Source organism: Gasterosteus aculeatus, chromosome 4 (assembly GCF_964276395.1).
Source record: "Gasterosteus aculeatus chromosome 4, fGasAcu3.hap1.1, whole genome shotgun sequence".
In the NCBI taxonomy this organism is placed as follows: domain Eukaryota; kingdom Metazoa; phylum Chordata; class Actinopteri; order Perciformes; family Gasterosteidae; genus Gasterosteus; species Gasterosteus aculeatus.
The window spans coordinates 20,466,744-20,598,896 of record NC_135691.1 but is presented as its reverse complement, the minus strand read 5'-3'; the positions used below and the strand labels follow the sequence as shown (position 1 = coordinate 20,598,896).

Genomic DNA, 132,153 nt, shown 5'->3' with positions numbered 1-132,153 from the left:
GAAATAAAATATTAATAATAATATCTGCACAAAATGTATGTTTTTACTGCACGACCTCTTGGCCTGTCTGCATGTTTCTGCCTGGGCAGGTCTAAGAGGCAGTTTAGCCACTTACTGATTAAAGATAAATGACTGATTTATAATTTTAGCATCCTAAAATAGATTCAGCCTTGGGCCGTTGTAGGGCTGGACCCAGTCACACTTTACATTACATTACATTACATGTCATTTAGCTGACGCTTTTATCCAAAGCGACGTACAATAAGTGCATTCAACCATAGGGTACTTTAGAGGTTGGCTCATGTCTTACTGAGGTTGTGACGGTTTTACAGCAATGTTTCCCCTGCCATTATATCAGGGAGGCCATTATATATTTCTCACTCATAGGAAGCTGTGGCCAAAAGTCTGTTGGATTCCACATTCAAGAGGGAACATTTTGGCAATGCGGGCAAAGTAAAAATATGTTTTCAACCACATTCTGAAGCTGCTTTATGCGGTGGAAATCCTTATGAGGAATCAAAAACATTGTTTATTACAAACTAACAGAAAAATCCTAAAGAATACACAAATCATCTAACACAAGCCATGAGCACAGACAGTTCAATGGCCGGATTCACCTGAAAAGGAAAGGAAGTGGTTTCCTACTCCTGTGGAGAGCAACAAAGTCTGGCCAAGAGAAACGGTTAATACACATATACATGTGTTCCAATTAGAAGGACACCGCTGCCCAAGGAACTTCAGTCGGATAACAAGTGTGGAGGAATGCACACGTCGACATACCCCCAAGCCCCCTTCAGTGTGACCAAGACAATCATTGTTTGAAAGACATACAATTAGAACACTGTGTCCTTGTGAACCGGTTTTCGGTCCAGAATGTAGGTAACTACGTTATGAGGGAGGACACAGAGTTCGCAGGAGAGGTTCCTCAGTTAATGAGAGATCCACAGTGCGCATGAGATTGACTCTCTTCCAACACTTTCCTTTCTAGCATTTCAGGCTCCAATCTAGCCTGCCACATACACACTGGTGTAAATCTCAGAAACCCTCCAAAAAACTCATGAAACTTAATCAGCGATATTGAAAAAGGTTGAATAAATATAGAAAAGCTTTTTTTTTGGGGGGGGGGGGGGGGTTTCAATATTCATTTATATTCATTCAAGCATAAGAGGTAGAAAGCTGGAGAGTTGTGTCACCCCTCTCCTGAATGAGCTGAATATGTTAATAGCTGAAATGTGAAGGCCCTGAAAACGTTCAAAATACGTACAGAACAAATAGAAAGATAGCTAGAAAATGCATTGGAATGCTGAAAGCTTAAAGCCGAATGCTAACATGGTGTGTAAGTAATAGGAGTGAAGACTGAAAGCTAGAGTGGGGAGCATCTTTAGTATCTGGTTCAAAAGATATTTATATTTTGTATTAAGTTGTATTTCTGACAGACATATAAGGATATCTTGGCGTTGGCGGCAGAGTCTTGGTTCTCTGATATATCCTGTTGTATTACATCACATTTTATTAGCTTTATAAAGTTCTCATAAAGTACAGAGAAGGTTTGATGCAGCAAATTAATCAGTTAATATTTTAATGGGCCTGCCCAGGAGCTCCACATTCCAACTCACAGTATGGGAAATATGGTCCACACAAGCCATCAGTGAAAAGGCCTTTAGTTGTGGTGGAAAAGGATTAACCCAAGGCTCATCAGTGGGTCCCACTCATCCTGCCAAGTATTGATGTTTCTGGATATGACAACACATTTGTTTATTTGTCATGATGAAATAACACCACTATGAGAACAATATGCAGATCCTGGACTCAGTCAAAGGGGTTAAGTGTGTTTTGTCAATACGTTGTTCAATCAAAATGATTGTGTAAACATTCACCTCAGCTTAACCACAACAATGTCATGGTGTTGTAATTTAAATTTCCTAATATTATTCATGAATCAACCAAATATAATCCAGAACTTTTTGAACCATTAGATTATAGCTACAGTTTATTATGAAATCATCAAGATACAGTCTAGGTATTAAAAATAAATATCCACATGCATTCGGCCAGAAGCTGTGAGACTCGAGGTCATGTGTCTGCCCCTCTGAATATGAGCAGCGTGAAAATAAGTCTACGGTTCAGTCAAACTAGTGGAATGACAGTTTGACTTTGAAGACGCAGACAGTTTAAACTGGACCGAGATGTCATCATGTCAGACGATTCGACTCAGGCCAGTGCTGCGTTGACCATCGTCTTACACCCAGCTCGTTTCCCTCGACAAACTGAACTGGGATCAATGGTGTAAAGCCTTTGAATGGAAGCTATCCACATAATGAGAGGGACCAACTCTTCCACTCATGAATTCAATTATCTAATCATTATTCTTTCCAGTGGTACAGGCAGAGGGTTAGGTCGCTAGGTCAAAGCCTCTAGGTTAAAGGATTCATGGTTGCCTTTATGTTAATATTGAAGGACTTTGAGCTTCATGTTGGATGCACTTTCATCCAGTGAAACACAAAGTGCTGTGCGAATGAGGAAAAGCAGTCATGTCCTGTTAGCGAATGTGTTAACTGATCTGTAAGGTCTGTTCACAGTTGCAAAGGAGGACACCTGGGAGCCTGCTGAGAAATGCTTTATACAGCTGCCACTCAAGAGACCGTCATTGCGTTGTTGAAGACTTTCTTCGTATATAATTGGAATAGATTTAATTGACTATAACTTAGGTATTGTTGCTTCTCTTTGGCGACTGTGGGTGAGTGGGGAGCACGGTCGTCCTCCAATCAGAGGGTTGTCGTTTCGATCCCAGGCGCCGCTAACCTGCATGTTGATGTGTTTTTGGGGAAGACACTTAACCCAACATTGCTCCTGTAGCTGCGACTCAGTGTGTGAATGTTAGTTACTGATGGCAGGTCTCACTGTGTATGGTTCTCCTGTCATTAGTGTATGAATGGGTGTGAATGGGTGAATGATGTCATGTAGTGTTAAAGCGCTTTGAGTGGTCAGAGGACTAGAAAAGCGCTATACAAGTACAGGCCATTTACCATTTGTGTACGGTGTCTAACTTCGGTCGTTTATTATTGTATTTTTTAAAAGAATTGTGTTAAATTCATATTAGTATTTTTTTGTATGTAGATATTCATCTATGTATGTTGGGGCGTTACTCAATGAAACAAGTTTTTAGAATCTCTCTCTCTCTTGGTGTAGTGTATTTTTATGTAGAAATGTTGAGATCAAAACGATAGTTATAGGGGACATATTTGGCTCACTGTAAGGTTCATACCATTTGGGCACCTGACTATTTCAGACCCGCTCTCAGAAAAGCAGCCTGCTCTGATTGGCTCAGCTCGGCAAAGGCAGTTGTCAACTCATAAGTGGAGACACTCAAAGGAGGGCACGGCCGGTACAATAAGCACAGGTTCAGAATAAGCTTTTATGGCACCAGTACTGGGATTCTTTGCGGCATTTCACTCACACAAACTATGAATCAAACAGCATCAGATGAGATAACGATGGTCCCAAAACTAGATTTGGATTGATAACCTCTTGAAGGAACGGCATCAGGTCATAAAACCCATATAAAGTCAGTTGATATTGTGCTTTAGTGCTGCAGATTCCTAAATAAAATCACCACATTCTATGCACTCCACAGAGAACATGGAGAGGATCATCCTGCTCCAAATGAAAGCACTCAAAGGCCCCACACACATTTCAGATAACAGGACCGATTCAGACTTATTGGCTCTCTATCATCTGGCTGTTCACTTATTTGATCTATTTCGTAACACTCTAGATCCCATCCATGTTTGGCCTATAGACTGCGTTGACTGTTGTTGTCCTCTCCTGTGTGTCAGATGAAACCACACTGTGACTTTGATGGGAGCCACAGCCCTGCTCCTCTATACAGACCCTTCCCACCCAGAATGATGAGAGAACCACCTGGCAGCGCAAAGCCCTCCCCTGCCCTGCCCAGCGCACACTGACCGAGGACAGGAGGGAGCTGAGAGATAAGAGTTGGGCATTCTTAAAAGTTAACCAATCCGGAGTGGATTTTAAGAGCTCGCTAGAAGCTCCACCACAGGTGTGATATTAGAACGCTATCTTAGGCTTGTTGTGTGTTTGCCGAAGGGCGCGGGCAGTCTTATTCTAACATCAGCATGTCTTTCATACGGTTCAGCTCATGCGGCTCTAGTCTTCTTTTTTACCAAGACCTACAATACCAAATGTCAGAATATCAGGTCTTTATCTTTGATAAATTGAGACAAGAATGATTCGATGTAACAGTTAATAACAACTTTGTATCTGTTCTTGAGCTGATTAGGAATCAAACCATAATCGAGTAAAAAAAAAGGATACAGTTCCGCTAAACATCAGCACGGTGTACAATCAGCAAACATGATGACGACCGACTGAGGCTCTTTGATTACTGCACAACAAGCCGCCTATGAGCAAGGCATCAGCAGAAACACAGACTGCAGCTCAGCTCCCGGCGGTCACTATGGAGATTCATGGAGGAAAAATAAAAGCACGCACTGCTAGCAGTGGAGTGATTAAAGAGAATACCACTGTACTGCATGGTTGGAAACCGTGGAATATTTTAGCCGTTGACTAACATCTGTAGCAATCTCTAAGGAAAGTATTTAATCATTATTGTAAGTCGCTTTGGATAACAGCGTCAGCTAAATGACATGTAATGTAATTATTAAATAATACCACGTGTTTTTAAAGGTGCATTCATTTATTATTTTTTCAACTCAACACAACATCGACTCTTAGCAGTTAGCAGCTCTAACTGGGTTGGCTTAGTAATGGAGCTAACCTGATGCTGTGCGGCCTGCTCAAAGTCCCATGCAGATCTGGTGGTAGATCATCTCATCTCATATAACATTATAGTATAACTATTGCCTAATAAATACTATTTTTTTTAAGATTGTCAAAAAGCCCTTTGACATGGTTTAGTATTGTGGTGAGTCCAGGCAGAGTGTTGATTCTGTTGGGCCTTTATCTCAACGACTCCAAAACCTTTAGGATTCCTTCATATATGTGGACCTTTCTGCTGATATGTGATCGAACATCTGCATGTGAGCAGCCTCTAAGCCGTTTTCAAACTGCAGAACTAGCGCAGTGCACTCCATTTCAGGAGATTGCAAGTCATTGGAACAGAATGTTGCGGAGTACCTCAAAAGGTTCGGTTCTCCATCCCATCACCAAGCTGGCCCTCCCCTGAAAACAACTGCATGTGATTGGGTTGTAAATGACACAGTACTCCCTTTTAATTGCACTGGACACATGGCCTATGAGATGTGATAGGGCGGGACACATGTGAGAACAAGATGAAGATGGGGAGGAGGAGCAGCAGGTAGGGCTGTTTGACCACCTTCCGTGTGACATTACACACAGGTACATCCATTCATTGAACGTCTTTCCTGTGTTGACCAATGGTAGCGTTCATTAGCGAAGAACATCCAGTTTCCTCCAATATATGACAGCTCTAAGCACAACAGAAAAACATACAGCATGGAGGTGCTTGCATGATACAGGGCATACGGAGCAGTTTATGGATACAGTTGGAAAGTATTGGATCAGATACACTTGTTTTCTGGCCTGAAATCACACCATGTGGAAAAAAATTCTCTAGTGGTTTCTGGGTGAAAGATGGCAACACCAGAAATAGGTTTTTATTGCACTACGAAGCTGAATCCACACCCTCCATATACAGAAAAGCACAGTTACACCCCATACTACTTTTGACAATAATGGAAGCAGGCTGATTGATGGCAACAGCAGTCCCGATCACACCCACTAGCAATGTCTCCTGCTCCTCCACCACCACTCAAGCTGCGATGAACAGGACGGGGATTCACCTTCAGTCCTGCACTAGCCTTCCAGCCGGGCTCTGTGCGCCTCTCTGCAGCTTCTTCTTGTAGCTGGGCCAGCGGCACACCGGGCAGCAGTGTCTGCCTGCTGCCAGCCACACCACGATGCAGTGCTGGTGGAAGGCGTGGCCACAGGGCAGACCCAGCAGCAGCTCCTCACTCACAAAGTTCTCCAGACACACAACGCACTCGGAGCACTGCAGCATGCCACAGGGCCACACCGACCAATCACAGAGGCAGCCATCCTTCAAGGCCCTGTCAGCAGAGGACGAGCCTCTGTTTCCATGGCGACAGCAGAAAGGCTGACAGCTACTGCTGCCGTCCATGCTGTTGCTCAGGGACAGTTGTGCGTTGCTGTGCATCTTCTCCCTGCTTTCCGTGTCTGAATGTGAACTATCCGTCTCTTCATCCAGTCCCCCACCAGCTCCCTCTCCCGTTTCCTCAGCAACCGACCTGAAGCTCCAGGTTGGCAGTGCTTCAATATAGTCCATGTCTATTAAGGGGCGAAGCCAGAGATCGGGGAAAGCCAAACGCTCTAATAAGAAGTTGGGGTCATCCTCCCAGTCGGAGTGGTCGGACGGGACATGGTGCAGCGATGCGATTGGGTGGAGCAGATAGGAAGTGTACCAGTCCCAGAGACTGGCAAGCCACTCCAGGTTGGTGGTGCTGTCCTCTTGGCTCCTCATGCGACAGCGGCGTTTCTTCTCAAAGTAGTCGACCAGCAGGCCGTGGGCCAAGTAGGTGGAAAGAAAGAGAGCTGGGTGGGACGAGTAGAAGGTCCAATCAGCTCTCACCAGGCTGGCCACCGTAGTGGTGTCGGTATAGCGAAGCAGCTTCAGGCTGTAACCATACAGTGTTTCCAGATAGGGCAGCTGAAGCAGAGCCTAGAGGATTGATCAATCACTGATTAGTTATTATCACTTAACAAGTTGCCAGCTTTAAACAGGAGACACGTTATTAGGACCATCTATAATCGGGAAAGGGACATCATAATCAATAAAGTCAGACCATTGATTGATTATTTAGTTCTCTCTTGCACATTTACAATTAACTTCATATTGTCTGTTTGCATAAAATAAGGGCGCGCACAGACACACACAGAGTGGTGTTCTCAAAAATAATCCTTCCAGCCGCTAAACTAGATTAAGCAGCTTCCAGTGCCGTAGGTTGAAGGTAGCAGTGGATAAACGATTCAATGACACCCTTTCATATTGATGCGTATCAGCGGTGTGATGTGTAGCCATTGGAAAGGATGGAGATTGCGGTGTTTCCCCCAGGCTTACAACTTCAGGAGGGGTAGTAGTTGGGCGAACAGAGGAGGAAGGGGGCGGGAGATTGTATCACCTACATGTTCAACACAAGGAAAATGAGTGGAGGACATCAGTTGAGAGAACTGCGTGGGACAGAAGATTTCCTACCAAAACAGGAAGCCAGGACACCAGCAGTATGGAGTTGTAGGTTCCAAGAGTTCGGATCAATACCACAAATCGTTTCACGGTTGCCCCCTGTTCATGGAAATGAATACATGAGTGAAAGTGGACAATAAATACAGAACCTGTTTTCGCTCTCTCTTCTACTATATTTTAAAATCTGCTTTCTAATTATAATACTAATCTGTATAGTAAAGGCCCCACGCATTGATTACTGATGGGGTTTTGTGGACTAATTGGACCAATGAGCAGACCTGGCTGTTTCAACTTAAGAGTTTTGAATAGGAAACAGGAAGTGACCTGCGTGATGAAGAGGTCCATCCAGGCAAGCAAGTTGATCAGGACCAGACTGAGGACAAACAGATCATTGACTTCCGGCTGGATGGAACGCAGGAAAGTATCCATGGCAGCCAGTGACAAGAACTCCCCAGTACTAAAGACAGGAGAGGAGTGGAAGAAGAAACAGACGAATTAAGGGTATTTCTAAATGTTTGTAACAATAAAGGACCCATTCCCTCCCCATGTTCAATCATCACCTATTGCCATAGCGATAGATGCCCTCTGGCATCTTGAGAATGTAGGCGGTGTTCTGTGTCACATCAATCTCTGACAGGATGCTGCGGTTGTTCCAGCCACGCACATCCACAAAGATGAAGTCAATCCTGCCCGTGAACTTGACGGACAGCGCGGAGAAGAAGGCGGGCGGCTGGGATAGACGTGCAAACAGAAACATCTTCACCGGGTGGGCCGGGTCGGAGCGCCATTCCTCCACCAGCTGCTCAGATTGACGCAGGGTTTTGATTCGATGAGCCACGTGTGAGGTCATCCAGCGGAAGATGTGCTCCGTTTCGATGCGTCGGCCGTTGTATTCTTTTAACATGACTTTACCCTTTGATGCTGACGTCTGAGGAACAGACATGATCAGAGTGGAGCGCTGCCAGCCGCGCTTGATGCATGACCTGGTGAACCCAACACAGAAGCAGCTTGTCAGTAATACACCATGCTCCTTACATTAACTTCAACACTGGAACTGATAGCGGTTCTCTGAGGAATACCACCATTTAAAGCAGATACCGCTATGGCGGACAATAGCATGTAAAAAGATAACATTAAGAATGGTTGATGGTTTGAATTGATTTCAGGGCAATGGTGAACAATGTTAGTCTATCAAACCGCCAACAACATTGTGCCATATTTGTATCCACTCTGCAATGATAATAATGTGTGCAATATTAACAACCAGTCAGTCAGATTTGTATCATATTTTAGTTTCTGATATTTGTAGTTGTTTTTTTTATTGTGCCTTTCCGGTTTAATCACTTCTTATTATATTTGTTTTGAAAGTGTTTTTCTACTTATGTCTCTGGTTTATTATTCTTGTGCTGTCCACTTTGTTGCTGTTCCCGGTGTGGGACTAAAGGATCATCATTATTAATAAGGTAAATGGACTGTACTCGTATAGCACGTTTCTTGTCTTCCGACCACTCAAAGCGCCGTAACATCTTTCACCCATTCATACAGGAGCAATGGTGGGGTTAAGTGCCTTGCCCAAGAACACATTGACATGCGGCTTAGCCGGGCCAGGGATCAAACCGCCCACCCTCTGATGGGGGGGACGAACACGCTCCCCACTCACCCACAGTCGCCCAAGGTCTAATGGCAATAATCATATTGCCGCCAAACACAGGGCATCTCTATCAGAAATGACAAGTATTGGTGCACTTGAAGGAGGCCCTGTTTCCAACCTGTAGTCATTAGAGCAGTTGAAGGTTCCAGTTCTGATCCCAAACTGAGACACTTTCTGCACCATCTTCCCCCAGTTGGCTCGACTGAGCAGAGCTTTCCGGTCTTGGGCGATGACCTGCAGGCACACACAGGGACATGGCATGGTCAGACAGATAATACCCAACAGATCTGTTAACCCTTCTTTGGCTTTATAGTATTTTTATGGATCCATTTTGTGTTTGCTTTATCCCGTTTCAAACTTTTACAGCAAAGCCTTGTTATTTTGGCCCATGGGAGGCAGAACGTGGGCTGTAACGGATAGTGGAAGCCGTGTCCCCACACCGGATATTAACATGTGGTCTGTATCTGGAAACAATATGTAGGTAAGACCATCTGATCTCTGGATTTGGAATTTGCACCTGGCATGGATGTGAATTGGTGAATGACGACATGTAGTGTGAAAGAGATTAGGCGATTTTGTTTAGCTGCTTTGGAGCTAATATGAGCAGAATGAGTCAAGTTAAATTGCTCACACTCAAGTAGAGATTAATTAGAACAAACTGGTGAGTAAAAGTCGTGATCTCTGGCCACAGACGACCAACTAGCCAGACCTGGAGGACAATGGGTTGTGGTTTTTGAGGGGCAAAAGGGTGAACAATGGATGCTTTTGAAACCTTGAATGCACTTTGCACGTAAATAGAATACCACAATACCAAAGACAGAGCATCAAAATAGGAAAAAAATGTAGTATGTATGCCACTGGGATACTGGACCAAAACTTCCTCCACATCTTGACAGCGTCACAGAACGCTGCTTTGTTCCATTTGCTATGCTGCAACAAGTTGGGCTGCATTTCCACTGACCTGCTATTGAATGTCTTCCAGGAGATTCACGGAAAACACAACCATTCACGACACGCTATGGTAGAGGATGTGGTTTTAGTTGTATTATCAGGCTGATCAATACTCTCGCAGCTCAGGACTGCTTCAATCGCTACTGTTTATTCAGTAAATGAATCAAACTGGGAATTGAGCAGATGAACTTGTGGCAGACAGACTTTTACCGTGTCTTTTGTTTACCATGACTTTTGTTTAACATGCTCGCAGCATTCTGACTGTAATGTTAAACAAAATTCCTGTTGTATGTAGTAGATAAATAAAACTTTATTAAGTGCCTTTACCTGAACGAGCCATATCCCATCTTTAGTGTCCTCCACTAATTCATAGAAGTGCATTTCTCCACTGAAGTACGTTGTGCTGGCATCTCCTGCCTCCGTCTGCTCCGTCTCTTTCTTGATGGCCGAGTACAGCTCGCCCTGTGTCAACTCTCCTGTGGCGGGAACAAGAGACAAGCATGACTTGGAAAGGTCTCAGGACGTGTCCTCTTTCCTCTTTTAACAGTTGTTATCTAGTATATTTATTTCTTCTTTCATTCCAAGTGAAAATAGGTAGGTAATCTTTAAAATACAATGATAAAATAAATAATAATAATCTTTACATTACTTGATTTCATCTCATTGAACATTGCTGAACAAGTACACAAAGTAAACCAGGTAGACATGTAAACTAAGTTTAACCTGAACCTCCACATGCTCACTTGAATATGTGGTCTTCAATGTGCAGACATGTGTGAAGATTTTCATCCCATTCATGAACTGAAGGTTCTGCTGATCTTGAAGTTAAATATCAGAATGAATAAATAGCATCACAACTAGTGTGGAGCCAATCGCTGAACCGAAACAACATTTATTTGTGTGTGTTTTAGTACAGGACATTTGATAAGTTGACTCAGCCCAGTTCTAGTCCAAGAAAGCAATTCCATGTTTGTGTCAAAAGCCCACAGAGCACGTGATGCTGGAGACACAAAACACTAACCACCGTGACCAGTCCGCGGAAAGGTGATGGTGAACATTACACGTTGGACATGTCCCCAAGCGTTTCTGTCCCTAAACAGATTGAAGTCCTTCATCAATAATTGATTGGGCCATTACTCAGTATCAGGTGGAAATGTTAAATGTTAATTTTATGATTACATATTACAGATGTAACGTTATATCGCAATGTCCTCCAAATATTCTCACCCTTTTAATCCCACTCACACAGTCCAGCTGCATAACTATACAAAGCCATTTTATATGCCCATTGTATAGAAACATTGGAAGTGTAAATGGACGTGTTGTATTATTTAGATCTGATGGGGGTTTTCTACGTAGGGACTCGGCCCGACCAATGGATCGCGAGCGCAGGTACCCGTATGGCGGATTCTGGGCCTTGCTCGCATCAGACTGAAGCAGACCGTACCTGATTTCTCGACCAGATCGCTGACATCCTTCTTCTCAGCCAGTCCGGAGTATCCCAGGCCCCGACCCTCCAGGATGGTCTTCAGCTTCTTATAACTCAGAGTCACTGGATCCACCAGCTGAGTGGCGAACATACCGGTCTCATACCAAACTACCGCCTCAAAAATCCTCGCTAGCATAAACAACACTATGAAGTACAGGAGCAAGAAGAATAGCTTCAGCCACATCTTACAGCTGGACGAGAGCGCTGCTGCCACGCCGTGACGTGTCCGTCATGCGTGTGTAAGTGAGTGTTTGCGTGCGTGTGTCAGCGTGTGACAACCCGACAGGCTAACGTCACACGGCCTCCAATCCCCGTCCAGCGTTACCGTTACCGACAATAACGTTATTAGCTAACTAGAAAACATGTTTCTCCGACATGCGTCGTTCGTTCGCGTGTTCACTGACCGTTAACTTCCGTCACCAGTCATTTACATCCATGAACCCTTCAAACAGTGACAGCTAGCTCCCTAGCTTAGCATTGCAAGAAGGCCCATCTATTAGCCAAAACAAACGGGCCGCGTCAAGCTCGCGCGTCTGCGGCACGCGCTGCAGTTTCCCGCTGAGCGTCAGTAGCGCGCGAGGACGCGGACAGCTGCTGTGCTCCCGGATTCCACATTAGAGAATAACATTGATGACGGATCGGCTTTTGCGCTGCGATCAGCTGGTGTAGACGGAACAGCTGACGTCATATCCGCCTCCACTTCACACACGTAAACAAGCTACAAAGTAAAGGACTTGAACCCTATGCGGAAACCCTGCACAATACGGTTATAATTCTGGGTAATCAGATCAATTATTGTTATGTGAATTCAATTCAATCTATTTTGAATCGCCAAAAATCACAAATTTGCCTCAGTGCTTACAATCGTGAAATATAATAAGCAAACCACATTATTGATTGAACATTAGTATTATTAAAGGTGTCAGGATGTTAAGGGAGTCATGGCACCTCGTTCATTTTCTCAAGCCATAGTCACAGCAGCGGAGACGTTTTCCAAGAGAGGATGTCGCTTGTGAGATCTTCTGGCTCCCTACATTGAAAATATGGTTCTAACCCTAACAATCATTGGCATCAGGTACATCTTCATTACAATACCTGCGGATGTCAAGATCCCAACTGCTGCTTTGTGGTTTATCTGACCCCAGGGCATGTAATGTCAGTGACGCAGCTAATTTAAACAGTTTTTGCATCACTGTATTTATTCATGGTAACAGTGAGACATCAGCACCACCAAGAGGCCACACAACAAAAAAATATATTGTCATCACTTCCATCTAGCACTGTGAATAAAAAATAAATCTCTCAGGTCTCAAATGTATTAGAAAAACTAGTAGCACTACATGGCCCCATCTAATTGAATGTGGAAAAAGTCTTTTTTTTTACACATTGGAAAAATTTGTCTGGGCAGAAACTCCCGCCCTGGGTGAAACGGCTTTATACTTCTCCCATGGCTTCCATCAGAACCAACTATACCCACTATTGTTTGCTACCGCTATTAAGCTGTGAGTGATTGTACTCAGAATGAGAATTTAATTTATTGTCCAAGTAGGTGTACACACACGAGGACTTTGACTCGATTTTATTAATCTTAATCTTATTGTACACTCTGGTCAGACTCTTTAAAGAACTGGCCAACCAGATCTGACATTGAACAGATAGTTCCCCCTCACGCAAACTACCAGCTTCTGTAGGTCCCCTCCAACCTGTCAGCGTCTACCAGCTGCTCTCAGAACAGTGACTTTACGGTACAGTTCTGTATTCAGGTTATAGATCTCTGTAAGGCCTAATTACACCTGTAATTAGCCTCCACATCCTTTCCCTGTCAAGAGGCTGCCACTCATGCCCATATGGTTTGGTCGTGACCTTCTCTGCAATTACTGAAAAGCTCTGACCAACCGTTCAATCAGGCAGAAACAGCAGAGCGACAGAAGGAAGACCACCTAACCGATACAAACACATATTTTTCAAAAGAGAGAAAAAGAAAGTTTACAAGCTTTATGAGGTGAGACAAGTTGCGTTTACAGGTCCTTCTGATCTAATTAATACTGCTTTAAAATAATTTGAGCGGTTGAAATGTTGGGTACCAATCAGTTGACCGCGGTCGGAGAGATCATTGTCATGACAAGCTGCATTGTGTCCTGTATTTTCCTTATCTGTACATGTAGGTAATTTTCATTTTAATACAATATTACAGGCTGTGCGTGTTTCCTTTTGAGAGTTTCTCCAGGTCACATATTGTTAACATAGAGGTCCAGTAAAAAACAGGAGAACATGTGCTGCAACAGGGTTTAAAGTCCAATGCAGAAATATAGGCCTGAGTGTCAATATTAACACAACGGGTTTTAGTCACTTTCTATAATGATTTTATATGAATAATTAGAAAGGGCCTCTGGCTTGGGGAGAGAAATGTCCAGCCATGGATCCTGGTGTTGTTCTAGGGAGGTAAGGACTCTCTGGCTACTGCAGGTTGGGATACTTCAGGCAGAACCGGTCGAATGTATCGTATATGGCCCGTCTGGAAAGAAAACAGATCTACAGTCATTTTTATAACAACAACGAGGAAGAAAAATGTGACACAACAAAGACCGGCTCGTATCAAAGTGCCGGGGGATTTGACCACCTCAAGGGAGTCGTTTTCCTCATGACACAAAACAATAACAAACACAAGGTGTATGTCTTCTTTTTCACAAGCTACCTGCTCTAAATCCAGGAGGTCCTAATTGAGAACTATTAAAGCGATATGGTCAGAATACTTATATGACCACATGGTTACATTGGGCCCCGTTCCTCGTACATGGCTAACAGAGAAGGACGAGTGGAAAATAGTAGGAAAACATCAGGAAGATACTAACAAAGTTACTGAAAGTTCCTGGTCTGTGAGGGTATGAGGGTCCTCATCACAAGTTATATAGGTAGTCAATGAGTAATGGAATATTTACAACATAGTTACAACTGCAAAGAATGAATCCAAAACTGTTCAGCTGACCCGTTTTTGAATATGCAGAGGAAGGAGGCTGGAAACGAGAGGACGGCTGCCTGTGTGTTACAATGTTCTACTGAAATAAATAAGCGCAAAGTGACTGGCGTCCTTTGAAATGATTGAATCATCTGGCTTTGGGGGATGTAGTCGTTGCCAATCATAAGGCCAAGTGCAGTGAGGCCCGCTGGTGAAGGTGAAGTTTGGGTTTGATTTGCTTAGTCTACAGTGATTCATGATGGTAGTTTACCTGAAGACATTCTGTTTGAACAGATAGGCACTGATGTGTCCTCCATTCAGATATCGGACTTCACATCCTGGCCAGATCTCTTGCAAACTGAGGACGCCTGCACGAGGGATGTAGGCATCCTCTTTGGCCTGTACGCCGATGATGAGACTGGTGTCTACAGGGACTAAGACAAAGGGAAGGACACGTGCAGTTTATTTCTGTAAACATGCCACTGGGACACACCACACCTGGACGTAATAATGAGGACCATTATTCAGCTCCGCTTTGAGCAAGTGTGAGAAAACAAAAACCCATCAGACTTGACTCCACTGGTTACCAGATAGGAAGAATTTACTCAAGAGCACTTCATGGTTTCACACTTGTATTGCTCAATCACTGATCTCCTGAGCAGGGAAAGCAGGGACTCCCTACCAGTCAACAACTTCCCTTTAGCTACACAGGTGCCAGTGTTCCACTGTCTCTGGCCTTGCCTTGCCTTTCGGGTACGTGGCTTCTACCCCTGGGACCAACTTGTCCTTGGATAAAGTCAGAGATGAGATCATCTTTGGTCCTTTACGACTGGATGCTCAGACTTTTCAGGCTAACCTGTCCTTCAAAGACATCCACTCACTCACATGGCATCAGTTTGGATATGTAGCTTGTAGAGTATGGTCGTTAAAACAGATACTAGCTGCTTCTGTTTTGGGTAAGGACCGATGCTTCTTCCAGCATTATCAGACTTGCACTAGTTTTTTCAGAGGCTTTGAGGAAAGCCGCAACAGCGATGAGATACATTCCTCTGGTTATATTGGCTTTCGCGTGTCATATTTGTGGTACCAATGAGAAACATTTGCATATTGTTCGGTCTGCATTCAAACTTACCAGAGAAGTTGGCCATGTGTGTGCATTCGTCCATTACTGCCTTCATGAAGCTTATCGACTCTTGATGTAACGATGGCCGATAGCACTTGGATGAATCACTCTTCTTCCCATGCAGTGTGTTGTTTGCATTAAGGCCTCTAGGAAATCAGTAATAATAAACTAAGCCTCACATAATGACTTAAACATATCCAGCAACTTTCATTCTAAACAACCAATTGCTTACCTTGGTTGAGTGCCCAACCTCATTCCAGTGTTGTGGAACAATTGGTCGCCTCTGGTCCCGCCCTCTTCAAGGCCTGCACCAATCAACATATCCAGTCCAGCCTGAGCTTCCCCTCCTGCTTTGGAGGTCTCACCCACTGACGCGCTGACATCTCCAGACAGACCCAACAGATGCTCCAAAGAGTCCACAGGCTTTGGAAAGTCTGGACCCATCTTAAAGGAATCAGCCTGATGAATGTGGATGCAGCCAATGTTTGGATTAATCCTCATGTGTTTGGTAAATTCTCCAACAGAATCCTCATTGCTGCTCAGGCTTTGGCCCAAGACATAAAATGTGGTCAGTGTCATTTCATGATGACATGAGACAAAGAAAAGATGAATACTGGGAGCATTTGTGAGCTCTTCTAGTAGTAACCAATACATTGTCCCAGTCGTTACCCTACCATTATATTGGGGGGGGGGGGGGGGGGGGGGGCGCCCGAGCACCCCCTAAAAGGTCAGGCTAATACTAGGTATGAGGAAGTAATACAAAGTAGAAGGATGACAAACCCCACAGTAGTCCAACAGCTTGATGATCTCCTTCTCATAGACTGAGTTAATGGCGTACTGCTTCTCCAGCTCGGTCCAGTTCACTGCTTTGCTCAACACTCCCTAAACACACACACACACACACACACACACACACACAAAGGGTCATACCTAAAGGGGGACAATATGTGATTGAAAGCAGTTACACCCAAGGGGCCACACTTCTGTTTCCTTAAACTAAAATAAAAAAAAGAAGTAGAAGCTCAGAATTTGTTTGCAGTAGAACCGAGTCAAAATTCTTTAGAGGCGAGGTTCATATTTACCATGGCCATCCTGAAGATAAGAGATACGAGACAGGGAGCATTTCCATCCTCTCAGCATGGCAACGCCTGAGCTGGAGGGCGGGTGCTGTATCTGAGAGCTGATCTGACCAGAGGGCCCGCTTACATGGACCAATACGCACTTGTAGTGCGCAGGGAAAGCAAAGCAGTGCTGCTGTTTGACAGATGGAAAGAGCCTTACTGTGGTGAAGACACTAGAGGCTGTGGACCAGGACAAACACGGAATCAGAGGGATGGGCTTCGGCCAGTTGGTCACTGCTAGGGACGCCATCTGGACACAAAGACACACAAGACATTTTGGGATCGGACTCTAATTCTGAAAGTGTGCTGTTTTGATGACTCACATATCCTCCCATGGAGATTCCAGTCATTCCTAGAGGCCAGTAACCTTCTCTCTCCAGCCACCGGAGGAGCACTGTAGACTCCAGGATCAGAGCCCCTCCCATCACAAACAGGTCGGACACGTTCTTCAGACATGAGCGCCTGGAATACAAATCATGGTGCGGTTTACGATACACCTTATTCATCCCAGCTGTGAAGAACAAGTCCAATGAATTTCCATCTTAGTATGCGATCTTCTATGGACTATAGTCTTATACACTGAGCAGTTTGTCCAGCAGCAGTTTGCCTGAATTGGGGGTGTGGATTCGCTACAGGAGTGCACCTTTAACATCTGTGCAGCTGTAAGCACCAGCATAGACACATGTGGACACAACACTCAGTGATGAGCCAGCAGCTGCCACAGGTAGAGATGAATGTGGGTTGGGTCAGCACAATGGAGTGGTGGAAGGATTGAATCTTTCAAAGATTCTACATCTGTCAGGCTGTCCTGTATTTAGTACATGCCCAAGAAAGTCTGAAATTAAAAAAATGAAATTGTCCCCCCATCTCTACAAAAACTCCTTTCTGTCGCACTGCATTTGTGCCCGAACACATGCGCCTATACACGGAAACGTGCACATGCTCGAGAGGACAGAGCGCGGGTCCCACCTGGTCCGTTCACCCGACTACAACCAGCCCAGTTCTTCATAGCCCTAAATGAAACATCTGGTTCTCCCTAAACAAAACATCTGGTTGTTGCTGGCTGGCGGCTAGTTTAGGAAGCGCTTCATTTGATATGCAGAGGAGCTTTCTGTGAGCACAGCATACTTTTAGACCACAATACACTCGAGTCTAGACTATAATTTCATTCATGTCTATAAAAAAACACATTGTATATCCATTCTGCAGTAGGTAGCCTTTTCATTTAACGTCTCATATATGAAACTGAAATCTGGCTTTCATCTACATCAGTGTGAAATTAAAGCCAAAACACTTATCAACCGACTAGTTTATTGGTGTGTGTGCATGGAAGTGAACTTACAGTTGGTCTTTGGGTTTACGATAGCCATGTAAACGGTCAGTCAAGGAATAAAACCATGTTTCCAGACAGCAGACATTATATAACAACAAGATGGCCACAGGGTGGAATTCTGATTTCTGAATTCTTTCCTCAAGTCAGTTCCATGTGTGTGCCTGGTGCACCAACATTAACATATTACACATTGATTCATATACTTACTCCTCATTATTGTGTTCCATAATCATGGATGGTGATTTGCTTTTCTAGTCTACAACCACTCTGAGCGACCATACCCACCGACACCTGCCCATCGGGACTATCCAACATGTATTCATTCACACACCGGGCTACTGTGGGCAAGTAGTCCTCCAATCAGATTGGCAGTTTGACCCCAGGACCTGCTTACCCACACGTCGATGTCCTTGGGCAAGACACCCAACCCCAACACTGCTCCTGTAGCTGGGACTACAGTGTGTCAATGGTGTGAATGCTAGTTACTGATGGGCAGGTGGCACCGTGTATGAGTGTGTGAATGGTGACACCAAGTGTTTGCGTTTTGACTGGTCAGATTTAGCATTTACACTGCAGGAACAGCTACTTTTGAGGTGAACATTAGCCGGGCAGGTATCAAGCAGGTGTGAAAAAGACAAAAGAAGGATATAATACGGGTTCTCCAGAAGCAGCGAAGCCATTCCTGCCTCTTTGACCATGGGCCTGGCCATCAGGGTCCGCCGACGCCAGAAAAACTACACACACACACACACACACACACACACAGCAATAATGCTTACGCGTCAGAGAGCACAGAGAGAGAAGATAAAGTTCAAGTTCAATGATCTGTCAAACTGTTTCCAGTGGCAAAAGAAGACCAATGTAAGTGAATATTAGTTCATATCAAAGTCATTATTCATACAAAAAAATGTGAATAGGAAGGAACATCAACAATAGAAATAAAAGCAATATCAGAAGGTTAACTGCAGAAGCAGTATTGGTGGTATGGCTTGTATCATTGTGTTCTTGGTACATGCTGGTGGTAAAAGGTTCAGTCTTACATGGTCTCCGGTCCCTGCCAAGTGGATGCATACTGGTCTGTTCTTCTGCCACCTCTTGGGAACTATGAATTGGAACCTGAAACACACACACACACACACACACACACACACACACAGTGAAGACTCACTTGGACGCCAGCACAGAATGCACATTTAGACACTTACTTTGGAAAATAAGCTGCTTAGAGCTGGTGTTAGCACCAGTTTTCCTAAAGCTACATTTTTCCTGAGGACTTTTGAAGAAGTCCTGTTGATGTTAACGTTATCTGCTCACTTCGAAGTAAGACTGTGCAGAGACTCTGTGCTGAGGTCCCTCTGACCAACTTGCTCTTAAGATCTTCCACACCGTCGTCAAGTTGCTTGTGCCGATGACGTTACTCCGATGGGATGATCAAAGGACTGCAACAACAAATCGATGAAATCGATAAAATTTGATTGTTGTGGCCACGATTAATTTATATAATAATATTAATTAAACAATATCGGTTGGTTGTGTAGCGCGATTATTACGGCTCTCAATACGCAGATGATGAGTATATTTTTTCTCTGTGCGGACTGGTACGGTGTTTGGGGACCACTAGTGTAGATAATGCGTTCTATCAAATCCTGTTACGGTATCGGATTTGTATTTTTCTTATTTAAAAAAAAATAAATACTCATTATTCATACAGCTGAGGTCCCTTTCAATAAAAATGATGCATCTTTTTGTGCCCTTTATTTACAAGAGCCTATATATTTGTCAGATGTAAAGCTAGTTGCAGCCCTAGATGAGAAGAAAAACAGCGGCTTCGCTGACAGGCCGATCGCGGTACGTGTCTCTAGTAGAACCTTTCTTCTCCCGTTTACAATTGTCCGCCCCTCGCTGCGCACGGCGCTTCCGCCCCGATGGACACACCCCCACGCTCCTCGGATTTTTATTTTAGTATTATTTATTGTTATTTTGTCGTGTTTATCTGCCACACCTTCAAGACCGGATCGCAAAATATTGTCCACCATGAAATCGGTCCGTGAGGCAAAAAAGGTTTGGGACGGCTGGCGAGCAGAGGATGACATCATGTTCTGTACCTGGCTTTGACAGACTCTGGAGGCAGGATTCCAGGAACCAAGTGCTCCAGAGGAGAGAAGAAGAACCCATCGTGGATGTGACAGTCAACATGCTCCTCGGTCTGGACACACACACGCACGCACGCACACACACTTCTGTGAGAATACAAAGGTAGCTACACTAGTGAGCAATGAGGATAGAACACATGGAGTACCTTGTTTATGTAAACTGGATAGTCTTCTGGCAAAAGAGCCTTGCACTTCTCTCGGTTTCCAATGATCTTGCGGAACTCAAAGATTCTGTAAAAGACCAGGAAGGGAGAACATATCAGTTCATCAGTTCCATCACAGATTCCACAACAGCATTGAACTGGTCGGACCTCAAATCTACATCAATGTACATTATCACAAAGCGAACTCATTTCACGCTGAAAAATGAAATTGCCCGAGAACAACCTCATGGAAGTGATATATGACTATTTTCTGTCATTGTATAAGCAAACACAATTGATTACAGCGGGTAATTGGGGCATGTAGCGCATTATACTAGACCAGGGACATGCCGGTGGGACTACATCTCCCAGCTTCCCACGCCGCACTGGGAGATCCTCCAAGAAGCTGTATGTGCTGACAAGCCTCCGTACTCCTGGTATCTCTAGCTGTATAGTGTTCTGGTTTTGGTCCGTACCTCTTGAGGTCCTCAGGCTTCCCCCATCCCCCAATGAAGAGTTTGGAGAGGAGCAGCCTTCTGTAAAATACATCCAGTCGGCTCACCCCCATGGGCCAGGACCTAGCATCTGCAGAGCAACAGACAGCGTGTGTTATCTGCCATGCGGTGTAGCAGAAAGAAGTCAGACTCTGGTGCGTCCTTGTGTGCACAACACCTGAAGAAAAGTGGCTCATGGTACTTTCGTCACAGTTGTTGGTCTCAAGCAGAGCACGGTTACCCTGACATGAAGTCTTTCCTGTGGAGGCGCTGGCCATGTTATCTGCCTAGAGGATGCCTGTGCTGTATTGGATTCCTTCTGAATCTAAAAGATAACAATCGCTGCCTTTCCTGGAACAATGTGTTGCGCAATGATAAGAAGTTAACCTTGAACCTGAAATAACAATCATACCCTACTTTATAACGTACACACAACCTGTATACACAACCAGAGAATCAGTCGTTAACAAACAGTGCTGATTTGAATTTACCACACAGACAAATGCTGTGAACTCACTGCAGCCCCAGCTGTTACCCCCAACAGACCAGAATCCACCCATCTTTGTCCTTGGGGAGAGTGATCGGGTCAACGCTAGGGGCCACATACAAGTGGTTTACATGGAGTGAACGCTCGGAACCTGCTGTGTCAGCTCTGTGTGTTCAGTCTGCCTAGTGAGAAATCTGAAACAAACAGGTTTCAGATTCACGTGCATACAAGCTCAATTATGAATCAGAAGAGTAGATTTCATTTGTAAATGTGACCACGTCGCTCCACTTCAAAATCATTTTGAAAACATCACTTTGGGGGAATAATGACATGAGGTGTTAAAGTCCTTTTAGTGTTTGGAAGATTTGCCATTTATTAGTTATAAAGCATTTATTTTCAATAAACAAATTAGTTCCGATTACTTCTATGTTATTAATTAAAATGATTGATGGTAAATGTTTCAGGAGGAATGAAACGGACCTCGTCGTCTTTCTGTTTGCAGACATGAGGTAGAACGAGAACTTCAAAGTTACCACATTTCAAATGTGCTAAACATTACATTACATTACAGGTCATTTAACCGACGCTTTTTAACCAAAGCGACATACATTGCATTTTTAAACCATGGCTTTTACATTTTTGCCCAAATATGAGATGACGTAAAGACTTTGCTGTACTTTGCTTTCTCATAATATAAAGCACATTTAATAGCGCGAACATAACTCCTTCATGGATGGAATCTAGTGATATTCGTCCGGACCGGACTTTATTGTTGTGGTAGCTTCTAACGGAACGAACATTAACGTTAAATGGTGAATGATGTAAGATGCTACTTTGAAAGCTGATCCAACTAACGTTACATGAAGTTACATAATGGACCAATGTCAATCATTAACTACGGCCTCGAATTCAAAGTAACAACGCGCAGGTGCTTTTAAGCGCTATAGTCGCATGGCTGCTCTTCATGAGGAGTGCAGGAACACCAAGGCACCTTGAGATGAACCAATGACTTGTCCGCGTCCCAAGTGGAACTCGGCTAACAGAGCTAACGGAACTAGCCGCGATCCTCGGCGCTTTCACGCCGAACAGCTACGGCCGCGCGGGCAGTGCGCGGGTCGGACGGACGCGGGGCGTCGGCGTTACCTCACGCGCTACACGGACGCGTTCTCCTGCTCGACGTCTTCGCACCTCCAACAGCTCGCTGCCTCTGGTCCTCAGAGGACGAACGACTTGGACGACAAGCGCGTGTCAAGCTGCACGTACGCACCCAGACACGTGCGCCGCGACTTCCGGTTACACAAGTACTCTGTATATGTAAATGGATTTAACAGAACCCGGTAACGCCAACACCTGTAATACTTTCCTATCATTTTGTTCCTGTTCTAGTTAATTAATGGGCGTTGTTCTAACATCCGAACGCTAGAACTGTCTGTCCCTTCACCGTTAGATGGTTTGCCATGTGGTTATGTGTAAAAAGACGTCGTGATGAACTTGCTGTGAACCTCTCAGGGCTCAATGTAGTCTAGTTACATTTAAAAACAAAACACTTTCCAAACCGTAAAATAAACCGTGCGTTTGGCGGACAGAGACCAGGGCAGCGGATCCAGGTCCGTGTGGGATGAGCTGGTTGCTGAGGAAGCCAAACATTTACAAGGACTACGTAGAAATGGCCAATTGTTTGGTTGGCGGGTCTCAGCATCAGTATCCAATGAGCCATTTTAAAGTTCCTCACAGATCTAAAACCTTGTGTGAATACATACCTAGCAATTATGTAAAAACAAACTCAGCAATTGTAAAAATACTAAATATTTTATATTAGTTCTTACTAAATAAAATGTGTCAAATAAACATGGGGGTGAAAAGCGAACCCTAGACCCCATGAAGAGGGCATGTTACTGTAAGCTAATAAGAACAATACACATGGATTTTGATCAGTTTCTGAATACAGAATTTACTTAGCACATGGTTTGTTCAGTCTCTTTATTTCCCGATGACAGTGTAAGGGGAAAACACACAACACAGCAGAAACACTGGCTTCCACCCATCCTGCCATATATTTCTATTAAGACTCACTGAAAAAATGATACAACGAAGGACTGTTGAACCCAAACTGGTAAATGACTTAGAGGAACAGCACGCAATCAGCTGTAGTGTCAATAAACTCATCGGGTTGTTTTGGCAATACTGTGGTGTGGTCCTTGGGTTAGTGACCTTCTCATACCAACGAACATAAGGATCAGAATTGTGAGCAACGTCCGTCCACTTCCTGGACTGATCACAACAGAAATGAAGACTAGCCCATGTTGTGGCGGTTTCCATAACCTCTGCGATGAGTGTCCCTCCACTCATCCCAGTTTCTGGCTCTGAGCAGAGACTCCTCATCATCATTTTCAGCATTCTTCTCTTTATCTTGTTCTTCCCTCTCTTTTGCATCTGTGTCCTCCTCCACATCGACCCTCCTGGGAATCCCCTGGTCCGGCATAGCTCCACGGAGCCTGTGCTGTTCATACCAGTCGTCCACCGTCATGGTGGGGAGGCTGGGATAACCGGCCCCGAACACTCGAGCCTGTGGATGAAAGCAACACATTCGATCACACTTTGTCGCCCAGCATGTTGCTGAAACTACGACCATTACTGCGGCCCAGTACACAGGCTGGAACCTGCCACGTTTGATGGGGATGTACTGGTTTAATGAAACCCTATCCACAGAGGTCCTGCTGCAGGGCTCTCATACCAGCTTCCTGACTTGCTTCACCTCTCAGCTTCCAGTAATCTGGGTCACTCTGTCCTCTTCAGGTTCTTTGAATGGGCACTGAGGGGTTTGATAGTTGCTCATTGCGCACAATTAACCTGGCTAACAGTCAGTGACGTCTTTCAACTCAACGGCTGCAGAGATGAAGCGATTCATCAACATTAGGCCAGTACATGTTTAAACAAATTGGACCAGCCGACTGATCCTTCTCTACTTGTATGCTACTTCTGCAACCATTGGCGGCTCTAGTTGGTAGTTTTGTCATTGTAGTGCTTCCATCAGAAGTCTCACCTGAACCGCATCCTTGGTGAGAATAAAGGGTTTCATGGGAGGCCTGACTGGCTGGGCTGGCTGCTTGGCGGCACCCTGCTTCAGCCCATCCATCTGCTGGAGTATCTCCATCTCCTGGTCAATGCTCTCTATCTCCTCCAGACACACAGTCACCCATCTCCTGGCATTCAGATTGTAGAAGTCTCTGCTGACTTCATCGTCGGCCTGTCCGCTGTCCACAGCCTTCCTCACATCTGACAGCCGGGCTTCAAGCTCCTTCCTCTGGCGGTACCGCTCAATCTTCGCTTGCCTCTGTGCTGCCATGGAAACCAGATCTGATGGGCAGGGTTTAGGCTGAAACATGAAGCATGCATCACAAGTCAGAGTATGACATTTTGATAGATTCATTTAATTAAAGACACTTGTTAACATTTCCAATGTTTTCACCCAACATATCTTGGGAGTTTTTTTTACTTTCTGCTCTGCTCAGTCTGTTGGGCTTTAGGTGTAAATTATTTTCTATTATTTAGATTCTACTATTATATTATTTATAATGTCTAGAATACACAAGTGAGTTGTATGTAAAATGTACTTTCAGATTACCTTAAATGATGAAATTACAAATGTAAACATTTTCAGGTGGTTTTGTTAAGAGTCAAACAAAATATGGGTGTTATAGATTGGAATAAATAAATTCCCGGTGTTTGTTTATTCATTCACTTCAGGGGGATCTCTGGTGGTGGTGACTGTCTTCGGGGAGACAGCTAGTAGTGAACGTAACTGACGCGGTGACACACATTTGTATGGTAGAATAACACAACTGCACACGCGCTCACCGGCACCGCGGCTGTAGACGAGCCCGTTTCTGACGCCTCGTCGGGAGTTTCCTTTTCATTGGTCAAGCGCGGCAGTTCAAAGCGGCACATGTTATACTCTTTACATCGTTTCAGGAAGTCCACGAAGTGTCCCCGGGCCGTTCGCACCACCTCCAGGCGTTTGTCCCGGCCGGTCTGCTTCATGGTCAGGGCTCCTAAGAGCGCGGGCAGCAGCAGGTACTTGAGGTCGGCCGTGGCGATCTCCTCGAGCTCTTCGTTGCGGCTGAACAGGTCGAGCAGGGCCACCATTGAGGACGCTTCTTCCAGCATGCCGATGCCGCGTTTGACTCGGACCTGGATGCTGCTGGAGGCGAGCGGTTCGTTTGTGCTGTCCACCTCCTCAAATATCTTCCACCCACGTTCGAGCAGATCAGAGAGTTTAGAAGGCTGCGCGGCTGAAACGTCGTTGGTGTTGTCATGTTCCGCCATCTTGGTGTAGTTTCCGGGTTGGTTCTTCTTCGTGTGTTTGTTGAACAGGCGCAAGGAACTGGACTGCCGACTAGAGGCAGAACACTAAAGCTGCACTCGAAGGTCCAATAGTTCCGAACATTTGAGTGTCCAATATACTGTTCAACTTGGCCACAATCTATACATATTTCTTTATATCATAATATATTATATAACATTGCTTTTATGTGCAGCCAAACAATGCAAGAAAGAGATCCCACCATGAGGAAGTTAAGGCACTTTAATATTACAAATATCATCTCACATCAAACATTCTCTCCTGGAACAACCGGTGTTGTTCTTTTCCCCCAAACTTGGATAGGATATTACAAGACCCGTATAAGATGTTACCACAATGAAACCCTGGATGAAATAACTGCTTCCACTTAATTATCATATGTCGTTTCAGCCACACACAAACATCAGAACAGAGCACATGGCCGGTTTAAAACAGAAGGTTACAGAAATGTATGTCCAGTAGCAGTTGCACTAGAAAACTATTCCAGTTTGAACTTAGAAAACACCTTTTGGCGTAGGGCAGGTTAGAATGCACACTGGTGATGGCAAAGGTTGAGTCTTTGTAAAGGAAGGCACAATGTGTGTGTGTGTGTGTGTGTGTGTGTGTGTGTGTGTGTGTGTGTGTGTGTGTGCACGCACACATTTGAAGACAAAGCAAAGGGAAAAGTAGCGTTGCCGTGGGCAGCACCCTGCTGGTTGACAGCAGTTTGAGGAGTTTCCTGTTCATACTTTTTGTTGGAGGGTGCCAGTTTGCATTAACTCATCAGGAAGCTGCAGCAGAGACAAGAAGACGTTAAGCATACGAGAGACAAGGAAACACCTCAGCCAATAGCAGGTCAACCAACATCGTGTCTCTACCTGTATGGGTATCCATGGTACTTTGCTCTGAAGACGGACAGGAGCCAGCTAAAGAACAGCATCACCAGACCAATACCTGCTACACACATTACTGAAACACACACACACACACACACACACATGTCTATGCTTGTGTCGAGGAATGCATGCATTGCTTATCTATTCAGGAAGGTCATGAGCAAATTGTTAGATTTCAACATTAGTGTTAAACTGTCAGAAGTCACTACCAAAACCAAACTCGTCCCCCTAACGCTGCCAGTCAACATTTGGATATTCAAATATTGATGTAGAATAGCCATGGAAAATAGGAAGAATCAGTATGTGTGTGTGTGATTGGACATACTCTTCCTCTTTCCAATGTCAATATCAGAGGTAGCGGCCTCACACAACAGCACCATTCCCATGGTAACAGCAGCATCTGACAGGAGGGTCAAGGCTTTCAACGATTGGATTTGATGTAGACGTTAGTCTACTCAAGCCACTGAAATTCAAAAGCTACAACAAACGAGGAGCCAATTGTGTAGACCTACAGTGGTGAGGGTTTTACAACAAACAATAGAACACAGCTGGAGGGTCAGAACCGAGAGCCTGGCTCTGATCGTCCAGGGATAAGTTTAGCATGTAAGGATACTGAAGAGGAGGACGATGTGCGTCTCAGCCACAAACTGCGCCTGACTGCTGCCGTGGATGTAGCTCTAAAAAACACACACACGCACACAGTCAAATGCTATTCTGATGTTCGTTCACACACAAGGGATACATTAGGGATAGTGTGTTTCTGTCTTACCACTTGACCGGTGCTGGGGTTCTTGTGTGCATACGGTGGTCCTCTAATGTGGTTCCACATCTGGCCTGAGGTCATGATGAGGACAAAGCACTGAAACATAGAAAGCCATCATAACCATCAAGGTAGGGCTGGGCTATATGGCTCAAAATCCATATCACAGTATTTTGTATGATTCTGGCACTTTCATGGTAGATCACAGTATTTTTTATCATGTATTCACGCGAAAATAGACCACACACAAAAGGAAAGGTTGTTATGGTCAAAAGATAACCAACTTCAAATATCTCAAAGTATCTTTTATTCATTGTAGAAAATAGCGACCGTTATTGATGATGACCACACCTTGTGAATAAAGTGACTTACTCCTTCCTGTACCAGCAGTACAGAAATTCTGTTCCTCCTTCAAGCGAGGATTATTGTCCACGTTAATCAGTGTGACCAAGACACGGAAAACGCTGCATCTCTCCAACCATCCGTTCTTTTCCCACAGCAAAAGGGGGACCTGAACCTCTGCCTCTCTGGATCAGAAACTTTGGCTCGAGGCCAACATCTACTTCTCACCCTTTAAAAGGGTCGGCAATAATTGCTAGCTCGGCAATAACCTCCATGTGATCATACAGAACTGATGTGTGACGGCTGTTGTTACCAGTGCAGAGAACGCCCAGACGTTCTTGTTGAACAGAAACTCCAGATTGTGTCTTCGCAAATATGCCAGGCCTCCAATCACAGCCAAGAGGAAGCCCAGCAGAAGAGGCCCTGCGTAGTTGGGAGGACGAATGATACGGATCTGAAAAACAGACAAACATGACTATCATTTTAGTGCTGATTGGGATTGTTCAATTCAGAGCCAATGTTATTGGAATATTTCCTCAGAGCAAACACAACAATGGATCCCATAATTACCTGTACATCAGTCCTGTCTGCCACCCATCTAGCCAGCTGCTCTGCTGCAAAGCCTCTGACCTGCAGCTCATAGGTGTCAGTCTTGCGAGGTTTCCCTTTGGCTGGGAAGTGGAGGAATGTCGGAGCAGAATTCATGCTAAGCTGCAACACATACACAGAAAATACAGTAAAAACACAGAACTCATAGATATGCACTTTGATACGTAAGGGGTGGTGCAATGGCCAGTTGGGAGTTCGGTGCCTTGCTCAAGGGCTCTTTTTCAGTGCCCAGAAGGAGAACTGGCACCTCTGTAGCTTCCTTTCCACACTGCTTCCAAAGCCAAGTCCGCACAGTGCCGCAGAGGATTGGAGGTCTGCAGTCAAACACTGCGTCGGCTCACTGTGCCGACCAGCTCGGCTATTGTGAAGAGTTGGTCTGCCGATCAGTGACGACAGTGGCTTCAATGTTATGGAGCCAAATCCAGGTCAAAAGTTTTGCTCATTTGAAAAACAAATGTGAACCTGATTCAAAACTTTCAGTGATGACACGCCCCTCCCAGTTGATGCCCCGCCCCCTACGCAGTCAAAGTCTGAATCAGAAAAAAGAAAAGATTCGAACGCGAAAAAAAGATCTGAAAGTCAAAATAAAAGTTTTGAATCTGAAAATATACGATTTGTATCTAAAAATATAAAATCTGCAACCGAAAAATATAATACAGTGAATATCAAAAAAGAAATATAAGTGAAGATTGAAAAAATATATTTTATTAAAAAAAAATATAGAGCCAAAACAATATTCATCCCGAAAATATTTTTCGTCCACTTATTTTTATTTTCAAAACATTGTTGTATTTTTCAATGTTCAACAGCAAAACTTAAACTTTCAGGTTCCCATTTGTTTTTCAAATGAACAAAACCTTTGATCTGGATTTGGCTCCATACGATGTCTGGTAAGACTCTGCTCCTTGGCACACGCTTCTAGGTTTTTGGTGTTAATGGGTGGATGGCAAACTGTTAAAAAACTAAAAAGCATCACTCTTGGCGTAAAGGAAGATGTCTCACCATCTGAAAGACGTCTGATCCTTCATCAAAATCAACAGTTGCAAAGAAGACTTTGTTAGTGAAGGCAGAGGAATAACGCCAGGAGTTAGCCAGCACCTGGAACTCCTCATCAGCTTGTCTGAAATGAAAAGATGCATTTCAATTGACACCAAAAAATTTTTTTAAATAGCAAAGCCTATTGATCGTGCTGCTTACTTGCAGACCCCACACTGTCTCTGTGGCTGCAGCGCCGTAAACATGATGACCACGGAGTAGTTCCTGGGAGGAGCCTTCACAAAGCGACGAAACTTATCTCCATTCATCCTGATTACTGAGCGCTTGGAGGTCCACTCCATCATCTGAGTCACCTTCTCTGACATCAGAGTCTACACAAGACACAAACATCTGCTGTTAGAGGACAGCACAGGAGACAGGGCATGGAGGCTCGTAGCCATTGTTACGACCTCATACACTACTTTGTACTAAATCACATCGACAAAAGTCCTATTCAATAAAAGATAGTTCCCTCATTCCCACGGTAGCATTTTAAGGCAAGCTGGTTTGCATACAGAATATTCGAAAATAATAGAAATATAAAAAATATTTCATTTTCTGCATCGTAGTAGTCTTATTGCAGCTCAAACATTGAGAAATTATCTTTTCAAACTTACGACTTTTACTTTATATATATATATATATTATAAATTTAGAGTATTATGCATATACATTTTTTGTATGTGGTACAAGTCACATAGGTTCTGTACACACATTACTTCAGTCATTGCCCGGACGTTTTATTAAATAGCTTTTATTCCGGTTACATGTTTAATACCGTAAAGGTTAGCATATAGGTGCACTAACATTCAAGAGCCTGCTGAGTTGACCGCAGTGATCGGGGGACCGTAGCAACTGTAACCGTAGCCCCGATTCCCAACGGCATATCGGACACTTTCCCGCGGTGCCGCGGGCAGGGAGAGACCGTGCGGGGAAAGGAATGGAAGTGGTGTTCATTGAAGACCGCGCTAGTGGGAGCGGTCTTTACTTCCTGCCCGGTTTCAGCCCCGATAATCGGCTGTTGGCTAACGTGGAGGCACGACGTGTGTTTGGAAAGAGGCCCCACGCACCCCAACTCGTCCACAACCACCGGCACGACTCCGCTATCACAGCCGAGGAAACGAACCAACCGTTTGCTCAACTAGTGCGATAACGGCGAAACCCGCACGTCAACGTTAGCTGTTAGCTTAGCTCCACAATCGGCACGGGCGATCGATAACTGGCAGACAACTTTGGGACGATTTCACCCAAAGTGCGTCAACTTTCTCCGCTGTAAGGTGTTGAAGGCATGTTACCTCTTTTTTCTTCTGTGTGTCAGCGGGGTCATTGTGGAAAATAAAGAGGAGAAACAGCGAGATGAAAAGTTTTCCGAACATTCTGCAACAGCGTTCAGACAGACACACACTTCCTGTCCGCTTCCTATTGGTCACCTCTCACAGTCCATTCACGTGCATTTCCCTTCTGTTTTCACCATTTCTATTGATAAAAACGCAACAGACCAAGTATATTTACTATACCACATATTCTAGTTATTCATTCTAAAAGTTAAAGTAAGTATATTTCATAGAATAACATTTTGGAACAAATAAGTAAATATAGGTGAGGGAGAAAAAATCTTTCAAAATATAAAAGAAGATTTTGTCTTATAAATTGTATTATATCATGGATGTATTTAGACAGATATTAGTTTAGTTGGTTATGTACAATACCAGTCAAACACTGGACATTAGTTCTCATTGAATTAAATAAGAAAATATGTCCAAACTTTTGACTGGTACGGTAAATTCCATCTAGAGAAAAACTGGGATTGTAATAAAAAAGTTTCGACATCAAACAAATGATAGCAGGCTTGAAAACTGTTCACTAACCCATGTCCATGTATTTTCCCTTCACACTAACAGTTGGCTGTTGTTTAGAGTCGTGATGAAATGACAGAGACGAAGTTTAATAGAGTGCCTGCATTTATCTAAAATACAAGCTCCTCAATTTCACTTCAAAAGACCTCAGTCTCCTCAGTAGATTTGGTCTGTGTTTGAGTTTGGCTTCTGTCCCTTATTGTACCTTGCCATAAGTGTTGTCAGCCCAGTCCATTTTATTATCAAAGTAAACACCAAGCTACTTATAAGATAAACAGTTTCAATGTCCGTTCCCTGGATGTTGGGGCCCCCATCCTGTAGGATAAAACAAAAGCCGGATGGTGTTGAAGCCACAGGAGAAGTCGAAGAACACAACTCAACAGTGCTTCCAGCCTTCTCCAGGTGAGAGAGACGTCCTCCACCTACAAACGTTTTACACATCATTAGGAAAATAAGCATGGTATTAATGGGGAGCTGATAAGTAATCATATCCCATAACTGGCCCCTAGAATACTCAGCATTATTTAGGGATGTAAGGCAATGCACAGGTTTATAAGAACTTATAAATGGCTCTCATAATGCTGCTAATAGGCCTAAATGTGAATGTCGTGTGGATGTGCTGTATTGAATGGCAGACGACATTCATATTTTCAGAAAACATTATTGCATCATTTGGTGTTTTCAGTTGTAGAAGTACAGCCATGTTCAGGTGTCATGTTCTGTGCTGCAGCCATCAGGGGAAGGCATCAACACCAACAGTAAAACAAACACACAGCGACTGTCTGCCGGGTCCCTGCTCATACGGTGCAAACGGAGAAGAACAAGAAAATGAAGGCCCTAAAATGAATTATAAGAGATCAAAACTATATGCACTTAAACTTGCATTTTTCATCAATCCAAACCCTCCGAAACAGTAGATGGCAGCGTGCACATTTCACCTCGGTTGACGGTCCGCCAACAGCGCCAATTAGTACGAAGAAGAAGAAGAAGGGGAAGAGAAGAAGAAGAAGAACCGACAGAGCGCAACTCTTTAGCAAATCCGCTGTAGTCACAGGATGGCTGAAGAGCAACATCACAGCGGCTTTGATCGGAAAATGCCGGTAGGTTAGCGCCACGGCCACAGGCCTCTTTAGAGGCGACACAGCTCCAGTCAGCGGGCTTTCTGTACTGTTTAGTTTCGTGGGTTTCTCTTTATGTACAGTGTTGCCTGCAGCTATGCTAACAAGTAAGCTAGCTTTGACAAAGACCAGGTTCAACTTTACTGCATGATAACGTGAAACGAGTGTGACAGGTGCGGCTTCTTCAGCTTTAAAGTGGTGTTCACGTTGTTTGGCAACACGTGACGTTCACTCGTCAGTAAACTGACGTACTGCTATGTGTCAGTTGGCTAACAACCACGTATAACGTTGTTATGTTCTGAGTGGTTTCGCTCAACTCTTCTGAGCGGAAGTGACATGCATTTACTACGGAGTGTTACCTCTCCATCGTCCGGATGGAGCTGTTTTCCTTTTAGTCGCTTGGAGACGAAGCATGTAGAAAGTGACGTGACTGACCACCTAATGGCTGAACTTAGAACTTCCAGCGAGCAGCTCGCTGTGCGCGTGTAAAACGACTCTCTCGGTGACACGTGCACCTGGTGAAGCGTGCACAGGTACGCTGCTGCCGGCGCTCCGTGGAGGGGGAGAGGCCCCCTCAGGGTGCCCTCCGGCGGGGGGCTCTGATACCCCCGCTTGGAATGAACTCAACTCTGTGTTTTAATGTCATGACGCACGGTGTTTCCCGAGGAATATGCCTAAATACGAAGTGCAGGTTCTCAATGGAAGAGGTACTTGTGTTATCATTTATTGATATTCTGTTTACCAAAATAATCATTTTATTGATTCAGGTTATGATTAATGTTAAGTCTAGATTTCATTTAGTGACCCAAATGTTTGAGGGTACATCTCACGTAGATTTTGATCATCAATGTTAAGATTACTTATAAACAATAAGAGTTGTGTATATTTCTGACAACCATCCTGCCACCTCCCACAATATATTTCTAATGTTGAAATGGCAGATGAATAGAAAAACCCTTTCTAGTGAATGCAAAGAGCAGTTTTATGGTTTGTTTGTTCAAATCTTTCTTTGCACAAACTCCCTACGTATTAAGGGAATTCATTAACCGATTTTAGATGTAAAAGTTCAGTCCAGCATTGTATCTGAGCTAGTTGTTGTAATGCTAACAGTAAATGCGATGTGGATGTGGTTTAAAATCAGCCTGATCAGCTGGTGCGTCCTCCTGTCACTAATAGATGAAATAACGGGTGCGGTGGTCTGACGCTTATGCCTCAGAAATAAGATAACTGAGACGTCTTTCATGGTGGCAAATCTATTTCCTTGTCAGCCGAGGAACAATGACAAATGATGACAAGAGGCAATGGGGTCCTCTGGCTATCGCAACATTGGCAGTTCCATCCCCGACTATAACGTGTCCAAGTGTCCTGAGCAACACTGCTAACCCCGAATTGCTCCCTGGGCCAACACAAGGCAGGTAAAAGTGAATCGTTTATTTCCCCGTTGTGGGACTAATACAATTGTTATTGAAAGCCAAGCACTCTCTGTCTCTCAGCCCCAAACCCAATTCCCCACTAAACCCTAAATCCTGATCCCTGAACCCTCCGGGACTAAACGGACCTCACCTGGTAGGTGGTTGAGTGTGACAGTCTGTGAGCTTAAATGGGGAAAAATACGAAGCCCTTTGCTGCCCCATATCACGTCGTCATGACAACGTCAAACATGGTTTGATTTCTGCTATTTCATACTTTTCACTCCATGATTTGAATGTCTTCCAGGCACTTTTGAATAATCGCTTCGATAACAAAGTTTATAATATTTTATAAAAAATTATTATAAAGAAATCAGATAAAAAAATTCATCTGATTTCATTGGGGTTTTCTTTAATCCTTGATGTTTTAAATACATTTTAATGGTAGGCTGAACACACCTGTGCTGTCTTTGTTTACCTTTCTTACGTCCCCATCCTTTCACTAGTTTTAATGTCTCATTGCAATGACTTGTGGGTAATTCCCTTGGACAAAGTCAGAATCCGTGGCTATGGAAAGGGTTCATAAAGTGTCTGCCAGAGTGGTGGGACAGAACCTACCCCTCACGGAGTTGGAGGGCGCACGCCTCAAAGTCCGTTTGGGGGGCCTCTTCCCTCATTTCCATTAAGTTAATGGTCTCCCTCTGTGATGTTGTGTCCAGAATTGAGCTTCATGCTCGTGAGATAAAGCCTCCTGCAGGAGGAAGAGTGCGTTGTATAAGCCTGGCAGTGACGCACAAGTGATGGGTCCGAGAAAGAAGGCCTCTAAACTCCAGCCTGTAGTGGGCAGCTGTGGAGGGGAAGTGCTCCTGAGACCCAGTGAGCCCAAAGACTACATCAACGAGCTGTCCCATGAAGTCCTCTGTCACATATTCAGGTAAACGTCATGTGTATGTGTTTACTGTTTGTCCTTCCGCATGAACTTTAACATGAGTAGGATAAGGATATCACTGCTGTAATGTTTCCTTTTTTACTTGTCCAATATAGCTGACAAGTCAAGGTACTTCATCACATTGATGCGTAAATCCAGCCCATACAGCTGACCTGTTTATTGATTGGCAATGCTGCCAAAGTTGTTTAACACAGTGAACCCCAACCACCGGGCCGCTGACCGTTACCGGTCTATATATATATATATATTTATATAATATATATATATATATATATATATATATATATATATTACACACACACCCCATACCTTTTTTTTTTCTTCTAAAAAATGTTTTATTTTGAAAATCGACCGGATTCTCTCCTAATTATGTGCACTGGTCCCTCTTGACATATTTCCCAAGCGTTTTTCTTCACATTCTACCGTGCACGGCAGTTTCGCCCACCAGCGAACAGAAAGGGGAAAATATTGTGTGACACCATGAGGTAAAAAAGGTTATGGACCACTGGTCTAACACACCCAGAGATATTGGAGGGACGGCTACTAAAGCAGAAATGGTTTTCTAAAACCTCTGACCATTGACAAATGTCTATGTATCTAAATTGACTTAACAGAAATATGATTTGAATGTTAACATTTTTTTTTAGGTACCTTCCCATGAAGGACATCATGTGTATGGAGTGTCTGTCCAGAAAGCTTCGGGAAGCTGTGACTCTGTACCTGCGAGTGGTCAAGGTGGTGGATCTGTGTGCTGGTCGCTGGTGGGAGTATATGCCTTCAGGTAAGCTGCTAGCAAACACGCATGTTCAGGTTTCCGGTGGAGGTGCGGTATAGAAATGTGTGTTTGAGCTATGGAGAAAGACGTGCAGGGACTCTTCTTTCCTGTTCCAGTGAGTTCGTTGAAAGGGGTGAAAGTTGTCATGTGCAACATTTTGAGATGTCGGAAGACAACGGCGCCAAATAAATGCAAGTGCATTTACTGCAATTTGGAAAATTATTATCGACCTCCGGAAATCATTATTTTATTGGTCAGATCAAAAAACAAACTGAAAGTCCAAGGTTTTGGTTTTTAGGATTGGGTAACACAACAGTGGATGGAACTCGGACCGCTTGATAAAAAAATATATTTTACATTTGCAAGTTTAAGCATCTTTCTGATGAGCAAGATTTAGAGGCTCGCTCTTTGGAGGACGTTGTGCTCTTGTTCTACGTAGTGGAAGGGAACCACATTACAGTACATTTGAAAGAACTGTGGTTTCTTACAAATTTGACTTTTACTTTACTTGATTATTTGCATTTCATGTAACTTGATCCTCTTGGGCCACTTCATTTGAGAGGCAAATGATTGTCTTAACCTCTCCATTTGTTTGACAATATTAATCAAATTGGACTACTGATTCAGATAATTAATACAAAATATGAATCAACTAAAACACTGGAAAAATAATATATCCATGAAACGGGTCAGTCTGGTACTAATGTAGTACATAATGTTTTGTTTTCATACTTTTAAGTATATTTTGATGCTAATTAAAAAAAAAAAATGTTTAGCCATTTACACTGTCAAATAATTGAATCACAAACATAGGTTGTGTAAATCTGATTGCCTTCACAATTCCACCTAGTTTGTACCAGAGCAGCGGCTGAACGCTGGCTGTGGAGCAGCTTTCTGGACTTTCTGAGAATGAGTTGTAGTGAGTTGTACTGAGTGTATCGACCACTTGTGTAAAGACAAGTGGTCGATACTCATCGGTACAACTCTCTGTGTGCTTCAGAGCCCTTTTTTATTCTTGAGCGCAAAGCTGAGACCCTTTGTCGAAATCACCACAAATATAATGAAAAAAGAATGTGATGGGCTTATTGTGTTTTCTATGTTAGGCTTTACAGACAGCAGCTTTCTGCTCCTTTTGAAGAAAATGCCAGATTTGGAGCAGCTATACGGCCTCCACCCTCGATACCTGGAGAGGAGACGGGTCCGAGGCTACGAGGCCTTCAGTATACCTGGAGTTCTGGAGGCCCTACAAGCCTGTCCCAGTATACTGGTCAGTAAGTTGTGTGAGAACAACGTCGTAGTGAACTTCAACACCACCAAGTCATTCCACTCATTGGTTCCTCTGCTTTGTGATTCCAAAGCTCATCAATCCATACAATAAAAAAGCCTACTTCCACGTTGCAGGAGGCACTTCTTAGAAATTAAAAGGGTCAATATACAATTTTTAATAAGATATTGTTCTTCACAGAATTACTGGCCTACACATCAAATTCAATACAAATTACTGAAAAATTAGGATTTATTTCTCATGTCGTATAGCAATTACGACATCATTCAAAATAATCACATCTTGGATTTGGTCTGCAGCAATGGCCTTCAACAGTTTATGATTTGAAACCCTCTTTGACCTTATTTCAGGGGGTGGAGACCTCCCATCTGGAGCTGGTGGAAGCCATATGGAACTACATGCCCCAGGTTCATATATTGGGAAAGTTCCGTAACCGCAATGGAGCTTTTCCAATTCCTGCGGAGAACAAACTGACGATCCCTATAACTGCAAAGATCCAGACGTTGCATCTAGTGGGTGAGTGGGATCACTACAGATGACGGAGCCTCCCTGCTGCATGTAAAGCAGCTTCAGCTCTTGGGAGGCCTGTCGCAATCGCCAATATATCCACTCATCGAATGATATATGGAATTGAGCGCGACCGTTTTTGGTGCTGCGATATATTCATTTTTACATAAAAAGGAATATAATGTCAAAAGCGGAAGCTGGGCTTCACCCTGTGAGCAGGATAAGCGGTTTGACAATGGATGGATGGATGGATGGATGGATGATAACAAGGTTAAAGTATTATTATTATGTAAACTGGCATAAAATGGTTTGAAAATTACAATAATATGGTTTATAGCAATTGATTTTGGTGCAATATATCGCACCATAGTTATCGTGACAGCCCTATTCGTGGGTGCTGAGTGGGCACACCTGACTTCACGTTGTTTGTCTCCTACAGGTGTCAACGTCCCAGAGATCCCCTGTGTGTCCATGCTTCGCCACCTTTATCTGAAATGGGTCCGTCTCACCAAACCACAGCCGTTTAAGGACTTTCTGTGTGTGAGCCTGAGAACCTTTGTCATGCGGAACTGTGCAGGACCAACCAACTCCCTCAAATACGTTCCCCTGGTTACGGGATTAGCATCGGCCCGCAACCTGGAGCAGCTGGAGTTGGTGAGAGTTCCCTTCCTGGGAGGGCTGATTCAACACGTGGTGGAGGACAGTTGGAGGTCAGGTGAGGCGACTGGGTTCAACATCAGCCCGAAGTGCTTTCACCAGAGTAATGTGTGTTTGCCCCGTTCCCACAAGTACTGTAAAGGGCCACATGCTATCCAGGATCTACTATCACGGTTTGCATGCATGTTAAATCGCAAATGTTTTCTAAAACGTAACCATTGCAGGCTGGTATATTAAAACCCGTTCAGTTGGTCCTGTTTTGCCCAATTTCAATTCCCTTTATTGGGACAAAATGACTGAATTGTATTTGATCATGCTAGATGATTATGATCATCATTGGCGGCGTTCCACTGGTCACCTCAGTCAGACCATTGTGATCTCTTATGTCTGTCTATACTGTCCTTTAAAAAAAAAAAAAATGTAATGCTTTATTTATTTTTTTTGCAGACGTAGTGTTTTCCTCAAATACTGCTTTAACTGCTCTCGAGATTCGGTTGCTTTTGATCAGTGACAAGATCCTCTTGTCTCGCCGTCTCTAGATACCAATTGGGATTTAGTTTTTCTAGCTAAAAGCCCACACGTTATGTGTATGTGTTTGTTCTTTGACACTATGCCTGTGTACTAGGAGGATTTCGGAACCTACACACCATTGTGTTTGGCGCCTGTAAGAACGCTCTGGAAGTGGACTTGGGCTACCTCATCATCACTGCTGCTCGCAGGTGAACAGCCAGTCATCAATTCCTGAAACTGAGTGGAAAACACTGGTCCACTTTTATGGCAAAATGCAAATCTTGTGGGAAAATGTTGGAGACGCAGAGTAAACGTGTAGTAAGAATAATACTTTCAGTGGGTGAGCTTGTTAAGGCTTCATATGTGGGCAGTATGTCAGAATAATTCTGTTCTTTCTTGCTATCAGTATGCTAGAACACTTATTCTGGAAACGGACAGCTTTCATGATGGAACACTAAAGGTGTTTTTGGCTCCTACTCAGCAGATGTTGACTTGTGACTACTTGAGTGCTTAGTCGGACTGACAGAAATACTTCTTCCCATGATGTCTGTGTGTTGAACAGGCTTCATGAGCTACGCATCCAACCCTCGCTGACTAAAGATGGAGTCTTCTCCGCTCTCAAAATGGCTGAACTAGAATTTCCTCAGTTTGAGACGCTTCATCTGGGATACGTGGACGAGTTCCTGCTGCAATGTAAGTGGCTTCTGTCAAATATTACCACCAGGTTTCGAGAAAAACAAGGCATGTGTACTCACTGCCTCCAATGAGCAATTCTTCTGTAATGGATCCACTTCTTTGAGCAACCGTGGGCAGCGTGTGGCTGGTACTGTTTCAGTCTCTCCCATTCGTCGACTAGAATGAGAACGTTAAATGAAGTGACGGTCTTTTGTTTGCTCAATGCAGGTAAGCTGAGCCATTCGGAGCTGGTGAAGTACGGCCTGGCTGATGTCATTGAGAATCCTGGCATCATCACAGATATCGGCATAAAGGTGGTGAATGAGGTGTTCACGAATATTAAATACCTGCTCATCTACAACTGTCCTCACTTGCATAACCCCCACCACTGGATCACAGGTAAAACACTCCACACCACACACCCAGTCCCCTAGTCACCTAGTGAATATCTTCACTTTCTATAATAATAATAATAATAATGGTGCTTGAAATGCAAGAACTCATGCTAGCAGTTTTCTGTCCTCAGACCATTCCAGATGGAGTCGCCTCGTGGATCTCACTCTGGTTCGCTGCCATGCAATCAAACTGGAATCCTTCTCCCAGTTCATAGAGTCGCTGCCCAGTCTGGAGTTTATCTGTCTGGACCAGATGTTTAGAGAACCACCAAAGGTATTATCGCTACCTTTTTATTTTTTTTATTAAATAGAAAAGCACTTAAACGTTGTATTTACCTGCTGTCACTCTGTTCAGAGCTTTACAGTCTGTACACATGCAATCCTCTGTCCCAGAACCTTCATATTGGCACAGGACAAACTCCCCAAAAAATGGAAAAACTCTTCGATAGGCAAAAAAACAGAAACCTTAGAGAGAACGTCTGAGGTGAACATCTCCCAGGATGGAAAGTACAATGGATGTCACTGAATGAAGAGCGTAAAAGATGTACAATACGTTCAATTCGTACGACAGAATGATTCACATATTGAGTAGTAAGGCCGGGACAACTGCCATCAGACGGAACCACCATCCATAGAAACCTGTGGGCAGGAAAGAAGCAAAGCGGGTAATGTTTGTTTATGATGACCGTAATCGTAAGCTGATCAATGATCGCAGCGGTCAGCAGGGCCATGGCAGGAGGTAGAACCGTGGTCCAATGTTATTTTCTGCTAGGATACCCAGAGCTCGTTCTCTAGAGACGAGCTCTTAAACAACAGTTCAATAAGTCTAGTAGACTCTCTACCTTTCTGTTATCTTGGACTGGAATGTTTTCCCACCACCACAGTCTGGACCAGGACACACCGGCTGTGACATCTCACAGGTACTGTGAAGACTGCTGTGTCCCAACAAGAAGCCGAGTGAATTCTAACAATGACAAGAGCTTTGACCGCTACGTCAGCAAAATGAACGGGCATTCAGGAGTAAGGACAAGAGGCAAAATACTGGTTTGGAAAAATGATTGGACAATAAACAACTACTCTGAGACCCCTCACACCATCCACCAACCTAAAGGACCTAAAGCCCCCCACTCCTTAGACGACCGTTCCCTGGCAGAACGTCTCCTTGATGTACAATGAGACCGTCCTGGCTCCATCCCTCATGGCTTATCAACCAGCTCGAGCTCATCAGGCCCCTCCCCATTAACCACTATATTCTACAGATGTAAACAGGGTCCTCAAACATCTGATCCCCAGAGGGCCGACCAGCCCTGACGCAGTCTCCCCTCAGACATGGAAGCATTGTGCTGATCAGCAGGTCTATAGACGACTCGGTCAACATGGGCCTTCACTTCATCCTCCAGCAGCTGGACTGGAACCTACGGCAGGATCCTGTTTGTGGACTTCATCTCTGCTTGACATGCTCTCTCAGCTGCACGTGCCGGACTCCACCTGCAACTGGATAACAGACTTCCTGTCTGACCAGAAGCAGCAGGGAAAGCATGTTTAGCCCCCGGACCATCAGCTATGGTCCATCCCACCACGGCTGCGTACTTTCCCCTCTGCTCGTCTCCAGTCACCAGTCCATCAAGCTCCAAGCTCCTATCTCCTGAAGTTTGCGGTGACACCACCCTCATGTGGCTCATCTGGTGGGGACGAGTTTGTGGGAGGTGGGCTTCTTCCCGACACCAGTTGGGCTCATCAATGAAGCCTGGGAGCCCCACTCTGTCTTCCCCCATCTCTCGGTCCAAGGACAATTTTTGCACATCCTCTGTACTCTTCATTTAGTATCTAATATACTTGACATTTTATATTAAATGATCTAATCCAGCGGTTCCCAAACTCAAGAATGCCGCGGCCAAATTTGAAGTCTGAAAATCTTTCGCGGCCCACCCAAACCTTTAATCACAAGTCTGATCAAAACATAATGATTAAATGACCTCAAGAATTTAACCAAAATCAAACAGCCGTCTCGCGCGAGCAAAAGTTCCTCTCCGCGAGGTATTTGCTCGCTTGCGAAACGTGAACGTGAAACGTGAGCTCGCGAGGAGAATCTCTGCTCTGCCAGGATTCTCAATGACATCAGCCAGGCCGTACTTCACCAGCTCCGAATGGCTCAGCTTACCTGCATTGAGCAAACAAAAGACCGTCACTTAATTTAACATTCTCATTCTACTCGACGGTCTGTGGGAGAGACTGAAACAGTACCAGCCACACGCTGCCCACGGTTGCTCAAAGAAGTGGATCCATTACAGAAGAATTGCTCATTGGAGGCAGTGAGTACACATGCCTTGTTTGTGTACTCACATGCGCTTGAGCGCCGCTCATCATGTCGCCGATTAACCAATTGATCCATATATATAAGGCGCTCCGGATTATAAGGCACTGTCGTTTTTTGAGAAAATTAAAGGCTTTTAAGTGCGCCTTGAGTGCGGAAAATGCGGTATATTTACTTTAATACTACAAGAGGGCGCCCCGTTTGTTGAACAACGACAGGTGGCCTGTCGTTGCAGCCGTTTCGATCGAGAGCCTTATTGTTTTATTAATCTGTCCGTTTAAATTGTTTGTGCTTCATCAACTAATGTTTCACATACCTAATGTGCCGCATCATAAATAATTTTATATTAATTTCAAACTTTTAAAATTTTTACTATTTATTTATTGTAAATGACCTCTCGAGGCCCACATGCAGTACCTTCGCGACCCACCAGGGGGCCGCGGCCCACACTTTGGGAATCGCTGATCTAATCTATTTATGTTTATTGTTTGCACCATCCCAATAAGAAAGAATACTTGTATGTGCAACATACTTGGCAATAAATGGTTCTGATTCTACATATTGTGTGTGTAACAGGGCTGTGCCAGGGTGGGCCTGAGTGCAGGAACCGGTATTGGTGTGTCCTCTGCACTGGTCAGCAACCAAAACTCCAACAATGACAATGACAACAATAACAACAACCACCACCACCACAACAATGAGGCCAACCTGCCTCCTCCTCCTCCACCTGTTGTCAACAACATCAACAACCAAAGACGGCAGCAGCAGCAGAACGATGGCAAGTCCCTCCTCATCGTTAGTCAGCAGCAGCAATCACACACAGCAGCTCTTGGGTGGCTTCTAAAGTTTTTCCAACCCTTCCGTTTTCACATTTTCCATAGCATCAGTAAATGTTGTAGTTTTGCCAAAATAAGTACTCCTAAATCCTGTCTGGGATTATTAGCATCCCCTACAAATACAAACCGCCTAATGTGAAGGGACTAAAGCAATCACCCAATATGTGAACACATATGGATTGCTATCAGATTTATTTCTGTTTTGAGACCAAAAAAACAAATGGTAAACTCTTCTTTCTGGTGGCTTCGTGTGCCTTCTCCTTTAATCATAAGGTTGGCGGTTTGATCCCTGTCTACCTGTCAAGTACCTGGAACCCTCATCCAGGTTTCTTCCTCTGCTCTGAAAGCCTGCGATGGGTTCTATGCAGAGGTTTTATGTTTTGATGAAAATAAGCTCTGTTTTCACAGCACCAGTGGAGGTGAATGGGTTGGATGATGGCGAGGAAGAAGTGATATTGGAGCAGGACAACAGGGAGGCTAGGCCTCAGTTGGAGATGAAAGGAGCAGAAGAAGAGGCGAGAGCCGACGTCGCTCCAGGGCCGAGTCGTCCAGCTGGAGCATCACAGCCTCCTGATGAGGAGCAAGCAGGTGAGGAGCTGCTTTGTCTAGTGGAATGAGCAAAGGTTAAGCCCAATAACCTAATTTCCTAAGCTTTCCTTATTTATATTTTTATGTCCGCTAATACCCCCACCCCTCCCCAAACAGGTCCCAGCGGTTTAGTCCAGCAGTGCAGAAAAGCTGATGCCACAGTTCCAAAGCCCCCAATGGTCATCTCTGATTCAGACAGTGAGGAAGAGGAAGGCCTTGTTTCAAGGCTAATGCCAGCTTCCTGTTCGCAGCAGCCAGCTTCCTCTACAGAAGGTGTCAACACATCCAGCAGTCTGTTACAACATGTGTTAATGGGTTGTGGGTGCATTGTAGACCAGGGTCAGACATATGCGGGATTAAAACAGCTCTCCTTTCCTGATCAATGTAAATAAAATGGTGCTGATGCTCATACACAGGCAAACAGAGCTCAGTTCACCCCACCAGTGTAACATAAATGTGTGTGTTTTTCAGGTAAAGGAAAGACTCCTTTGAGGCGGGCCGGCAATGTGTCTGTGGCGGTCTCTGTAGATCAGACAAAGACACGGGTGTTGGAAAGCAGCTGTGAGAAGAGCTGTCAGGTGACCAGTGAACAGATCAAGGCCGACATGAAGGCTGCGGCTGAGAACGGTAGTAGGACTAGCATTAAAGGATTTGCTACCGAGGCTGCGGAAGCGGCTACGAGACCCGGCACTGACGGTGTGCCGGTACGAGGCACGGGCAGTGCTGGCATAGCAGCAAGGACCGGGGGGAGGCCAGTAGCGGGATCCATGGGCAGGGTTGGACCTGGAGCAACCGGGCAGGTGGGTGGATGTGGGAGGCTGGGGATGGGGAGCACCCACAGGGCCACCACAACCGCTGACCGAGCGACGGGAACTGGCAGGACTAATGACTGCACAGAGGGCCCCTCTGGTCAGTCTGGGGCCAGTTGCATGAGGGGGACTAGGTTGGGGCAGAGCTGTGGTCCTGCCTCGCCCTGCCCTGCGGACAGGTTGGAGTCTCGAGGTGCGGCTGTGAACCAGTCTCCTAGGAGAGCAGCTCAGCTGAATGGACAAGGAGAAGGTCAACACGCCCGCCCCGGATCGCCTTCCGCCACCTTTTCAGGCTCACAACAGGGTCAGACCAGAGACGAGGACTTTGTTCCTAGACGGCCTTTGACCCGATCCTGCACTCGTATGTCATCGGTGTCCCTGGTGTCGGAGACGGGTAAGAACAGGCACAGAACACATGAAGCACGTGCCCACTAACTAGCCCTCCACGGGAGGGAAAGCTCATGCTTGTTGTCTGTTAGTGCACATTGAGCTCAGTGAAGTGGTAGATGTGCAGTCTAATTTTGTCTCCCTTAATCACACAAGATGTGTCGTATTGGGCCACTGATGTTTAGATCAGGATGACCATGGAGAAGTAAAAATAAATTAACTAAAAAATCTGTGAGCAGGCAAGGTGTAGAGGAGTTTGAGGTAAAGGGGGTTTCGATACATTTTGATTATTATGTATGCAGATAATGCCAGAACATATTTTTAAATCCATGTCCTTTATTTCCAATGATATAAAATAGAATACAAAAATGATTAAAAGCTTTACTTCAGAAGGCTAATGGCTTTTGGCGCCCGGTTTTGACAAGAATGTGTCTGTTTCTATTTTATTTTGTATATAGCACAAAATTACAAATTTGCCTCAGAGGGCTTTAAAGTCTGTACACATACGACAGATTACAATGGATGTCATTCTGTTGCATTGAAATTTAAACTTTGATTAGTGTTTCTTTTACTGTCAATTGTGAGTTTGACTAACGGAGGGCAGTGCAAAACGTATGTAATGTGCTTCTACCGAAGTTGCCTTCACCGGCTCGAAGTTAGTTTAGTTTGGCAGTTCACGACGGTGCAGCTTACTGTCCTATTGTATTGTAAGTTGCTTTTGGTGCTTTGTTGTTAAGATCTCTCCAGAGCAAAGCCTCGGGTAGCAGTGAAGAGGAAACGAATGGCTGACAAATCTACGAGCACCTCAGACCCAGTCACTGAGGACGACCACGTGCAGGTACACACACACACACACACACACACTGAACCATTATAGCTAGTAGAGGGCAACGGGGCAGCCTGACCTGGAGGCTGGTATTGACAGGCGTATAAGCCCTCATTGCCATTCAAGCAGACGAGATGGCTGACATATTGTGTGTGTTGAATTGCAGTGTTATTTACTGGGGTTTTTAATGTTGGAATAAATAACGTGTTTTTCATTCCTTAATTGTTTTGCAATAAATCAACTTAGGATGTTTGCTGAAATTGATTTGATTGCCCTGCCTAGAACATTTTCCACCAGCTGCTACTGTTGATCAAAGTTCAAAAGGTGGTGTTTCTAAGGGCAAATGGGATAATACTTTATACATGTAAAAGCACTATAACTAGTATGCAATACATTTGTGACTAAGAAACATCATTTTGAAAATGGTTGTATCCCCTGGGGGGAGCCAAAGTGTTGCAGGTAGAGCTCAGACCGAGAGCGAGAGCGATGATGTCATAAGGACCGTTGTCTTTCTGCTGTTCTTAACAATGGAATCAATCAAATGGTTACTTTTTTAAATGCTTTTATTCCACATGGTAAAGTGAGCTCCATTTGGTCAGGATGAACATGGGAAGGTATCAGTTGTGCTCTGTACTGTGGGGATCCATGGCGGTTATAATTGACATGCTGATGCTTTTGCTTGTGCAGATTTTGTCTCTGAAGAGTAAGAACCTGGTGGGCATCACTCTGACCAACTGTGGGATCACTGACCTGGTCCTCAAAGACTGCCCCAAGATGATGTTCATTCATGGTAACAGACAGACAAGGACGCTCGGCTACCATGACTCGTGAATGTTGTTGCATTAGAAAGATGTTTTAATAATCCTAAATGTAAACCTCTTGTGGGAAATGGTGTCAGTCAAATGATGTCGACTGGTACTGTAGGTTTTTTTTTTAACTTTGTTTTTCACAAATTACTTTATTCAAAGTTTTAACTTCCATCACAAACTGTTCAAAGTCAAATTGTTGAATTATCAAGATAGGGACTAGTCTCGCCAGCCACAGAAAAAGATCCATGTTTAACAGACTAGTTGGGCAAAGACGGATGTCTTCAGATGCGTAGTAATGTAAATCAGTTGCAATGCAATCACTCCCTCACTGCAGACACAAGTCCTGAGCTCCGTGCAAACCGGTAACCGTTGGGTTCTGGTGTCTTTGCTTCCGAGCTTCTTGGATCTTAGTGAACCAAAATCCAAGAATGTTTCATCTCATATGTGCCATACATGTTCATAACGATTCACATCAAATGGATACACTGACCAACTCGCTGCCATTGCTGTTGAACAAACTGACATTTTTTATGAACCCTCCAATAAGACCAGGATTAGTTAATGCTTCTGATACGGTCTGCCATGGGGAATGACGTGGCTGTTTCACACACATCCTGTTTGACTGCTCATTTTACCAGACATATTTATATCCCGGCAACTTGTGTTGGAAATAATGAGGTAAACATGAGAGTATGTGCCATGACTGTTCTTCAATCCAGATTTCTGGAAGATCAAATATTAAGGGGGTTGTAAATAACAGAAAGCCTTCAGTCACAGTGCCTTGTTGTGTCCCCTCTCTCTCTCTCTCTCTCTGCAGCCACGAGATGTCGAGTGTTAAAACAGCTGCGGGTAGAAAGTGCACCCATAGTGAACCGGTTTGATTATGCTCAGTGTAAGAAGTTGGACATGGAACAGGTCCTGGATCAGATATTGAGAATGCCTCCTGAGAGGAACCGCATCATTTACATGCGTCCGATGCACCAGGTGAGTCATCTGTGAGGTCGTCTTAGTTTCCTTGGAAACCGAATCCTAACCATAGATGTATTAAGTAAGCGTGATGCAACGCAGCCCCTCGCTGTCTTTGACTGGGTGGTCACGCGAGACCGTTCAGTTATTGCTCTTTCCATTATAAATTTGCTGTTTGAGGGCTTTATAATGGTAAAGTAATTCTGCGGTATGTAACATCCTGCCACGGTGAAGTCGGGGGAAAAGTGGGGAAAATTGTAAAGGGTGCAAGCAGCCAGTTCCTGTAATACATCCTAATGTACAATGTACTACAAACATGCAAGTATGTACAGTTCCTACGTATCCTATTGTGGCCCTCGTGTCAAGAACGACAAACGTTCTTTCAACATTTTTAATTAGTTCCATTTAAATTGGTCACGCTGTGATTCCACGTAGACAAACTGCAAGGAAAACTACACAGACATGTTTTTTTTTTTAAACTAATACTGTGGTGTCAAGTTCTCTAAATTCATATCTGAATGCTGCTAAGGCATGTTGTCATGTCAACATGTGCCTCATAGTTAGAAAGCCCTCCTGCACAGATCAGTGATTATGCAGATTATTTTGAAATGAGTTGCTAAACATTTAGCCAATTTGTTTTCTCCTCAGTTGTCTTTGCTTGTTGGTGGATGAATGCAGCACGCCTTGTATAACTGAGGTGGATGTTGTCATTGTTCTGCAACCACCTCTCTACATGTCCTCCCCTCTACAGATCGACTCTGTAGCATTGGAGCGTCAGCTCTTCCAGGGGCCCTATCCCTATCACATTGCTATCGTGCACGAGTTCAGCAACCCTCCCAACATACGCAACAAGGTTCGCATTCGCAGCTGGATGGACACGATAGCCAACATCAGCCAGTGAGTAATCTCTCTGCAGGTCAGAGGTCAACCCCTTTCTGGCCTTAACCCTTCTGATTTGAACACATTACGTGCTGCATGTCGAGCGCAATGAGTGCAAAGGTGGTTTAAGCGAAATGCCCGACCACCCAGGAGACACGAGCAATCAGTGGACCCATGTTGGACAACGTCCTCTCCTTAAGATGGGGCTGGGGAAAAAGAACCACAGTAGTACCACAGTATATGGACCATCTAAAATGCAGATTGAAAATGATCTCTATATATCTTTGTGCCGCAGAGAGTTGATCAAGTACGAGTTCTTCCCAGAGGCCACCCGGACAGAAGAGGATGTGAAGAAGTATCCAACATACCCCTGGGGTCGAGACATCTATACATTAGAGGGTAACCTTCATTAATCTGCAAAAAAATCTTGTCCCCTGAAGGTAGAAATGCACTTAAAAGTCAAGCAAGCCCCTTCCTGCTTTAGCCAGTGACCCATTTATATCACACATATAGATTAATATAAATAATCCGTGCTGCAGTGCAGAGACTACTACACTCCAGCGTGTTGTGTTTACAGTGCATTAGTCAATGATGTAGAATAATGTGTGACGCTGAAAAGTCTTCTGGATGCTTCCTGTGGAAGAGAAGGGATGAAGAAAGGATGTTTGGATGTCTTGTTCAGTCCTCCATCCATCCTTGTGTAATGTTCAGGACTGGTGGATGGCGCTCCCTACAGCATGATCACAGACTTCCCCTGGCTGAGGACTCTGAGAGCAGCCGATCCCAACAGCTACGCCCGCTACGACTTTGAGGACGATGAAAGCAGTGAGTCCTGTTAATACGTTGGTCCATCCTATCATGGCGTTCGCTATACATCAGTCAGTCGTTACATTGTCCCTGTAAAAGACTCACCCAGATCCGATAAGCACATGACCTGTTTTCTCTGTGTGTCGTGTAACAGCCACCATCTACGCACCCAGGCGTAAAGGCCAGCTGTCGGCTGACATCTGCATGGAGACCATCGGGGAGGAGATTTCCGAGCGCCGACAAAGCAAAAGAGGAGTGTTTCAGAGGGTGGTGGTACTCTTCCTCCATCACTGTGATACACCAGGAGAACCTGTGGATGATGACTACATCTAGACCGCCCGACGGACTTCATTTGAAAAAAGACCGCGATGTAGAGTCCACTTGGATGAGGTGCACATCATATATCTGATGCAGATGTTCTCCATGTTTGAGCAAAATCTTAAAGCCTTTATGTGCCAAATAATATATCTCAAATATAGTCCTGTTTTGCCAGTATTGACATCACAACCCCAGGCGTGTGCCCAGCTGCTTCCCTTGTCATACAGAGAAGGGTTATGCCCCGTTGGATCTTTCAAGCCGTCCACGCCAAAGTCTGCCTACCTCTTCTCCACACATGTGATCAATCACAGACAGAAATGGCCTTAGACAGAAATGTCAAAGATATGCTTTTTAATTTCAGTTTTAAGTTAGTTTTCTTTCTCTTCAACGTGCGGAAGAGTCGGTGGCACTTTTATTTTGTTGCATTTTGCCACAAGCAATAGATGGCGAGGTTGTGAGGAGCTGAGGAAGTGGAGCGGCTGATTAACTTGATCTAGTACTAAGTAGCCGTCCTCTCTGCATGACCCGCCTGTTGGGTATAGAGTGAGCGCCCCGCTGCCAGGGAAACTGCTGGATGCATCAGCTAGTTTGTGTTGCTCATCCAGCCTGACGAGTCCCCACACTTCCATGCAAACCTCCCATAGGGTGATGGAGAGAGGCTGTAGTTACAGCGGCCTATGCAGCATTGTTGGACCGGCTTCTTCTGTTGCAGTTGAGACCTTCCCATTGACTTCACACATTGAATACCCCCCCGTGTCTAACTATATACATATAAGATCACATCTGAATTCATGTTTGATTTATTTTTTTCTTAAAGGTGTGGCCCAACAAATGAATACAATTTTTGAGTTCTGCAATATGTCTGACTTTTGATGATGGGTGGGAATTATGAGAATAAAGGCAGAATTGTGTTAATATTTAAACATTTTTCATTGAACTTTGAACTTAATTCGCTACGTTGTGCATTTTATTCTTATTTCTTTTTCCCATCGGCCTACAGGCATTGCAAAAGCGGGATGGGTCAATAATGTCATATCTGTATTCATACAGTATGTATAACTAGGACACGTCTCATCTAAAATTTACAACCACACCTAAACCATCAAAATTCAATTTCATTTTCAGAATTTATTTTCATTGCTACAGGTTGTTTTTTCCCCTCAATGATTTCATTAGTCATGTCTATGGACAGCTCTGTCCTGAAGGACCGTAATGCAGTGGACAGGACTGACTGTCCAGGTTCAGGATGTATCAGGTATTCCCTAAATATGTTTAAGGGTTCAAAAAGATGAGAAACTGACTGTGAATGTTCCCTATGAAAGGAGCTGGATATTCTTTTTGCAGGTTGAGTGGACTGAGTAGGATCTGACTTCAGCCTTCTGTTTGTGTACAGATGTCATGGAGGACAACGTGCTTCCATGGTGTTTATATGTTTATAATGAAAGAACAAGACTATTTCACATTGAAAAATAAAAGAACCAAAATGGACTCTTGTCTTTTACCTCATGTCCCCACTGCTATCAGGCGTCCTCACGGTTTGTGGTTGCCTGTCCTCTCTGTTGTCCTTGGTGGTGCCCACTGATGTCTGATTCCCTGGAATTGCTCAGACGGTGGTAATGGTGGTAAAATCAGACACGCGTACAGCTGAAGGCCCAGATCACCGGCCAACACAGAGCCACGACAGTCATGGGGGTCAGACAGCATCGCTCACTGCAGGCTGTCTTTGAAACCACAATCAGACAGCCCAGAGGATTGTTTCAGACCCCACCCATGTCCTCCACCTTAAATATCAGCTTCTTCCCTCAGGAAGACGATTCCACCAGTGCTCAACCACTTTTAAGAAGTCCTTTGTCCCCCTGTGCATTAAAGGCCTAAATGACAAGTTAGCCAGCGCCTATTTACCGTTTTATTTTTTGTCTTTTTGTCTCCCACTACACCAGAGGTGCGTTTTACGATCTGCTGGCTGGCAACAGTCTGGATGTACTGCATGTATGCTGACGGTGTACGTCTCCAAGACAAATTTCCTTTGGGACAATAAAATCTGATCTGATCAGACCCATTAGCATTTGGACACAATTCTTACTCAACAAATGATTTGAACTGAAGCGGTCCATATTTAATTCAAGTGTAGACTTCCAGCTTTAGTTCAATAGATATAACAATTGTCCCCGATCAGAGGAACTTTGGGCTCTTTGAGTGGCTCGTGGGGTTATTGTGCTTGAAATGGTTTTAATTTATAAGCTACACCGCTGCCTTCATATCGAATAAAGCGTCTGCATCCTTCCCTGATCGAAATGTCATTGAGTGTTTGAATGTCCCACTGCTTAATGTCCCATCTTGGACGTGGCTTTGAGCCTGGAGACTGTCCACGCAGAGCAGTGGGGACAGAAAGCAGACACCAGCAGCTGTAGATCTACCTGTACACACACTGCTAATTCTGGCCCCACTTATCTCTGCTCTTCCTGCTTTGGCAAGTTGTAGTGGAGTAGAGAAGATGGAGTCACACACACACACACACACACACACACATATACACACACACACACACACACACACACAGGTTACTCTGATTCCGACTCCTCTGCTGTCAGTCAATGTAAACAGGGTGAAACTGGCCACAGCCTCCTGCCGCTCTGATTTCCCGTGATACTAAACAGCTCGTTAGGTTCTTACGCTGTTTCTACACAACATGTATCTCACATTCACAATTTATTAGCCTTTTATAATTTCCCCTCTTATAGAATATTTTGTTTTTTTCACATGAAAACAGGATCCATACGAAACTAGCAGCAGTGCCCTTTTATAATCAGCTTTAAATCTAGCAGGAAACACTGGCTAATTATACCTCTTTTTCTCCATATAACTTGTTGCATTGATGAATTGGCCTACTGACGTTTAAAAAGCATATTCATATTATCCTAACATGTTTATTTCAACACAAAACTCAATTTCAATTCTAACAAAAATAGTTGCCTATACCCAAAAGCAAAGTAAGCCTACTTGGATGTTGAAAGACAAGCGACCACTGTACGTTTCCTTTGAACAAAGTACGTTTCCTTTGAACGTTCACAGCTTGCCTCATAGTTTGAAGCATGAGTCCACTTTTGCGGATTTGTCGAAATGGCGGTGATTGTGTGTTAGGATGGGATGTTGTGGTCCAGTCCTTCACCCCAGGGGGCCTCCACATCCCACTGAGTGTGTGTAATTGCTGCGGGATGCTAGACTGCGACAGAAAAAAGGAACCCAGGAAGCTCAGGTTCAGAAATCACAACGGGTTTTTTCGGTCGCAAAAAATAATAGACAAAGTGCTGTTTTCCCAATTACTCACATTTCACAAGTGTCAGTGTTATACTTCACATGCAGCAGATCAGGATGTTTGCAGTCCAGTGGGCAGGACTGCTCTCCATATGAGGGAAGGGACTGCAAACACTCTCTGGCAGATTTGTATAACATTTACTTCTGATGTGGACTCATTGTACAACTAGTAAAGGGTAACGTACGTGTGTGTGTGTGTCCATGCTTGGCCTTCATCACTAATAGCCCAGTCTTGTCAGCTGCTGTAAACAGTGAACCATCTCCAAACATTACCTTATTAAGACACAAGAGACAGAACAGACAGAGAGGAGAGTTCATACCTGACACCCCCCCCCGTCCCCCCTGTCCCCCCCCCCCGCATTCTCTCTCACAGAGAGGAAAGATCAAAGTAAAAAAATAGAGAGCACTGAGAGCACAATGTAGCCAGCATACATGGTTAAAACCCCTGGCTCACATCTGGATCAGAACCAAGCACTCTCCAGCCTCCGAGCTCCAGCAGCAGCCTCCACCAGATATTCAGCAGTTTAATTGGGAGCTTTAACAGTCACATCTTTGAATCAATTGTAAAACCTACTGGTAGCCACATAAAACAAGGATCATGACATGTTCTTTTGAAATTAAGAACGATTTTATAATGATCAAAACCTGAAAAAAATTGTTTTCATTTAGCTGAAGAAAGAACATTCAGCAGAATCAAACGGATCCAGATGTTGAAAGTGGCCTTCATTGCTGGTTTTGAATGAAACATGCATGTGAGTGTGTTGTACTAATGCTGCTAATTATTGTGTTACTGTACAGGTCTAAGCGGCAGTATATATTCACTAAACGGTCTCATTGGCCACAGAGAGGAGGCTTCACCGACTTAATGCTCATCTGAGATCCAGAACAATTCAAATCAAACAAATCCAGCTGTGAAAACTATCAGTTACTACTTCAATGAGGAGTTTCATTGCTGTGATGTGAACAAAAACGAGTTTGAAATTGATTAAAGATGTTGATTACATTACATTACATGTCATTTAGCTGACGCTTTTATCCAAAGCGACTGACATTGCATTTTTAACCCAACCATCCATCCATCCATCCATCCATCTTCAACCGCTTATCCGGGGTCGGGTCGCGGGGGCAACAGCTCCAGCAGGGGACCCCAAACTTCCCTTTCCCGGGCCACATCTACCAGCTCTGACTGGGGGATCCCAAGGCGTTCCCAGGCCAGTGCAGAGATATAATCTCTCCACCTAGTCCTGGGTCTTCCCCGGGGCCTCTTCCCAGCTGGCCGTGCCTGAAACACCTCCCTAGGGAGGCGCCCAGGGGGCATCCTCACCAGATGCCCAAACCACCTCAACTGGCTCCTTTCGACGCAAAGGAGCAGCGGCTCTACTCCGAGCTCCTCGCGAATGGCTGAGCTTCTCACCCTATCCCTAAGGGAGACGCCAGCCACTCTCCTGAGGAAACCCATTTCGGCCGCTTGTACCCGTGACCTAGTTCTTTCGGTCATGACCCATCCTTCATGACCATAGGTGAGGGTAGGAACGAAGATTGACTGGTAGATCAAGAGCTTTGCCTTCCGGCTCAGCTCTCTTTTCGTCACAACGGTGCGGTAAAGCGAGTGCAATACCGCCCCCGCTGCTCCGATTCTCCGGCCAAACTCACACTCCATCTTCCCCTCACTCGTGAACAAGACCCCGAGGTACTTGAACTCCTTCACTTGGGGTAAGGACACATTCCCTACCTAGAGTAGGCAATCCATCGGTTTCCTGCTGAGAACCATGGCCTCAGATTTAGAGGTGCTAATCCTCATCCCGACCGCTTCACACTCGACTGCGAAACGCTCCAGTGAGAGTTGGAGGTCACAGACGGAAGATGCCATCAGGACCACATCATCTGCAAAAAGCAGCGATGAGATCCGCAGCCCCCCGAACTGTAGACCCTCCTCCCCCCGACTACGCCTCGATATCCTGTCCATGAAGACCACAAACAAGATTGGTGACAAGGCGCAGCCCTGGCGAAGGCCAACCCCCACCGGAAACGCCTTCGACTTACTGCCGAGCACCCGAACACAGCTCTCGCTTTGGGCGTACAAGGATTGGATGGCCCCAAGCAAGGACCCCCTCACCCCGTACTCCCGCAGCACCTCCCACAGTATCTCTCGGGGGACCCGGTCATACGCCTTCTCCAAGTCCACAAAACACATGTAGACTGGTTGAGCATACTCCCAAGCCCCCTCTATGATCCTGGAAAGAGTGAAGAGCTGGTCCGTTGTTCCACGACCAGGACGAAAACCGCATTGTTCCTCTTCAATCGGCCGAACCCTCCTTTCCAGCACCTTAGAGTAGACTTTACCCGGGAGGCTGAGTAGTGTGATACCCCTGTAATTGGCACACACTCTCTGGTCCCCCTTTTTAAAGAGGGGTACCACCACCCCGATCTGCCACTCTTTTGGCACTGTCCCAGACTTCCACGCAATGTTGAAGAGGCGTGTCATCCAAGACAACCCCCCAACACCCATTGCTTTTAGCATCTCTGGACGGATCTCATCAATCCCCGGGGCTTTGCCACTGCGGAGTTGTTTGACTACCTCAGTGACTTCCACCAGGCTAATTGACGATGATCCCTCCTCCGCCTCCAGCTCCGCCTCCACCAAAGAGGGCGTAGTAGTTGGGTTCAGGAGTTCCTCAAAGTGTTCCTTCCACCGCCCGATAACCTCCTCAGTCGCGGTCAACAGGGTCCCATCCTTACTGTACACAGCTTGGATGGTTCCCCGTTTCCCCCTCCTGAGGTGCCGGATGGTCTTCCAAAAACACTTTGGTGCCGACCAAAAGTCCTTCTCCATAGTTACCCCAAACTCCTCCCATACTCGCTGCTTTGCCTCCATCACGGCAGAGGCTGCTGCCCTTCGAGCCTGTCGGTACACTGCAACTGCCTCTGGAGTCCCACCGGATATCATAACCCGGAAGGCCTCCTTCTTCAGTCGGACGGCTTCCCTGACCACCGGTGTCCACCACGGAGTTCGAGGGTTACCGCCCCTTGATGCACCTAAGACCTTGAGGCCACAACTCACCGCCGCGGCTTCAGCAATGGAGGTTTTGAACATAGACCACTCTGGTTCAATGTTCCCTACCTCCACAGGAATGTGAGAGAAGCTCCGCCGGAGGTGTGAGTTGAAAATCTTTTGGACCGGGGCCTCCTCCAAACGTTCCCAGTTCACCCTCACTACACGCTTGGGTTTACCGGGTCTGTCCCGAGTCTTCCCCCATCCTCTGACCCAGCTCACAACCAGATGGTGATCAGTTGACAGCTCTGCCCCTCTCTTTACCCGAGTGTCCAGAACATGCGGCCTCAGATCAGACGATACGATTACAAAATCGATCATTGATCTTTGGCCTAGGGTGCTCTGGTACCACGTACACTTATGAACATCCTTATGTTCGAACATGGTGTTTGTTATGGACAATCCGTGACTAGCACAGAAGTCCAGTAACAAACACCCGCTCGGGTTCAGATCAGGGAGGCCATTCCTCCCAATCACGCCTCTCCAGTCTCCATTTTTAACCCATGTTTTTTTTACATTTGGCCTGGGGATCAATTAGGAGTTGGGTGTCTTGCTCAGGGACAATTCCACATGGGACATGGAGCAGCCGGGGTTCCGCCAACCTCGCGGTCCCCGGCGCCACCGTCACCCACCGTTTATGATGTATGAGTATTCTGAAAAGATAAAACGCACGTTTAAAACAGCACCCGGTGTGTGTAAGGTATCAAACCTGCTGATGACTCCATAAACAATTTGGTTCATCTGTATAATAAGTTACACATGGTATTTCAATTTGCTGTCCAGACAACTGCCCGATGCAGTAAAAGCCCAAATTTAGAAATATTACATTTTTCAAATGCCTTTTTCCTTCAACTGAGTACATATACCCCCCCCCCCCTCCAAAACACCCCCTCTTTTCCATCTCTCTGTTCACCCTCTCTCCTCTTCTGCTCTTTTTTTCTCTTTTTTCCTTCCCATTCCTTCCTCCTCTCTTTCTTGGGACCCTCCCCTCCCTCTTCACATACTCTTTGTTCCTCAGCTTCTGCCTCCTTTTACTCTTCCTCACCCCTAAGGCCCCCCCTTTTCCCCTCCCTCTCTTTTCTCATTCCCTTCTTCGCTCTGTTTATCCCCATTTATCCTCCTTCCCCCCATCTTTCCCAGACAGACTCTACAGGTCACAAGTTGAGGCTTCTTGGTTTGCCTGACATCAGCGAATCGGTCATGTTCAAAGGGGGCATTCCCTGGTGTAAACCCCGCCCCCCAGCGACCATAAAAGGTAACGGTGGAATGCATTGCTTGGCAGTCCATCTTCTTCATAAGTGAGACACACACAGAGAGCCCAGGGTGTCCCTCACTGATGAGCTTGAGCTTTCTGTGAGACTACTGAAGCATTCGAAGCACGACGCTGGACCAACCTGCCCTTAGACTTTAAAACGCAGCTTCATAGTCAGTCGTTTAAGGTGAACCTGCCGGTGGGGGTGACAAGCCTCAAGGATCCTCGTCAGGCCCACAGGCTGCCAGCCGCCGCCTCAGGATACGGTATGTTCGCAGGCTTTACCCTACGCGTGTATGTTTCCCCAACAACAACCAAAACTGTGTTTTTCATTAGAAATGTGTTTTTCTAGTATATGTTGACATATTGTCATCAGGCTTGGATGTTGTCACAGTGAGCATTGTTGAACTGCTCCCCTCGGTGTCATTTTGCGCCGAACTACCAATCGTTCGGCAGTGAAATGGCTTGGTGGTCCCGGAGCTCACTGGGAGACACATCCACCGGTGGCTGGATTACAAGTTTGGTCACAATCTGATCTCTGCGACAACTCTGCTGTATAAGACAGCCCACCCACTCCCCACAGGGGGCCTTCAGATGAATCGCCCAACTACACTGACTGATGCCAAATAGAAGAAACGTGGAGGGTCGGACAATAGAATTCAAATGTCTAAAACCCCACGTTGTCCTTTCATACCCACTCTCTGACTGGACTGTAACTGAACCAGATGGAGTGGATTCACATTAACACACATAGACACTACCTTTCATAGAGAGGTCATTTTAAGAGGGGTTGGGGCTCCCAGAAGACGGTAGACCTGGCTTTGTCTTAAGGTGTCCCAGGATGAAAAGGTTGGCCACTGAAATTCATCCCGCCAGCAGGAAGGGGGACTTGGTATGTGGGTGCAGTGTTGGCCTTAAATGGGAAAAACACAGCCGCCCTGCAGCATGGCTGGTCTCACACAGCGTCTCCTGTCACGGGCTAGACCAGCATCCATGACTAGGACCAACTGTAGGACAGACTACAGGCAGTCACATACACACATCGGTGTACACATAACTCATGTCTGTTTCCTCAGGACGCTGCCGTGTGTCTTCTGATGAAGGACAAGGACATCAGGAGCTGAGCAGGAGACACACCAGGTAGGAGCACCCCAAATACGCACACAAACTTTAGTCTTTCTTTTGAGGACCTTAGTTGACATGATGCATTCCCTAGCTCCTAAACTATAATAGCAACTATAAGTGCAAATACACACACACACACACACACACACACACACACACACACACACACACACACACACCTCTGGTATGTACATCTGTAGATCTGTTGACCTCCCAATGATAAAACCTCATGGTACAATAAGGCCGTCACATGTCATCCTTTCCCTCCCATCGGCCTACTGGTGACAGAGAGGTTTGGCTGCTGAGTGGGACGAGGTTGAGGGGGTTAATGATAATATTCTGATATCGTTTCCTACTGTTTATAATAGGGTCATTTAGGCGCCTCCGTACCCAGATCCAGCTAATCAAATATGTGTCGTAAAGCCTCGCGTCCTGCTGGCGACGGGAATGCACATGAGAAAGTGTCTGGGGGGGGGAGGGGAAGAGGAAATGCTGCATTTATTTATGGAGCAGCCTTAGGGGGACTTTCACATAACCCCTTAGACACACACACACAACAGGCCCCGCTGGGACCAAGAGACCCTGATTCCCAGGGTCAATTTCACATGGGGGGGGGCATGAGGGGGTTGAGAGAATTGTAGGGAAGGAGAGGATGTAGAAAAAGAGATGGAGAGAGAAGCGCAATCGGTCTCTAATAGTCTTTATATTGTTAACGGATACGTGCAATGATCAATTGGGGCCCCTGAGGTCACTGTCAGCATTCTCCCTCCACTACACGTTGAAGCCACTCACAGAGCTCCCACTATCTCTCATTACTCAACTTCTGATTCATTGATAGTTCAACACACATTCTGGTTCAACCTCTCGCTGTGGTTCCCACTGTTACAAATGAACGTTTCAGCCACAGCCTCTTTCCTGGCTCACACCAGTTCACTGCTACAACCTCCATGTCAACCCCCCAACAGTAAGGCAAAGGCATGACGTGAAGACATTTAAACTTGTTGATAGTGTGTGTGTGTGTGTGTGTGTGTGTGTGTGTGTGTGTGTGTGTGTGTGTGTGTGTGTGTGTGTGTGTGTGTGACTGACAAAGTAAATGCAGAACGGGCTTCCTGTGAGTGATTTACAGAGTCAGAAAAAGAGAAAGACCATATTAGGCAATGTTTGGCTCAACGGGAGAGATCGGTTTTGAGGGTTATCACAGCGTGGCTAAAGACACACACACACGCACGCACACGCACGCACGCACTCACACACGCACACACACACAAAACACACGTTCCCACTCAGGGCTGGTAGCCTGTGGTCAAAGTGTGACTGTCTGCACTGTAACACGGCTCCATCTCAAGTCATATTCTCATTAAACTACACATAGTACCACAGTCAGTACACGTAGTACCACAGTCAGTACACGTAGTACCACAGTCAGTACACATAGTACCACAGTCAGTACACGTAGTACCACAGTCAGTACACATAGTACCACAGTCAGTACACGTAGTACCACAGTCAGTACACATAGGACCACAGTCAGTACACATAGTACCACAGTCAGTACACATAGTACCACGCAGCAACACAGACATGAATAGGGGAGATAAGAAAAGTGAAATGAAAATAGTTTTCAGGCTACAGACTGAAAAGTTCCCAGATAAAACATTTTAAATATGTATGTATATAAAATATGCTGGCTTATCGTATTCTTTGGTTGACCTAAAGGTCCAGACTGCTAGTGTAAATCACAATTGCCACAATTTCCTGCTTTTTTGCATGCGATGAGTCCCTAATGTATTTCTTCTGGCCGTCAGTTTCCCCCACTTTGCCTTTTCAAACCATTATTAGTACTTCTGTTTTTACTCGGTTGAGCTGTAGAAACGCATAGTCAGGGGGGGGAGGGTTTACAGTTCAGGGTGCTGTCGATCTCATTTTTTGGTTCTGATGGCATCTTCGGTCTGTGGCAGGGTTTGCAGCCTGGTGGGAAGCAGTCAAGATGAGGAATGAGGAATGACCGAAAGAACTAGGTCACGGGTACTAGCGGCCAAAATGGGTTTCCTGAGGAGGTCCGCTGGCGTCTCCCTTAGAGATAGGATCAGTTCAGCCATCCGCGAGGAGCTCGGAGTAGAGCCGCTGCTCCTTTGCGTCGAAAGGAGCCAGTTGAGGTGGTTTGAGCATCTGGTGGTGATGCCCCCTGGGCGCCTCCCCAAGGAGAAACCCAGGACCAACTGGAGAGATCACATCTCCACACTGCCCTGGGAACGCCTTGGGATCCCCCAGTCAGAACTGCTAGACGTGGCCCGGGAAAGGGAAGTTTGGGGTCCCCTGTGGAGCTGTTGCCCCCGCGACCCGACCCGGATAAGCGGCTGAAGATGAGATGAGAGCGAGCTGTAAAAACGTTCTGTGCTTGTCAACACCTCCAATGAAAAAAGCGAAGAGAGGTTTTACAGTCAGCTGGTAGATTCAGACCCCTTACAGCAGCTCTGACATGATACGTCCCCGCAACGCATTCTAGCTGTGGGACTCAAGGTCAGCCTGCTTCTGTTTGGTGGATTATTGTTTGCAGGTGTGGGGGAGGTTGTCCAGCAGAGACCCCTCGCTTTGGGTGAGTAAAGGTGTGTCAGGGCCCCTATAGGCTGTGAAAGGTGACACGATAAAGGCCGGGGGGATCTCTACGCTGATGGCCGAACTCAAAGTTCTATAGAACTTTATAGAACTCTATAGAATAGACTTCTTCAGAAAACCATAGCTCATTACTTTATCAAGTCAAATAACAGATCTTCATCTCTAAGAGGGATTTAAATTCGATGAGAAGACCAATCAGAAGCCTGAGACAGTGGCCCGCATTTCGTCCCACTAGGTTACTCTATGACGTACAACGTGCTGGTAGGTGTGTACTTAACACACAGACATGAGGATGTCCACTAACTCTTGAGCGTATTTCTCAAACTGCTGACGTGTTCCAGGATATGGACTCTGGTTAAATGTTCACACTGCCCTGGTCTCATCCACGTGGCTCTTTGTGTAGAAGAAACGCCGTTACTGAGACTCTACTGATGTGGAGCCGTGGGCCTTGTTCACAGTCATATAGTCACTTATTTCACCGCTTATTATTCTTGTCGTTATTAGAATGAATTCTAACATGCAGCCTTTCAATGTAAAGCCTCAAAAATCCATAAAAAACATAAACTCATAAAAAACAGTTTTACAGACACAAGAAGACATACTGAGCACTAACTTGTGTATCGGATGTTACACTGGAACAGGATGCTGGATTGAAGCTGGCAGTCATGTAACACACACACACACACACACACACACAATGGGTTAGGAGAGGGCAGATTTGTTTGTTGGATGGTTCAGTGAGGGCGACACTTCCCGAGGACAGACCTTGAGACAAGTCCTACTGTGTGACTGTGCGTTGGTGTGTGTGTGTTTGTGTGTGTGTGTGTGAGTGTGAGAGAGAGAGACTCGCTCTTAATATGGACTTGTTGAGTCCAGAGCAGAGGCAGAAGGCACGGCGTGAGATGAAGGCCTCCTCCTCTTCCTCCACGGCCTTTTAAGTCTCTCCCCACTGTGCCTAGAAAAGGGAATGAATGTAGCCAGCTGGGAGAAGAAGGGGGGGGGGGTGGGGGGGGGAGAGACTATCAGTGGGAGCGATCACAGACTGGGAGAGGGAATGTTTACCCAAAGCAGCAATCCCATTTTCCATGATCCCCAAAATAAAAGGCTGGCTCGGGCCTTATATGGCCAGACTGGGAGTTTCCCGAGCACAGTCGCAGCATTCCTGGAGAACTACCAGCTGTTCTCTCTCTCTCCCTCTGTCTTTATATGTCTCTCTCTCTCTCTCTCTCTCTCTCTCTCTCTCGATCTGTGTCTTCACATGTCTCTTTCTCTCTCCTCCATGTCCTCCGTGATGGAGACGATAGGAGTTGGAGTATTATTGCTGCTCCAGAGGACCAAACACTTTTTGACACTTCACACTTGTATCTTCTACCAGGTGTTGCCTTGAGATGATGGAGATCAAAGATGGAGATCCCAAGCCTGCACTTTGGGTAAGAGAGAACCGCTCTACACGGTGGTGTCTGTTTTTCACTTTATCTTTTGTTGGTTTCAGAGAAGGGATTTTCCTCAAGGAATGAACGTTAATGTGTTATTTTGCTATGAATCCAGAAAAGTCCTCACAGAGTCGTGTTGTCTTGAAGAGCAACATCTCAAATGACTGAAGATATTTCCACCATTGGCTCCACTCACACTGAAACCCACAGCTTTAGCTGCTTTCCAGAGTTGTAATATATTTTGAGATTAAACAGAACCAGAAACTGGTCAAAAACATTTTTTATCTATCACCTGATGTTTATATGTCTTAATCCTTTCATGCTCATTCACCGAGACAGAATTAAGTTTCTTAAATCCCTCCCTGGGCAGCAGTGCTGTGAGCGTGAATGGGTGAACTGGGAAAAGTGCTTCTTCTCTTCGGTAGGAACACTTTGTAAACGTATAAGACTCCATTTACGTTCCTGGTAAAGGCAAACCAACAACGAATGAACACTAGTCGCTGACCGCTGTGGGTCATTCAAGCGGTGTGACCAGTGTTTAACCTCCTTCATCTGGATCCCATGTTGATTGTAAAGTCCAGTGGACATAGTATCGCTGTAGGGACCGGAGGGAAAGTCTTCTGTAATGTCTCGTTATCAACAAAGTGTTTTTTTGTATTTCAGATGTCAGAGAGGAGCATGAAGAAAGGTGAGCATTACATACGCATTATCAATTTAGAAGATTTATTTGGGTACATCTGTGTGAGTGTCTGCATGTGTGGAATGTCAAAGAGAGCAGCAGCATGACAGGAAATAAATATAATGTAGGTCTACGGGGGGTTAACGCCATTTCCTGTTGACCCCTCCCCAACAAATATGTTATCTCTCTCTCTCTCTCTCTCTCCCCCACATACACAGTTATTATTAGCTTAGTCCTTTATAACTTTATTCTAATGGTATTGGATCTTGTCATGAGTACACCTGCGTCTGCCTCAGGTTCAAGTCAGTGTGGGCTCATCTGGGTGTCTGTAGTTGTGTGATTTCTAACAGCTAAAATCCAACCCTTTTGCATAATATGTCTTTGTCAGTTTGCATGCCGCGTATGCAGTCAGTCATCCCTGTGGCCCATGGTGCAGTGCTGCATCTCTGGTCAGTTGGTAGTCTGAGATGAAGCACTGTAGCTCGGGACGGAGGACAGAAATCCCGGTGATCTCAGGTGACCGTGATCTGGGTTTCAGACACTGTGTGGATCCCTTTCAGCCTATAAACCTAAACTGTTTAAAGCACACTGAGGTTTACAGAGAAATAGATACAGGGTCAGAGGTGCCTTCCTAGCAGGACCTTCAGGTCTTTCACATCCATGGGCCCTTGAGTATAGACACTTTAACCCTGTGTAGCAGCCCCCTCCAGCAAATGGATCCAGGCAAATAACTACTGAAAGGTCGATTTACCTAAAAGTGTTTCTCCTTCAATGAAACGTCATTCTGGGCCCATTGGCTTCACTTGATGGGGGCTGAAGTTGCTTTATTGTGGACTAGCAACTCTTGGAGGTCTGCTTCAGGGCCCGCTGCTCTTCACGTGCACAGTGGGCGCCCCCTTGCTCACGTCCTACCCGCTTCCAGCGCCATTACTCGGACCACATCCATCTCCGATAAATATAGTTGAATACCTCTAATAAATCATGAGAACCCTACAAGGATTTCTGTGTTTAAAATCGCCCCATCAGGAGATGGAAAGAAAAGAACAGACCTGATGTTTTGGGCAGTTTCTATTATTCATGTACATATGAAGTCTGGACCTCTGCACTGAGTTATTCTGCTGATGGATGATGACAAGAAAAAGAAGGTTATTGATTTCCTCTCTCCTGGGGTCCAGTTTTCCCAGGAATCCCTTGACCTATCAGAAAGGGGGATTCCTGGAAATACTGTTCTTGGGGGCGGGGCTTATCCACTCAACCAGTTATTACATTATTATTTGTGTTGTGTGTAATGATGTTTGTACTGACTGTACTTTGGTACTTCACTGTGTGTCTCATGAGGTTTAACACTAACCAACCCTCCTCTCTGACTACTGATCATGGTTGAATAAACATTGAAACAAAGTAACACTTGCATGCACTGTCATTTATTGTACATGAATAATGCAGTTTGGGAGTACAGGGGGATAAAGGGATCAAAAGATTACCCAGATCCTTTACTTAACAGAAAAAGAATCCATTATAGTGATCATGTCCTGCAATTAAAATCCTACTGATGAAGTATTATCAGTAAAATGTACTTTGGTCTGAATCTATATGACACAACGTGAGAGGGTTAATTCTGAGCATTCATGTAGCAGTTGTAGTTGTAGTAGTAGTAACATGGCTCTTCTCTTTACTCTTAATATAAGATAACGGTATACTTTATTCTAATTACCATGTTAGAAGTTCATTGGTTTGTTTTTAGACTCCAAAACAAAGAAAATAATGCAGTGATGAGAGAATACAGTAAGCTGAACTTTATTCAACCACAGTAAATGTCTAACATGAAGCTCTGTAAAATCACACAAATCTGTGAGACACACAGTTGGATACTAGATGTCCAACTGTATTTTTGTAAAGAATGTCTCACATCATATGTTTAAGAAATAAAAAGTCAGTAAGAATAAAAAAATCAGGGCAAAGAATTTTATAAACTGTATTTCACCATCATCACATCAATCAAAGAGGTCCGAACAATAATGACCATGATGAATAATCTACACAGACGTTGACTGGAAATGATTTCTCCTGTAAAACGGCAGCTTCTCCTCGACGACTGGATTCAGGCAGAGAAGCTTCCTGCTAAAACACATCTGTTGTTGGTGTAAGTTGTATTTGTACATGTAACATTCATCCATCCCGACTGCGGCTACCATCTCCTTCCCTACGTCAGCGCTGGGATCTTACTGGTGGTAATGGTGATGTATGACCACAAGGTGGTGCAGCTGTAGCGTGTAACAGCTCACATCCTCCTCCTCCTCTTCCTCCTCCTCCTCCTCCTCCTCCACAGAGAACTTCCTCCATGAGCAGTGTGTATTTACAGGATGTTCAGAGTCATCAGCCCGATGACTGTCCCATGCTTTCATATCAGGAGCGAACTTGTTTTCTAACAGCTCCTCCCATGCTGCTCCTGCCCCCCCCCCCCCCCCTCCGAGACAACAGGAACATGGCTTTCTCTCTCTCACACACACACACACAACTTTTACATTACAGGTCATTTAGCTGAGGCTTTAATCCAAAGCGACTTACTTTGCATTTTTAACCCTTGGCTTTTTAAAAACATTTTTGTTGCATTCACGCCAGAAATGGACTCTTATAACGTCTGTGATTATATGCCTCACAGCTTTACAATCAGCCTGAGGAAGAGGAAGAGGAAGAGGAAAACACTGGACTGAGCCTTTTGCAAACTGTACACTAAAGGAGAAATGCACCAGAGGAATGTAACGTCCATTGCACGAGAGGGAGAGAAACAAGATGAGGCAGGCCGATGGTAGAAAGGTAGAATATCTCCTGAAGAAGAGCAGCTGTACTATTCTACAACAGCACTGTATGTGCAGTACAGCTACAATGTTAACCTTCTGTACAACAGTATATGTTATATCAATACGGCCTTCATTTAAAAAAAGGTTAGAATTCAGAAGAATCACTTGGTTTCACTTTAAATAACAGTTACAAGCAGCGATTTGAGAAGACTCAAACATGAAGCTACCAGGAGCCCCATTACCCTGCAGTGCTGCCATGTTAGTACAAGACACTTTCTATAAGCATTCTCACAGCTGGAAATAAACAGGTGAGATGGGAAATCTTTCCTTTTTAATTTAGTTGCATAATAATTGTGCACACATAAATATTATCCTACAAAAAGCCCAAAACTCTTTTTTAAATATTCAGTTTTGGTTTTTTTTGCTATTTTGGATTAACCAAGAGCACTGTAGTTGTGACTGTAGTGTAGTCACACATTTCTTTGCCTTATCTTCCTCTCTACAATCAGGTGAGCGTCACGTCTTTCCCGAGTCACAGTGGCGCAGTGGAAGGCGGAATACACAAAAGCACCTGAAGCGAGGCGAGTCACACCATGAAGCGGAAAGAACATGATGACAAACTGCTGCTGGAACCTCACCAACTAATCTGAGAAGGAACATTTCTGAGGGTTTTCAGTAGTATCAGTACACTACAATGGACAGACACACACACGCGCACGCACGCAGACACACACCCAGCAGGCGAATAATGAAGAAGGTATGTGTGAGGTCGACTGAAGGCTACTTATATTCACACGCACTTAACGTGACGCTCGTTTTAGGTTTTGACAGGTAGAAATATGTCAGATTATGAGATAATCGACTCGACTTGCTTGTCGTGTTTTTGTCTCTTGTTCCACAAAGAGGACCCTGATGTCTTGTGGCTTCAGATCCAGTTCATTTAATTTGCCATTTAATAAGACATCTAATAGTTATGAGTCAGCCCCATAGTTGAGTAACGTGTGTGAAGGTGTGTGTCTGCGCTCCCTGTCAGTGAACACAGTACTCTGCATCGGTGTAATTAAACTGTGAACAGGGAGAAAGCAGCAGCTCACACGAGCTTTATGTCGAACATCCCATCAGCCTCCCTGACAAACACAGACACCGACAGTGTGCCAAGGTCCGTCCAAGGCGGCGGATCCCTCCTCCACACTGGTCAAAGTCCAGAGCGGCGGCCTGCTGTGTCAGCTGAACACACACACAGGCTGTAGTGAGTCTGAGGACGGCTCACTCCTTGGATCTTGTTCAGAAAGCTGAGCCGGAGCCTCATTTGCAGCTAGTTGTGCAAACAAGAGTTTACCTCTTTGTGTGTTGTTCCATTGTTCCCCTTTCCAAAGACCTAATGCTTGAAAGGTTTGTGTTATGGTATATATTGATCTGACCTAGTTACTCACTTTATGGAATATTTGAAAAATGAAAAAGATAAATCTCTAAGATAACTGACAAATCTTTCTGCCAACCTAGAAAGGGACTAATAACCAAATTATAAATTGATTCTTGAAGTTGATATCCACTTATTAAGAGCAAGGAATTGAAGGGTTCAGTTTCCAGCCACCATCACAGCACATGTGCACAGAGAAATCACAGAAAACTGCTGCTTAAAGTATCACGATGTATTAACTTCCAACAATAACAATCAGATCAATAATATAATAATGTCCTAACATCTAAACATTCATTCATTCACGTGTGGGTGAAGTCAATGGTTGGTAATATTCATTTTCAGTTACGCTTCAATCGGTTTGCTCAGTGAGGACAGTGAGTCCTTCAATCCGTGTTGCCAAGAGTTAACTCAGTAGATGCAGTGCGTCGCTCTACACACACAAACCTGACTCGGCGCCTTTAATGACCTTGACACGAGAAGCAGCATCAGCGTGGAGTCTCGCACTGATGATTGCAAATACGATCTCCGTTCCAAAACACCCCCGATCGCCTGCTCTGGGTCGATCCTTCGGAGGTGTGGCTTCACAGGTTTGACTGGTTTCTACAAGTTTGTTCTCTTTCATTTACAGTCAGAGTGGCTTAAACAACCTGAGGCTCCAGCACAAACTATTAGAATGGTTCCTCGCCCTATTTGACAGGCCGCTCCCCACGAGATTTTCTTTTTGCCTTCAAACAGATCCTACAAGTTGTTCTTTTTAAGGCTTTTTAAAGTTCTTTTCGGTTGCTTCACTTACAAGCATCAGAGGTTTCAATTGTTCGCTGGTATTTCCTTCACGTGAAAGGAGAAGCACTGACACCATTACATTCGGGTTGTGAAGAGACTTATATTGCTGTGCAGCATAAACTGTTAACATACAGAAGGTAAAATAAAGGAGTAAGGAAAGACATGTTGATACAGGAGGTGAGCTGCAGCAAGCTGATGTCCCAGCGTGAAGAGGACTTGGTGTCGGCACGGGAAGAAATGTCCAGTACTTTGGAGCTTCAACCAAGGTCACAGGTGGAATCACAAGCGATTCACCTGGATTGAGGAGATGTCTTTGAAGGAGCATTTTCTGAAGCACTCAAAGTGAGAACACACACTGCTTCAGCTACTAGAGACAACACAGAGTCACAAGGCCTTCCAGCGTCATTTCAACGAGTCCACCCAACAGGTTAGGTGGATTCGTAGGACTCAAGATGGCCGTGTGTCGGGGGGAAAGAAGTGTGCTGTTGTTACACTGTCACAAAGTCCACAGAGGGAGCAGGTGCAGTGTGTAGGTGGGTCAACACACTCAACCCTGATCACGTTCAACTGTGGCCATGACCTCGGTCCTAGAGAACATGGACAAACAACGATGGACTGCCCTGCGATTGGCTGAATCCATCCAGACTCCAGAGCAACGTGGACGGCACATACGCCTCTGAATGTTCTAAACGCAGAGTTCTTTTTGGATTGGATTCTTAGATTCTACTAGATCTTTCAGTAGTATTAAAACATGGGCTGACAATTTACAGCAGTGAAATGGATTTACCCGTATTTCACTGCAACACTGCATGCAAATATTTAGGTGGCTTATTTTGAACACTATGTAAACATGAGCCCGTTTTGGTTTGCAATAATTCTTTTAATCTATTAATCCAAACGTAAAAAAGCATATGGCATAGTGGGAGTATTCATGGCCATTTCATTCTGCTGGTTCTTTAAAAATCCTGGACCATCTCCAGTAGTGGACACAATCAAGTCTGCAGGCTGAACTGTAACACTGGATGTGAAGTGTGAACCAGGAGGAGTTGCGTTTACAATATCGGACAGGAGAACATACCGTTGCTTCTCAGCTGAATGGAAAGGTTTTGAGAATTGTGGCTGACCAACCTCAGAACATATGGTTTCCCCATGTGACCACGCAGAGCCTTGGGGACAAGGACGTTTATTTCTGGGGTTTCGAAGGCAGCTGCTCCACACAACACCTTCAGATGAGTGCTGGAACGCCCACATTGGGAGGTCTTGGTGAAAGATGCTGATTGTAGGTGAAATGCAAGGTGTACACTCATTGGTCCAGCTGCAACCATCCGGATGGTAAAAAACAAATACTTGCCCGCCCCACAAGCTGTGTATGCATACAGCTTGTGGGGCGGTCTCACCAGAATCTGGACGAAGAGGATAGTTAACGATTGAGTAACAAATCAGGAATATTTAGAGGGACATTTCAAACTGCAGACATTAAATGTTTTGAGAATCTGACCATACAACATGTCTGTGTCCTATGAAGTGATGCAGCACTCTGTGGGATCCCAAACCCTCCACTGAATTCATACGACATGGTGTGGGAACGCCTTTATTTAGTTCCACTAAACAAGGAAACAATCTGGTGGCAGAGTTAGGCTTTATTCTCTGCCCAGATACACATTACTTATCTTTACACAAATAGCTTTTAAAGCTCACAATGTGGAAGAGAGAATATCCACACGTCCTTTTACATCAGGCGACTGGATGAGTGGAGAGCGTGGTGGTACACAGCAATCAGGATTGGCGGTTTGATGCCCGGCTGCTCCGGTCCATGTGTCCTTCGGCAAGACCCACCCCAAATATCCCCCGTGGTCGTGAGTGCAGTGTGTGAATGCTAGTTCCTGATGGGCAGGTGGCACCGTATGGTAGCTCCTCCCAACAGTGTATGAATGGCTGAATGACGACATGTAGGGGTAGAGAGATTAAAGACTTTACTTACCACCAGTCCAAGCCACATGTCAGTTAGCTGTTGTGGCTTTAGCTCCTCTCAACGTTGAGAAAATATTGTTTTAGTCCATATGGACAATTCAAACAATAAGGAAGCATTACCAGCCTAGAGGGCTGCCCGAGGCCTCCCATGCAATGTGGGGTTCCATTGTTAATGCGACTCGTCATTCAGGTAGACAACTCCCACCCTGGGGGGCAGACATGTAACTCCTAACATTTTTCTATTTGCGTGTGCTCTGGCGATTTTTCAGGACTACATATGTAATCTCAGCCAGACAGCAGCAAGCGTGGAGGAGGGCGATCAGAGACACATGGATGTCCTACGAGCATGATTGACATGTTAAGGGACACTTTGATTCATTTAGTCTAGGAGAAAAGATCAGGTTTCATTGAGCAGGTGTCTGATAATAACTTGTGCTTAGAAGTCAGATTTATGTAATGTTTTTATTGGTATTTTTGAAGAAGACCATTTTACAACAGATTTAATAATAATTCAGAGCTCTAGAGAGGGATAGAGCCAGAGTATCATTCTATTATTGACTGTTGCCATCAGATGCTTATATTGTCGACAGGCAAACTCCTAACCACCATAGGAAAACAAAGAAAAGAAAGTAAATCCAACATTTGATTTTTTTTTTAGTAAATAACATCCAGGGTTGCATGATCAATTATTTCAGAAACAAAAAGGGAGAAAGCTTTCCGTTTTACACGCTTTAAGATCCGCTTCGTTAAAGGGAGTGAAATAATTGAGGAGTGAAAAGGGGGAAGATAACTTGTTTCCACTGGGAAAGAAAAAGGATCCGCTGACTATCTTCTTAATTTTAGTTCCCTAAGAAACCTTACAAAAAGTCAACACTGAAGGAGGACAGAGGGGGTGGGGAGGGGTGTGTCTGGGGTGGGGGCAGGGGGGCTACAGCCTCCACATCCAAAAAAAATCCTGCTTTTTCATTCTTTTCTTTCGGAGTGCAGAGTTTTATTATATATATACACATAATATATAGATGACACAGCTGACAAAGGCGTGTGTGGATCTATACATTCCCATTACATAGATAGTTATTATGGAAGGAGAGACACAGACTTTCTGTTTGTCGCTTGTCCAGGAAGAGACACGTGTTGGTCCTGGTCACCAACTCTTCTGCGCTCAGAAACCTAGAGACAGACAGAAACACAGGCAGCAACGTTACCACGGCGACTTGACGGCTCGCAGCTACACACACCGACAGGACCAACTGCTTCCCCAGCAGGGTGCCGTCTGAAAGCAGGGGAGGGTGACGACAGTAGGAAGGAGGCCTTCAACACTGGCCACAGCAGGTCGGTGCCATTGTGAGGCAAGTGAGTACACAGCTGCAGCCCCCCCCCCCTCGCATGCTGGAGGTGACACATCGTTTGCTTCCCATCAGACCCCCTGAACACTTGGCTCATCTGCTTGTATGGAAGACCTTCATAAAGCCTCTGTGCAGACTTAACTTTACCAGACTGGTCATCAGTGATGCGTAGTTACAGAATTGTGTTGGGCAGGACTGCTATAGCCACGCCTCCAGAGATCAGGACTATACTGGTGCGGATTCTGGATCCGAATGACATCACCAGCACAAGGCGGCGGCTTCTGAATCCAGGATGTTTATACAGTGAGAGGAGGCGGAGACGACGTCTATGGGCTCATCCCTGGTAGAAGAGCGCTGTGATGAGACCAGATCATCATAAACAAACAGTCCGCCTGCATGTATTCGCATTCACTTTATTGGACCGAGATCTAACCAGGAAAGCCTTATCACACAGGCATCATAAATGCGGCTGTGGGCTTGAGTTGCCAATCAAACAGAAAAACAAAGGGCACTTGCTTTTCAAAAGGGAAGTAGTTAGAAACACTGCAACTAAATGGAAATTTAGTGAGGTTTTTATAGGAAATAGGTGTTAGATCACTCAAGTGTAGAAAGCAGCAACTAGTCATTGTACCAAAACTCACTATGAACAGATTATAAATGGATTGAAGGAAATTTGAAAGCTCTTTAAGCATTTTATTCAGTCAAATACAATACAGGTCTTCAATTACTTGGAAAGAGGCTACCATGCAAGGTGCCACGTGGCCGTCGGGACCAACAGTCACACACTATAGAAACAGCCGACAGGAGCAGCTCAGGGATACAAGGACACATCAACAAGAACCACCGGCGCCAGGGATCAAACTATCGATCCTGTGTCGCTGAGCCAGAGTGCAGCCTGTGCCGCTACATATTATCAGAGGCTTTATGTGGATGTATACACACTACCAATGGTTGTGGAATTATGTGTGCTTTGTAGGCAGCCAACAGGTAAGTGTTACACAACATGTTGGTGGAAGGACTAATGGGACATGATGCAACAGAGGCCTCTAATGAGGCTACACACTTTACCTCCATCAAAGCTGCTTCAGAGGAGCTACATTGTTTAACAGAAAAAGTGAGTCTAACTTTGTTTTTCTCCCGCCACGATAGGTAGAACGCTCGCAGGACTAAGACCACACAAGTGTTCTTGTCTACTTTATAGTTCTTGGAACATAACATGCTTCTCACCAAGCAGCATTGTGTTGACGTTAACAGACCCATGTCTTTGAGCAATTGTGGCAGTAGCGGGGGAAGAAGCAGGAAGTGTGCGGTTATCCCCATTAAGGCGGGTTCACAGTAGGAACATTCAGTTTCAACAGAGGTTAAAAGTCGCTCTTACTAAGATCGGTTTTATGAACTATCAAAGTGTCGAGTTGCAGTGTTGACTGCAGTTTAGGTGGACTTGAGATCTTCAGTTATTCTGTGCCACTGCCATCACTGACTGCTCAACTGGAAATAAACGGGAGAGAAAATGAGAAAATATATGACTTTATAAAAAAAACAAAGAAAGCTATTAGAAAGCACCAGCAATATATCAGGGTCAGCATGAAATGTTTTGAACTGTACAATACATTGTACACATTATTGGAAAGCTGGCTTGCTTTGATAGAATATCTATGGCTTGAATAGCCATGAAAAGCAGCACTCAACTCATGGTCCACTTTTACAATTCTGCTGAGTTATCAGCATTAAATGGGGGAAAAAACATTATCGTCTTATGGACAATCTGACACTTTCATCATTCACATCCATACTCCGTTACAGCAGTTACCAGACACCCTCCCCCCCGGAGCTATTCGGTCTTAAAATAACGGATTGAAGGACAACCCGCTCACCACGGTCGCCCTCACCAGAGATCCGCCCAACATTACACCAGACAACATGTTGCCGGGTTATTTTATGCTCATGACCAGTTATCCAGGAGCCTCAGTTGGTGCTCAGGGTGAGAGGTATCAAGACACCACAGAAGAAGTCCTATGGCTAGAGGTGAAGATACCATGGACAACTATTTGTTCATTGTATGAATCATGTCAGCTTGCTGGGATGAGGGCTAAACTGTCCCAGAGATGATCAGAGGCATTCCTTTACCGCTCACCCCAACATGTCAATGGAAATGTGTTCTGGGTACATGACGGATTCCCCTTTACAGACTGCCCACTTCATCCTAGCCACAGTCCCGTCCTGGCCTAATGGGTGGAGGTGTGGGCATTTGTTATTCTAAAAGCAAGAAGGATGCAGACACATGGCTGCAGTCAGATCAGTGAGTGTTCATTGAGCACAAACTGAGCAGCAGAGAGACGGCACACAAGTCAAATCCTTTGTTCCTCTTCCTAATATCGCAAAGGGGTTGTTGAGGCGCAGGGGGTAGAGCGGGTGCGCTGGGAACCGCAAGGTTGGTGGTTCGAGTCCTGGCTGCCCCATGGCTCAAGTCCAAGTGTCCCTGAGCAAGACACCTAACCCCTAATTGCTCCCTGGGCCAAATGTAAAAAGCCATGGGTTTAAAGTGTAATGTAAGTCGCTTTGGATAAAAGCGTCAGCTAAATGACATGTAATGTAATATTAACTGCTCTGTACAAAATAAATACACATGCAGGCTGAAATCCAACTGGATTTTACTGTGAGGAGACGCAGCAACTAAATCCAGATAGAGTAGAAGAGCTGTGGATGACGACTAACTCAAGCTGCTAAAATAATAGATGCATATTTAGTATCCTGTCTCACAAGTTGTCAACCATCATGTAGATGAAAGCACACATATTATTCATTTAGAGAGTTCTCGCTCACACACACACACACACACACGTTATTTCAAAACAGTGGCAAAATAAAAGTAGCCCATTGCAGAAGCTGGTATGATAGAACAAAGCGATCTGCTATCTCTACACAACACTTTGATTTTCATAAGGCAGATGCTTGTTAAATGCTGCTACAAAAAAAGCTAACATCTCTGCATACCCAATACTCTCATACGGCACTTTTGGAACAAAAGGAAATTACAGGATATTCTGGTTTCAGGTCTGGCTTGCCAAAAGAGATTTCATTCAGAATCATTTGCTTGGTTACAGCTTCTTAAAAATAGCAAATAGCTGCTCGAATTATTGGAGAATTTAAGATTTTCACTGTGGCAGAGCTGACCGCACATTCGCTTACAATGAGACAGCCCGTGGAAACTTCCACACTCGGTAACATAACAGATAAAGCAGTAGTCTAGTCTATCTGCCTGACAACACATGTGGACCATTAATATCAGTCCAATAGCACGGAAAAGAAAGGGTTAAGAGAGGGAAACAAAGACTGGAGTGAAACGTTTAAGAAAGACTGCAGTAGAGTCACAAGTGTGGAATCAGAGCTGGTCGGTCAGCTTTAAGAGGGAGCTTGTTGCCCAGACCCAACAGAGAAACAGATTAGCAAGGCAGCAAAGTTAGTAGTCAAATTCCCCAAGGACGTCTTTGCTTCGGCAAGACAGACCAATTGTTTCAAATTATTTTATTTGGGATTTTTTATTCTTTTAAGGGCCTCCTGAAACATGTAATGCTGTTAGGCTACATCATTCCAACAGGAATAATAAGCTATAGTTGCTTAGAATTTCCAATTTAGTGTTTAAGCTTTTTGAAAAAATAAAAAAAGGGCACTGGGTGTGGGTTAGGGTTCAAACAATATCCAACAGTGCTAAATACAATCCTGAATGAATGTATGAGCAATTGGTGTCTGTAAAAAAACGTCGCTTGGCTGTTTGCTACTAACCTTTCATGTTAGGCTTGGGTTTGTCAGTTTGCTTGCCTGTGGGGGTTTGTGCCTGCTGGCCCTGGCCCGCGGAGGTGGCCCCCTGCTGGGCAGCTTTCTGTTTGAGCATGGTCCAGTCAAATGTGTAGTCATACTGGTGGTTCAGGGTCCTAAAAGACAAAGACCTCATCAGCCCAATACTACCAACATTCGGTTGTAAAAACAAAAACAGCAAGATGGGAATGAATGAAGAAAGCAAACAATGGCACGGGACAATATTGGGACAAAAAGCAACATCCTGTATGGTGATGGAAAAGCAGTCATCTGAACCTAAATGCATTATGCTTGGTGTATATGACTAAACAATTATTCATTACATAGTGTGACATTCAATGACAGCAAAAGCTTAAATATACGGATAAACCGGTTACGTGGGAGCCTATCAATACTATGGGCTTTATCGATCTCATCGAATGATAGCGGCCATTTTTCTACCGGCACAAGTGATGGTCCGGAGCAGACCAGCTTGCAAACAGTTTTAATGAGTCACAAGTGACACAGAAGACTGCGCTGACTGAGCGTTGGAATACGTGGCTGCTGTCATTCACCTGAAAAGGATGCGGAAAAGTTGGCGCAGGTACATGTAGTCCGGAGCCTCCTCAAAGCGTAAGCCACGGCAGTAGTTCAGATACATAGCAAACTCGGCTGGGAAACCCTGGGAAGAAGAATTCATACAATCATATTGTGGGAATGGGTAGACAACTTGTACCACTGAGCATGTTGAACCCTTTCTTACCTTACAGAGGACCTCAACAGGGGTGGACATCTTCTTCTCCGAGATCTTCTCGTACTTCTGCTTCTTTGTGGCAGCCTGACACACAAAACTACACTATTAGCAACATACTACCAGTCAAATGGCTGTTTACACCCTCTGTGACCCTGACCTCATCGACTTCTGTTACATCATGTGCATCTGCAGCGGAATATTCATGTTGGTACCACAGCCGACTGCTGTTGTAGCACCAGTAGTTTTCAGTGGCACAAATGTGCAAATCCTATATTTTCAGTATCTACACATTATGGCTGTCTAAGGGCCATGTGGAGCAGACCATCAGACAAGTTTAACTTATGTAAGGTTTAAGAACGTCATGTTGAACGGCACTCTTGAAGCATTAGCAATGCAAAACAAACATTGGAAAACACACCTACAAAGAAAGTTGTAAAGACAAGTGGAAATAAAAAATAAAAAACTTTCACAAAGACTAAAGAGAGCGAACAGTTTGAGGATTGAGTGGAAAAAAACCCTCCGTGGTCATCATACCTTTAGTCCCTGCCACGGCAAACTGGTTCTGTTGAAGTACATCAACACGTAGCCTAGCGACTCCATGTCATCACGGCGACTGCAGACAACAAAACGGGTTGTTAAGGAGACATTTTCTATTCAGATGTACCTGGTCTTGAGCGGCAAGGATGGGAGGTTTGCAGCCAATCTTTTTTCAGTTGATCAAATTTAAACAAGAGTAACTATAGCAAAGAATATTTTACTTCGAGCAAGTAAGACTGAATACAATACAAAAGAAGCCGTGGGGGAACACGGCAAAGAGAATTTCGAGCAGTGTATGTACTCAGACATTTATCACAATGTGGTTGGTTCATGCTATTCAGAGGAATTAACTTGACCGACTAGTAGGCACGCAGCACAAAACTAAACACAGGTTGCATTGACTTGCGTGTGCAGATCGTGTGACATTTCGTTTTTAAAAATAGGATTGATCAAAGGGAAATTATTGCTAGCATGGTGTGCAAATAGAAATTTGATTAAACACAGTTGCCGAGGGTTTCAAAGCACCATAAATAGACATTAGGAATTTAAACCTGTCCCAAATGCATCTCCTACTGGCACTAGGCATAAAATATTAGAATTATAAAAATAGTCACTTTGTCTCTTGTCTGTTACTTGTTTGTTAGTGCACTTTATGCTTAATATTTTTCTTTTTAACTTTTTAATATTTAAATTTTTTTAACTTTATTCCCTTGTTTTATACTACGGCTATTTATACATAGCCGTAGCCTTATTCTACTAACCCATTGAATTAGCATTTCATTCCACTTTATTTTATTACTTTTGCACTGTTGTCTTGTCTGTCTACTGTCGCGCACTAACCGCCAAGACAAATTCCTTGTATGTTTGACATATTTTGGCTAATAAATGTTTCCTGATTCCTGATTTAATTAAAGCCAATTTTCAAAAAGAAATGCGTCCGCTTTTTGTTAATCGTTTAAATTGATGAGTTAACATTCATATTTTCAATTAACTACTTTATGCTTGGTCTACAGCCTTGCTGTCAATTATAGTACTAGTAGTAAAGAAAATGTAAATCGTGCATCTCAGGATTCGGTCACACGCGTTTGGTCTTTGCATGCGTCTCTCTCGGTTTACACACAGACCAGATTAACACTTCCTGCCTGTGAAAGTCAAGTATTGATTTGTTCGCTCTGCTTACTTGTTCAAACGTCAAAACCAAACATTTCTTCCATGTCTTAAGATGAATGCTTCCACAGCATAAATTAAACTGGTCTGAGAAGAAAAAGTGACATGTGGGCACAGACCTCTGTTCAATGCCCAGGTGTGCGTTGATGGAGGCATAGCGGGCTGTGCCAGTCAGGTTCTTGTCTTCTCTGTAAGGGATGTGCTGTCGTGTTCGGTTGTCTCGGTACTTCTTCGCCAAACCAAAGTCAATAAGGAACAGCTGACAGAGAGGGAGAGAACACACGCTTGTTATCTGTCGGTGACGCTCCAGTGCGATAACAATCCACAAAGGAAATCACAGAATACGATGCACAAAATTACATGACATTTAAAAAAACAAAACAAAAAAAAAAAACAGAAAATGAGCTGAGTCCTGTTGTAAATCATGAATGTCCAAAATATTATCCTACTGATTTAGAAGATCAACATGTACATGCACGAGGGGGTGACGGAGGCGGGGGGACAATAGCATCACTAAATATCTGCTACCTGTCCTAAATGTGGTAATCGCAGTCTTACTTCCAGAATTCTTAGTGGTTACCTCTCCATGTAGAGTATGATAGTTAGTATATCAATGTTTAGTTACTTATGTTGATAGTTAATTATACTGTAAAAACAATGTTGCCATTATGCTGTGGGAGTTCCCTCAAATGTTCTGTTTAATGGCTCAAACGGTCGAACATCATTTCTGCATTCGACATCCAGAAGGGGAATACACTTCGTGTCGTTAACCATTTGATTCTGCGAGGATGAATTATGAGGGGAAACTGCAGTCAGACTTTCTTTTAATCAAAAATGGACGTCCTCTGCCAGCCTTGATGGCTCGTATACTAAATCACAGTAAACGTCCAAGGTGAACACTTCATGAGGTACACCAAAAGAACCACACCAAAGCCCGACCCCCGACCTCACATCCGTGTGTGTGCGCGCTAAAGGGGTAATCTAAACACTGACACCACCTGGGGACCGTAGCAAGCAGATCTGTGTCACCATGGAATAAACTGACAAGTCAGCATGTCCATCTACCTGCATCCTCCAAGACCAGCCCTGTTGTACGGTAACCACAGCTGCTCGCTGTCGGTGTTACTGCTGTATGTCCAACGAGCACACCTCTGCAGTGAAGCTCTCATTTCAACAATATTGTCACACCTTATGGTACATTTCTGTGGTTCTAAAACTGTCAATCTAAGCATTAACTTGTAAACTTATTGTTATCATCCAAAAACCTCTAGCCACAGTAAGCTCTCCTAAACTGATCTATATCAATCATACATGTGTCCGTATAACTACAACAGTACAACCCATGTTCTTTGTGAATGTAAGCAGACAATACAAACTTGACACCAGTTGAATAACAAAAAGAGATCAACACATATTCAAACCCAACAGACACTTTCAATGAAAAAAATAACCAGAAGTAAGAACCCAGGTTTGGAAAATACCCGTTCCTCCAAATCTACACGTTTATGGAGGAACCGATTAACACAGAAACTAAGACAATGATACTGCCGCTTTGCAACACATGTAGACGTTGCTGGTCCATAGTGTGACCATATCAGACAAGCATAACAGCAGCTTGCACATGACAAGTTCAGTTGCATTCACAGGCCTGAACAGAACATATTTGAGCTTGTAGGTGCAACTGCCTCCCAGTAAAACAGCAAGTAGGCCAGTCAATGATCAGACCGTTCCTTATTTATGAGGGAAAGGTTTACCATCCACATTCAAATGTACAATGGTAGTTGAAGCCCTGAATTGACTAAAGCTTTCTGGTCAGTTAGGCTTGCTCAGAACTACAGTGGTCCAAGGAAAATCTGCATTTGCCCAATTTCACAAACTCTGCATAGTTAAAAAAAAAAAATATATATATATATATATATATTATAAAATCTAAATGTTTCTCACAGATTGAAACATGTATTGCCGGTTTCATTGGAATGCACAAAGCCCTATTTGGACAGCAGCAGTAGCCTATATGGGAAGCTGATTCGTGGTAACACATGGTCTCAGGCCAATTATCTCAAATATAACAGCCTGTTTGGAGTCATTGTTACGTTAAAGAGTCACGTGCCCTTTTCACACAGTGAAAAGAAATTGCAAAGTTAAGCATGTTAGACATTTATTGTAATATATAAAAAGCCCACTTAGTCCCCTCACTTAATTCACGTAACTGGGAGGATTTTCACATGAAGCAGTTGAACGGGGCGCTGGGAGGAGCGTGGCAGTTGTCGCTCTGGTCTGTCTTTGATGAAGCAACTCCATAGTGGCTCTTTGCATCCTAGACTGTACCGTTATACGGTCACTGTAAATAAAGCTGCATAGTATTTTAATAAAGACTTGTTTTAATGTTGTTCCTCAATTGCATTACATCAGTTAAATATGCAGCTCTATTGGGCTCAAAGAGTCACAGAAAGCATTGGATATAAAATTTGGTACCATATCCCAATTCTCATCTATAAATTTCGATGGGATGGATACAGATGTACTATCAGTTATACAAATTGAATTCCTAATTCTTTGGTTTGTATTAACAAAAAACAATTAAAATACGGTCTTGGCTCCCAAATTGAGAAATTCCATCAGGACAAACATCACATTAAAAGAGACAAGAGGCGGCTTTTAATGTAGACAAGCCTTTTGAGACTTGATTAGAAGCACTGGGACCCAGTATTACAACAAAGTGGAACAACAGCTACTCCCGAGGCAATGCCGGTCTACTTTCCTCTACCATTGTAATGCGTGTCAGTGCACACTGGGTGGGGGAGTACATACATTGGGTATTATGAGTGCAAGATGGGTGCTGGTGGTCTGATTCACTTTAAACGAGTGTAGTAGTTAGGTATGATTGCAAAGCGACAACTGCTGTTGTGAGGCAGCTGGTGTTGTGGTAAAGGTCACACCTGGTTTAATCCTGAGAAAGATGGGTCCTGAGAAGAGCTAACAGCCAAGCTTCTTTTCCTCTTCGCCACTGACGAGTCTAAACACTAGGGCAGACAGTAGAGGGGCAGGGGTCAAAATCACACAGCCTCTATCCACCTTCAGTCACAGTTAGCATGAGTACAACAGGCACTTCTGGTTGCATCCACATGGTTTTATCCCTTTGATACAACTAACAGTGTCCTGTACGACTATGAGAAGCCCATTCCAGGCTGGATCTACACTGGCAAGTGATCCACTTTAAGTCCTTGTAGTACAGAAATGATCATTCAGGCCATCGTTCTGGAAGAAACCACATTTCTATGAATTTCTTCTGTCCAGACACCCATAGGATCAACCCTGTGCAACAAGCTAAAAGTGTCAGGAGTGGTTGAAACTTCAATATCATGTCTGACAGTGACAGTAAGGGCCAGTGCAGACAGGCAACGCCATGGCTCAGAAAATACTTGGGGGAGTGAGGGGATGTTGGCAGTAGATGGTAAACACCTGAGCCCATGGTTCTTCATCCAGCAGCAAAACAAATAGTTTTTCTGGTAACGAAGAACGCCCACTGGTGACATACCATCCTAACCAAGTTGCTCACGGACCACCACTGACAGAGTTCCTGCCTCTTGCATGAAAAGCTTCAATCATACGCAGCTGAACATGAGGTGTCAAATCTATACTGGATGTTACGTCCCCAGAAATCTGGGTTCGTATAATGAGCTGGAACGTATCACTGGAGAAGCACATTGGAGGAAAGTGGCTGCAATCACCTGTATCACATTAGGGCATCTTCAAACTTACTAACCAAACATTGCTCTTATCGGGGATGGACCAAATGTCCACACACACTTTGTCTGCAATGAAGCAGCACTAAATCCCAGCAGTGTTTGCATTATTAATACAATTAAAATGTTTTACAAGTATTTGTGTAGCTACACAGGCTAAAATGTAAGCTATGAAACAATGATCCCAAAAAAAGCAGCACTGCTGGTACTCTGCACTAGCACTTTTCCTGCCATAAAAAACATGGGTGTTCTAGCACGGCTCTGGAGCACAACTTAGTGTACGGGCTTTAACTTCTCTTAAATCTCCAACACAATCCGGTCTTCACAAGCAAGCATTTGAGACCCAAACTGAAATCAGACCTAGACTACCCTCAGCCAGAGGTGGACATGACAGTCCAACATGTGTAGAGGTGATTGTTAAAAGGTGCAACACTGTTGAAAATGCAAAAATAAAGTGATGTATTTAAAAAAAAAAAAAAAAATTTAAAAAATAAAAAAAAGTGCAGCTAGCGGACATGTGGTGGTAAACACAGCGGGCTCCTGGCTACAGATCAACAGCAAACAGCCTCCTGAACATCGAGTATTCAACCATTAGGGAGCAGTGTACTCAGCATAACCTACCAGGAGCCCCGACCAGGAGCTGCTATTAATTGGGCTTGGAAAACAGACGCACACATTGACAATTAAAAATCAGGTGTACCTGACTACAAAGTGGTTTGAGAATGTTCCTCCAACAAAGTTAATCATCTTGAAAAGAAACCTGTTGAGCACATTTTCTGCCGACAGAACTTAAGAAATTACAAACTACGCTGAGTATTTTTTAGTTCAAAATCTTTAAGCTCTGTATTGTTTTGGGAACCACACAGCCACAATTCCCACCCCCGATTTAATTCCCACGAGATGCACGGTCACAGAGTAGACTATGAGAAACGACATGGAGAGCAACTTCTGTGAAATGTTTTGCGATTGTGGGACGCCTAAAATGTTTGCCCCTTCAATTCATATAAAGAAAGCTTATTGTCTTGGACATTGTCAAGACATTTTAACCAATACATTCAAAGTCCTTACATTTTCTGAAAACTGAACCGTACACAAATCCTGATAAAAATGTTTAACGCTGACCCTTCATTAGAACAACTTAATGTAAAGTAACCTCCAGATAACAGCACGGCAAAGTCAACATGTCAACCCTAGCATGTGCCTTTTGAGTTTAGCTGTGAAACCAAACAACCATTATGGCTCCAGTTGACACTTCCAAAAGTAGATGGTACACACATCTTTCCCATAAGATGCACTTTTACTTTGGTGTCATTACATAAGCCGGTCTCATTCTTGAGTATGTAAAAGTATGAGGGAAAAAATCTTTTTTCAGTCAGTCTCCTACACAGGTGTAAAAGCTCCCTATCCATTTTTGGATCGGAAAAATGATTGAAAAAATTCAATAGTATTAAAAGGGACTCCGCAGTAGCCAGAACGTGCAACAAATGAACATGTATATGCTGACATAAGGTCACGAGAGGCTGGCTGCAGCAGGACAGATCCGTGGAGGTTGGGCCACCTGCTGTGCAAAGTTAAAAACATCCATCCAATGCTTTAACTTAACCACATGTTGCCTGTCTGCAAGGGCTCCAAAGAATTTCAGGCAACTTGATGACACACACACACACACTTCACACCAGTCTCACACAAATGACATCACACAACAGCAAAACCGTTTCAATGTGCGTTTTGAGTGAGTGGCCAGTAAACCAGCATCATTGTCCACAATGGAAATTGAGTCTTCAGAAGAAATGTCTGCTGGTGCGAGCACCACGTGGGCGCATATAGGGACAAATCACAAACCACTATGTTGTCTTACTGTCTGTTATGCACCAACCGCCAAGTCAAATTCCTTGCATGTCCAACGTATTTTGGTAATAAATGTTCCTGATTCAAATGAGCACACGGGCAGTTTTTTGTTAATTCAAGACTTTCTTGGGGTGCAGGAGGGCTTTAGTGGAGGCCTCACAGGAGCTTCACGCCAGAGATGAGGTGCAGTTTTTTTCTAATCCCCACAGTCCAGCCAAAATTAGACCCTGAAAAGGAAGGGAATGCTTTGGAAGAGACAGACATCCGCTCAGCATTGAGTTGAGTGCTTGGTGTTGGTTTTCCCCTCGCTGTGGGAAGATTTGTCTTAGAAATCTAACTTATAACTGTGGATTCGGGGTGGAATGGCAGTGCAGTTTCATGTCCCGGTTCCGTTGTTAGTGTGTTCAATTTTGGCCAACATTTGTATACAATATTTGATAACTAATAATTGTTGAGAGTTCTGTTTGGAGAACGTTCAAACTGATTTTCTAGGCCTTGTAGCCCAGACGTTAACCTTTCCGCAAGGGCAGCGTCTCGGGAATCCTGTTGCCAGCGACAAAGCGTGTAATAGGGTTAAATTAAAGAAAAATAGATTGATTTGGTTAATTACAAAGTCCAAGCTTATGGTTTGACCAAAACAGTAACTTATGACTCAGTTACGAGTTCTTTAAAGATCAAAGCAGGACTCACCCCGACATGTACTACGTAGAGATCTGAAAATGATGCTGCCAGTTAACTAAACAGTCACAAATGAAACGCCAAGTATCATGCTTGAGTTTGTGTCCATTCTGCTTTGACATTACATTCAAAACTTAGACCACATGCAGAAGTGGGAGAAGAAATAGGAACAGTTCACTGGAACGAAGGAACAGCAAGACAGGAGCAAAACAAAGAAACAAGCAAACAACGTAGTATTTCAGGGGAAATTGGTGAATTTGGTTGCTAGAAAAACTCATTTTAAGTTCAAATCTGTCTTTTAACCAAATAGTCAGATCCAAGAAGTTCAGTGTACAAAGTAAAGCATGTTACGCAATTGTTGTCCCATATCATATATTGAATTATAACTCCATTTCAGAAATAAATACATTTACTTTACTAGAAAATTTCTTAGCAAAAAGCCTTCCCAACAAATTAACAGTTGCCAAAAGGTAATTCCCACTAGCAGAACCTTCGATTCTCAAAACAAACTCATTAGTGATGAAGTGATTATGAAATATATTAATTATATTTTGAGGTTTGTTATTATCAGCTTACATGTTCACTGCAGTTTAAGGCTTGCAACATAGAAACAATGCTAGTACCTAATGACTGCACATTCCCAGAAGGAAGTAATAGTATGAATTATGAGTCCTCAGCTTAGAGTTAGCCCCGAGTTGTCTGGTCTTCAATATTTGTTGTGGTATCTGGGAGATTAATCTGAATGCAAATAGAACCAGAAAATCTCAGTCACATGAATATTTTTGCGCGCATTTCTGATTTGTACCGGTAGCTAGCTAACCAGGTATCTTGTTATCCAGAATCAAACAATGGAAACCACACAGAAATAAAAAAATGTATGCATCATTTTCAGACTCAATGAATGCTTTAGTTCTACATGAACATACTTCATCTGGTCTATCGCGTTGTAATTTTATTGAAGTATGGAAAACAGACTTCACTCTTCAGCACTTACATTTTACAGAACTCCTCCACTGTCAGATGTACAAATTATACAGTAAATATGTTTTATTCAGATTATATTTCACATAAAACTAAAACTCGATTGATGTTTGCTGTGCTGAGAACAGGTGGCTGTCAGTCAAAACAGTGATTAAAAAAAAGTGATAAAATACTAAAAACCATTTAAAGACTCTTTAAACATTCTGAAACAGCAGCACTGTGGGTAGAGTTGCAGCCATTAAAAGCTTTGTTTAGCATATAGCAGAATCACTATTAATGAAGCTACATTTGGCAATTGGGGAAGAAACCAGGACTAAAGTGAACATGCCCACCCGGCCAGACAGCTTTATCATAGGCCATACTTACAGCATGTATAGGACTCAAACGGGTCTTACCTTGTTACAGTGACGGCCGATGCCCATGAGAAAGTTGTCTGGTTTGATATCTCTGTGGATGAAGTTCTTTGTGTGTACATACTCAATTCTGCTGATCATCTGAAATGAAAAGAAAGCCAAGGTTAAAAATGTCAATGTACACTGAAATAGGTTATTTAAAAATTGATAGGCTTTTTAAAAAGTAAATACGTAAGATTAAACGCGCACACACACACACACACGTAAGTGTTAGATACCTGGTCTGCCAGCATAAGGACCGTCTTCATGGTGAAGCGGCGAGAACAGAAGTTGAAGAGGTCCTCCAGACTTGGTCCAAGCAGGTCCATGACTAGGACATTGTAGTCCTTCTCTTGGCCATACCACCTGTGGACACAGTCACATCATGAGAGGGCTGTGACTCAAAGTATAGTCAGATCCAACTTCTAGAATACAGATCTAACATGTCACTGCTTTCCTTGGAAAAGGCGTGTGTCATCAATACACAGACATGTGTATTATGGTTGTTTAATTCCGATAATAATAATAAATGAATGTCACTATTTTCTTTTTTTCCCCAGAAGTCAGAAACTAGATACTCCACCATCTGAATGCCAAGTCGGATTCCCGCCTATGCCTACTACTAGGCGTACTAAAGACAAAATTGTGATGAAATTATATGTAGAGATATCACAATACGGATTCCAATTCTACTTTTGGGAATACACCAATGTAGTTAAAGCAATAGTTCCATGTTTGTGCAGGCATGTAACCGTTGTTACAGTGCAAATGCCCTGCATGCACAGATGCCTAACAAGCTGCCTAGTGGTAAAGAAAGCCAATGCACAAACCGGCTCATCCCCTCATTTATAATCAACTGTAGTCATGGCATAAAACCGTTCGTCATTGGATTCATTTTTATGCAATTGAATTCCTTTTGTACAGCCCAAAATCGTAAATTTGCCTCAAAGGGCTTTACAGTCTGCACATGCAACATCCCCAAACGTTCCCAACTGGCTGGAATTACATTATTACAGGTCATTTAGCAGACGCTTTTATCCAAAGCGACTTACATTACACTTTAAACCCATTGCTTTTTCACATTTTTGCCCGGGGAGCAATTAGGGGTTGGGGGTCTTGCTCAGGGACACTTCGACATGGGGCAGCCTGGACTCAAACCACCAACCTTGTGCTTCCCAGCACACCTTCTCTAACCCCTGCGCCACGACGACCCCCATTATCTTTGGATGGTTAGGAAAAGCTGTTAAAAACTTCCTGGAGTCCAGATCGCAATTCTCCAAGCTAGACTTAAAATAAATGCAATCGTCCAATTCCGTTTTGCAAAAACATGCCACTTGTGACTGATCCCTCTCAAAGTAGTGCTGTAATATGGGATGCTACAGATAAAGATCTTTGTTCCAAAAAATTATCAAATCAGTTTCTTTTGTACTATGCCAGTTTTCCTAGAGGAAGAATGCTAAATGACCTTGCTTACAGTAGAATAATGTGACACGTATCGCCAGAGTTTAACCAGCATTTCCTACATTCCCAGAGCTACATTATTTTTTAATGCATCACCGTTGTTTCTTGTCTCAGTCTAACCTCAGAAACAATGGCCGGTTAGCAACAACAATAAACTCTGTCACTACATGAAAACAGCAATGTAAGAGGACTAACGGGAGGCCGGAGAGGCACCAACACAAGCTGTACCCAAGAGGAGCTGTGTGGCGTTTTTTTTTTTAATCTGACGCAAGTTAGATCAGAAAAGGGTTTATTGCAAAGTTGGTTGAGCCGCTGGTAACCTTTTATTGTCGGGGCAGCGCAAAACCTAAACACCAGCACTCAACAGGTACGCGTTTCACGACAGGGTGACAGAGTGTTGGTCAGTCAGAAACATACATGTGCACAACAGTAGTACAATGTTGCAGTGGCATATAACTACCAAAAAACAGAACGTGGAGATTGGATTCTTAGAGACTAGAGCTGATTCAACCTTAAATTTTCTTTCCATTCAAGCAAAGTCCAATTTCGCCTAAATATTTTTTTTATTGAATTTCTATATACATACTACCAGAATCCAGAGTAATGAGGGAAAGGTAGAACAGCCATTTCTGGTTAGAGTAGCCTTCTTTGTTCCGATTCAAACATTTTTGCAGCACACATTAGAAGAGACGTTGTTTCAGTAGGTGTGAAAAAAAGGGCGGTGACTGCATAAAAGGTGAGCCAGGTTGTAGTGCGGGTGGAGACGGGGAGGCAGGACCAGCAGGTTGGACAAGCTTAAACAAGACTTTGTTGCAACATTAAGTCAGCATTAGCAGTTCAAAAAGGTTCCTACAATAAAGGTGGAAAATCTACAACAGAACTCTTCCTGGTTCTTACCAAAGAAATTGGAAAGATTAGGACTCTAATGGCCATGAATTAAACACAAAAATAAACAATTGGTATCCAACACGTGTGCTCAGCTATGATAGCAGTTAGCTAACAAAGCAACTCTAGTTTGTAAAGAAGGTGTGTGTGTTCAGAGTTCAACAAAGTTATCATGCCTTAATGTCTCCCAGGTCATTGTCTCCACAGTGCCGGCTGTACTGTACAAGGCAGTGTTTCATCAACCCCCACCACCCCCCAGAAAGTCTTGATTGTTTTACGTTTAGCAGAAGTTTCAAATTAACTATTCTAGATGAATCAGTCAACTTAAGCCACTGTCAGATCTATAAATCACTGTAGGCCACTACTACCATGAAAAAATAAAATTCAGGTCAGTCCAAGAACATATGTATCCCCCATGACAGGCATTTCTTCAAAAAGTCAATAGGGCCATGATGCGTTTCACAACATTAGGCAAGAAGCCATTTCAACCAGTCTTAATATACTTATTGTAAGTCACTTTGGATGAAAGAGTCAGTTAAATGACATGTAATGTCATGTCATTCCAACAGCAGTTAGAGAATTACTCTTCTCTGCTGCTGTAGTTACTTTGTACCATTTGAGACTGCAGGGTTTGGGATTTAGGGGGTTTCCTATAAAAACACATGGACTAATGGAATGAGTGTCTCCATGTTTCTCATGGACTACATGCAAGAGGAAACAAATACGAGTTGGCATTACTTTAAGAAATAAAACACAAAGGCCCCAAGAATTACCTATCAACAGACGAGTGGGGAACCATTGTGAGCCATTTCGCTAGTTTAAAGTTTGCACCAGTATTAATAGTCCTTATCCAAGTGGCATTAAAGATATGAAATGGGTACACACACATACATACATACATACATCAGATTCTACAGAATTGGATAAATAAATATGCAAGCTGACCAAACACACAAACAAGTTTGACCGCTTTATTCGGTATTAAGGCTCAATATCGAATAAAGCTGATCAAACTGGCCCGCTTTAATAACACGCTTCCTCTGCCAAATTCATACAAAAATGAAACTGTAATGAATGCCATACATACTGCTTCAGTTATACTTTAGGGCAGAAAACATAAGAAACGTGCAGTAAAAAATGGGTTGATTGATTATAATCAATCGCAGAATCGTATTCATTCGCTCAATTTAAATGCAGTGGCAAGAATCACTCATCAGAAAAACCAACATCTCCTATAATCCGATATACAAAAACAAAGAAATATCTGAGGATCGCTCCCAGCAGGGACAGTCAAATGCGCAGCATAGCGCTCATAACAGAAGTGAAGTAGACATGCGCGTGCGTCTGCACAGTGTGTATACCTGATAGTTGTGTACAGTGTGGAAGTCACTAAAACGTTACCACATGCTCTGCTCAGCCAATGCTATATCGCAATCTGAACACAACAAAGCCCACGAAGCGCAATAAGGGGAAATAATGGCCCCTGGCGTGTTGGGCCGAGTTCTCGCGGTGAAAACATACGAGTATCGGGGGTCTTAGCTTGTTGTTTTCGCTCCTGAGCTCCGCCGCCATTTTCTAACACAGTAAGGGAAGACATGTTGGGAGCTAACACAACAAAAGAGGAGCGGCCATTTCCAACCATGGTTGGTTCTCCTCGGCCCTAACCTCGGTTATTCACCGTGGAACGACACGGGTCATGTCCAAACAGGACCGAGACAAAGCAACCGGTGCGATGGAAAGCCGACGGGCTTTTTACGCGACTGCCAAGTTTCCGAGAATAGTCTAAGTAACGCTGGACAGCTTAGCAGGCCTAATGCCGGCCAGGCTGCTGCCTCTCCGGCATTATCCGGACTAGTCTTCTCATCGTAGAATGTGCAACAATAATGCAGCTAATCAAAGACATCTAACACATACATACAATGTCACTTGATTTCCGGTAGGAAAAGTTACCAGAATGTAACGGAATAAATGTTCTCCTTACCTGATGTGTGGAATCCCGACACCACCTTGTAGGATTTTATACAGCTTGCTTTCGTATAACAGCTGCGGATGTCTGGCTTTCTGCGATTCCAATTTTACAGCTACCTCCTGAAAACGACAGACAAAAGATAACACTCATGTATATCAATGTTACTGCATCAGTTCCAGCAAAGGCGGATGTAGCTCGACAAACGTTGTGAAATGAACAAAGCCGATGAATGTATCGTTAATCACCTTTAACCAATTGCATGTTAGTTAAAATACAAGTTACCGTCTAGCCTATTAAGCTATGTAACAATCGTACCATAATACGTCTAAGTTACTTCAGTCACGGTTATGTTCACTGAAGAAATTGCCTACATTATTTCCAACATAGACCGATCTAATGTTAGACGTGTAAGCAGTGAATTACCTCTCCATTCGTGATGTTGATGGCCAGATAAATGTCACCAAAGGATCCCGATCCAATTTTTCTGACGAGCTTGTATTTTCCACCGACTATGAATTCGGCCTTGGAGCCACTGCTGCTCGCCATAATATCCACCAAAGGGCAATCTCCACCCGATTCACTTTAGACGATTGTGTGGCAGTCTAGCCAATTGTCAGCAGAACATACAAAGTCTTGTATGTCCAGTGGTCGTTGACGAGGGCTAATACAAACTAGCTGTAAATGTTACTCCAACGATTCTTTTCGACTATTAACGTAAAAATCAAGATGGAAAGTGGATTTCTCCCAAATTCGTTCGCTTTATTCATAAGCTACCGGCTTCAATGTATCTTCGTCCGAATAAAAACCTCTTGCAAGAAACACGGAATTCCGTGTCAGTCTCGAAGTATGTACATTCAAAACTAAATCCAAAAAAGGCTTACGGCCTTTAGCAACCACCTAGCTAGCTCGTAGCAGCAGCTAACGTTAGTGAGAACTAACTATAGCTAGCGTTAGCATCAAGCTAACGCTGTAGCAAGGATCGTCTCGGAAAAATGCCGACCCCCCTTCGTGCGGAGTAGCAAAAAAAGCCCTTCTAATTACAATTCCGATGGAAATGTTGCTTTTACAATCGTTTCAATCCTTCAAGGGCGTTTTCGGCAAACTTCAAGGGTCGCAACCGTCTGTAGAAAGCGCAACCCACTCACTCCGCCATCTTGTCTTCCCTACCCTTTCTCTCAGCTGGTTTCCGTTGGAGGCGATTAGCTAAAGTTAGATATCTCATGACCCCTTCAGGTGCTATCGGAAATAATTTATCAAGATTTATGACATATGACTGCCTCGAAGTCATACAGTTTCGATAGAAGCTATCATATCTCTAAGATTCTCCTAAGTGTACCAAGTCAACTACTGAAAAGTCAGAAATAGATTTTTACAGTCAATACAATGTTCTATTGTGCCCGGTACATATCAGTGATTTGTTTAATAATTACTACCCGTTGTGTAAACTACTACAGTTTCAGCAAAATGGATGCAATGGCACCATCACTGACAGTATAGATATATTCTTAACGTTGACCCTAAATGTTGACACTGAATTAAGCTTATTTAAAAAAATAATTATAGGCCCACACAGTGTCTTAGTGCACTTCTTTCCCATTCTGACGGCGTTGCTTGAACGCAGCATAGGGGAGGGGACCCTATGTTTGTGGGCATGTTGCTTCAGGTACAGGTGAGAAAGTCCAATGAAATGCGGAAAGTCCTGTTTGAGCATTACATCCGCGAGTTTTACAGCTTATAAGACCACAAAGCACAGTTCAAGAGGCGTATGATACCATGAGGCTCAGTACCGAAGAAGAACCAAAGTTAAGAAAACAGGAAGAATAGTATCTATAGATTGCCTGGTTTACTGGGAAACTTGATTTCACAACACAAATGTGTACATAATGCTGTTTTAAAGCCCTCCATACACTGTCTTTACTAGACTTATTGATTTGCCTTTTCTTCCCAGAGTAGTGAACTTCATACGCAGAATAAAAAAAATACTGTACCCAACCCATACAATATTCAACAGTGTCAGATTTTATTGTATAATATAACTAACCCCTAAAACAACTAAGAACTTCACAGTGGATACACAGAGGGGTGTCATTCATTAACGCTAATTATAATGTAATCTTTTCCAGGAGCAGCAGCAGGGTGTGGAGCAACGTTCTTAAATAAGCACACATATGCGTCAAGTAGGTCTAAATGATTTCAGATTGTCCAGCACGCTTTGAGCTGGACCTTGTGGTAGAACAGTCCTGCACAGTGCTGTATGTTGGCTCTGTGGCACTCTGAGATTTGTTGAAAAGTGCATTATAAATAAAATGCATTATTATTATGGTATGACAAGGTTAGTGTACTAATATGTACAGTACACCACAACAAATTGTATAGATCATATTCCTTTTGGCTAGCGCTGACGGAAAATATTTCAAATGTTATTAGCTAATTTTTCACAAAAACACCACGAGAATTTGGTCACAGGAAGGATCAAATTGTTTTTCCAAATGAATTCCCTCGGCTATTGGCTATAACACGTTTTCAACAAATATGAGAAAGTAAGTAATTTCAATAAAAGGCAACATTTTTCTTTTTGTTTGCTTTGGTTGTCTGCAACATGTATTTGAACAAATAAGAGTAAAGTCACTTTACATTACAGGTCATTTAGCAGACGCTTTTTATCCAAAGCGACTTACATTACACTTTAAACCCATGGCTTTTTTCACATTTTTGCCCGGGGAGCAATTAGAGGTTAGGGGTCCTGCTCAGGGACACTTGAATGAACTTCCTCTGGATGTTGCCCTGTGGGTTTCCATGTGTTGACGTCAGTAGCAAGATGTCACTGATGTTCACTACACAGAGGGATTCCTTTTGAACAGACAGCCACGCTGCAGCCCATGACTGGTCTCCTCAATGGTGCTCGGCTCAGCCGTCCACTTGCACCCTCTGCTGCTGATCTTCTTCCCTCACAAAGGGACACATCGTCTCTAGTTCAAATCAATTCAATTCATTTTATTTTGTACAGCCAAAAATCAGAGGGCCTTACAGTGTGTACACATGCAAAAACGTTTGACCTGAAACCACATTGGCACAGGAAAAAAGAAATGAAAAAAAAACATGCAACAGGGAGAAAGAATCCTCAGGGAGAACGGCCGAGGAGGATCCCTCTCCTGGGATGGAATAAATAGATATCATATGTACAGAATGAACAACGTGCAATACTTTCAATTCATACGACATAATGATTGAAATATTGCGTGTAGTAAGCCAGGTGTAAGGCAGGACCGCTGCAGAAACCACCACCATCAGATATTGTAGCGTCTAATTAGTCTCATCATGTCTCTTTTTATCCATGTGTGTGTGTGTGTGTGTGTGTGTGTGTGTGTGTGTTTTCCCTGATTGCGCTCATCCTACTCAGCTGTCCAGTCCACCCAGCTGCCTCCAATTGTCTCATCACCCCACTCGCATATCCTCTCCCCTGTGTTCCCTGCTCCAGTCGGCAGATTGCCATTGTTCTTCCCCTTGTGCGCTTTGTGGCACCTGTGCCAATCCCTCGTGTTCCTTCGACTTGAGACTTTCCCTTTGGTTACTTGTTCTCCGCTCCGGTTTGGAGTTGTTTTGTGTTCCTTTGTTTGATATTTTTTGTGACCAGTAAAGAACCACCCTTTCTACTTCCTCTCGTCTCCAGTGTCACTTTCTGCTCTTGAATCCTAGTCCAGCCTTGAAGTGTGACAGATGTAACTAACCACCATCGTATGTATCCACCATCACATGTAACCATTGTCAGATATAAGCTCCATCAAATATAACTAGCATCCACAGATACGTGTGGGGAGGGAAAGCACAAAGACTTACGGAAAGAAGAAAAGTCGGTAACGTTGGTTTATGATGACAGTAATAGTAATGTGACTAATAATAATAATGAAAGCGGCTGCAGGTGTCAGCAGGGCCGTGGCAGGAGGAACCATGATGATTAGGTCACGGTCCCATCTGGACCAGACAGCCTATTATAACACAGAACCATATAGTACAGTACAATATGGAAAAAGTACAGTATGTATAGTATATTACAGTACAGCATATAATGTATTTATATATAACACAGTGTTGTATTTGTTATTTGTGCAGTATAGTATACTATATCATGGTATATCAGGATATACAGTACAGTTTAATATGGTACATTTTGTACAGTGTAATATAGTGTATGATATAGTGCTCTACAGTATATCATGGAACATATACGGTGCGTTGATCGCAGTGTATCGCGATAGCTTATACTGAAGCATAGTTTGGTATCGTGAAACACACATATACGTATGTCTCAGTACTCACGCGGAAATACGTTGGGATGGAATCCTTTCAGCCAAAATGGCATGAATAGGCTTTACATTATCATGATTATAAGATTGGATTATTTACAGTACTGTTCACGCTGTATGTAGGACTGTGACAAAATGCTTCCCCTGCAGCTTTCAAATGGTTCTCACTATAAACTAGCAGATGGACCTTCAGTTGAAATAGTTTGTCAAACTGCCGTTTATGTGTTTCAAACCATTTCCAAAGTCCCAGATGACCTTCGGCCCTCTTATTTAACTTGATGTTTATGTTTCCGGAGTGTAATTCCTTTGACCTAATGGTGTTATGTTGTGACACAAATAAGCAGGTATGTGTCACCTGGCCTTGGCAATGCAGCCAATCAGGGCAGCTCCAACCAGCTCAACAGGTTGTGCTCGAAAGGCAAACAGAACGTGTGAAACACACACCTGCTACACTCAGAGACACGTCTGCAACCTGCTAGTCATGAAGCTGACCGTGCTGTGCTGTTCTGTTCTGCTGCTCTCTGGTGAGTTTATTTACAGCAAAAACTAAAAATATTAACACCTCGTTTATTTGTAGAATGGTTTTTCCTTTCAGACCCAAAAGAATTGAAAGAGCAGCATTTTTTTCTTCTCATTGTCGGGGGTGTTGTGGTAAAACGGGGTTGGGTTTTCAGACGTTAGACAGAAAAACAAAACAAAGAATGACTAAGTAGTAAAACAAAGTATTTAATGATGTCATTAAACATTTTCAAGAAGATTTTAGGGCTCATTAAGAACCTAAATGATTTGTGGATGTAGTTTAAAATGACATGGTAAAACACTGCATAATATTGCGTATTCCTGCTTAAGTTCTTCATATGTAATACAATTAAAACCTTGAGTAAGGTGCGTCTTCATCTAAAAGGGACATTTCAAATCATACTGACGTAACATATGTCTCAAACCGGGGTGGATCATGTTGTTTTGTTCAGATGTGTTAAATCGGCCATCTCAAGGGCCTCAAATAAGAAGATAAGGACATGAAGAGTCCTTCAATTATTGATGCTAGACTCCTCTTACTAAACCCCCCACCGACTGAAACACCTGTTGCCACTTCCTCATCCTTCATCTCCCAATAAACTAGGTCCCTTGGATCATAAAACCCACCTACGCAGTTTGGTGTGGATGCCTGTCATCATCAAGTGAACTCAGAACTGGATTACTAATAAACCTAATATATTGTCTTACTGGTATAAACAGTAATGTTTGCACCATCGTTTTAGTAAACAAGGTTAACTAACAAGTCAGCAATGTTGATACGAGACTTTTTATTATGCTTTAGCTTGAAAATCAGTACTGAGATATTTATTCTCAGAAAGTCCAATGTTGTTTCCATAAACAGCAGAAGCAAAAAAACAAGGTGAGGCGAAGGGAACCCGGACACCGGATTGTGACATTTGGCCGGGGAACATTCGTAGAGTAAAAGCTGCCGTCCCACCTTCACAACTCTACAGCTCTACAGACTCGCGCAGTGGTTTCAGTTTTGCTTTATTGCTGGGCTGCTGTTACACATTCCTGATCTTTTGTAAGATCAGTGAATAAAGACCCACCGGGTTTTAAAGTAACGGTGTTCTTTAATCTGACCAGGTTAATGTGTTTAATCACTATTACAATCGGATCTGTAGCTTTTAGACTGTATCCTACTTAACGTTTATCATAGCTGAATCACTTTGACGTCCTCTAACTATCCTACAAACACATACTGTAGACTCTTCTGTATTCCCCTCTTTGAAATGTATTTTTCCTTTTGTGCGTGTAGTCCTGTCCCACAGGGCCGTGGCAGGTGTGGATGATGCACGTGAACAAGGAGCCAATGATGGATTCACACAGGTGAGCGTGCTGTGTGTTCTATTGACTGATGGGTTATAGTACTGATATCTGAATGGCTCTAAACATGTCAATAGCTAAGCTAACTTAAGCAAGACTGATGGAGCTAACATTTTTTCCTGAAGGGGGGCTGGAGGGTGGGTGCTATTGCTGCTCTTTATCTTTACTATGATAAAGGTTCTTTGCTGTTAATCGTCATAATGTTGAATAAACTGTCCTTACCGGTTATCCGATTTGTAGTCAGCAAATGCGTTCGCACCAGAAAGGAACCGGAATATGTTTCATTTTGATGAGGACTGAGACCCCGTCTTTCTGGTCGGACCTCGCCTCAGGGAAAGCCTCACTTTCCTTGTGACTTTATCTTTGATCAAACTCTGGACAGAGGTCTGAATGTCCGGACCAAACGTGGTGGGTGCTAATAGACCACAGAGCATGTGGAGTAAAACACCTTTCGGTAGTTCTGGATCTAAACTGCAGCATCAGTTGTCTTTTAATCTGAGGACGCATTGAGTCAACATCAACATTCAATGCCCGGTAATCACGTACAGGAAGTGCAGTTCATTTTCAAAATATGATTCATTAATGTTGAGAACAATCTCTGTTCATATAACTTAGATGTTTCTAATCAGTAATCCTGTAAATGCCTGTGTTTGTGTCCAGTCCGACTGTGAGAAGTATTCCACCCAATCCGGCTGCACCAAGGAGTATGATCCAGTATGTGGCAATGATGGAACGACCTACAGCACCGAATGTGTTCTCTGCCAGTACAACAGGCACGTAATACACATTAAAACCATTCATAAGGATCATGCGCTCCCATTTTATTAATAGCTGATTTATTTCTGATCCTGGCAGCGTGACCACAATGATGTAATGTGTTCTTCTTGTTTCTTACAGAGAACTGAAGAAAACTGTGAGAGTCGCAGGCAGAGGGGAGTGCCCATCTTAACTGGCCGTGTTGTCCAGTGGCACACAGGCGCACACACAATAATCATTCCATGTAACTCAATAAAGTCACATACCGCATACATGTTTTCTGTATATGTTTATTCATCATATATATATATATATATATATATTAAAGAAGGTGATCTGAACTGCTTTAAGTCATGATCTATTTCATTTTAAAGATCTCCACAGGAAGTGTGCGTTTCTTAAGTTGCAATGTATTGCGCTGTTAGTGTGTTGCTGGCCATACGGTTAAGTAATCTCTCCATACGGTTGGTCTGTTTACTGGTCAGTCCCTATAGTTTGAAAACAAAAATATTTTTATGCAGCAGAACACCAACACAACTTAAATACAAAAAAATGTGAATGGCATTATTTGACTGTGATGAAACACATGATGTACACCAAAACATGTTACTCCATGGTGGCGCTACTACAAGGGGCCGGTTGACGAGATGCCGATTAAGGCCCAGAGCTTTCGCTAGTAACATTGTGCTTCCACCCAGACCCACACTCAGGCGCATGGTGCAGAAACAGCATTATGCCCGATGTTGATATGTATGAGAGAAACAAACTATAGCTTAATGACTCATTCGTATCAAATCATTATAGCAGGCAAAACAGGTTAGAAAAATGCTGTGTGCCACTTAATTTAGACTTGGAGGATTTAGAAAGAGGATTTATTATCATTTTGGTTTTCTAAGGGAAGTAAGAGAAATTGTGGACATTCATTCAAGAGAACAATGATATTCTGAAAACCAGGCTGGAACAACAGGCCAACAAGTCTCGGCCCACTTGAAGAACAGCTGGTGACAGCGGGAGCATGAATGAATGGATGAATGAATGAACTCCCTCACGCGACTCGTTGTTTTCGGGGCTCCTAAACGTCCCCTGCTGACTGCAGAGAATCGCCGTATTCACAAACCACCTGTTGCGTTGTGCGTCTTAATCTGAAAATGCGGCCGGAAGATGGTGTCCTCGGTGTTGCGGACGCCGCCTTCACGCGGCTCCGTAACGGTGCCTGCCATCCCCGTACCTGCACGAGACCGTCCCGCATCCAGCGGTGTCCTCGCGCCCCGTACTGAGAAAGGACTATATTCACCGGCGGCTGGACAGATATTAACCTCCTAGTGGCTCTTCAAAGGCTGAAGAATAATAAGACGACGTGTCCCGCGAAACCCGACTGATACCTGGCGACGAGGAAGAGGGGTGGTGGGGGGGCTCTCCGCATCTGTTGCCTGGGTGAATTCATTAACACGTTAGCATCCAGCTAGCTAGCCATACTCCAAGGTACCGAACACAACGAGCTTTAAATTTGACCGAAATTGCGAATGTCATCTCTCTTTGGTAGCGCACGGCGCTCGACATGAGTACTTTGTAAATACCGGGTTCGGTTCCGGTGCGATAGTTTACACCCGTAAAAGAAGACGGACCTAAAGGTGTAGGAATGGGTTTCGTGTGAGGCTGGGGAGCTAACGGGGGCTAGCCAGCTAGCTTCATGGAAATCCAGTCGTAGGCTATGCGGCCGCTGCAGCGTAGCTTCTAGCTACACACCCTGCTAGCTGGAATGGAGCGTCTGTTTCCCGTTACGCCTCACTGTGTCTCCGATAGATTGAATATAATGAGAGCGCAGTATTCGGTAGTCCGCTAAAAGGCCGACGTGACAATGGAGTCTTTCCTGCAGATAGCTCCCCATTCCCTGGCTATAGTGTTGTCCAGGGTCGGGGCTGGGGAGGCGGTGGGGGCGGCCGGGGTGTCAGAGAGCGACGCGTTGCCGAGACATCACACCGGCTATGAGATATTTGCCGATTTCAAAGCAGAAAACACCCAGCAACATGTGTGGAACCAGAGGATCAGCGAAGCTGTGTCCGAGACCTTCTTTCTAGGATGGATAGACGAGCACGTGCTGCTGATCCAGGGGAAGGAGGACCACCTCGAGGTGCTCAGGGAGGGATGGATGCGGAGGTCGCTCAATCCGCCGCGGGGATTCACCATCAAATACCTGGGTAAGGCCTATACACCCACCGCGGTCTGCTCCTCGAGGCCGACGCACTCTGTATTCTTATGTTTGCATTGATTCTACGCGTCGACACGGTCTCCTTTCAGCACCGGGCACGATTGCTGCCCATCATCATAGCGCGTTGCATTCAGGATCATTTCTGTCTAAAAAGTGACACAGGACACGTTGAACCTTTTTTAGAAGTAATCACATTTTAGGGAAACTTGATTTATATTTGTCATTGAGGTGGATAGAAAATCCTGATCTAATTATGGCCAAGCTACCAAACAAGATAATCAACCATTTCAATGCTTTTGTCCCAAAATAACTTTGTGGGGAAAAGGAAGTTTGATTGTTTTTATTTTTTAAATATGTAACAGGGTAGATAGACCCTGTGACGTATTCATCTTGTGCCTGCTATCGTTTGAGTTTACAGTGGGTCAGTCAGTCTTTATGCTTTTCTATTTTAACTCCGATATGAAGTGCAATCACATTTAACGGAACCTCGGGTCACACGTGTAATGCAAAGTGAACATGTGAGGACTTTTTTATTTTGAAGTCACTTGTCTAGAGGCTCATTTCATCTTTGAATCAGAGGATCGATGGTTTGTGTCCTTGGGCAAGACCCTTCACTGCAAGTTTGTCTCTAAGCCTCCGGTGAATGAATAGGTATGAATGATGGGTGGGTAGCACGTGTGTAGGAGGACCTATTATCAGTGTCAGAGAGGAAAAGAGATCCACAGGTGCAAGTGGATGTTACATTTGGTTTTTGGTTGTGCGTGTGCGTGCGTGTGTGCGCGTGTGCGTGCGTGTGTGTGGTTTATTCGGTGCCACCTGCCGATTAAATTTAAAGGGTTAACCCTGCAGTTTGCACCGCCTGCAGCCTCAGATAGACCGATCCATCAAGGTGGCTTGATGGATCGCTTTTCTTTCAGCTTTTTTCTTTTAACTGATTAATCTATAAAATTCAGTTAACATTCCATCCTTGTGAAGCCACATACATATTTTTTGTGTCAGTCCTATTAAATGATCAGTCTTGCTCCCTGGCTGCTGTGTTTGATTTTTTACTTTGAAACGTTCTCTTGTTTATGTGTCTCCTGGCCGCCATGATTTCTGAGATTGTGATGAGACAAGGAGAAAAAGTTGATGTTGTGATCTTTGCAAACATCTTTGATGCAACGTGACGAGCCAATCGGCGTTGAGATCTGTACACCTAAAATCTGTCAACTTTATTTAGTGGCTACAGATCTAGCGACTATCCCTGGTGTCATTGGAGTCTTCTCTGGTCTCTGACGTGAAAGCACGCATCGTTCTGCAGTTCCTGTCCTCAGCGAGTCAGTCTCACAGGAGCTCCGCGCACCAGAGAGGCGTCCAGACTGAGAATGAATGTTGGTCAACTCTCAAAATGAGGCCCTTCTGCCTGATTGCTCCATTTGACCGGGCGGCCATAGAGTGTCCAGGTGGTTCCACTAGTGCAAGGCTGTCTGCAATGGGCCCCCCCAACACTCAACACCGGGCTTCCTCCGGTCCTGAACATCACAGCTGCTATGGCGCTGTGCCCCCACTAGCACCCACTAACAAAGAGTATGTGCTCCATCTCAGTACGAAAGCTCGCATAAGCATCCATATATATCCGTGTGTTAAATGAAAATCCTCATTTTGAAGTTGATATTTAAAAAAATAAATTCATTCACATTCATTGCACCAAAGTGTACAGTAATCCCTCGTTTATCGCGGGGGTTACGTTCCGAAAATGACCCGCGATAAGTGAAATCCGCGAAATAGAAAACTTTTTTTTTTTTTTACAATTAGCAACTATTACATGTATACAAATACAGTGACTCACGTGTAGGCCGTTTCACTGCTCTTCAGACTGGGCCGCTGCATCGTGACTGCGCTCTGCAGTGTTCTCTTCTTCTGAAGCCCGCGGTGCAGGTGTGTTTGTTCGGGAGAAGAACATAGTGATAGGCAGCTGTTGTCGCTCTTTTTTCTTCTTTGCAAAAAGATCCTTGTACACCGACATGCCACCATCGATTACGTTGGAGAACTGTAATGAACGGCTCGGGAGTGAGTTTTTAGCGAATCAGAATGCAGAGCACAATGCACCAAAAAAAAAAAAATGCAATATGAAAATCCGCGAAATAGCGAATCCGCGATAAGTGAACCGCGAAGTGGCGAGGGATCACTGTATTCCTGTTTATCTGATCGTAAATCCATTGTGACCTTTTCCTCTGGATTGGCATTTCTGCCCAACAGTTCATAAATGAGACAACAATAATGTTGCACATTAATCATTCTGTCATTCAAATTAGATAAGAAAACTCAAAAACATTATGCTGTAGTCTGTTTTTTTTTAAGTGTGTATATATATATTTTCCTTTTGCAGCAATTTAAAACAGTCTTTAATTAATCTTTCAATTTGTTCTCTAATAATGTGCACGTTCTCTGGAACGGTTGTATTGATAAAGGGAACTGTTTGTCTCCTCCATACACGGATACACTTCTATGTGTGTTGGTTTTTCTGCTCTGATTAAAGGGAAGAAAGACCGTAGTTTCTCCCGACTACGCACGCACGCACACACACTTTGTCCGAACATTTCTCTGTGTGTGTGTGTGAGTACTTACACAAAGCCGTGCACACACATGTGCAGATCTTGCAAGTGCACACCCGCAGGCGTGAGTGCGTCTTAACTAGGCTGACCCAAGGCTTTGGCCGCCACGGTAATCACCGGTCAGCATAGTAATCCAATGCAGCGTTTTGCATTTTTTAAAGTTATTTTACTGTTTACTCATCACCTCAAATATCACACATGAGTTAAGGAATAGTAATCCTTATGCATCAACAACAAAGAGGAAGTTTTAATGGTAATTCGTTGCATTTAATGAGTTACTGTATTATCAAATCAAGTCCTCAGTACTGCCTCTCTTTCCGTTTTGTGACTGCAGTGAAGGTATTTTACCCAACAAATATGGATTGAAGCAGAATCTTCAACTATATATAGTTTGGAATTGATTACATCGATCTTTTTTATTAAATATAGACCTGTAGAGTCCTAAATGTCTGAAGGTCTGTGGTGTTGACGCTTCACAAGAGAACATTCCCATTCTTACTTTGTCTCCTCTGCAGCATCAATGAGAACCCGTCTGTCTGGCTCAGAGGCACTCAAACCGCCGAGCTCCTATTAGTCAGAAGATTCAGTTTCAACAACTGTGTGGTTACTGCACGCACACACACACACACACACACACACACACACACCCCGGATCGTGTACAGACAGATGAAGTACATTTTGAAGGTAATTGAGCTGAGACCTTCATCAGGAGGAAATTACTGTTACCGCTCCCAGGTGTGTGTGTGTGTGTGTGTGTGTGTGTGTGTGTGTGTGCCTGCAGGCGTGGAGTTTCCTGGCCTTTAACTCATGACATCTTTCTCTCTAGTTTGTCTGACTTTGATTTTTGTAACCTTTTAATTGATTTTGATATAAAAGTTGTGTGCTTACAAGACAGGATTAGTGTCATCAAAGCAGTAACACAACAGCAGCATGTCTTGACGAGAGCTGGGAGAAATATTGCAGGGGGAAGGGGACAAATGCCCAGGAGACCTGTTGTGATGCTAGCAAACCTTTTCTCCATTCTTGTGTAAATGAAATAGTTTTAGTGTCAGACTCACTGTTATTTAGTTAGTTTTCCGTCGTCTCATAATGAAAGGTTTTACGTGTGACGCTGGTTTTGGAACCTGAAGAGGGTTTGTCCACTAGGGGGCAGCAGTTCCCAGTGAGACGTGAACCTCTGTCCTTCCTCGCTGCGGGTGTTTCCTTCTGCAGCTCGGTCACCACACTGCTCATGATCTTCTCCAAGGATCTGAGAAATACCCACAAAGGAATAATTGATACAACATGGAGGAAGGCATCCATGATCTCTGCATGCTGCTCTACTGCTGTAGAGCCAGTTATGTCGGCGGAAACCCACTCTGTTTGTTACCGGGACGACGCGTCGGAGTTTACCCACACTTCCATTTTTCTAAACCAAACAGGAATAATATTTAGTAAGTAGGTAATCTCAGTTCATACTTTATTTTGTCTTTTGACATAATAAACTAAGTTTTCTTAGATACAATTGTATTGTCAGTTTGTTTAATTGAAGTACTTTGAACCTCCATTGGCTACATTCTTTCAAACATTTCATTCTGCGTTTTGTCAAAACCTGTAGATTAGAGCAGATTAATTTAACGTAACACACAGCATTCAATTGTCCTGTAATTAGACCCTCACACTCCCCTCCAAGAAACCACAAATGTTTCTCAATTATTTTCAAAATTGTCTCGTTCCGCCAAGCCTGGACAAAAATCCTGATTTTAAAATTTCTGATTATAGAAAAACGTTTATTATCAAGCCACAACCTACGGTGACCAATACGTACGATGTTGGTCATTTCACATTTCCATAACAACATTATAGTAATTCAATAGATACATATGACAGAAACACCTGGTTTGGTTTACTCAAATACTTGTATACAGATGCAAAGTATTCAAGCCCTTGTGAGATCAATTGTGTATCACAATATATGATTTCATCACAACATGATTCCTTTTGAAGACAATAAGTAATCACTTTAAATTATCGCCCCGTCTGAGAAAAATAAACAGGCCCATCACCAGCAAAGCATTACCAAGACAGCACGGTACAGAGTCCGATTACAGCTGTGCTAAACATGCTTCCTTCCATAATGTTGCACACTTAATTCAACTGTTGAACAGGCTCCAATGAAATGCAGTATGAAACTTAACTGGTAGGGGTGCTTTCTGAGCAAACGGGAGGATGCACAAGTTTGTAGCGTTCCTTGCGTTATTAGCAACACATCTTTAGTGCAGAGAGCCATTGCATTACAGGTCCTCTGAAATGAGCCCGACTGATCAGTTGGTTATGACCAACTGGCCCCGTGGTTGGATAGGACAAGCAGGTTGAGCCGTTATCCAGTCGGTCAATGATCGTACGGTTGCACATCAAAAACACCCAAATAAACATGTCACAGTAGAAATCACACAGGGAAACTACCAGTCACCGGATGGATGGAAAGCAATTCATGTGCAATTCAACTGTATATGCTTATGGACACGGATGTAACGAGGACAATGCTGCCAAAGCGCTGCGTTATAATGAGATCACAGGAGAGGGAGTGCGGCGCTGCATGGACATGTTGGCAGTGTGTCACTAGTGTTCACAACGATGTCTCTCCATGTGTTGCAGCATTTGGTCAGTGTGCTGTGAACTAAGAGCTCAGTGCTGATTGGCTGGCTGGGGGGCTCTCAGGACACACACAGACCCAGGTCTTAGCGGGTCTTCAGTAACGCTAATGTTTTCACTGAGTAGCATTCGGCTGTAGGAACTCAGTGGGTTTTCTATGAATGGGTAGCACCGCAGATCTTTAGCAACTGTGTGTGCGTGTGTGTGTGTGGGGGGGGTTGACTACACGATTCTCTCCCTCCCCTCCCTCTGCCTGCTCCCTCTTCTCCCTCCTCTCCAACAACAACACGGTGAGCGGCAGAGGGAGAGCAGACAGGCGAGCAGCAGGCAGCACGAGAGAGGAGCGCCCGGACCAAAGAGAAGACAAAGGAGAATCTGAATCGGCAGCGCCCTGCTCTGGATTAACCCTTTCTCCCCACTAAATGCTGCTTTTTGTGGATTCCTCCCCATTACACGTCTTCCATCACCCCCGTGCTCCGCTGTGGTACAATGTCTCTTTCTCTCTCTCACACACGCATACAAACAGTTTCTTTCCTCGAGGATCCACTACTGGTGTGTGTGAGCGGAGTCCTGCGGTAACGGTCATGGATGCAGGCAGAAGAGAGGAGTATTTCTTCTTCTCCCATGGAGATTTTGACGTTTTCTCTCCTCCTGCTGCGTGAGCCTCTGTCCTCTCGCTTTCTTTTGTATTAGCGCTCACTCCCCCTTTTCTTTCTAACCTCCCTTTGCTGCTTGGGCTTTTGTCTATCTGACAGGGGTCCAGGCTTTCCTTTTTCCCGCCCTCCCCACACTCCTTCCTCCTGCTTCCACTGGAGGGTAGACACGTCTGACACTGAGCAAAGGCACCATGCTAGGCTAACTGCTAGCCACTGGTGTGGTGCAGACACCTCGGCTTTTTTCCGTGTGTGTGCTTGGGTGAATTTCAAACATCACAGCAGAAGCATTGATGTAAAGTTAACCAGTCATTTCATGGTGGATCTCGTGTGACCTGAGAAGGACGGCAGCGGCAGGAAGAAGTGGGTAGGCAGATGGAGGTGACCGTAACATGACCATGAGAAAGTCTTGCAAATGCCTGACCGGGCTTCTTCTATTGGACCACATGGTGATGACTTGATTTCCACTAATGGATTCATTCCCACTAACGTTCCGCGATGGAATTTACGTGAGGAACTGGGGACTTGCAGTCTGGGGGACAACCATTTGACAAGTTCGCTTGTGGGAGAAACCTTTTGGACTTGTAGATACACTGGCCATCTGTCTGCCACCCAGCGTGGCGAAGATGAAGAAGACAAGCAGCCGCACGCTCAGGCGGCCATGGCCCAGCTCTGAACTGTTAGAGCGCCTGCTGCCACCAGCAGCCTCGGTAGAGCTTCACAGGAGCCGACGCTCGCACAGCGAGAAGGACTACAGGACCCACAAGCACGGCATGAGGAGCCAGCAGCCTCCACAGTACCTGTGTCAGAGTCCTCCTCCTTACGCACACGCAGGTACCGTACAACCGACGCACTACCAGGGTCTCGCTGTTCCTCACAGGCGTTACAGGGTTTAACTGTTTGGGTGCTGCAGAACAGCTGATTAGGGAGGTCACATAAAATACACACCAAGTTAACATGGACCCTCTTCAATGGCTCTTTGGCACCGCAAGTGTGTCGTCTGTGAAAGGAATTCTTGTAAATCCGAGTCCCCTTAAATCAGCATTTCACAGAACTCTGGCCGAGGACAGGCGGCTCTCTGTGGGGCGAGATGAGGCTGACTGCCCGGTGTCAGGCCGTCCCGTTAACTATAGACCTCACATCTCCCACATCCTCGGAGCAAAAGTCAGAATTTTGACAAACCGACCGCAGAAATGTTCTAACTTCTCGTCTGAAAAAGTTCTAAAATTACATTCCGTGACTTCAATATCTTAAAGACTTAAAAGCATATTAAAGAAGGGCGTAAGATTGGTGCTTTTCGCTGTTCAAAACCCGCCCTTTTTGCTTCCGCCATCCGGTGTAACTGAGATGCCTTCCGTATGCTAGTGAGATTACGCGTATGAAATATGTGTGAGACGCCTGTATGTGTATCTTTGTAATGATATGCAAGAGATTCAGTAATGCATGTATAAGTTCAACTAATGTGTATATATGTGTGTGTAAAATATATATATATATATATATATATATATCTATATGAGGTTGGGATAAGGCCATGGGAGAGCACAAGGCCTCTCCTAACAGTTCATCATCATTAACCCTGTGTCCTCGTTTAGCACTGCAGTAGGAGAAATCCTACTCCAATACAGCGTTCTGATATTGGTTACATGTTGGCAGAGGACAATATTAAGAAAAAAAACATTTCCATACTACTAGCATAGATTGTTACCTAATAATCATTTTAATCTGACCTAATTAAATAGCTGCGTTTTTAATGCGCCTTTAACTCAGTGAAGTCATTCTTCAGTGATTTAAAAAAAAATCATATCGTTAACCAGTGAATTTAAGACCGGCCAAATCTGGAACATGGAAAATGATGGAACCTTTTGCCAAAAATAAGGAAATTTGTCTATTTACAAATATTTGCATAAACATTCTCTGTAGATTAAAGAACTAATTGAGTAACTATTTGTGGTGTGGTTATAAGAATGTTTCTTATTATTACCAAACTGAAAAGCTCATTGAGTTATTCAATACCAAAATGCTCAGGGAACAGTAACTGGTGTCCCAATGAACCAAAATGAAATCAAGTATCAGTGATATTTTGGGACAGTAAAACCCTGTTGCTTTCGGCCAGGGTTTCCACCACTGGAATGTGAACCTGCCATAAAGTGAAAGCTAGAGGCCGGCAGCTTCGATCCCGACGCAGGTCATTTTGTGTCACCATAACCACGTATGTCAGCTTAGTTTGTTTTCTACAGATGTATTTAATACATATTCTATGAATTACCACATGGTAGACTTATTTTTGTACTAAGTGTTTTCTCATTTAATTAAAAGCTTTACTGCAGGATGAACATCGTTCCCTTTAGATGACCCAGGTGTGCGTCATTATACCTGCATATGTTTACATCAGGGTATGTTTGAAGGACTCACGGATCAGGTGGGCCAGCTCTTCGCTGTGGGTCGACTCCTCTGTACTTGGTAGCTGGCTCATTGCATGGTGGCGAGATGCTTTTTAGTTGTGAGTGGAGTTAGAATGCTACTTGGAATAGAACCAACAACCCTCTGCGTGCATCCTGAGGCTTATTAATGGCCACTGTACAATTGAGCTGTGTGCACAGTGGGAGTGGAGGAAGCTCCTGTGAATGTGCATGTGCAGTGGGACAGCCAACCCGCTGCGCTATCAGCAACTTTTTAAAGGTTCTTGTGACATTTGGCCAATGCGTGACCGCTCTGTAACCATGACAGTAGTGCTTTAGATCTACAAGGGTTGTATTTGTAGCTCTCCAACATCATGGCACTGGCCATATCTGGAACAGAGCCACTTAGGCTTTGATTTGGAGAGCATTGGTCTTAAGGAGTAGATGCAAGTCTACTACTTTTAGTCTCTTTCCAACGTCTACTAACATCAAAGAATAGCCCCTCCACCCTCTGTGTATTATTAGTACTTTTGTCCTTGATCGTATTGTGTCTTTACTGAATTGTAGTTTGTGTCACTGCTGTGGGCTCTGCTTTATTGAAAGGTGACATCACAGTGTGAAGATGGAAGTGATTGTATTCAGAAGGGCACATTTAGTTGTTACCGATGGTCCTTGTGTTAGTTGTGGTTATTTCCACAAGGTAAGGCTGCTGAGGGCTTAATGTCCGGCACAAGGCTGCAGCACTGAGGATGGGGTTTTAGATCAGGTGATGTCATTTCTTGTAAAGAGCTGTAACCTCCTCGGATTGTCAGTTGATCCTATTTAGCAGAGTTACTTTTTCAAGTTTCAATAAGAGGGCATGGGACAGCAAGAGCGTGTGCTAACTCTGATATTATTCAACTTTTCCTAAAAAGAAAGTCTGAAGAGAGGGCAGCACTGGACTCCAAAGGTAAAAACCCCTTCAGTGGTTGTGAAGCAGAAAGTAGGCTGTCATGTCTGGTAGGGCTCATGTGATGCTCATGTGTGACTGTAGGGTTTTTCTATTTATTGTACAATACAGTGGGAATACATGGATTACTATGAAAAAATTATGATTACAGCTTTTTGTTCATTATTTGTCATGCAGATTAGCATTTAGAAATGATTGCCTGCTGGTGTAGTGGCGAGCGCGGTGACCTCTCACCTCCGCGCCAGTGGCTGTCTGTAAGGCTACGGCCACACTACCACATTTTTCTTTTTAAACGCATTTGTTTTGCCACGTTTGCTCTGAGCGGGGTAGGGAGGGTGCGCTGGGAACCACAAGGTTGGTGGTTCAAGTCCTGGCTGCCCCATGTCGAAGTGTCCCTGAGCAAGACACCTAACCCCTAATTGCTCCACGGGCAAAATGTAAAAGCCATGGGTTGAAAATGAAATGTAAGTTGCTTTGGATAAAAGCGTCAGCTAAGTGACCTGTAATGCTATAGAACACCAAAACTGGCACCTTCGTACGTTTCACAGATGATAGACGTGAAAGGGTCTGGAGAAGCTAAAGCGAACGCTATGCTGCCTGCAACATGGTTCAGCAGACCGGTTTGGTGGTGGCTCAGTGATGGTCTGAGGAGGCATATCCATGGAGCGACTCACAGGCCAGAGAACGGCAGTCTGACTGCCATTCGGTATCGGGATGAGATCCTTTGGTCCATGGTCAGACCCTACGCTGGTGCAGTAGGTCCTGGGTTCCTCCTGATGCACGACAATGCAACGGCCTAATGTGGCAAGAGAATGCAGGCAGTAGCTGGAGGATGAAGGAATTGATGCTATTGAATGGCCATCACCTGACCTAAAGCCGATAGATCACATCTGGGACATTATGTTTCGGTCCCTCAGAGACCGATCTAGAACATCCGTCGTCTATGCTGACGGGTACAAGCAAGCATTTTGAGTTGCAGAAATTGAACTTTGGTAAAATGCACTAGCCTGCCACATTTCTTTTTGAATTGATTTTTGTGATACCTATAAAATGAAGCCGTCTGGGAATGGAAAGAATCAAAAGTCCTTTCGTTCCGAAGACCTTAAACTGTCCATATAAGTATATATATCCAACATCATTTTCTTCACATTGAGATCTAATGTGTTTTTGAACAGTCCAGAATGCAGGCTGTCATTGACTAATAAATAAAATAATTTCTTAGTTGTCATTTTATGAAAATACCTTAAATGAGCAGTGCTGCTGCTAGTGGGCTAATCCAACTTTCATTTGGTGTCCATTTTGGGGGACGCAGTGGACAGAAGTGTGTCCACTGGTCTGTAAGCATGTAAAGCTGCACATGCTGGGTTTGTAAACTCCGTAACCCCCGGTGAGCTGCATCCGCGGGCACGCACACACACACACGCTGATGTAACGGAGTCTCCTCTCCTGTAATGCGATTGTAGCTCCTCCTTTCCTCCGTTCGCTCAGGGCAGCTACACACACTCCCATGCACACACAAAAGCACCAAATGTACTTCTCTACCATTGTGCCTTGTTATTTTTCTCTTACACACTCATGCATTCTCACAATTTACATCCTCTCTTTTTCATACACACACACACACACACACATAGTCTTCTGCCTCTTGACCAATCAGATGGCCCAAAGTCTCGGCCTGGTTTAGAAGGGCTGGGCTCCTGCAGTCCTGGGCCTGCAGCGACTGACGCTATTTTAGTCCACTTCCTCTGTCCCTGTCTGTCACACACACACACACACACACACACACAGTGGTAACAGAACGCATGAGTTATAAGTCTGACTATGATTGCAGCTGTAAAGTTAAATGTCTGTACACTAACATTTTGTTGCCACAATTAAAAATACAGGTGCCATTGTCTTTACCTTATATTTTGAGTAATTGTTGTTGTTTGAATGCTTATTGTTCAGGTTCATCTGGACATTTTTCAGTTGAATCGGTTCTGTTATGATGATGATGCTGATGATGTTGGAGTGTCCCTGAGCAAGACACTTAGCCCCTAATTGGTCCTGGCTAAATGAAATGTAATATAATAATTTAGCTTGTCGTTGAAGCAGCGTTGTAGTAAGTGTTTTCTTCTGGACACCACGCACCTTTAAATCCCTTCTGATGAACATCGTCAATTGAGGTGAACTCTTAATGTTGAGTAACTTCAGTGACGTTGGATAATATGGTCAAACTCCTCCATCCCAATATTACATCTGTATAACAATATCAAATAATACAGAAATGAGACCAGTGTAGCATCAGAGGCTGATGGTGTGGTCGAGTCCAAGGCTAGCCAAAGTTCATCAGTGTTTCTATGACAACATTTTTTGTCATAGACACACATGCATGTAATGTGTACAAAGCAGCACACGTGACATAAATGTCATAAGCATCTGACAAAATGTTATGTACTTCAGTCTGTTTGTAATTTGGAGGAATGAGCCTCGTCAGAGGCGTGCTGTGAAGCCGGGTATATTTTCGGAGTAGTCGGGGTGTGTGATGCTGCAGTCACAAGGCCAGGTGGGGATTTGGGTGTGTTCCTGTTTGGCCTCTGATGGCTTAAAGGGACATTTCATTTCTCAGTCAAACATGTAATTTGGGTTTCTACTAAACTACGTTCTCATGCTTTAATGTATTAAAAACACATTTCTTACACTGTTTGAATATACCTGCATTACACTATGCTCCATTTTAGCACATTTTAAAGGAGTTGTGTTGCTAGGCAACAGCTTGGGTCCATGTTGTCTGTGGATGTCATTCACATACACTGCAACCAGAAATAAGCTGGGACACATTTAGGGGCTGATCCCACTATGACACGTTGTTACAGGGGCAGCTGCTTCAAAAAAGCCTTTGCAAAGCAGGTGAGCCAGAGCGCCTGTGGGGAGGTGCAGGGCTGCGTGGGAACCGGTCAACAGAACATGGATAATGCGCTACCTGACTGCAGTCAACAGGGAACCATCCCGACGTAGCATTTCAATTGCGCCCTCCCTCTCACATAGAGTGGCAAACATCTTACTACCCGGCTCAGGGTCGCCACCTTTTTGGCTCGCGGGCCGCAATGGGTTTGACAAAGGGGCCGGGGCAGGAACTGATGGGTGTGAGTTTGTGTAAGCAAATATAAATGACATGAAAGGATCTGGCTTTTAACAAGCCGCAAAGCATTTATTTGCAAGGCAATTTAACAAATTTCACGAACATGAACAATACACATTTAACCTGTCATAATGTGACTGAGACCTGCGCCCAAACCAATTACCTCACTTGAACTTCTTTACTATCTACATTAAATGATTAAAGTTACTTGAACTATCAATCTTTTGACCATTGTGAACATCCAAATCAAGACGGCATGAAATGTATATGTACAGTCACCAAATCTCTAAGTGTGTAAAGCTCCTTTTTGTATGAAAACAAATGCAACTAATGAATTTTTGGTTTCATGACCAGTTCTTTTCTCTTGTGTCTGCCCTCCTACACCTGCCATGTGCCGCTACATCCTTCACTTGCACCGAGCAGTTGTATCAAAAGCCTCCACCTGTCACGTATGTTCGCGGTCTATGTTGCTTAGTAACGTACGTGCGGTGGCCAAGACGGTTTAACACAGTCTTCTCAAACTGTGGCGTGTGAACTGGTTGCAATGCGTGTGTCTTCTGGCTTCAGAACCCTGCAATGAGTTTATTATTTTAGATGTGTAGATCCGCATGGATCTCTGCCAGGCAACCGTCTGCCGAACAGCCCTGAGCTGTTAAACGGGACACATCTGTCTCTGAAGTGCCGCGGTGTTAGCTAAGCCCAGACAGCTGAGCTAAACTAAGGAAGTGCACACTCAAACTCGCCGAAGCATAAGATAGTCGCCGCAGTCCGTAGTCTGTTTCCACGAACCACCGCTGTCACCAACGTAACCGAGCGCCCTGGGCTCATGGATGATGTACTCATGACACTAACGTATTACAGTGCTGTTACACTACAAAACCAAGTATGGAGAGATGTATAGAATTAACATTACACTAGTGGCTAGAGGGAGAGACTGCTTTACTCGCCACAGCCGAATTCTTCCCACATTATATTTGTACGATTTCGGCGGGCCAGATTAAACGGCGGGCGGTGCTTTGCCCATATCTGAGCTAGTTAGTGCCACTGGGTGGCGGATTTAACAAGCAGGTCCTTAAGTTTCCTGGCATCAAAGAGAGAGCTTTCCAGGGGAGAGGAAAACAAGGACATATGTTTTAAGAGAAACTTTCTCTCGTCTGAGGCGTCCTATAAAACGGCATCAATTTCTGGGTTTTTTTAATTTATAAAATCTGAGTTTTTTTTAAAATCAACCCTTCCATTCAGTCACTGCCATCCAGAAATTCAGCAACTGAATTTCCGCTGACCACTTTCTTACGTTGCAAAATGGGAGTAAAAACAGCATTTTGCAGCTCACAGCGATAAATGAACCTTGTCCCCTGGTATTGAGTAGCTCAATGCTTATTATAGAAGCAGGTAGTGGGCCTATGGCAGTGTCAGACGTAAGATGAAATTGCAACAAGAATAAAAATGTCTCTAAACACTAAAGTGGTTTGTGCAGTTTCCATATGATCACTGAAGGATGTAGAGAGCCAATGGGCAGAATGCGCTCCTGTGTCTACCAGAGTGGGAGGCTGAACGTCCACGCACATCAAGCCCATGTGCCAGTCCTTTCTATGTTCTCTGATGTTCAGAAGAACCTCCGGGCCGACTTCAGGCTGGAGCTGCAGTCCATCGAGACCCCATTGAGGATTCCGCCATGAAAGCACCCGGTTGGTAGGCTGGTCACATGAGGCTCATTTATTAATCACCTTCACTGGTTGAGATCGGTCTTCTTTTCTCTCATCATCAATCAACCAGCCAAAACAAGTTGTGGATGCCCTGTCCCCTGCCAAATCCAGGGCAAAGGTTTGTCAATCATTGGAGAGAAAAAAATGCAAACCGGTTTTAAGATTTGGTCTTGAATATTAAATGCAACATACTTTTATTTACATTGTAGTACATACATTGTAATAAGTGGATAAAAAATATTTTTGGGTTGGATATAGTTTTGACTCTCAATATAATACAATTTTTTTTTGAATAACATTTTTAAATTAAAAGGTTTTCATTCCTTCACCTATCTTTTGATCTTCGCTGTATTACAATTTTCAGTTGCAGATTTTATATTTTCAGATTCAAATCTTATGTTTTGTCTTTTTCACTTTCAAATCATTTTTTCTTCACATCAAGACTTATGCGCTAGACGTAGGGGGCGGGGCATCAACTGAGAGGGGGGGCGTAATGATGAGCGAGTTCTGTTCCATTCACACTCAGCTACTTACCAGGTGACGTCAGTTAAGTCCCTGAGGGTTTAGCGGGGATTGGGACATACAGCAGAGAACTGCAGAGGAATTCCTCCGCGGTTCAAACAAAAGGGGGATTAGTGGCAAACAGACCACTTTAGGACTGATCTTCCTATAACATGTTCTACCTCGACTAAAAGACTAACAAATTGTAGCACTTAATTGTACTATAGCAAATTGTAAATTGGCTTATTTGATGAAATTGCACTTTCTTGTTTCTTGCTATTCTGGGTTTGTATCCTTATGGTTGAATGCACTTATTGTAAGTCACTTTGGATAAAAGCGTCAGCTAAATGACACGTAATGTAATGTTGGTACCTGTTAGGCTACTTCCATCTCAACATCTACCCTGCGCTGCACAATCCGCACAGGACCACCACTGCGTCCCAAAAGACAGTACTGTAAAACGTCTGAAAAACGTCCTGGCTAAATGTTGGGAGATTGTTGGCACTTCAAATGATGGAGAGTTGGGAGCACCGCAAAGTGCACGTTTCACCCAAGATGATCAAATGTGAGGAGTTTTGTGTTTAGAAAGTGTGTATTTTCAGACACTATTTTAAAGGGATTTTTCGTTAATTTATAAGACTTAATCTTTTGAAGAAAAACCAACTTTTAATCACGATTAATGTATTTCAAAATGTGAGATTAATTTGTATATTCTTTTTAATCTATTAACAGCCCTAATATACGTGTGTGTGTATATATGTATACATATATAGTATGTATATATATATTGTCCCCGTCGGTCTGACATTTTCATTTTAAATCTCTCTTTCGACTACTCTTGTGTTTTTAAATAAGAAAAAACTGCTCTTATGCGATGCCATTTCCCATCCAGTTTGTTCCCCTCACTTGAATCCCCCTGAGGTCATAAGTCCTGACATGTACTGCTTCCTGTAAACGGGAGAACCCTAGAGCTCGGAACCGCAAGGTTGGTGGTTCGAGTCCCGGCTGCCCCATGTCGCAGTGTCCCTAAGCAAGACACGTAACCCCTAATTGCTCCTGGGCAAAAAATGTAAAAGCTATGGGTTAAAAATGCAATGTAAGTCGCTTTGGATAAAAGCGTCAGCTAAATGACCTGTAATGTTACGATCATTATTGACTCACTTTACAAAAAAAAAAGAAAAATTGATACATGTTAACTTGTTCCTTGATAGGTGCCTGTTGTAACCTTTTTTTTATGACAGACATTTTACGGAGTAGATTTCTCAATGTATCGCAAAATGTAATAATAACAATAAAATTATATTTAAAATCGCACTAATATATATACATACTCATTTGGTTGACATTTTTCTTTGCTCTGTGTGTGAATGATTAATTTACTATTTGAACTGCAATGGGTGTTGTGCAAATCAGGGGCCCCTTAAAAGAAAAGGGGTGAGCGCCCCCGCCCTTCACCACCTCCCATGTGAACTGTTTTCCCCCCTCCAGTACACCCCGTCCCAACCAGCTTGACCATCAGAGCAGTCCTTTCACATGCTAATCACCAGATTACCACAGACGTGCCTGGCCTGCCTTCTAATGACACTCAATACACCACTGTGATTCTCTCAGCCTGCTGAATCTGTCTCTGTTTTGTGGCACTTCACTCTTCTCAACCTCCTAATTCACTTAAAGATGTAGTCTCTGATTCTATTGTGGCCCAATGGCCTATTTTATTTTTTTAAAGTGAGATGTTTGGATTCACTCAGATAAAATGAAACCCGAATAAAAAGCTTAGGGGTTATGACTTTTAGCCCAGAGCTGGAGACATGGCATGGTTAGCCTAGCTTAGCATAAACCCAGCAAGTTACACACTAGAGTTGTCTTGGTGAACAACATGGCAGACATTGTAAAGCCCTCTGAGGCAAATCTGTGATTTGTGATGTTGGACTACAAATCCCAAATCCCATTAAACTAGAGGCCTGAAATGCAGTATGTTGTTAGCACAAGCTAAAGAAATTTTAGCATTTTGTTCCACAACATAAAGCTTCAAAATTCCCACTGTATTTTAACATATATTAAAAAATGCGGTTTGTAGTAGGTGTCTCATTGAGACTAATATTCCTCGTTTTATTGTAGTGGAGGGATGTCACTGCCACTACAATAAAACGTTCTCATTTAAAATATGTAGATTGCTGTCATGCCTTCATTGACGTGGTGTTTTGGCCATTGTGAATGTTATCTTGCTCAAAATGAGTATATATATCATTAATATTTCCAAGTCTGTTATAGACCAAAATCTGTGGGCAATGCTGGAGCAGTCTTACTCGCTTTCCCTCTCTGCAAATACACACACTCACCGGCCATTTTATTAGGTACCTTGCTAGTCAAAGGTTGGACCCCCTTTGGCCTTCAGAACTGCCTTCATTCTTTTGTGGGATACTTTCAACAAGCTGTTGGAAACTCACAGATTTTGGTCCATATTGACATAATGGCATAACGCAGATGCTGCACATATGATGCAAATCTCCTGTTCCACCACATCCCAAAGGTGGTCTATTGGATTGAGACAAGGCCATTGGAGTACAGTGAACTCGTTGTAATGGTCAAGAAACCAGTTTGAGGTGATATGAACTTTGTGACATGGTGCACTATCCTGCTGGAAGTAGCCATCAGAGGATGGCTAAACTGTGGATAAAAGGATGGACAACTCTGGTTGGCTGCAGAATTTAAACAATGCTCAATTCGTACTAAGGGGCCCAAAGTCTGCCAAGAACCGTTGATCCAAGGCAGGATGGAACACAAAGTGCGTTCAGAGATGGTATTCTGCATTCCTTGGTTGTAACGAGTGGTTATTTGAGTTACTGTTGCCGTTCTATCCTCTCAAACCTCAAAGTCTCCCTATTCTCTTCTAACCTCTTGTATCAACGAAGCATTTTCGTCCACACAACTGCCACTCACTGGATATTTTCTGGACCCTTCTCTGTAAACCCTAGAGATGGTTGTGCGTGAAAATCCCAGTAGATAAGCAGTTTCTGATATACCAGACTAACCCGTCTGCCACCAACAACCATGCCACAAAGTCACTTTCTCCCCCATTCTGATGCTTTGAACTTCAGCAAGTTGTCTTGACCGCGTCTCCATGCTTAAATGCACTGAGTTGCGGCTATGTGATTGGCTGATACATTATATATATATATATGTACGTGTGTGTGTGTGTGTGTAAATGTATACCTTCGTAAATATATAGATGGATGAAGTCCGCATATGGATGTGTGTGTATAACTATATAACTACTTTTCAACTTCCTTGTAATGATAATGTTCTAGAACTCCACTGCTATATTTAGTAATCGTTTCATTGTGTGTGTGTGTGTGTGTGTGTGTGTGTGTGTGCGCGCGCGTCCTACATCCAGCTATAGTGTTCTAACTGGGTCACACAAAACCCAGCTGCAGTACTGCAACACCGGCTAAAAGAGCATGTGTGTGTGTGTATGCGCAAACACACACACACACACACACACACACACAGGGAGTGTAGCAAAGATGTTCGTAGCAGAGCAGAGACTGCTACTGAAATCTTGAAAGGGGAGAGACTGTGGAGACTTTGTGTGTGTGTGCCTGCCTGTGTGTGTGATGCAAAGCCACAAAGAGCGACTGGGGATGCGTTGTCATGACAACCCTCTTGGCAGCCCGCCCACAAGCTTGTATGTCTGTGGGCATCACACAGTGAGGGAGGGGAGAGAAAGCACGGGTGAGGAGTGAGGCGGTTTGTGATTGGTCACACCCCCTTGTCTTTGTGTGGCGCAAGGGATTGTGGGAAGCCCTTGACTGAATGCTCATTTGTGTGTGTGTGAGAGACAAGAGGAGGAGGACGACGACGACGACGTGTGTGTGTGTGTGTTTGCGCGCGCGCACGTGAGAGAGAGAGAAGGATGAGCTAGTGCGCGTAGAGAGCTGTGCTGCCATCAGAAGCTCTGCTCGGCTTTTTAACCGGATTCTATATTTGTTCCAAAGGACTGGATCGCTATCAGCCAAGGTTTGCCTGTCACGTGCTATCTGTCTGTCTCACTGTCTCCTGGTCTGTCCCACTCTGCCCCATTGGCTAGCCTGTTAGCAGCAGCAGCAGCTGCTAGTTAGCATTAGCAGCAAAGCGTCGCAACGAGAGCGAGCGAGAAAGAAAGAGAGAGCGGGATAGAATAATGGATGCGGACATATTGTAGGAGAGATGGACACCGGAGCGATACAGAAAGCCAAAGAAATGGAGGGAGGGCCAAATGAAGGCCGAGAGAGGGAGTGCATGACAAAAGGAGGGGGTGTGGTTTCGGGCTGTGGACAAAGGAGGCTGGCTGATTGTTTACTACCACTGCAGTGAGGGAGACATGGACGATCAATGTTCCATCGTGCTCCCTCTATTTCTCTGGATTCACACCGCTGCTCTGCAGTCTTTCTCTCCCCCTCTGCCCTCCATATCGTTTTCTCCCCCTCCTCTCCTGACTAGCTCTCCCCCCTCTGTTTTTAGGACCGTTTAGTAGTTATGGATTGAGTGGGACTAAAAGCCACAAAAAAAACACCTTTTAGCTCAAACTTTATGTCTGCGTGACTGGATCTGGAACCACCATTAAAACCCAGCAGCTGATGTTCCACTTTGCACTGAGTCTCCGTGCATGTGAGCCAGCTGCCTTTGGTCAGTGTGGTGAGTGACCTGCTGACACGTAACCGCAGTGTCATTTGTGAGCAGGTATTGTAGTACTAGTAGTGGTCGTAGGGGTTCGTCAGCTCGTAGCTCGTGGAATATTTTGCAGTCGTTTATATCTACTGTGGTTGTACTTTGTGAAGCCAAAGGGACACACACGTTGCAAGACAAGTTTGTCTTGTGTTGGTGACACTGTTTCAGCCAGTAAAAACAACATAACACCCTGAATGATAGTTTGGCTCTATATTCAGAACACAGATGTTAAGAGAAGACAGACCAACACGGTGCTGGATCATATTTATTGGATAACCAATAGTAGAGAGATGACAGAAAATGATGGAAGAGAAAGACGGTCCTCGGCCAGACAACGAGGACAGCCAGTGCTTTATTTTTTAATGTGAGGTCGATCTAAGAGACGAGACTGCACAGTGTCAATATGTCCCACACGTCCCGGTTAAAACACATGTTTAACCAGCATCCCTCAGCAGGACTGATTTCTGTCATTTCTGTCTTTTCACAGGTGATGTGTCACCCATCAGTATGTCCCCCATCAGCCAATCGCAATTCATCCCTTTGGGAGAGGTATTGCTATTGGCTATCTCTGCTATGAACTCCGCCCACAAGCCTGTCACTCAGGAGGCCCTGACTGAACATCTGCAGACATGCTTTCCCGGTAACTCCAGCTCACACACTTACACATGTCGACAGCTGACTGTCAATAGTGTGCTGCTACTCAGTTATATGTTCAAAGGAGATAAATATCATTTTTGTGTGTTCAGTGTTGTAATAGCAGCTGGTATAAAAAGCCAACATCTTTTCAATTAGAAATCTGCAGGGACCTCCATATACTCTGTGTTAGTCAGTTACTGTTAAATGCCAGATGCTCTTTACCAAAAATCTGGTTCATGAATCAATGGAATATCCGCTGAGTCTGCGTCTAAAATGCCATATGTTTTCAGTTTATTGGATAAAACAATATCATAAATATTGTTGAAACCAAAACATTTACAAAAATAGAGAGAATCAGCCAATCCTCCAATTTGTGAAGCTAGAACAGAGACAAGGTATCAAAGGTGTTGCCAATTCATCTTCAATCATCTGACCAGTTAGTTATTATTCTAGTTCTACATTTCCTTTCATTATTTGCCTCGTATTTGAACGGGCAGTGAATGTTTTTTGTCATGTTGCATGGTCTTTTTACATTGCAGGTTTCCCTCTTTAGAGAGCTTGCGTCATGTCACCAACGTAACTGCCCTTGTATGATGTAATGACAGGCAACACACACACACACACACACAGCTGTCTGCCCAGCTGCTATGCAGTCGATCACCCGTTTTTAAAGTGTCAATTTGTGGCTCAGTCATCTCCGCAAACACTATTTTTAAGCATCTTTTTGCCCTCATGGGTGTGGGTTTGTACTGATGTGATCACTCAAACACTGAATGGAGCAAACCTGTTCTCATTTCTGTCACCCAGCCATCTTCATGCTTGAATCAAGTCTGTTCTTCATTATTAATAACCTGATAAATACAACTGTAACATTCTCAGTCACTTCAAAGCAATGGTTCAACACTTTTCAGCATATACTTACTGATCATAGGGGTGTGAGATGGGGGGGCAGAGACTGATGCTCTTATTTGACCACTAGGAGTCCTCTTAAGAAAAATACTTTTTACTTTAACAGCTGAAATTGAGTTTCTCATTCAGGCTGAACTCAACATGCCCCTTCGCAGAGCAGTGAGTTGATGATGCCCCCCTCTCTTCTGCTGCCCCCATTTTACCACAGGTTGATATGGTTCCTTGGGGTCTTAATGAAATGTCTGTAACATACTTTGGTCAAAAACCACAAGGATCATTTAAAACAAGCCTCTTTACCCTGTCTAAAACAGCCCTCCACGGCGCGAACTGTTTTGAGTGGCTGTTCCTTTGAATGCTGATGAGGGGCTCTGTGCAGCCCACCACGGCGCATCGTGAGGGCTTCCTATGCTTCCTGCTGCTAGCTAGCTATTCCAAGTGTATCCGAGGTTTGCAGAAACCAAGTGAAGTGCTTTGGCCAATATTGTGTTGTAGCAGCCCTGTTCAGGAGTGTGTGTTTGTGTCACGTGATCCCCTCACTCCGGCCAATCACGGGGAGTCACTGTACATGCTAGGCAGTGATTGGGGGAGATCAGGGGAGGCGGGTGTTCCCATATTGTGGACTGGTCAAGTCAGGTAGAGGTCCAGTTAATTGAGGCTGGCGTCCGCGTCTTTACGCACTGTTGTGTCGACGCACTTGTTTCAATTCAAGGTTCATAAAGGCTTGTGTGTGTTGCAGAGCAATTCACCGCCAGAACAGAGTAACGTCTTTGTGTGTGGAAGTCGTTGGTTTGTTTATTTATTTATCATAGACTTTATTGCCCCGTGCATCGCCACTGCTGCTTTTGTCCCGTATTTTCCTCCACAACTTTGTTCCCCTCGACCTGTAAACCGATGTTTGCGAAGATCTCCCTCCGTGAGCATTGTAAAGCTTCTTCCTGTCCAGCCATACTAATGCAGCGTAAAAGGGGCATTGGAAAGCAGGCAGCAGAGAATCTGATGATCGGACACCAGAACAGGAAGCTGCAGGGGGATGGTGGCCCAACGGTTGGTTTGGTTGTGGTTGGAGTCTGAACCAGGAACTAGTGGGCCCCGTCTGTAGCTTGGCTCTGGACCAGTCTGTGAGTAGTAGACCTGACCTCTCAGATGGATTAGAAGACCTCTGGTGCAAGTTCTCCTCTGATTCATTCTGACATGTGATAAGGCCCATTTGGATTGTTCTGGAACAGTGTTGAGATTAGTCCATCCTGAATCCAGAACAGCAACTTCTGTCCACCTCCTTCCCTCTGCTCAGCCTTCTCATCAGCAACATGAAAGGAAAGAGGAGGGACAGACTGTGTGTGTGCACACACTGTCTGTCTGCATGAAGTTGCATCACTCTGGCTGGGCTGAAAGGCTGCTATGATGTAACCGGCAGTAATATCTTGAGACTGACAGTTGGAGAGAGAGCGGCAGAGATTGAGAAGAGAGCGGGATGGAGGAGAGCACAAAAAATGAAGAGAAAGCGGAGAGGATACATGAGAAAGAGAAGAGAGAAAAAACAGGTATCCCATTTGAAAGAAAGATGAAGATTGTCGGTAGTGACCACCTAAAACCCACTAGTGTGTTCAATGGCTATAAACCGTAGCCCAAAGGCATTGCTGCTGTTGCACTTAGTTGTTCATGTCAAAGTGCCAGGAGGGTGGACACTGAAAGGGGAGAAGTTCGAACTTTTTATACTTCCATGCGGTTTTATAAAGTTGGAAAAACACTGTTTGAAGCATAATGGGTGGGTGCAGGGCTGCAGGCTTCAATCAGGCCTTTCTGTTCATCTGGTTACAACATGTCTTTTCAGGGCTCAACTTTTAAAAGTTGTTGCCATACTGCAAACCAGGCATCCGGTTGTGGTTGCTAAATGTATTGTTCCAATTTTAGTCACCATATATTGAGTTCTATTTGGATGCGTCGACGCAGTTATGTCAGCTGGATTGTGAAAAGGTGACCTGTATCGAGGTCATGGAATGTTGTACAGGTAACACAGAAAACACAGCAACAAACTGGCAATCCTTACTGTTGATGCTTGATCTTCATGTTTTTCTAAACTGTAGGGAGGTTTCTGTGACTGCACACTCATGAAAATAATATTCCATGATTTATTTAGGTCTGTCTAATAAACAAAACTAAGTGTGGAATAGCTTTCTACACTATTGTTCAACAAAAGAGATTTAAAAAAGCCCAAAAGGTCATTTTGTTCAGAGGACCTGTAGGGGCCAGTTGATGTTGGTTACGTGAAGAAAAGTCTCCTCTGTTTTTTACTCATTCCTCCATTATGGATACTGTTTTTCGATTACTTATATAATATGGATCCGTGAAAAATGTATCTGCTCTAACTACTTGTTGTCTCTGATTTGGTTCAGGCGTTCCCACACCAACGGAGGAGGTTCTGCACCACACGCTGAGCATGCTGGTCCGTGAGCGGAAGATCTACCCAAAGCCAGACGGATATTTTATTGTAACCCCTCAGACTTACTTTATCACCCCGAGCCTAATCCGAACCAGCTCCAAGTGGTACCACTTAGACGAACGTTCTGCTGACCGACACCACCAACAGCCGCAGCAGAATCAGAACCAACAGCAGCATCAACAGACTCAGTGCACCTCCCCCCTCTCCGGCACCATCACCCCATCCACCTCTGGAGCTGCGCGTGACCGAACACACCCAAAGTCCAGCCAAAACCACAGTGGAGGTGGTGGGGATTCTTTTTTCAACAACAGTTACCGTGGAGACGACCCCCCTAGCCACCACACCACCCTGCAGCGTCGATCCCCCAAAGACCACCGGGAGGCGTACTCGTCCCCACAAACGCAGCAAGCGTCAGGCAACACGGAAAAGAGTCGCAGCACCCTTGGGTTCCCCTTCAAGACGGACACGCTGACCAAACACCGAACTGGAGGAGGAGGCGGAACTGGAGAGGTAGAGAAACAGGCAGGTGGAGGAAGTGGTACAGGAAGTCGGAAATTTGGTTTGAAGCTGTTCCGTCTGAGCTTTAAAAAGGACAAGGCCAAGCAGCTGGCCACTTTCTCGGCACAGTTCCCCCCAGAGGAGTGGCCGCTCCGCGACGAGGAGGTGCCCAGCCAGCTGCCACGCAATGTAGAGATGGAGATCATCCGCCGAATCAACCCTGACCTCACTGTGGAGAACCTTGCCCGGCACACAGCGGTCATGAAGCGCCTCGAGGAGGAGCGTGCACAGAGGAGCAAAGCATCGTCAGCCAATCAGAGCTCCAGGAGCAGGAGAAGCGGGGGTAGACACAGGAAGCAGTCTCAGACCAAACTCAGCCGCTCACATAGCAAGACGAGAGTGCCCCGCGGCGAGCCCGCCGACGGTTCCCACCTGGAGTTGGCCGATAGGGACTACAGAGCATACTCGTCCTCACTGGCTCGCTCCCCAAGGGAACAGGCCCTGGCCATGGAGCGGCAACGGGCCCGCCTTCACCTGGCACATAGCAACCCCAACATCCTCGACTCCTCCCACCTACCGGTCACGCCAGAGTGGGATGTGTCCGGAGAGCTCGCCAAGCGGCGCACAGAAATGCCTTTCCCCGAGCCAAGCCATGGGCCATCAGCCCACCACTCCAAAGTCCACCGCTCGCACTCCCACACCCAGGAGAGGAAGTCCAGGAACGAGCGCAGCGACAAGGCCAAGGAACGCTCCAGGTCCATGGACAATTCCAAAGGACCACTTGGAGCGGGGATGATCGGACCCCCCGACTATTACGACGAGCGGAGCCGCTACTATACCGACGATGGCACCCTGCGAGCCAATCAGTGCTCTTCTCTCTATTCTCGTGCCACCCCCACTTCAGCTAAACTGCCTGTGGATTCTCTGGGGTTGGATGGCGGCAGGAGTCTAGAGAAGAGTAGGAGTAGGGACAGCCTGCCTGCATACTCACCCAAACCCCTACCCAGCGCCGTCCCTCCTGATGATTACTTTCAGTGCGCTGGCTCTTCTGAGGCTGCTCTCACAGCTAACCCACTGGGGAGTCTCGTCAAAAGTAGCCATGACGGATTAAAACTAGGCAGCGCTGACAGGCAAATGGACAGGCAGACACCCCATCCTCTAGAAAGTAAGGAGGACTTGTCAAAGATGGGACCCAAGGGAGGCAGCCTGCCTCCAATACCCCTCTCTATTCCTGACCCCCCCCTTGCTAATGGAAGACCTCCCCACAGTGCCTCCTCTGGTCAGGAGAAACGTAAGGAGATCTTTAGTAAAGACACACTCTTCAAACCTCCTCCCAGCCTCCCGTTGCCAGGATACAGCTCGCTGAGGAAACCCCAAGCCCTCGCCTCCCCTACTCTGTCCTCGTCCTGCGATGCACTTGATTCGCAGGAAGCCTTCGATGCTCCCAAACCTCTAGTGGCCACTCCGTCCGTTCCCCTACAGGGCATTGAACCGGCTGGCAGTGCTGCAGAGGCCTCCTTTGACTACTACAACGTCTCGGACGACGATGAGCTCGAAGAGGGGGGTAGCAAGAGTCGAGGAGAGGATGAGAAGGCTGGAGGAGGTGTTGTTGGGATGGGGGGAGGGGGAGCAGGTACGATGCAGTGGCTGTTGGAGCGAGAGAAAGAGAGGGATCTTCAGAGGAGGTTCGAAAGAACCCTCACCTTCCCTGGTGCTAAAGAGAACCTTCCAGAGCCCAGTCAGAACCAGCAGTCAGCCCACTCTGCTAGACTTGATAGCATGGACTCCAGCTCAGTCACTGTTGACAGTGGATTCAACTCCCCACGGTGAGAACATGTATTCACTCGTTGCATGCATTAAATATAGGCACATTCTCCATGTGTCCACTGTGAAGGCCGGCCGGGTTTCCATAACTTCCTCTTTAGTTTAAAAGCTCTTTGGTTTGCAGCCCCACTGGCACACCAGAGTGGGGGAGATTGCAGGTGACATTTACAACTAAAAGTTCTGAAGTCACGTCCTTCTCTGTGCTCTTGTGAAGAAAACGTCCTCAATAGATTTGCAACAAACGTTATGTGGATGGGTCCATCGCTCATCGTCCTGTGTTATCATTAAATATGATTTTATTGAATCTGAAACCTAATTTAAACCTGTTTAGAAGAACATGAAAGCACTTCTGGGGGGTGGGGGGGTGTGTCCTGATCCCACTGGTGCTCTTTGCGTTCTTCAGGTCTGCTCTGCTTGATATGTCTTGCTCACTGCATTGGTGAAATGCATTATTGTTTCAAAATGGGACTTCCAATTCATATTTTTTTTATAACTTTGTTTGATCTGATATGGATTAGTTTTGAACATTGGTAAGTAACTCATTTTAGAAATGATTCACTCGGTTAATAATTGTCGTGAACAGCTGTTTTTATATTAGCAATGACATGTTACATTACATGTCATTTAGCTGACGCTTTTATCCAAAGCGACTTACAATAAGTGCATTCAACCATAGGATACAAACTCAGAGGAACAAGAAACAAGAAAGTGCAATTTCCTCAAATAAGCCAATTTACAATTTGCTATAGATGAGTGACGTTACAAGTACAATTTCAGTGCTACAATTTCTTTCTTTTAGTCAAAGTAGAGTCTGAAGAGGTGTGTCTTTGCGGCGGAAGGTGTGAAGGCTCTCTGCGGTCCTGGTGTCTTCAGAGAGCTCGTTCCACCATTTCGGAGCAAGGACAGCAAAGAGTCGTGATCTAGTCGAGTGTTTTGCTCTCAGTGAGGGAGGGACGAGCAGTTTATCAGATGAAGAGCGGAGAGTGCGGGTTGGGATGTGGGGTTTGACCATGTCCTGGATGTAGGCTGGACCCGATCCATTCACAGCATGGTACGTGAGCACCAATGTTTTGAACTGGATGCGGGCAGCCACCGGTAGCCAGGGAAGAAGTGTGTAAAGAAGTGTTCCAAAATAGCTTTTTATTTTACAAGCAATATCATATTTTGTCTTTGCAGCTGCTGACATTGTGGTAAAAAAGGAAAAGTAATTATTGTTGTCCGCTCTGAGATTCCGTGTTGTAGCTGATACCATACAAACATACCTCTGTGGGAAAAGTCCTGTGTTTTTCTGCTTGTTTGGAATTCTCCTCACTGTGGATGATAAGCTCAAGCATTTAAGTGTGTAGCTGTTGTACGAGTTTAGTGTCGAGCAGCAGCAGACTCACCCAAAGTCAGTCAGTAATGTACGTGAATCAAAGTGTTCACAGCGCTTCACCTTTTCCACATTTTGTTATGTTATAGCCTTATTCCAAATGGATTAAATTCATTTTTTCCTCAATTCTGATTCTGATTCATGATGTGAACCGTGCAAATCTATTAAAAATAAAGAACAGAGAAAGATATAACATGAACATAAGTATTCACAGCCTTTGACATGACACTCATGAAAAATGTAGCTCAGGTGCATCCTGCTTCCACTGATCATCCTTGAGATGTTTCTACAACTTGAGCAGAGTCCATGCTGCTATATTCAGTTGATTGGGCGTGATTTAGAAAGACACACACCTGTCTATCAGGTCCCACAGTTGACAGTGAATGTCGGAGCACAAACTCAGCCTTGACGTCCAAGGAATTGTCTCTAGACTCTGAGATAGAATTTGAATCGAGGCACAGCTCTTTCAAAGGGTACAGAAGGTCCCAATGAGCACAGTGGCCTATGAAGCACAAATGGAAGTTTCAAACCACCAGGATCTGTTGGTCACTGACAGAGCTCCAGCATTGCTCCATGGGGAGAGGAGAACCTTCCAGAAGGACAAGCATCCCTGCAACACTCAGGCCTGTGATGTAGAGTGGCCAGACGGAAGACACTCCTCGCCAAAAAGCACATGACAGCCCTCCTGGAGTTTGCCAAAAGGCTCCTGACGGACTCTCTGGCCACGAGAAACAAAATGTTATGGTCTGATGAAACAAAAATTGAACTCACTGGCGTCGTGTCTGGTGGAAACCAGGGACTGCTCATCACCTGGCCAACACCATCCCTGCAGTGAAGCGTGGTGGTGGCAGCATCATGCTGTGGGGATGTATGGGAGAAACTGCCCAGATATAGGTGTGCCAAGCTAGTAGCGCCTACTCAGGAAGACTTGAGGCTGTAATTGCTGCCAACGGTGCTTTAACAAAGTATTCAGCAAAGGCTGTGAATACTTATTTTATGTTTATTTTTTAATAATTAGAAAGTTTTCACTTTCATCATGTAGAATTTGGGGGGGAAATGAAACACACACACACACACACACACACGATCTTGTGTGCACCCTCACGCCCTGACACACACACACATACACTGCCGTGGCTGTGTCGCCATAGTAACACACTGACCCTGGCCTTAGAAGTTGCACGTAACATAACAAAATGTGGAAAAAATGAAGCGCTGTAAACATAAATACAAAATAGATGGTGAGAACAAGCAGGAACCACCAGCGGAATTAAAGGGCGAGAGGGGAAGACATCGGGTTGTGTGATTGATATTGTTTCCCCTGGCAGAGAAAAGATCATAATCTGAGAATTTTTTGAGAAAAAAGTTAACTCATATTCAATAATAAAGTGGTAATGTGCTTGGAGCGTACTTTAGTGTCCATAGTCTGCTCTGAGAGACAGCTCTGCCCTGTTCCCCACGATCCTTCCATTGAACTCTGTACTTTATCAGAGGTGGTCCAGGAAGTCCAAATCACATTAACACTTGTTTTCCACAAAGTGAGGAAGAGCCAAGAGTTGGGAACAGGTGGCTGATAGACAGGACTGTAGGTACCAGCTGCCTCTCATCAGGATGGAACTCTGGTGTCAGATGTACACATATTGAGAACTTTCTCCTTATGAGGTCCTCCCCTCCTTATCCTAAGATAACATTGCATTTTTAACCCATGGAGCAATTAGGGGTTAGGTGCCTTGCTCAGGGACACTTCGACATGGGGCAGCTGGGACATGGGGAGCAGCCGGGGCTCGAACCGCCAACCTTGCAGTTCTCGGCTCTCTCTGTACCCCTGCGCCATGTCGACCACGTCCCTGTAATGCTTATTCCTCTGTCATGTCAGGGATCAGGTGTGTCACGGATGTGAATGTGTCACACAGAGGGTGTCGTCCTGTTTTCCCGCTCTCCTTTGTCTCAACAGAAATTGGTTCTACCATTTCTCATTTTGTGTCACTGTCTCTGCAGAACAAGGGAGAGCTTGGCGTCGAACACCTCTTCAATAGTGGAGAGCAACCGTCGGCAGAACCTGGCGCTGAGCCCAGGTCACCTCGGCATCACCACCGGCACCGCCACCCCCTTCTCCTTCCGCGCCATCCCAGAACCTGCCAGCACCCAACCGGAGAAACTCCAGAAGCCCAGCGCTTGCCTTGCGTCAATCACCAGCGTCTAGGGGCGGTACGGCTGTAAGGGCTGGGTGGAGAGCCAGGAGCCAATGCAGAGGGGCTATAAAATGAAAGTCCCGCCCCCAAGGACTGTTACATCTCTAGACTGTCGTTAGGGGAGCTGCCACAAGCCCACTATGGAACTATAGCTATTGACACACACACACACACGGCCACTGGGCAGACTCTGACCATGTCATTCTACAGCCTCTAGTTTACACACTGCTGTTGTGTTGTTTCACTATCACGTGGGATCTAGTGTGCGTGGGTGGGCGTGTGTGTGTGTGTGTGTGTGTGTGTGTGTGTGTGTGTGTGTGTGTGTGTGTGTGTGTGTGTGTGTGTGTGTGTGTGTGTGTGTGTGTGTGTGTGTGTGATATTTGTATAATCTGTAATCTCAGGTCATGTTATTTCCACTTTCATTCCAGCTGCTCCAGATCAGCCGACTCCCTCTTGTGGTGTCTGGTGGTTTTACACATTGAACAGATGCTGCTCTGCTGACTGCTGTTACTGATGGTACACACTGCCACTGGTCCAGCTCCTACTCACTTGTCTCTGGTAGCTCTTCTCTAAATTCACCACCGACAGACACCTGGAAAGGTGCGGTGCCACGACAATGACCATCTGTCCAGAGTTTAGGGAGTGAGACAGTCAAATGAGTAACCTGTAACCAGGGCGGTTTTCTCTGTAGAATGAAGCTGAGCAGTTCTGTCTGTTGGATGCCATGATGCCCATATGAGCTGGCTAAACACTGTAGTGGCCGTTTGGACCAGCTTCTCTCCTCCAGCCGCTGTGAGCGATGTGGACAGCTGGAGGTGATGCTCCAGGGATGAGACTTACTTCGATGGGGGCAGATGTTCCTTCACGTTTCTTTGAACGTAACCCCTCATGTCCACTGGATACAGCTCGTGTTTCAGCTCTGCCAGGGCTGCTTTTTCCTCCACAATAGGCCGTAGCAGATGGTGTCCGGCGGCCCTGAGTGCTGAATATACTACAAATTATAAAAATCCAGAAGTGCTCTTAAGGCCACAAGAAGAGACCGTATTAATTCTTGAGGGGACATCCCCACTACAGCAGCACAGAGACAGAACAGTAATTCTATTTGAAAGAAACATTAAAGAAACCAGAGAGGTGACAGTATACACATACTTGAGACATTATAAGTGAGTTTATATATACAGTGTATAAATGCCTATTTATTGACAGTTGACATGAAATTAATATTTAATGACATGCTGCATTTTGTTTTAGGCTTTGTCTTCATGTACATAGAGCAGAACTACTTGTTTGTTTGGAGTGACTTCACAGGCGTGGTTCATATATGAGGTCCTGCTGATGATGTCATAGCCTGTGACACCTAAATGTAAACGTAATCATGCTGGTAGCTGGAGTAGCTCATTTCAAAGTCCTAACCATCATTTTGATGAACACAGGTGAGATTCATGGATGCCACTGATGAATAGCGGGGGGAGGGAGGGGGGGGGGGGGGGTCTGGATAAGGGGCCATTGTTAGATTATCTTGGAGCAGCCAGGGCTCTGCAGAGATCACTTGATACACTACGACTGTCACACTTGTATCACATCACTGCTGACATGAAACGGCACTGGAAGTGTTCCAGAATCCAGTTACTTTGATCCTTATGGTTTAATGTTCGTTCGGGTGCAGCTCACTGCCGCCATGCTCTGTGCACATGATGCCCGCTGCACAATGCGCGTCTGTTGAAACGTTAGCTCTGCAGCAAGCAGACCAGCCTGAACACGCACGGACAGGGACAAAAGGTTGAGACGTCAGCCGGCGCTTGTTATATTTATAATGGTGAGCTAAGATACGTACAGCCGAGGAAGAATAAAGCACACAGTTCCCGTTTCTTAACGCAGTATTTCTGTAGCTCATGTGAGGCCTCAGCTGTTCTGAAGGTTGGATACCAGATGATGAATCACTCATTAAGTGGGGAGCTATGAGGTAGCCATGGAGCAGCAGGACCTCCGTGAACCTTCATGGTCCCAACGCAGAAACATGTCGGTGCAGCCACATTAGAGACAAAGCACCTTGGTTTCAGGGTACTGCCTGAGGACATGAGGGGTTCCAGTCCCATCCCTGTCGAGTTTCACAACCGAGCTGTTCGCTGACTTCCCGTGAACACCGCTGTGTGTTGGCAGTAGTTTGACTTGAAGCGCTGCCATCAGACAAATAGACGCTGCTGCTGTGACAGGCCGGCCCAGGTGTGCGTGTATTGGGAGCGGCTGTACTGGCACTTGAGGTGGCTGAGCGTCCAACAGAGAATATGAGACATGAGGTGATTGAGATAACTCAATCAGAACAGTGTTAAACACAACGAGCAGGGACGACACTTTGTTTTTTGATCTGATTATTTCTTTAGTTACACACATTACCATGAATTTACATTGCTGTTGAGTTCATGGCTACGAGTTTTTCTTCAAACTGTTTAAATCAAATCCCTGAGCCGCTCTTACTCCTGGTGCTACGATGTATTATGGCCAGTGACAACCGTGATAATAGTCATAATAAAAAAGGTGACAAGAGAGTTGGAATATAGTAAATAGATGCTGACAGTTGTATAAAAGGTTTCACCGGCATATGTTTGGCGATGCCATGTAGTCCCTTCTATGAAGCATGTGGGTGAACAGGACTGGGATTACAGCGGCGGACTGACCATGGCACAGGGACACGGGAAAGAACACCACTCTCAAAATGTGTCGGCCTCAACCCAATTTACCCGACGGGGAAAAAACCTGCGGTCCTACAGACCAATCATTTCCCGTCCCTCCATAGGCTCAGGGAGCTGTCAGTCATCCCAGTGTTGTCGTCCGATAGGCTCCTCTACAACTACCTCCACAGCAGCAAAAACACAGCCCGTCCTTTCTACTATCTCACTGTCATCAGCCTCTAGCCTGTGAATGTCAGCACACACTCGCGCACACACACACTAACACACTACACATCAAAGTGCTGGACTCCCTATTGTTTCCCTTTCTCACTAACAAGGTTCTTCTAATGGTACATGTTGGCATTGTGGTTCAGCTGCCAACCCCCGCAGCCCAAACACCCTCCTCCTCCTCCTCCTCCTCCTCCTCCTCCCAGCCTCTAGTGGTCAAGATCTCTCCGCAGAGAGAACCTCTGTTCCTGATCCCAGTTAGGGAGTTAAACCCAAATAGCGTTCGCCTTCTCACCAATAAGGCGTTTACCACAATATCCTGACAAACAGCTATGCAAGCTATCCCGCTGTGACCTGGCACTAAGAAGGAAACGTCCCATTCAGTGAGGACATGCGCCGTGTAAGACTACTAGGTTCCATTTGCTCATGGGCACACGTTGCGCTGCATGAGCGCTGCGGATCAAAATTGTCCTTGAGGGCCTCAGAATGCTAGAAAGCGACTAGCTCATACGGCGTGATGTTTGACTGTCTACAGCCAGTGTTTCCACCTGGTTTGAAGCAGACTGGGCTTTAAGTGGGTCGGTAGTGTAGCTGCTGTTGGTTCGACGGCGGTGTATATCAGGATACGTGTGGCTCTCCCCTCCAGTTGATTTGTGATGGGACCTAATGGCTTTTTAATTATTGTCATAGATCTCATTGAGCTATCTCACTTCCTTCACGGCTAATTACACTGTAGGTGTAGGCGACAAAAAACCCTCACTGGCTTTCCTGGAACTTGAACTCTTGGCCGCCACAAACATCTCCTCTAATGATTAGAATGATGATTCTAATCTCTGTTCCACAGTGGGAAAAGATTTGTAGTCTTCAGTATTGTCCGTTTGTAGCCTGTAGTCTTGGATGTGAGCAGTGTTCCAACACTACTGAAGGCTTTTAGTCTCTTCTGCTCTTACCCAACAACATGCTTCCAACAAACAGCCCAGTAGAGCTTTAAACTTGACTGCGTATTGCTGAAGTGTTCTAGCCCCAATAATGCTTCTAGGGAAGGCTGTGTAGTTGAGTCTTCTCTGGGACGGCAGACACGCACATAGTTAGTCGGCTTCTAGTCTCTATACAGCTCCAGTCCCTGCTGTCCCCCTCATCTGGGTTTTACCACTAAACTGGGGTTTAGTTTTTCTCCTCAAGGGGGAATTTCACCACTATTGAACAACTCGGGGGGGGTTCTTGTCCCTGTTCTGCCAGGAAAGTGACTGGTTCCCTGCATGGTGCAAGGTTCCATCCTGTATGCCTGACGACTTCACTGCCCGCCCCTCAACCCCTGCTACTGACGGGCCCAGTGGCCCTCCATCGACCAAACCCATGTGTCCCCCAGCCACAGTCCTGTAACCTTCCATCCCTTTTCTACACTGACAGTCCATGAAATGTCTTCCCTTGACATCAGCGGTGGTTTATAAAAATGGAGGTTCAACAATAACATTGTTTCTAATGGTGACGGTATGTCATACCTGTAAATGATGTTTATCTGTCATGCCTAGTCAAATAATTTAAACAATAAAAAGAGGGATTTTTTTAAATGTCTATAATATCTGAAAGTCCCTTTGATGTGTAGTACTGGTGTTACCGTTATTGTAGTGTATGTGATACCCTATTGGGATTGTGTTACTTTTTAAGATAATAAAATAACAATGTTTGGTTACACCCCTGTTATGTGTTTCACCTGTTTTATGAGAGCGCAATACTGCCGGCCCAGGGGTGGAGCAGGGACATACACGGTGTGTGTGTGTGTGTGTTAGCTTCATATGCAGATCTAGTGTGATAAAGAGCACATTACTAATAAACTATCTGTACAGCACCTTCCATACATTGTGTGATTCAGCTCCTCTCCTTGAAGAAGAGTTGAGGTCAGTGCGGTGAGCAGGCTGCAGGGCGGCTGCCCATTGCCTCTAGGCGATGGTGGGGGCGGGTAAGTGAGCCAGCAACACGGCTGGCCTGATACCGACGGTATTTACACCATTTCAAGCCTTTTATCGTCTTGCACACTCAGCTAAAAAAAACCAACACATGCACAGTAATGAACCATAAGTTTGGAGCTTACTTTTTGAATTTGGACTTGTATATGTAAAGGACCTCGAGTCATCCGACAGCTTGTTCC

At 44.5% G+C, this 132,153-nt stretch overlaps 9 protein-coding genes across 21 annotated transcripts; 4 read left to right on the top strand and 5 right to left on the bottom strand.

The window, feature by feature from the left end:
* Nucleotides 1-5,220: 5,220 nt before the first annotated feature.
* Nucleotides 5,221-12,551, bottom strand: rnf103 (ring finger protein 103). Its single transcript, XM_040174651.2, has 7 exons — nt 11,314-12,551; nt 10,194-10,342; nt 9,034-9,149; nt 7,825-8,247; nt 7,589-7,721; nt 7,277-7,363; nt 5,221-6,742 (listed from the first exon to the last, which is right to left on the bottom strand). The coding sequence occupies exons 1-7, from the start codon at nt 11,537-11,539 to the stop codon at nt 5,849-5,851; spliced, it is 2,028 nt and encodes a 675-aa protein (XP_040030585.2). The 5' UTR covers nt 11,540-12,551; the 3' UTR covers nt 5,221-5,848.
* Nucleotides 12,537-22,481, bottom strand: abhd18 (abhydrolase domain containing 18). Its single transcript, XM_078100965.1, has 15 exons — nt 22,309-22,481; nt 21,196-21,359; nt 20,661-20,769; nt 20,188-20,272; nt 19,994-20,094; nt 18,929-19,004; nt 18,538-18,622; nt 17,898-17,925; nt 16,879-17,017; nt 16,716-16,805; nt 16,215-16,316; nt 15,667-15,893; nt 15,444-15,580; nt 14,583-14,745; nt 12,537-13,870 (listed from the first exon to the last, which is right to left on the bottom strand). The coding sequence occupies exons 2-15, from the start codon at nt 21,281-21,283 to the stop codon at nt 13,813-13,815; spliced, it is 1,488 nt and encodes a 495-aa protein (XP_077957091.1). The 5' UTR covers nt 21,284-21,359; nt 22,309-22,481; the 3' UTR covers nt 12,537-13,812.
* Nucleotides 22,482-23,131: 650 nt separating this feature from the next.
* igbp1 (immunoglobulin (CD79A) binding protein 1) lies at nt 23,132-25,685 on the bottom strand. The gene is made up of 3 exons (XM_040174656.2): nt 25,024-25,685; nt 24,209-24,541; nt 23,132-23,731 (listed from the first exon to the last, which is right to left on the bottom strand). The coding sequence occupies exons 1-3, from the start codon at nt 25,489-25,491 to the stop codon at nt 23,459-23,461; spliced, it is 1,074 nt and encodes a 357-aa protein (XP_040030590.2). The 5' UTR covers nt 25,492-25,685; the 3' UTR covers nt 23,132-23,458.
* A 50-nt stretch (nt 25,686-25,735) lies between these two features.
* Nucleotides 25,736-30,627, bottom strand: magt1 (magnesium transporter 1). The gene is made up of 10 exons (XM_040174660.2): nt 30,445-30,627; nt 29,312-29,481; nt 29,117-29,234; nt 28,076-28,216; nt 27,819-27,959; nt 27,173-27,262; nt 27,017-27,080; nt 26,729-26,803; nt 26,386-26,476; nt 25,736-26,298 (listed from the first exon to the last, which is right to left on the bottom strand). The coding sequence occupies exons 1-10, from the start codon at nt 30,523-30,525 to the stop codon at nt 26,283-26,285; spliced, it is 987 nt and encodes a 328-aa protein (XP_040030594.2). The 5' UTR covers nt 30,526-30,627; the 3' UTR covers nt 25,736-26,282.
* A 1,338-nt stretch (nt 30,628-31,965) lies between these two features.
* Nucleotides 31,966-50,312, top strand: fbxo38 (F-box protein 38). Of its 4 annotated transcripts, none has more exons than XM_078100959.1 (22): nt 31,966-32,105; nt 33,392-33,534; nt 34,252-34,466; nt 35,129-35,262; nt 36,360-36,523; nt 36,892-37,057; nt 37,488-37,763; nt 38,331-38,424; nt 38,778-38,908; nt 39,119-39,289; nt 39,417-39,559; nt 42,176-42,377; nt 42,844-43,023; nt 43,141-43,296; nt 43,495-44,226; nt 44,957-45,057; nt 45,733-45,835; nt 46,672-46,838; nt 47,572-47,717; nt 47,995-48,098; nt 48,411-48,524; nt 48,661-50,312. In XM_078100959.1, exons 3-22 carry the CDS (start codon nt 34,333-34,335, stop codon nt 48,837-48,839), a joined length of 3,597 nt encoding a protein of 1,198 aa, XP_077957085.1. In that variant the 5' UTR covers nt 31,966-32,105; nt 33,392-33,534; nt 34,252-34,332; the 3' UTR covers nt 48,840-50,312. The 4 variants fall into 4 exon arrangements, with proteins under 4 accessions (XP_077957085.1, XP_040030401.2, XP_077957084.1 ...); XM_040174467.2 differs by having other exon boundaries at nt 33,392-33,538; XM_078100960.1 differs by lacking the exon at nt 31,966-32,105 and adding an exon at nt 32,446-32,830 and having other exon boundaries at nt 33,392-33,538.
* Nucleotides 50,313-55,761: 5,449 nt separating this feature from the next.
* LOC120818334 (uncharacterized) lies at nt 55,762-62,680 on the top strand. Its single transcript, XM_078100945.1, has 6 exons — nt 55,762-55,833; nt 56,332-56,446; nt 56,560-56,709; nt 57,520-57,583; nt 61,560-61,614; nt 62,281-62,680. Exons 1-6 carry the CDS (start codon nt 55,762-55,764, stop codon nt 62,401-62,403), a joined length of 579 nt encoding a protein of 192 aa, XP_077957071.1. The 3' UTR covers nt 62,404-62,680.
* A 7,042-nt stretch (nt 62,681-69,722) lies between these two features.
* Nucleotides 69,723-90,220, bottom strand: csnk1a1 (casein kinase 1, alpha 1). 8 transcript variants are annotated; one of them, XM_040173070.2, is made up of 11 exons: nt 89,257-90,210; nt 88,846-88,952; nt 84,758-84,884; nt 84,522-84,620; nt 79,813-79,896; nt 76,993-77,132; nt 75,704-75,782; nt 75,179-75,253; nt 74,991-75,097; nt 74,404-74,552; nt 69,723-70,444 (listed from the first exon to the last, which is right to left on the bottom strand). In XM_040173070.2, exons 1-11 carry the CDS (start codon nt 89,377-89,379, stop codon nt 70,437-70,439), a joined length of 1,098 nt encoding a protein of 365 aa, XP_040029004.2. In that variant the 5' UTR covers nt 89,380-90,210; the 3' UTR covers nt 69,723-70,436. The 8 variants fall into 8 exon arrangements, with proteins under 8 accessions (XP_040029004.2, XP_040029006.2, XP_040029008.2 ...); XM_040173072.2 differs by having other exon boundaries at nt 74,440-74,552; nt 89,257-90,182; XM_040173071.2 differs by lacking the exon at nt 69,723-70,444 and adding an exon at nt 71,289-72,108 and having other exon boundaries at nt 89,257-90,191.
* Nucleotides 90,221-93,501: 3,281 nt separating this feature from the next.
* Nucleotides 93,502-96,031, top strand: LOC120818498 (serine protease inhibitor Kazal-type 1-like). The gene is made up of 4 exons (XM_040175621.2): nt 93,502-93,661; nt 94,936-95,006; nt 95,664-95,776; nt 95,901-96,031. The coding sequence occupies exons 1-4, from the start codon at nt 93,505-93,507 to the stop codon at nt 95,950-95,952; spliced, it is 393 nt and encodes a 130-aa protein (XP_040031555.2). The 5' UTR covers nt 93,502-93,504; the 3' UTR covers nt 95,953-96,031.
* Nucleotides 96,032-96,962: 931 nt separating this feature from the next.
* On the top strand, nt 96,963-128,338 carry LOC120817468 (storkhead-box protein 2). 3 transcript variants are annotated; one of them, XM_040173730.2, is made up of 4 exons: nt 96,963-97,957; nt 117,724-117,876; nt 121,175-123,545; nt 126,914-128,338. In XM_040173730.2, the coding sequence occupies exons 1-4, from the start codon at nt 97,618-97,620 to the stop codon at nt 127,116-127,118; spliced, it is 3,069 nt and encodes a 1,022-aa protein (XP_040029664.2). In that variant the 5' UTR covers nt 96,963-97,617; the 3' UTR covers nt 127,119-128,338. The 3 variants fall into 3 exon arrangements, with proteins under 3 accessions (XP_040029664.2, XP_040029665.2, XP_040029666.1); XM_040173731.2 differs by lacking the exon at nt 96,963-97,957 and adding an exon at nt 103,469-104,684; XM_040173732.2 differs by lacking the exon at nt 96,963-97,957 and adding an exon at nt 116,229-116,546.
* The last annotated feature ends 3,815 nt before the right edge of the window (nt 128,339-132,153 follow it).

Excerpts from the sequence above, each read along its gene's own strand:
- rnf103 (XM_040174651.2), bottom strand. The coding sequence starts at position 11,539 with ATGTGGCTGAAGCTATTCTTCTTGCTCCTGTACTTCATAGTGTTGTTT. Across the intron at positions 7,722-7,824 it reads ATCTATCGCTATGGCAATAG|TACTGGGGAGTTCTTGTCAC; the intron begins GTGATGATTGAA and ends TCCTGTCTTTAG. Across the intron at positions 6,743-7,276 it reads TGTCCTGGCTTCCTGTTTTG|GCTCTGCTTCAGCTGCCCTA; the intron begins GTAGGAAATCTT and ends TCAATCCTCTAG.
- abhd18 (XM_078100965.1), bottom strand. The coding sequence starts at position 21,283 with ATGTGGCCCCTAGCGTTGACCCGATCACTCTCCCCAAGGACAAAGATG. Across the intron at positions 17,018-17,897 it reads CGTAAACCCAAAGACCAACT|GCGCTCATGTCTGAAGAACG; the intron begins GTAAGTTCACTT and ends TTTGTATTCCAG. Across the intron at positions 15,581-15,666 it reads AGGTTGGGCACTCAACCAAG|AGGCCTTAATGCAAACAACA; the intron begins GTAAGCAATTGG and ends CTGATTTCCTAG.
- igbp1 (XM_040174656.2), bottom strand. The coding sequence starts at position 25,491 with ATGGCGGAACATGACAACACCAACGACGTTTCAGCCGCGCAGCCTTCT. Across the intron at positions 24,542-25,023 it reads CGTCTACAGCCGCGGTGCCG|CCTAAACCCTGCCCATCAGA; the intron begins GTGAGCGCGTGT and ends TTCATGTTTCAG. Across the intron at positions 23,732-24,208 it reads TCACCAAGGATGCGGTTCAG|GCTCGAGTGTTCGGGGCCGG; the intron begins GTGAGACTTCTG and ends TTTCATCCACAG.
- magt1 (XM_040174660.2), bottom strand. The coding sequence starts at position 30,525 with ATGTTCGGAAAACTTTTCATCTCGCTGTTTCTCCTCTTTATTTTCCAC. Across the intron at positions 28,217-29,116 it reads GATCAGACGTCTTTCAGATG|CTTAGCATGAATTCTGCTCC; the intron begins GTGAGACATCTT and ends TATGTGTTGCAG. Across the intron at positions 27,263-27,818 it reads TCTGGGCGTTCTCTGCACTG|TGCTTTGTCCTCATCATGAC; the intron begins GTAACAACAGCC and ends TCTATGTTTCAG.
- fbxo38 (XM_078100959.1), top strand. The coding sequence starts at position 34,333 with ATGGGTCCGAGAAAGAAGGCCTCTAAACTCCAGCCTGTAGTGGGCAGC. Across the intron at positions 46,839-47,571 it reads ACATGCGTCCGATGCACCAG|ATCGACTCTGTAGCATTGGA; the intron begins GTGAGTCATCTG and ends TCCCCTCTACAG. Across the intron at positions 48,099-48,410 it reads AGACATCTATACATTAGAGG|GACTGGTGGATGGCGCTCCC; the intron begins GTAACCTTCATT and ends TGTAATGTTCAG.
- LOC120818334 (XM_078100945.1), top strand. The coding sequence starts at position 55,762 with ATGGGACATGGAGCAGCCGGGGTTCCGCCAACCTCGCGGTCCCCGGCG. Across the intron at positions 57,584-61,559 it reads CTGAGCAGGAGACACACCAG|GTGTTGCCTTGAGATGATGG; the intron begins GTAGGAGCACCC and ends ATCTTCTACCAG. Across the intron at positions 61,615-62,280 it reads ATCCCAAGCCTGCACTTTGG|ATGTCAGAGAGGAGCATGAA; the intron begins GTAAGAGAGAAC and ends TTTGTATTTCAG.
- csnk1a1 (XM_040173071.2), bottom strand. The coding sequence starts at position 89,379 with ATGGCGAGCAGCAGTGGCTCCAAGGCCGAATTCATAGTCGGTGGAAAA. Across the intron at positions 74,553-74,990 it reads CTTTTCCGCATCCTTTTCAG|GACCCTGAACCACCAGTATG; the intron begins GTGAATGACAGC and ends TTTGTCTTTTAG. Across the intron at positions 72,109-74,403 it reads ACCCAAGCCTAACATGAAAG|TTGAGCAGTCAGTGATGGCA; the intron begins GTTAGTAGCAAA and ends GTTTATTTCCAG.
- LOC120818498 (XM_040175621.2), top strand. The coding sequence starts at position 93,505 with ATGCAGCCAATCAGGGCAGCTCCAACCAGCTCAACAGGTTGTGCTCGA. Across the intron at positions 93,662-94,935 it reads TTCTGTTCTGCTGCTCTCTG|TCCTGTCCCACAGGGCCGTG; the intron begins GTGAGTTTATTT and ends TTGTGCGTGTAG. Across the intron at positions 95,007-95,663 it reads CCAATGATGGATTCACACAG|TCCGACTGTGAGAAGTATTC; the intron begins GTGAGCGTGCTG and ends GTTTGTGTCCAG.
- LOC120817468 (XM_040173730.2), top strand. The coding sequence starts at position 97,618 with ATGGAGTCTTTCCTGCAGATAGCTCCCCATTCCCTGGCTATAGTGTTG. Across the intron at positions 97,958-117,723 it reads ATTCACCATCAAATACCTGG|GTGATGTGTCACCCATCAGT; the intron begins GTAAGGCCTATA and ends GTCTTTTCACAG. Across the intron at positions 123,546-126,913 it reads AGTGGATTCAACTCCCCACG|AACAAGGGAGAGCTTGGCGT; the intron begins GTGAGAACATGT and ends CTGTCTCTGCAG.